The 133,564-nt window shown below is 46.4% G+C and overlaps 14 protein-coding genes across 33 annotated transcripts in view; 8 read left to right on the top strand and 6 right to left on the bottom strand.

The window, feature by feature from the left end:
* tmem266 (transmembrane protein 266) overlaps positions 1–3,157 on the top strand; it is a 32,298-nt gene extending 29,141 nt beyond the window's left edge. For both annotated transcript variants that reach the window (XM_060061949.1, XM_060061948.1), the window contains exons 9-11: positions 1–113; positions 1,324–1,386; positions 1,481–3,157. The exon at positions 1–113 is cut by the window's left edge and continues 83 nt beyond it. In XM_060061949.1, the coding sequence (XP_059917932.1) occupies positions 1–113; positions 1,324–1,386; positions 1,481–2,133 (829 nt within the window). In that variant the 3' untranslated portion in view covers positions 2,134–3,157. The remainder of the gene's footprint in view (positions 114–1,323; positions 1,387–1,480) is intronic.
* On the bottom strand, positions 3,155–11,122 carry etfa (electron transfer flavoprotein subunit alpha). The gene is made up of 12 exons (XM_060062004.1): positions 10,964–11,122; positions 9,910–10,059; positions 8,915–8,996; positions 8,738–8,820; positions 8,257–8,356; positions 8,044–8,154; positions 7,851–7,952; positions 7,431–7,499; positions 7,174–7,256; positions 5,619–5,684; positions 5,334–5,414; positions 3,155–3,501 (listed from the first exon to the last, which is right to left on the bottom strand). The coding sequence occupies exons 1-12, from the start codon at positions 10,994–10,996 to the stop codon at positions 3,466–3,468; spliced, it is 996 nt and encodes a 331-aa protein (XP_059917987.1). The 5' UTR covers positions 10,997–11,122; the 3' UTR covers positions 3,155–3,465.
* A 1,807-nt stretch (positions 11,123–12,929) lies between these two features.
* isl2a (ISL LIM homeobox 2a) lies at positions 12,930–18,026 on the top strand. Of its 2 annotated transcripts, none has more exons than XM_060062013.1 (6): positions 12,930–13,090; positions 13,477–13,666; positions 13,972–14,186; positions 14,730–15,013; positions 15,195–15,362; positions 15,780–18,026. In XM_060062013.1, the coding sequence occupies exons 1-6, from the start codon at positions 13,033–13,035 to the stop codon at positions 15,894–15,896; spliced, it is 1,032 nt and encodes a 343-aa protein (XP_059917996.1). In that variant the 5' UTR covers positions 12,930–13,032; the 3' UTR covers positions 15,897–18,026. The 2 variants fall into 2 exon arrangements, with proteins under 2 accessions (XP_059917996.1, XP_059917995.1); XM_060062012.1 differs by having other exon boundaries at positions 13,927–14,186.
* Positions 17,550–74,722, bottom strand: scaper (S-phase cyclin A-associated protein in the ER). 8 transcript variants are annotated; one of them, XM_060061850.1, is made up of 31 exons: positions 74,403–74,722; positions 71,040–71,157; positions 70,245–70,321; positions 69,806–70,003; positions 66,791–66,891; positions 66,159–66,275; positions 65,077–65,198; positions 64,610–64,917; positions 63,587–63,970; positions 62,114–62,281; positions 61,962–62,028; positions 61,736–61,880; positions 61,362–61,473; positions 60,702–60,842; positions 60,204–60,359; positions 59,349–59,491; positions 59,131–59,212; positions 58,871–59,023; positions 57,082–57,189; positions 52,798–52,937; positions 48,352–48,417; positions 47,938–48,064; positions 41,805–41,920; positions 33,796–33,919; positions 32,105–32,334; positions 29,727–29,882; positions 26,964–27,210; positions 25,551–25,700; positions 19,683–19,874; positions 19,093–19,141; positions 17,550–18,427 (listed from the first exon to the last, which is right to left on the bottom strand). In XM_060061850.1, exons 1-31 carry the CDS (start codon positions 74,568–74,570, stop codon positions 18,321–18,323), a joined length of 4,572 nt encoding a protein of 1,523 aa, XP_059917833.1. In that variant the 5' UTR covers positions 74,571–74,722; the 3' UTR covers positions 17,550–18,320. The 8 variants fall into 8 exon arrangements, with proteins under 8 accessions (XP_059917833.1, XP_059917835.1, XP_059917836.1 ...); XM_060061852.1 differs by having other exon boundaries at positions 17,550–18,421; XM_060061853.1 differs by having other exon boundaries at positions 61,736–61,853.
* A 102-nt stretch (positions 74,723–74,824) lies between these two features.
* rcn2 (reticulocalbin 2) lies at positions 74,825–78,607 on the top strand. The gene is made up of 9 exons (XM_060062020.1): positions 74,825–74,935; positions 75,403–75,531; positions 75,629–75,731; positions 75,852–76,042; positions 76,150–76,263; positions 76,383–76,476; positions 76,610–76,752; positions 76,972–77,124; positions 77,989–78,607. Exons 2-8 carry the CDS (start codon positions 75,403–75,405, stop codon positions 77,113–77,115), a joined length of 918 nt encoding a protein of 305 aa, XP_059918003.1. The 5' UTR covers positions 74,825–74,935; the 3' UTR covers positions 77,116–77,124; positions 77,989–78,607.
* pstpip1a (proline-serine-threonine phosphatase interacting protein 1a) lies at positions 78,350–86,472 on the top strand. Its single transcript, XM_060061982.1, has 15 exons — positions 78,350–78,490; positions 80,856–80,956; positions 81,053–81,127; positions 81,252–81,286; positions 81,392–81,498; positions 81,681–81,743; positions 81,996–82,106; positions 82,466–82,511; positions 82,613–82,692; positions 83,279–83,377; positions 83,473–83,569; positions 83,711–83,792; positions 85,415–85,491; positions 85,670–85,821; positions 85,903–86,472. Exons 1-15 carry the CDS (start codon positions 78,461–78,463, stop codon positions 86,032–86,034), a joined length of 1,287 nt encoding a protein of 428 aa, XP_059917965.1. The 5' UTR covers positions 78,350–78,460; the 3' UTR covers positions 86,035–86,472.
* A 144-nt stretch (positions 86,473–86,616) lies between these two features.
* On the bottom strand, positions 86,617–89,692 carry tspan3a (tetraspanin 3a). Its single transcript, XM_060062034.1, has 7 exons — positions 89,498–89,692; positions 89,028–89,219; positions 88,617–88,691; positions 88,319–88,420; positions 88,073–88,225; positions 87,656–87,739; positions 86,617–87,125 (listed from the first exon to the last, which is right to left on the bottom strand). Exons 1-7 carry the CDS (start codon positions 89,558–89,560, stop codon positions 87,033–87,035), a joined length of 762 nt encoding a protein of 253 aa, XP_059918017.1. The 5' UTR covers positions 89,561–89,692; the 3' UTR covers positions 86,617–87,032.
* On the top strand, positions 89,179–99,230 carry si:dkey-24l11.2 (uncharacterized protein LOC100034462 homolog). 5 transcript variants are annotated; one of them, XR_009527462.1, is made up of 14 exons: positions 90,105–90,275; positions 90,448–91,277; positions 91,599–91,658; positions 91,762–91,814; positions 91,925–92,069; positions 92,541–92,929; positions 93,427–93,655; positions 93,912–94,026; positions 94,628–94,748; positions 95,336–95,447; positions 95,803–95,915; positions 96,093–96,193; positions 97,232–97,296; positions 99,171–99,230. XR_009527462.1 is itself a non-coding variant. In XM_060061904.1 (13 exons), exons 2-12 carry the CDS (start codon positions 90,465–90,467, stop codon positions 96,160–96,162), a joined length of 2,220 nt encoding a protein of 739 aa, XP_059917887.1. In that variant the 5' UTR covers positions 90,105–90,275; positions 90,448–90,464; the 3' UTR covers positions 96,163–96,193; positions 97,232–97,369. The 5 variants fall into 5 exon arrangements, 4 of the variants coding, with proteins under 4 accessions (XP_059917888.1, XP_059917887.1, XP_059917885.1 ...); XM_060061904.1 differs by lacking the exon at positions 99,171–99,230 and having other exon boundaries at positions 97,232–97,369; XM_060061906.1 differs by lacking the exons at positions 97,232–97,296; positions 99,171–99,230 and having other exon boundaries at positions 90,112–90,275; positions 90,448–90,523; positions 90,674–91,277; positions 96,093–96,867.
* On the top strand, positions 97,095–97,903 carry LOC132464965 (cholesterol 25-hydroxylase-like protein 1, member 1; the record flags this gene model as incomplete). The annotated part of the gene is made up of 1 exon (XM_060061599.1): positions 97,095–97,903. A coding segment is annotated over one exon (717 nt), but the record flags the coding sequence as incomplete, so codon positions are not given.
* Positions 98,058–99,725, top strand: LOC132465206 (cholesterol 25-hydroxylase-like protein 1, member 1). Its single transcript, XM_060062031.1, has one exon. It carries the CDS (start codon positions 98,784–98,786, stop codon positions 99,588–99,590), a length of 807 nt encoding a protein of 268 aa, XP_059918014.1. The 5' UTR covers positions 98,058–98,783; the 3' UTR covers positions 99,591–99,725.
* Positions 99,726–108,511: 8,786 nt separating this feature from the next.
* kti12 (KTI12 chromatin associated homolog) lies at positions 108,512–111,050 on the bottom strand. Its single transcript, XM_060062030.1, has 9 exons — positions 110,788–111,050; positions 110,472–110,523; positions 110,320–110,372; positions 110,182–110,237; positions 110,006–110,085; positions 109,692–109,851; positions 109,507–109,569; positions 109,265–109,333; positions 108,512–108,702 (listed from the first exon to the last, which is right to left on the bottom strand). The coding sequence occupies exons 1-9, from the start codon at positions 110,936–110,938 to the stop codon at positions 108,559–108,561; spliced, it is 828 nt and encodes a 275-aa protein (XP_059918013.1). The 5' UTR covers positions 110,939–111,050; the 3' UTR covers positions 108,512–108,558.
* A 1,604-nt stretch (positions 111,051–112,654) lies between these two features.
* znf592 (zinc finger protein 592) lies at positions 112,655–119,907 on the bottom strand. The gene is given in 10 exon segments (XM_060061866.1): positions 112,655–114,926; positions 115,012–115,153; positions 115,269–115,381; positions 115,595–115,900; positions 116,000–116,159; positions 116,268–116,441; positions 116,543–116,721; positions 117,002–117,650; positions 117,652–119,317; positions 119,732–119,907. Coding segments are annotated over 9 exon segments (3,879 nt in total). The 5' UTR covers positions 119,298–119,317; positions 119,732–119,907; the 3' UTR covers positions 112,655–114,416.
* Positions 119,908–125,218: 5,311 nt separating this feature from the next.
* On the top strand, positions 125,219–130,212 carry slc28a1 (solute carrier family 28 member 1). 4 transcript variants are annotated; one of them, XM_060061928.1, is made up of 17 exons: positions 125,219–125,370; positions 125,568–125,724; positions 126,036–126,127; positions 126,335–126,524; positions 126,607–126,748; positions 127,022–127,135; positions 127,458–127,532; positions 127,611–127,691; positions 127,797–127,877; positions 128,072–128,197; positions 128,277–128,404; positions 128,485–128,653; positions 128,768–128,965; positions 129,121–129,202; positions 129,303–129,401; positions 129,495–129,600; positions 129,795–130,212. In XM_060061928.1, exons 1-17 carry the CDS (start codon positions 125,367–125,369, stop codon positions 129,904–129,906), a joined length of 1,956 nt encoding a protein of 651 aa, XP_059917911.1. In that variant the 5' UTR covers positions 125,219–125,366; the 3' UTR covers positions 129,907–130,212. The 4 variants fall into 4 exon arrangements, 3 of the variants coding, with proteins under 3 accessions (XP_059917911.1, XP_059917913.1, XP_059917914.1); XM_060061930.1 differs by having other exon boundaries at positions 125,568–125,725; positions 126,040–126,127; XM_060061931.1 differs by having other exon boundaries at positions 125,316–125,419.
* Positions 130,213–130,345: 133 nt separating this feature from the next.
* Positions 130,346–133,564, bottom strand: part of alpk3a (alpha-kinase 3a) — a 13,876-nt gene continuing 10,657 nt past the window's right edge. For all 4 annotated transcript variants that reach the window (XM_060061840.1, XM_060061842.1, XM_060061841.1 and 1 more), the window contains 6 exons: positions 133,539–133,564; positions 132,837–133,111; positions 132,614–132,702; positions 132,295–132,512; positions 131,994–132,042; positions 130,346–131,903 (listed from right to left, as the gene is read on the bottom strand). The exon at positions 133,539–133,564 is cut by the window's right edge and continues 10 nt beyond it. In XM_060061840.1, coding sequence (XP_059917823.1) covers positions 131,558–131,903; positions 131,994–132,042; positions 132,295–132,512; positions 132,614–132,702; positions 132,837–133,111; positions 133,539–133,564 — 1,003 coding nt within the window. In that variant the 3' untranslated portion in view covers positions 130,346–131,557. The remainder of the gene's footprint in view (positions 131,904–131,993; positions 132,043–132,294; positions 132,513–132,613; positions 132,703–132,836; positions 133,112–133,538) is intronic.

The following is a 133,564-nucleotide window of genomic DNA, read 5'->3' as shown; positions in this document are numbered from 1 at the left end:
CCACGTGTGGAACAAACCCAACAGCACCTTCCAGGAGGTGGACGGCCTGCAGGCCCCGGGGCCCTCAGAGCCCCGCCGGCAGGCCCACCCCCGGGGGCCCAGCGGAGCCGCAGGTAACGCAGGGAACACCCAAGAGCCCCACGTACTCCCTCAAGGTCCCCACAATGTCAGGATTTCAGGAGGTGTGTGTGTGTAAACACGTCATAAATCATCAGTCAAACAAAGAATGACTGGAATATTGTGCGATCTTTCAGCATAAACCAGACAAACAAAATGAAGGAGGATGATAAAAGAAGGGCGACTGGGACGTGTAGCTCTGCAGGAGAGATGATAACTGAACATATAAGTAATCCACCACCTGTGAACGAGAGCGAACGCATCAAACCCCTGGGTACAGAGGCGACGGCTCCATACACACCAGTTCTTATCCGACGGTGCATCTCTACCGTCATCCGTCTTATCGGCCGTAGATCGGCCAACCGTGCCGCTTTATTAATGGTGGACATCACCGCACGCCAGCGCCCTGACGCCGCTCGAGCTCCCCTCAAAACCCCCGTCTGTGAATTTCAATAAAACCCTTCCAGCGGAACGAGGTGATGGACTGAGCCGCTCTCGCTCCGCGGCGGAGCCCCATAACTCACAGCACTACCGGCCACACAGCAGCTGGCATTTCTGACCATGCCTGGGCTGGAAAACACTGCAGCTATGTCCTTTATCAAAACTATAAATCACAGCGCTGCTGGTATGTACGTGTGTGTGTGTGTGTGTGTGTGTGTGTGTGTGTGTGTGTGTGTGTGTGTGTGTGTGTGTGTGTGTGTGTGTGTGTGTGTGTGTGTGTGTGTGTGTGTGTGTGTGTGTGTGTGTGTGTGAGTGTGCGCGCAGACTGCGCTTTAAGCAGGCCACGTTCCTCAGTAAACCCCCGTGTTGTTAATCACCGGGAGATGTTGTCCGTTACGACCGGGGAAGACGCTAGGCCTCCTCTCAGGACGTTGGTTCAGGATGAATATTTCAGAGCGGCGGAGCACTAAATGAAAAGAAGTCCGTCTGGTATTCTTCCTGAGGGGTCTTTGAAGGGCCAGCACTTAGACACACACTTGGACTGACTGAGGATCAGCCATAAAAACAGAACCCCTTCTCTGACCGCCAAAGAGGTTCAGGTGCGCTGGTGGGCTTTACGCTGTCCAAACACCCCCCACCTCCTCAATCATTCAACACAAAGCCTGTGGTATTAATCACCGGCTGAATGCCGAATACACAACGGTGTTTCTGTGCCTGAGACGGAGAACCAACTGATGTTTTTGTACCGTTCATTGTTGTCTTTAGACCACATCGTTCAGGACGACATGAACAACTACATCAGCCAGTACTACAGCGAGCCCAGCAGCGGTAAGAGCCATGGAGGTCCCCCTTCTCAGACACATTCTCCCCCTCATCCCCCCCCGCCTCTCTCTAACGCCCCCTGCTGTTCTGCCCCCCCCAGACATGGGGATCCCCGACCCGGCGCGGGTCATCACCACGGCCGCCATCGACGTGCACCTGCCCAACAACCCCAGCCAGATGCCCTCGTCCCTGGTGAGCGCCGACGGCCTGCCCTCCGCCTGCCACCTGCAGCGCACCAGCAGCTGCGTGAGCGACGCGTCCGCCGCCACCTTCTCCAGCTTCAGCGGGCGCCACCACAGCCTGAGCAGCCACACGCTGGGCGGCTCCGTCACCGACTGCAGCTCCACGGTGCGCGAGGCCTCCACCTCCACCGACGACTACAGCGGCCAGCGCTGCTACCCGCCGCCCTACAGCAGCCCCCTGGCGCTGGGCCCCGACCCCGCGCCGCCCAGGGGCCCCGCCAACGTGGCCACGGTGCAGGAGCTGCTGTCCTCGCTGTCGGACACCTCCAGCATGGCGCCCAAGGGCCTGGACCCCGTCAACCTGAAGCCGCCCAGCCCCGCGGGCTCGGGCCTGACCAGCCCGGAGCTGGAGCACCGGCTGAACCTGTACAACAAGAGGAACCAGGAGCTGCGGCCCGCCTTCTGCACCAAGCCCCTCATCCACCTGCAGAGCAGCGAGCCGCTGCTGGAGGAGAAGTACCGCATGATGGAGCAGGGCGACGGCCCCATCGGCCGGCTGGCCGAGGCGTAGGTCAGGGCACGGAGGGGGGAGGAGCTAGGGGGACCCGACTCACTCATGGGACATTGAAGAATCGTTACTGGACTAACCCCGTTACTGTTGCAGAGGGGGTGTTGATCCGAATAGGGTGTCATTCTTCCTGCTGTTATGAAGGACCTTCTCCATTCGGTGGTTGAGACTCACTGGACGTCCTCGTCCGAACAGCACAACAGCAGGGCACAGCCCAACAAACCCGGTTTGATTAAAGTTAAGAGTACAGGGATTTACACGCGACTGTTGTGAACTTGTTACTCAAAGAAACCAGCAATTGGGTTTTCATCCCTAAACGGTGTGGACGTCGGACTGGGCCAGAGACGTTCCCCAGTGCATCCTTTCAGGGACCGGAGACATGGACTCATGAGATCATGTCCGCTCGCTCTATAACTGGTCAGCCCTCGCTAAAGACGCGTCCTCTTCGATGCTAGCGCTGCAGGGTAGATTTGACTACCTTGAGCTAAGATTTAAACATCTTTTCTTACGTCTTTCTATATTACAACGCTAACCTTTGTAACTCGAACATATTGGTTTAAAAAAGACAAATATGACAGAAAAATAATTAGAATACAGATTGAAGTGATTGAGATAAGGATCCAGTTAGGTGGCGTGAAGACTGAGAGCCCAGATGAGACAGAAGATAATCTTTGCTTGTTTGTTTCATATCAACTGAAAAGCCTAATTTGTTCTTAAGCGGTACCTACCCTAACAAACTCATCTCATGATCGTTCTCCCATTCCTGCGGTCCGACTCGTTTTAAACTGTAAATACCTCCAGCCGACCGTCTCCACCACAGCGTCATCATACATGCCATGGCTTGATAGAAGAGTGTTAAACTGTCACGCAGAGGGCAACATATTATAGCATGAACTTTTGAGATTTGCTTTTAGATATTGCGAACCTAATCCTGTTTATTGTAAAAGACCACAGGCATTTTGTATCATTATCATGGAGAGGAACCACTGCGGCCGGATACTGAATTAAATGAAAACATGGCAAGTCAGTTGCACTTTGTCAGTTTAATACAATATAATATTAGTTCGTTTCAGACGTACAGAACCTCTACATCAGCACACAGGAAATGGCACTGTGGTATCATCTGATGGGAGAAGAATCAGCTCTCCCATCAGTTGCCGTTAGAAAATTTAAATTATAAAAACAACTTTCTGCTGGCATCGCAGCGAGCTGAGCTTCATCGGATCCATGTGTTGGGCGGCGCGTCAGGCTCAGGCGGGAAACAACGACCCCTGGTGGCCACAGTGTGAACCGTCTTTTGTGTTGAAGAGAACGGTAAGAGTTTGGTGTTCCACTTCACTTGCGGAGCGCAGCAGTCATCTCAGGGACGGCCTGATAAGAAAAACAGAATGGATATTACGTTTAAGAACCTGAATATTATTAAGAAAGCTAGAAATTGTGATCTCCAGCTGTTGTCTTATGCACCAATCAATCAGCATTGTTTTCAAAACGAAAATAAAAATCTAAGCAGAAGAAAATGTACTGGTCATTCAGGGTGTCCACCATGCAAAAGTGTACTTTAGTAAACAATCAATGCAACAATATTGTAATCCAAAATAGTTTTGTTCTGTAATTAAATATCTTATCATTTATGACACGTTTTGAAGATGGATATTTAATGAATTATTCCAAAACAAAACCTCTGCCGTTACAACCCCCCCCCCCCCCCCGTAGGACAACTTTTACAATGAAGACCGTCTGCCAGGAACATTCAAATATCAAAACTGAAGGTGCACCCGCTACTCCCTCTCCGAATTATAGCGATCTAAAGTTGGGCAGCAGCACTCAGATCCATCATTTGGTCTATAAAACATAGGAATAACAAACGGTCCCTGCCAAAACAAAATAAAAAACACCAACACCGCAACACAGAACCATCTGAGAAGTCGTCTTTGGAAACTGTTTGGAAAGGGGCAGGCACTTAAAAATAATAACTTGGCAGGTGATTGGAAGAACCATCTGTCCATCACTGGCCGTGGCCATCAATCTCACTTAGATCCTCATAGGACGCTGATTGGATAACTTGAAGCCGGACAAGATGGATTCTCGCAGGATTGTTATTTCACAAATCAAGCTGCCTTGCATGGGAAGCCCTAAACACAGGGCTATGTTAAGGGCCGGAGTTACTAACTTTAGTTAGTAGCCTAACTAAAACTCAATTAAACCGGATACGTTTAAAAGTACAGTACATCCCGCTAGCTCTACAATATTTAAAAGCAAGTTAAAAAAAATGGTTGTAACTAACAGACTGAATATATACAGGTTAAACCAATCGAGATATGTACTCAAATAAACTCTAACCAAGCCAACTATTTTAGATTTTGCAGGCATCCCCCATCTCAGCCGTATTCATGACAATTGGACCCCGATTTAAACCGATTTAAATGACAAGCAAACTGAAAAAAACCATATCATCCGCCACCAGTCAGACCCCAGTATCCATTTCCAGCGGCAGGAAAAGGAGAGAGCCCATCCATTTTAAAGCGGTTACCCGAGGAGTGCTCACCTGTAAGGTGATCGCGTGGCTGCTCACAGCTCCACCGCCGCTAGCTATTATTACCAATAACTGAGTTTAGCCGGACACCTGGGTCCATCGTGCACTATTGAGGGGCTAAATAAAACATGACCAGGGGCCGGAACACACCGATACATACACACGCTGGTCTGAGGCCTCTCTCAACGACCCCCTCCCCGTCTCAGACATCCCATTGGTCCACCTAGAGCCCCCCCCCCCCTACCAGAGGGCAGCTAGGCAGCAGGATCGATGGTAAGTGGCGGCTGCTGCATGTGACCCTGGAAAGTTTCTACTCTGCACCTTGCTATGGGTTATTTCTCCAGGAGGGAGGCCAGACAGACGATGGATTGATTTTTGCTCCGTTGTATCGACGCGCGTCGGCCACAACTCACCCTCTCATTAATTCAGGAAGTTAATAATTCAGCGGCTGCACATTTGCATTAGAGAGGGCAATAATGCGGCCGTGCAAAATTTAGCAGGGAAATTGTTTTATGAGTACGCGCACTCGGCCCCCGTGTGTGGGTCCGATCACTCGGGTGATTAAACAGAGTGCCAGGAAACATGTTAAGTGTTAACAGCTGAGAGCAGCGTGTAAAGCCTTTACAGACAGGCTCCCTGCAGAGAGGAGAGGAGGTGGGAGCGAACTCACCTTGAAGAGGTCCGCCACCAGGCCGAAGTCGCTCACCAGGAAGATGGGGGCTTCTGGGTCCTTGTTGATGGCAACAATAGTCTGAAAATAAATATATAGAATAATGTCAATGAATAGAACCGACCAGAAAACGATAAATACTATTTTAAACCCTAAAAACCAACAAAACTAAATGACGAGGAAGATGCATCCCAAGCCGTCAGTCTGAGGAGATCCTTAAGCATCAGAGCTTGAACCTCCAACACTGTCCAACAACAACAACAACCACCACAACAACAACCCCACCTTGCTGTCCTTCATCCCGGCCAGATGTTGGATGGCGCCTGAGATTCCCACAGCGATGTAGAGTTCCTGGGAATGGTCAATTAAAACAGAATAAAACAGAGTAAAAGTAGCCCGCTTGAGCCCAACAGGTGAAGGCTGAGTTCAGTAACAGTCGCCCCGCCTGATGGTACAAACAACGCCCGTTGATGAGGAGCCGTTGTGGGGCCCCTCTCTCCATCTCTTCTAGTCCCTCAGGGACGGCTCTCTGCTTAATGCACCGCCATATCAATATTTCAGAGGGCCTCAAAAAGAACACGCCATCCATTTGTCAGCACAAAACGACCAGGGCTGTAATACTGAGTGCTCCATGGCTGAACACAGACTGAATTTGATTGGCAGAGGCCAATTGAACTGTAACAAAAACACCAGGTTGGCAAGAGGAGGGCCGGCCTCTGCATGCAGATTGGTTGTGTCTCTGAAGTATTATCTTGGCATTAGGATTGAGGAACCGGTCCTTTTTCTGAGTGGACTGCCGTCAGGGCGTGGAGGTGGGCCCGTGAAAAAGAGTCCCCAAGCAGCTTTGTCTACACTGAGGAGTAGTGACCAACCATCTCAAAAGAATATGTCAAGTGAAACAGAGGCCTGTCTGATTTGACGTTGCCCCTCTCTGTGATAATAAATGGCACCGGAATATGAGATAAATATCAGATCAGAAAAACCTTTAACTAAAAAGGAATGGCTTCGCACTCCAAAAAAACGAAATTGAATTGAGCACATTAGGGCAGGACACAAGAAGCTCGTCAAAACATTTGAGTACAATGTGATTTAGACAGGCGGGCTGAGTCTGGGAGTGCAGACACCAGTGCAGCAGACCTTAATGGATCAGCTAAATCACTTAGGGCGCGTAATGCGCCATCCACTGCGCTTTATTGGCGCTAATGTGTGGGTAATCGCAGCTGTGGTATCAGAGAGGAATCAGATAATGGAGAGATAACCTTTTTAGAAACACCGGGAAATCCGTCCCGACCGGAGCACACGTCGGAAACAACCCAGAGTGGAAAGACAGCGTTTTAGAACCAAAGTAACCGAAAGATGGTGGATTTTGTTTGCACGTTTTATGAAATTCGCATCTAATTCTCAAGGATCAGTTACAGATTGTGCATTGAGGTAACAGATGTCCACATATTTATATTTAAACTCCAAAACGTTCTGCCATTATCGCTTAAAAATGTGTTAATTTCTTTCCCTCTCATTATTCCAGTTGCGTTTGTGTCTGATGAGATCAAAACTAAACCCTGTGACTAATAGTGGTCAAAGACGAAGAAAGGCAGAGGCTGGGAGGGTCTGATGTACAAAGACTGTCTATCCTCCACCAAATGATTATGCATGTTGAAACCATCTATGCTTTACCGTACTTCAAAAATGTCAAAATTGAGCCGGCCAATGATTTTCCCAGAAGATCAATTAGTACCACTGTGCTGTGGCTCAACCACGACAGATCACAGGTTAATGGGAGGCCACTGGGAGACCGGAGACGAAGGGTTACAGGGTTCATAATGTGGAAAGTAACACTTACTGGTGCTACGATCTTGCCGGTCTGTCCCACCTGCATGTCATTTGGAACATACCCAGCATCCACTGCTGCTCTGGACGCCCCCACTGGAAACACAATACACAATATCACTATACATACATACACTACAATACACAATCCAATACATACTCCTACCACACAATATCACAGTATATCCAAACACACAATTTGAGCTCCAACCACACAATACGAGCCCCCAACCACACGGTACAGGAACAAACACATCCTGTGTATCTAACCTGCAGCGTTCATGGTCTCAGCGAGGTCGTAGAGCAGCTGGAAGTTCTCCCCACTCTTCAAGCCCCTCCCTGGAAACAAACAAAGGTCTCAGGTCTGATGGAACAAACCACTGTTTGGTTTAGATTACACACAAAAGCAGAGAGAAATGTAACGAAAGGTAAACACACACAAACAAACCGGCTGAAGGGGTTGACAAATAAAAAAATAAATCTAAAAAAATAAATCTAATTGTTACTAAGTCCGTTTTTAAAATTGGTTGACACTATTTATATGCAATGATTTAATAATAAATAAATCATTGCAATATTCAACAACGATATTGCATGTTTTACACACACACGAAAGCAGGGTGAATTGTGGGAGTGTTCCTACCTCCTGACACCCCCACCTTAGCACACACACACACACACAGCTCCTACCTCCCGACACCACCACCTTAGCGCCGGCCAGCTCCGGGCGGTCGCTCTTGCTCAGGTTCTGCTCCAGCCACTCAGAGACCCCGACGGCGGAGGAGGAGGCCACTGCACTCCAAACATCCAGAGGCAAACGACCAATCAAAACGTGGGATTCATTCAAGTTCAACGTTTATAACGCGTCATGTTTGCTTCCTACCGTCTTCTGACGTAGCGCTGCCTCCCTCCGACGCTGCGGGTTCGAACGCCGTCCCTCGGACGGTGAACACCTTCACGGACTCGTTGCACTTCACCGTGCTGAGGGCGTTACCTGGAGCAAACATCCCCACCCGTCAACACCACGGTCCAACAAACAGTGACCTACATGGAGAAGTTCACCAGACTACATGGACCGGACCCCGGCGGCCCTCACCCGCATAGATGGTTCTGACGAAGGTGTCTGGGGACTGGATCTCGATGATATCCGAGATGGGGGCCACGTCGAGCTTGGCTGCCACTCTGGGGAGCAGGTTCTACCAGACGGAGGGGAGAGAAGACACCAGATCGGATCAGCGGCATAATATAACAGCTATAGAAACGACAGATTCCTCATTATTAATGGTGGCAGTATTATTTCAAAGAAAGAAGTTGATGCATTAAAAGTATACAACAAATGTGAGTCAGATCTAGGACCCCCGTTCTTCAAAGGTTTATTAATTTCAGTCTTTATAAATAGTAATTGCTTACATTTTTTTAAGAAGAAGAATTTCATACTTCATCATAATTAGTGCCTTATAAAACATAATAAACTAGTTCCTGATGTACATAAACATTTACTTAATTAACCCAACTTTAGATTCAGTGAACATTTGAATAGAATAATCCAACAGCAGGTCCTAAATCTCCCGCCTCACCTTTCCAAAGGCGGACGCTCCGGCACAGATGTGGGTGAACTTGAACTGCTGCTGGGTGGCCAGAATGATGGGAGTCAACTCCTCTGCGGACACAAAGACAACAGTCAACCACTGAAAGACGTTCCCTTTAGCACGTGTACTCTGACGGCAGGTGAGCCGGTGGGAAGCAGCACGTACCGGGCAGCGCCCCTTTGAAGGCGTCATGCTGGGCCACCAGCACTTTATTCACTCCCAGCACCTTGCTGAGCTCTGCCACCACCTGAGTGGGACAACATATGATGTAGGTATTATGACACGGCAGCCCTTGCAGTTACAACCCTAAACATTGGTTTGGTTCCTCTTGGACGAGGCAGGAGAGTGGAGCGGATAGGGGGTTTGACTACCAGTGGAAAGGTACTGGGTCTGATTCCTGGTTTCCACTCCCAACCTAGAGGATACCCTGCTCTTTAAAGACAAGTAGTTGAATTCACGGCAAGTGGCTTTGGATATAAACTGGTTCTATATAACTTTATAGTAAATAGTCCGGCTTTCTCGAGAAATGCTCATCGAAGAAACTAAAAACCGCGAAGTCGATCGGATAAACGGTTGACGAGAAATGGACATATATGCAAACATAACATCCATTAGAGTTCGATACACAGCCATTGATGACCATCGGTAATTGAGAAGGGCTTATTGGATTAGTAGAAAACAACATGAAGGTGGTGAATGACAATCGGAGAGAGCAAATATCACTTGAGTCCCACGTCTGGGAACGTTAGGATTCCACGTGGGACACCGCAATGGCAGAATAATGATCAGCGACCATTTGCAAACATTAGGATGCACTTAAACAACTCTCTTTACAGCCTGCAGCCAGCATTTTCGACACTCTCGCTCCATAGTAATCTCTAAACACTTGGGGATGGCCATTATCCACAGTTGCAAATGCAGGATCTAAATACTTTGTTAAGAATATTCTGCTTTAGATTGTTTTATTTCGTGTTTATTTTTTCATTAAATTTTTGTTCAATAAAAAAAAAGGTCAATAAATATACATACAATTTTAAACTGTACAGAACACTTAATCAAAATGAACCATGACTAACCTGAACCGGTACACCTAACATTCATGAAGTCTGGTCGATAGCTTGGCAGGCATTGTGGGAATGGTGTCAAACGGTTGACCCTACCTTGGCGCAGTCGGTCCCAGCCACCAGACAGGACACTTCCCCGCCCAGCTTGTTGGCGGCCGTGATGGCGCTGAGCGTGATGGGAGTCAGCTTGTCATTGTTGTGCTCCGCGACCACCAAGGTGCTCTGGAACCTCTGGAGGAACCCAGCCTGTCGGAGGACATCTTGTTAGCATCACAGACGCAATAATGTGGTCATAAATAATAATACACAAGTTATGCGTTTAAGGATATAGTATGACCCAATACATTATATTATAGACCAATTAAAAACGATTGGATTAGTTAAAATACTGAATACCGGCTCGGCTCCTAATTTAAGAACCTAATAAATGCCTCATTCTTCAACAAAAATGCAAACAATGATTAGTGTTTTAATGTGGATTGAAAAAATAAGAATAGATTAGGTTTCTAAACATAACACACATATAAATAGTGACTTGACAGCCCAATAAAACAGAATTGAGACGTTGATAAAACCTCGGATAGGTCTGTCAGCCAGGCTTTGAGCAGGCTCAGCTCGGACAGGTTAGAACAGGACGACTCCAGTCTTATCTAAGCGAGGCTCCAGCTCCAGTTATATACGCTGGAGGTCATTCAAGTTACCCAATAAGGGCTATGATCTTCACAATGACACACGGGCGGTAAAAGACTTATGAAACATATATATAGCACCAATACTAGATTGGTTTTATGAAGACTGTTAACGCATGACGTGAAGTTGTGTAACCTCAAAAGATATATTCATAAGACCTTGAGTAGGCCAACACAAATCCTCGACTATTTAGACCATAACACAATATTACTCGTCACAGGAACATTTGATTTATACGCGCCGTAATACTAAAATAAACGGCTTGATTCATTGAGGGACATTGTGTGAATTGAAAGTGTTTAGCCGACTTGCAAACCTCCCATGTGTGTAGCTTGCTCGCAAGATGCTACATACAAATTTACAAGCAACGCAGCATTGATAAGATTTATTATTTAACAGCTTCGCTACGCTGTGACATTACTATATATATGATGCGAGTCGGTTACTGTCATACACTTACCAACTGTCTCGTCTTGTTGATAGCCCTGTGCATGGTGAACACAACACCTTCCCTGTTTATGAAAGAGGCAAGTTGTGCTACTAGCAGGCTAAAGGTTGTGGTGCTGAGCTCTCGCGAGATGTCCAGGGCCGTGTTTTTCTTAGGCACAGACCACGTGGTTGCCTGCATATCCGTCCAATGAGATTGAGTGCCCTGCTGTTACTGCTGCTGGGTGTCCCTCAACCAAATGATCAGGGCTAGAGTGGGCCAGCACCCTAACACCGCTTGTATATTTAAAATATGTATGTATATATATAAATGTGTGTGTGTTTAGTAAATGTTTTCATTTTTCTATTTAAGAAAAAGAAACAAAAAGATTACAGCATGTAGGCCTAGGCCTACTTATTCAAATTCTTACATAGATTACTTAAAAGTATGTTTATAGGACAACCCCAAATTAAATGTTTTTCAATCACAAATTCGACCAATATGTAATTGTGTATTAGCGTTAGTCAATATAGTGCTTTGAACCTATGTAGGCCTACTTTTCTGACAAGTCACCTAATCTTTCGTCAAGTGGCCTACAGTATAGCTCTGACCCGCTATGGGGCAGGGACCCAACCTCACCTCAAGGCCTAGAACAGGACTTTAGCTGTTGGGAATTGATCCGTGAATATTTAAAACCAACAGAATTATTTATTTTTTACTTCATTTTTTGTAAACGTTTGTCCATTTTAAATTATATGGATACTGGGCAACATTTAAATGGAAAATGTGTATTCTAACAGCCTTTGTATAGGCCTTACATTTGACAACGTGTAGGCCTACTTCAGAACCAACAACAATTTATGATTGTCTAGAATTATAATTGATATCCTAATTGCATGAACTCTTTTAAATGGATACATGTTTGCTTTATATTCATTTTAATAAAACATTCTGTGGGAATGGACTAGAGATATCCGAAATCAAACGAAATAGGCATAATAAACAAAGCGAGAAGGAGAAAAAAGAAGGGAAAAGGGTTTTCGTTTATTATCTGACTGAATACATCGTCGGAACTACTATAGTAGGCTATACATTTTCACGGTAAAATAATCGGCTTACCACACTGACATTTTATTGGCGGTCGCCTCTACGTGTCCCTGTATACATCCTCGTCAAGTAGGCCTATACCTATAAGGCCATCTATTTGCCCCTGGGTCGAGGAACACCAAGGAAACAAACCAAGAGAGGACAGAGAGAAGGATAAAGGAAGATGGAGAAAGAGTATAGTCTACAGACTGCGAGAATCAGGTGCCATCATCTAGGCAAAACAGTCTGTGTTCAAATCGGACTCATCTGTGTCCGCATTATTCTTGTATGCCTCAAAAGAAGGACAATTCTGCTGAAAAATAAAGATGGACCTATTATACAGGAAGTTATATATACATAAATCGTTTTAAAAGGGGTGTTCGTCTGTATTACTGGCATATTGTTCATTTAAACACAGAGCTGCTTCACCACCGGCGTACAGCGAGATAGGACCGAGGCTGAGACGCGCTCCTCATGTTGCTTCAGTGATTCGACCCTTACCCAGTAGAGGGCTCTCTCACAGTGGGTAGCGAGACCAGAACACATTCCAGCTATAGGCCTATACCATAATTATGATAATACACAAGGATAAATAATAATATATCATATTAGAATAATAATAACAACACAATTATGACCATAATATTCATGTAATAATCGTATACAATTTTTGAATCGCATTTCATTTCAACGACTAAAAAGGCCTCACTATATATTTTATACGTCTAAATCAATTAAAACAGTAGGCCAACAACAACAACAACAACAACAACAACAACAACAACAGTGATAACATTTCACTCCGTCCGAGCGGGCCTCCCGTCCCGTGCATCGCAACTTTCAGAAGCGCGAGGTCTGCCTACGTCATCGAGCCGTAGACATTGTTCTCCCCACCTCCTCCTCCTCCTCCTCCTCCTCTTCCTCGAGGAACACAAGTTATCAGTCAGCCCCGGGACGCGGCCGTCTCCTATCACACCGCTTTCCTCCATCCATCGCTGCACACCACTTGGCCCTGCATGGTGGATATTCTCTTTAATCCCTTTCTCTTGGATGATATGGGGGATCATTCCAAAAGTAAGCTTCTGTTCACCTTCCTATTTTTTCGGTTCATTATTTTTCTGTTTTCACTTTGTTGCAGTGTGTAGACTGACCTGCGACACTGCTAAAACAAAGCGGTATAACTGGTTTATACGCCGTTATTTACAGTTTGACTTTGTCGTTTTGACTGCAATTAGGCCTGTGATTAAAATGATTTCACGAGGACGTGTGGGGTACGAAATGTGTGTGTGTGTGTGTGTGTGTGTGTGTGTGTGTGTGTGTGTGTGTGTGTGTGTGTGTGTGTGTGTGTGTGTGTGTGTGTGTGTGTGTGTGTGTGTGTGTGTGTGTGTGTGTGTGTGTGTGTGTGTGTGTATGATGTGTGTTATGCTCAACCATTAACGCGTAAAGCCTATGCTCCACAGAGAAGACAGCGATCGCCATGTGTGTGGGTTGTGGGAGCCAGATCCACGACCAGTACATCCTGAGGGTGTCCCCGGACCTGGAGTGGCACGCTGCGTGCCTCAAGTGCGCGGAGTGCAGCCAGTACCTGGACGAGAGCTGCACTTGCTTCGTCCGAGAGGGAAAGACGTATTGTAAACGAGATTATGTAAGGTAGGGCTTGCTCACTTTACACTACTAGATATAAGGCCTTCTTGTATTTCGGCAGAAAATATGACGTTGTGATTAGGGTTATTGATTTCTCAAAAAATCATGTAGGATGATGAGGATGTGAGGTAAACACACATGGCCTGCGGACCGATCCCGTCTGCTGGATTCCCACCTCGAGATGGGCCTGTTCCAAATTGAGACTTCTACTTTGTTTCCGTTTCTCCTCTCCCTCTTTTTCATCCTCTCCTCTTTTTATTTTTTAGATTATTTGGGATGAAATGTGCAAAGTGTAACGCTGGCTTCTGCAGCAGCGACCTGGTCATGCGCGCCCGGGAGAACGTGTACCACATGGAGTGCTTTCGGTGCGCGGTGTGCACGCGGCACCTCCTGCCCGGCGACGAGTTCTCTCTGCGAGACGACGAGCTGCTGTGCAGGGACGACCACTGCCTAATGCTGGAGAGGGACTCCACGGGGAGTCCGGTCAGCCCGGGACACGTACACTCCAGACCTCTCCACATCTCAGGTGTGTGTGAGTGTGTGCGTGTGTGTGTGTGTGCGTGTGTGTGCGTGTGTGTGTGTGTGTGTGTGTGTGTGTGTGTGTGTGTGTGTGTGTGTGTGTGTGTGTGTGTGTGTGTGTGTGTGTGTGTGTGTGTGTGTGTGTGTGTGTTTGTGCGTCTACCATATGAGACATCTCATCCATCGATCCATCAAAGATAGGCTACGGCCCGATTAAAACTATGAGGTAGAAATAGGATAATGCAACAGAAAAACAACTATTAATAAAAAAAAACATTACTCTTAGGCCTACTCTAATTAGGATAATAATAAAGGTTTACTTTTAGTGTTATTAGTATTTTTGCCAGTATTATTATTATTGTTATTATTATTTTTAGGCTATTATTGGTAGTATGGCTCCAATTACTAATTAATTGGGTAGGCAAATAATTTAATGTTTAGGCCTACATCAATTTATTTTTCATAGACCAAATAGGCTATTAAAAAACAATGACAGTAAAACCTTGTTTTATTACTTTAAACTATGTTTAAATATAAATAATATCTCCAGAACCGGTGTCGGTCCGGCATCCCCCCCATCGAAACCACGTGCACAAAACGTCGGAGAAGACCACGCGCATCCGGACGGTGCTGAACGAGAAGCAGCTCCACACGCTCCGGACCTGCTACAACGCTAACCCGCGGCCCGACGCCCTCATGAAGGAACAGCTGGTGGAGATGACCGGCCTGAGCCCCCGGGTGATCCGGGTCTGGTTCCAGAACAAGCGGTGTAAAGACAAGAAGAGGACCATCCTGATGAAGCAGCTGCAGCAGCAGCAGCACAACGACAAGACGGTGCGTCCAATTAACACTTTATTCATTCATTCAAAATGAGCTAGACCTGGGTTTTCTGTTGCATCTTTCGAGAATAATCCTGCGAGGGACGCATCATTTAAAACGACCCGTTTCTAATCCATGACAATGATAGATAGGTATTTCAGAAATGTAAGACTATTCTGCGTCTCTCCTTCCCCAGAACCTGCAGGGTATGACGGGGACGCCCATGGTGGCCGGCAGCCCCATCCGTCACGACACCTCGGTCCCTGGGAACCCGGTGGAGGTGCAGACCTATCAGCCGCCCTGGAAGGCCCTGAGCGACTTCGCCCTGCAGAGCGACCTGGACCAGCCCTCCTTCCAGCACCTGGTAAGAGGCGGAACAACCCCCTAACGAGACCCCCCCCCCCCCCCCCCGCCATTCGTCCTGCTGAACCGAAAACCGATTAAGGGTTCCTTTTTTTTTAACGAATTTAAGGAACTAATAAATTATGTTTTAAAAAAAAGTGTAAATCCACATGAATAAATATTGAAAGATAAATATACATATAGTTTTTAAATTTGTGGAATTTGTTGCATTTGTATTGGACGGAAAGGAAGATGTTGGGCCTTTTCTGTGTTTTGGAGACCGAATGATTTAAACCAAATCCTACTATTAGTGAGTCCTATTTGGCCTACGGCTCTCTCTACATGACACATTTTACAGCCCTCTATAGATACCCATTCTGCAGCTCTAGGTACAGATACACACGTGATGCACAGAGCTGACTGCGGTTCTCCCCTGCAGGTCTCCTTCTCCGAGTCCGGCTCCATGGGCAACTCGTCGGGCAGCGACGTGACCTCGCTGTCGTCGCAGCTACCGGACACGCCCAACAGCATGGTCCCGAGCCCGGTGGACACGTAAAGGCGTCCCGCTGTTGGACCCAGGAGCCCGGACGCTGTTTTTTTTGCATGGACCGAAGTTTCATTTTTTTTGTGTATCCACACCGAGCTCGGCGGAGTCCTTTCAATAACCACCCATTGGACTACATTGGATATGCTTGGGGGATGTATTTATTTCTCAGAGCTTCCGTTTCATGAGGATTTGAGGACTTTTGATGCCAATGCAAGCCGAGCCCGGACTGCGATGGACCCGAGGAATATACCGAGGAGCCCAGACCTTCAATGAGCCACACTGGACAGGCCCCCCTCTTTTGTGGCCCCTCTTGTGGAGGAGGATGTGCATGATTTGTAAAGATGCTTCAAAATCAACTCTTGTATCCTAAATTAAGAAAGCAGATGTTTTCAGCTCTACATTAAGTTATTGTTATTTATTATGAAAACGAGCGTATCTAAACAATAAAACCATATGCGTTAATGCAATCCTTCTAGATCAGTGTGTGATACACGCTCACGTTTAGAGGACTAGTGGAAAAATGCATTTTATTTATTTAAAAGCTAAATATAATAGGTAGGTAGACTCCTATTTTGCATGTTTAACGTGTTGGTATATCCTAAAGTAAATTGTAGGCCTCTGCGGTGCGATCAAAACAAATGCTGGTAAAATATGCTATAAAATAGGACGTCCATGTGACGCTTTCTCATTGAAATTAATCAATTATTTTGACATGGAGTCCTACAACTGATAACGTTTACTATTCTTGTCTACCTTTAGTAAATAACCATTTGAAAATTATAAATGAATAAAATAACCAAATGACAATCGAAATAGAGATAGTAATCAGAGCAGAGTTCGGATATGGTTCGTCAATGGGACGTCCAGACAGAGAAGACGCTAATCTGCCCTCGGCATCATCTGCAAACGATCCACTGAGAGACCCTCCCCTCTCCCCTGGTCCCGGGACCCCACCAGACCCTCCCCTCTCCCCCGGACCCTGGGTGCAGAGCGCCCGGGCCTGCAGGACGGATCCTGGCCTATCCCGAGTTTATTTTCATACCAGGAGGAATCCTGGACAGCAATAGCCGCTGGACATGGGAGCATATAGGTCAGGCCAGTACCGATATACTACACCTCGACAATTTGTTTGCCGAGGCCGGCATTTATCCGAGACAATAGTAGAAAAAGGAAACGCATTGTCGAATGTAAATTACCTGTAGGCCTATACCCTACAATTCAAATGGACCCTAAAGCCCTTAGTGCATGGACATAGCTCAAGCTAATTTTTTTTAATATCGAATTATAAATAATTATACGTATTTGGAAATATTTTAAGAGCACTCAAATAGCACACAAAAAGTATGTTTTGTTTTATAAAACAAAAGAAAGCCATAAAATATTCCCCTGGCTCAATAAAAATGAATCAGAAGACATTTAGACAACATGCAACTATTTTACTGCTATCAACAGGCCTATGACACACCTCAAAGGTTGGCTTTGGATGGTTATTATAGATTTATTTTAGTATTATCATAGGAAATATGAAGCCTGAGTCCATGAAAGATAATTTGATAGGTAGTCAATACAGAGCATATGTCAACAAAAATGCATTGTCTGGAAATAAATGCTAGATTAAATATGCAAATTAAACATAATTCAATTAAATACAGGAGTCAAGAATTCAAACACATTAGTAATAATTTATTTGACATGAGACATTATTTAAACACACCTTAAAATACGATTGCTTTCAGGTAACAGGACAAATAAAACACAGAAACTGTAAATGTGTAACGGTTTGCGTAACTGCAAACAGCATACAGTCTCGTGAATGTTTGCACAGAAAACTCTGTGTTCCCTAAGCTGTGTATGGATAACGGTGTGGTCAGGTCCTCATAATGCTAGCACATAACCGCTAGGCCGACACTCTACTGAAAACCACAGCATCAACGCAGATTTTTTAGAAAACACGGATTACAGTAGTATGTAGGTTTATTTTTTGTCACTCTGACAAGTGTACATTTCCACCAGAAACCATACAACACAATACAAACTCGGCTAGTCTAGGTACTAAACAGGTTATCTGGATGGTCTCGAACATATTATAAGAGAAATAAAACAATGTGCAAACGAGCGTAGATGCACAAAATAAAACGGTTCAATGTGCAAAAAATGCCCATAGGGAAAAAAGAGATAAGACGTCTCGTTTCCCCAGGTAAATAGATAAATAGACATAGAATAAACCAGCATAGAATATCACGCCGTCGTTCGGTTTCACAGGTCATATAGATATTTATTTTGAAAAGTTTGGCAGGGCTTGAAGACTTCTTGTGCATTTTGCGTGCCTTGCACCGAGCTTGACCCCTGGTCTACCCCCAGATAGAGAAGGGGTAGAGGTCCCTTTAGAGGCGGCTCCGGCCTGCTGTAGCGTGGGAGCCGGGTCAACCATGGCTATGGGTCCTCCTGCTTGCGGAGGAAGAACTGCAGCGCAGAGTCCCACATGTCTCGGGGAAAGCGGTTGGACAGCTCGCAGAGGTCCAGCAGCTGGGAGACTTTGTCTGTGAAGGGTAGAGGGGGGGAAAGGGTTACACAACGTTGTGCAACGTTAGGGCATGCAGAGGTGTGCTGAACATCGCAGGGATCTTAGGAAAGGAAGTCAGGCTATAGTAATCGTGTGTTTGATTGTTTTGTTGTTGAGTTGTCACTGATCAGCAGGGCACCATTGAACAGCGATCAAGTTGTCACAATATAATAGTATTAATATCAATAATTCTACTAATAATAATAATATTGTTAAGTAACATGTTCATGAAATCCCATGTGGAGGAGGTTCTTAAGCAGTACTCATTTGATGGCAAATAGATCATTAAATGTAGACGTGTGAACATGGTGAGAGATAAATATTATGGCAAATCTTCTCATCATTCAGGATTTATTTTATTAAACCTAAAGTCACGATGTGACAACATATCCCTTCTGCGCAGATGCAATGCTACGGAAATATGTTAAGTAATACCGGCTATAGCAGTATATAAATGCATAATAATGCAGCGCTTCAGTGAGAAGCTGAATTATATTATCATGGAAATAAAACAGACAAATAATGTTAACAATTTGTTAATAGTCACAAATATTTGGAATTTACATTTTTATAAAATAAAATTGAAATATATACAACTGCAATGATCTTCTGATAAGATCTTTCAATATGCGCGTTTCTTACCTCCTTGCTTTCCTGAACTTTCTTGCTCTTTTTCACTTGAGGCGCAGTCCTAGGGCAATGGAAACAGGAAAGTTAACTATAGAACCGTTGGAAACAACGGGCTGATTATTCACCCCGGTGTAACCAAATCATTTTACATCCACTTCTTTTAATCCAAGATATGATTGGGGATTTACCAAACAATAAATCTTGTCTGGGAACTATGCTGTTTGACAGTTGATGCTAAAAAAGGAGAAGAGCTGTTTTCATGTCAACAGTAGCAGGAAAAACTCCTCGGTGGGGAAATAACGACTACTTTTGTTTCTCTTCCTCAACTCTTGGGTTTGGTGATCGTTCACTTTGGTCCAACCTGAACATTGTTCACTGCTCTCTGGCCTTGACGCTGTGTGTGTATGTGTGTATGTGTATGTGTGTGTGTGTGTGTGTGCGCGTGCGTGCGTGCAGAAGAAGAGAGGGTGTGTTTGTGTAAGAGAGTGTGGGTGTTGGTGTGTGTGTGTACAAGGGTAATAGCGTGTGTTTGTGCGGAATGTGCCTGTACATGTGCCTGCGTATGCATGTGTGTGTGTCACGTCGTGCCACGCTGCCATTACCTGGATGAAGGTGGCCAGCAGCACACAGCTCATCTCCTGCTGCAGCATGACCTTGTTCTGGGGGTTGTTGTAGCAGGCCGAGATGAGCGAGGGGAAGAGCACCTTGATGAGCCGCGGGTGGCTGAAGTACTGGAAGGGGAGCTGACACAGCTTCTGCAGCACGCTGGGCTGCCGGCCAGACTGCACGATCACCTGCAACACACACACACACACACACACACACATCAGTAAGCCAGTCAGTCAGGCAGTAAGGCAGTCAAACGGGCCAGCCAGAAAGCCAGCAGCAGGCACCGGTGGTTCATCAGGGGTTCGGCCGGCCGAAATGTGAATCTGCCTCTAAACACAAGTCTCTGCAGCCATTAGGGACGAGGGCCGCAGGACATCGGCCTCCACGCAACACAATGACAGGCAGTAAAACACTAGGATGGGACGTTGTGTTCCCCCCTGGGAGTGACAGAGCTGCCGGGAGACGAGGGGAGAGATCACCTTGATGGTGGAGTTGAACTGGGGTTTGAAGTTCACTTGTGTGCTGTGGATTTACCAAATACAATTCAACACATGAGGAGGAGAGCGCGTGTGTCTGTCGGGTGTGTGTGTGAGTGTGTTTGCGTTGTGCGAGTGTGTGTGTGTGTGTGTGTGTGTGTGTGTGTGTGTGTGTGTGTGTGTGTGTGTGTGTGTGTGTGTGTGTGTGTGTGTGTGTGTGTGTGTGTGTGTGTCGGGGGTCGGGGGTGTGTGAGCGAGGTGCAAGAAGGTCGAGTCAAAGGGGAAGGGGAGGTGAGGGAGGCACAACGCCACTCTAAGGAATGAGCAATACCCATAATGGAGGTCCCACCCTGCCACCTGCCGCCCCCCCTGACGTCAATCCATCACTCTCTCCCCTCACATCCGGGCCACCGACATTAACACAGGGCCGCTCCAGGCCCCGGCTGGACGGGGGGGGGAGCAGGCCCAGGGCCCTGGCCTCCTGGCCCTGGAGCCTGGGAAGACCATCAGCGGTGTTCACTGAGAGCCAGGGGGGTCAGCACAGTAAATCTTCAGCAGGTACCAACACGGGGCGCGGGGCTCAGCCGGCGATGGGAACCATACGGTGAGCGAGGGGGTCCCAGTGACATAAATTTGCCGGATTTACAAGATTTGGAAAAAGAACACTTGGTAGTGCGTGGCGGTCGAGGTCCGCCTTTGATGATGCACTCGAGGGTTTAACGGCGGGGCTGGAAGGCCGTAAATGATGTCTTTGTTTATCGGGTCAGGTAGCGTTCCCCACTGGTGTCCGGCAGCATCTCTTTGAACCCGACCGTTAATGAGTCGTATTCTAACTATTTCGGTGAGATTCAACCGGTTGAACGGAGAGAATATATTCGTGGAAGGGAGAACAAAATACCAAAGGACAATAAAAATAGAAATAACAAGCCAGGGCTCTGGCAAATCTCAAATGTGCGGCTGCTTATGTTCCGCTGTTGACATAAATCCTCTGGAACCATATGAGCCTTCTGCGGTTATTCATTTGACTCGCTGGCAACGCAGGCTCATCAGGAAAAGCAAACAGAAAGATTTGTTTTGGGGTCCTCCGGTGATGACGCCGCTGAACGCTGTAATCCCGAGCGTCACGGTGATCATAACTTAACACCAGACCAAGACCTGCAGCTCCGAAGACGTCCCGGCCACAAATCACCCGGCTCACCCTAATCCCACGCCAGGCAGCGCTTCATCTGCTGCTGGCCGGAGGAACGGCCCGGCCTCGAGGCCCCGGAGCCGAGACATAAAGCAAAGCGGGGTGGCAGCCGGGGCCCAGGGGTGAGGGGGGAAACCCTGTCTACGGCCACATTCCCCAGAGCCCTGCCCCCAGACGAAGAGCAGCACGGCCCTCACAACCCACCTTGATCAAGACTGTTTACCTTGGCGTTAAGGCAACGTCCTTCCAAACGTTAATGGTATTGTGGATGCAGCTCGGTGGGTATCAGGCCCCCCGGCCCCTCGGTGAAAGCGGCCCAGTCAGGTACAAACACAACATCAGACTCCATAGGCGGCGTCTGCTGTTTAACTGCATGGACCTGTTTGTTGGACAGGGCTGCTTCTTTATGACGCGTCTTTTTGAAGGACTTCCTTAGTGTCCACAGTGACCGAGCAGGGCGTTTTAAGGAGACACTCAAAAACGTCATAAAAAAAGTAAATAAATAAAACGGAAATATAAAAAAATAACTAGGAATGAAAGATTAACAATAAAACCTACTGCTATATACAGATACGTGGTTGGACGAGGAGGCGTGACTGTGTATGATTTATTTCAAATCATCAGGGATACACAGGTTTATTCAACAACCACGATCCTTGTTTTTGTCACACGCTTGTCGAGGAGGCTTCAGGGTGTGTCCCATCCCCCCTGTGTCTGTCCCATCCACGGACGCACTCAAGCAGGTCCATTACCGCGGGGAAGTGCCTTGCTGATAAGCCAAGCTCATCAGAGCCCCCACAACCCCCCTGTCCTTTACAACGCGGCAGACCGGTCACGCACACATTCAACTCCTCACCTTGACTCTTTAGGCGACTGCAGGTTGCCTTAAAACAACTCATAAAGCCCGGGCCCCCACCACTGTTGTTTACGCAATGAAGGGCCAATAACTCTGGTGTTTATCTCTATGAGCGCGCTCTGTCATTCCTCAGAGATGGACGCCGCTGATAGTCCTGCCGGGAAAGCGTCCAGACGGGGGGGGGGGGGGGGGGGGACTCTGATCGGGACCCCCCCCCCCCCTCGCTGAAAGGTTTACGGGGGTTTGGGGACGGCGACGTCCTCCGCTACACTTAAGAGGGTCGGTTGGACCTGGGCTCACCCTAGGGGAGAGCCGGGAGTGTAAATCACCGCCGAGCAAACCGTCGTCAGACGGTCCTCTGACAGCCAGTCAGCCTCTGTTCACTTTGAAGGGGTCGGCTTGAACCTGTGTGTGTGTGTGTGTGTGTGTGTGTGTGTGTGTGTGTGTGTGTGTGTGTGTGTGTGTGTGTGTGTGTGTGTGTGTGTGTGTGTTTGCTTGTTTGCTTGTTTGTGCGTTCGTTTGTTATTGTGTATGTGTGCGTGCGTGTGAGTTTCTGTTCGTGTGCGTGTGTATGCGTGTGTGTGTTGGTGTGTGCATGCGTGGGTGCGCATGCACGCATTCCCCAGGACTGGCTGGCTCCCCCTGGTCTGCGCGAGAGTCTCTGTGCCCGAGGCGGCCGCTGCAGTCTGGCTGTAATGGACTGTTGAAGGGCAGGTTTCAACATCAGGTTAACAGGGATTACAGGCCCAGCGCCGGAGCCCGTCTCCCTGGCCTCACTGGCCTCACAGGGCCGGGGAAACGCCCCCCCGCACACAACGGGAACCAGGCAAATGGACCCCCACAGATAAGACCCTTGAAGCCTGAATGTGTAAGCATGTGTTCGTAAGTGTGTTCTGATATCTTGTTATATTGTATTTTTTGGGATCTTTTTTTTTTTCATCCTTCAGTTTGTCCGAGCCGATGACCAAACGTCGGGCCTCGTCCGAGGCGGTGTGCCGGCATTCAGATGCTTCCAACTTCCAATCCGCTACGAGTTATGAGGGAAAATATGTGTTTGCTGATTCAGCTTAATTTCCCCCATAGGATTACATTGAAAAGTCGGCGCAAATAGAGAATGACTGGGGTCAGAGGTCACATAAACACGCTACAAATGCTACTGTTATGATGTGTACATTGTGCCTGTAGAGGTGTGTAGTGTAATACTAGAGTGCGGGGCACAGTGTATGGCACAGTGATGCTAAACATGCTGTAGCACGCCTGCTAGCATTGACCCAACTTAAGAGCCCCCCCCCGCCCCCCCCCCCCACCCCAACAAATGTAATTGGTTGTTTGTTTTATTGACATTGATGCGCGTATATTTTCCTTCTCCTCCATCTCATTAATACCATTAACAATTAAAAAATACACGGAATACCGAAAGAGAATCAGGAAAAGTCAATCCAGGGAGTGGATTCAATTATCATTAAGCATTCTATAGCTGTCGGGAAACCTGATCCACTGACAAAGGCCTGGCTGGAAGGTCTGGGCAGGGCGGGAGTGGTGCCGCGCCGATGACACTTGCTAGCCGGCGCGTGTGCGTGCGTGCGTGCGCGCGCTTGTGCGCGTGCGTGCACATGTGTGTGTGGGGGGGGCCTTCCCGTGTATTGACAAGAGAGCGGAGTTGTCTTAAGGCCGGGAGACGCTCCTTCAGAAAGGCAGCGGGCGGTCGGCGGGTTAACGTGTCAACAGCTCGCAATTATAGCTTCATCGCGTCAAAGCGGAGCGCAGATCATTTCCCGGGATGCTTCACAAATGAATCACCGCGTCTTAAGGGAGCCACAGAAAAAATCGAGACAAGTGAGATTACCGGTGGGTATCTCTCAATCAGTGGAGGAGGAAGTACACTTTTTTGGGGTTTTCTTTACAGCAATTGTCCCTGAGAGTCTAGCAGACAGACGGCCAAACACACACGGTGCACGGCCCGAACCCGCACTTGAAAACCCCAGGAGGCTACATCTGTCACCCTCTGAATGGCTTTCTGTACGGCAGGGTGAATTATTCACGGGCCCTCTGGGGTGGGGGGGGGGGGGGGGCAGGACCGCATCGCAGCGCGCACGCCGCCGCGGCGCTACAAGAGCTCTGCCTTTTATAAGAGAGCCGCCTTCCACAGACGCCCAATGTAAACAAAGGCTAGTGTGTCGACAGTGGATGCATGCAGGGTGCTGGGGTGGGGGGGTGGAGGCGGGGGGCGGGGGGCCGGGGTCCGCGGCTGCCGTTGTGTTCTGCCAATGCTTACATTAGCCGGGGAGAGGGCGGGCGGCTCTAAATATCCCCCTCAGCGCCATCCGTCTTGGTGGGGAACTGCATGGACACATTCCAGGGCCCCGGCGCTGGCAACCATCACCGGGTTTCTCCTTTCCTGACAAACCCGTACGCACACTTTCTCTCTCTCTCTCTCCGTAAAACTAAATCTCTGAAAGTCAGACGAGAGGAACTTCCTGATCGTTTTTTGTGATCTTGGAGTACGACGCTAAACCACGACAGACGTTTTACTTTCAATTTGGCAAATGGCTACGCCGTAAAAAACAACACACGGGGCGGAGAACGCCAAATCAGCCGACCAAACCCCTTTAATCCAATCAACGCCACCACATTCAATTATCCAATTGAGTATGCAAATAAGATGCACAAAAGCCAACGTGCTAATTCTAATGCTAATTCTGTGCATTTAAATAATTGTTGACAGCTGACCTGCTAGTGAAAGGAGGCGGGGACTTTAATCAGGACTAAAATATCAGCCTAATTAGAATCCTTAACGAGCCTATCAATTGTGGCAGCAGGGAGGGCGGGGGACAGCCGGACATGGGTGACGTAGCAGGGGGCTCGGAGGGTGGGGGCTGTACGAACCTGTAGCCCCACTGCGCCAAAGCCCAGCAGACTGCGGCTAGCACGTGGCTAGCACGCGGCGCCGGAGCACGACGGCACCTCACAGCCAATTAACCTCACAGCTAAGTCTGCCTCGTCACGTGGCCTCACCTCCCCTTTAACGCAGTACCAACGCCCCGGGCTCGGGGCGTTGGTACTGCGTTAAAGGGGAGGTGTCACTCCACTGTTACAATAGACAACACACACATACACACACAGAGGCAGAGGTGCCGGGGAATCAAGGACTGAATGGACGCCTTCTGTACCGTTATACGATCAAGGAAACAAAACGATCCAGAAAACAGTAGGAACTTTCGAAAAATTTGATAAAACCTCGACACCCAAACTCTGTGATTGATTCACATGACGATTGACGGAAGGGAAACTGTAGAGCAGCGTGTGACTGTAGGGAGCGCGGCCGTGGGACGGGGCTCACCTGGTTGTCCGTGTTGTTGACGGTGAAGTAGCCCACGCAGATGATGACCTCGTGCAGCAGCTCTTCGGAGGAGTGCTGGGAGCAGTACCACAGCAGAGAGCTCACGATGTGGCGGAAGGCCAGGGACAGACCCTCCGCGCCCAGGACAGACTGGAAGACATCACACACACTCAGAACGCACTCGTGCACGCTGTCTCTGGACGCAGACATGAGACTACACTTATCAACGTCAAAGGGGAAATCATCTCGGTTCCATCGACTTAGGGATTAATTGTTAATGATGTAAAAATTAAACAAATAAAGTAAAAAACTTTAAAGTAAAGATTGTGGTTTGATATATATTTTTTTGCAGTTGTGTATATTTTGTATTATATATATATTTTTGTGTATTGATATTTTGGCAATACCATCATGGTATCCTCCCATTAGGAAATGTAATACCTGCAGTTTTACTTTTTAAACATTATTTAAACCCTTTCGTGGGAATGCCTTGTCGTCCAGCCGACCGGTCCCCAGTGTGGATCAAAGAGGAACCCTTCTCACCGCCTCCCAGGACCCCCGCTGTCCCGCTGTAGCAGAATGAACCTGTCCCGCACCACCTCCTAGCACTGGGGTGCTAGTCTCAGTAACTACCCCCCCCCCCCCCCCCCCCCCCCCCCCCCCCCCCCCCCCCCGTGAGGGTGCGGGTCCCACCAACTGCTGATCCCCTCAGGAGGGTCCGTTCCACTCTGGGGGGGGGGTCCGAGGGCGGCCGCTGTTTACGTCCACAGGTCAACCCCATCCTGGGCTTGGGGTCGGCCTGCCCCCCCCCCCCCCCCCCCTCAGTATGAGCCCCTCTCTGAGGACCCGGCAGTCGAGCAGATCGGTTACACACTCAGGTCAGCCCCGCGGAGCCCAGTCAAAACATTTGGGGAGCGTTATGTTCAACACCAGGTCGGGTGTTTTGGGGGGTGAGAGGGCTGGCTGATGGTTCTTTTTGGCAGTTGTGTTTACAATGATATACCTCCAATAACAGACGGCCTGGACGCACTTCTGAACACGCCAGAAAGGGACCGCGTGTATTTTAGGAAAGTGTGTCTGAATTTGTTTATGCATATGATGTGTGCTCAAGGGTGAGTGTTTGGAAAGGTGTGTGTGTGTGTGTGTGTGTGTGTGTGTGTGTGTGTGTGTGTGTGTGTGTGTGTGTGTGTGTGGGTGTGTGTGTGTGTGAATACGTGTGAGTGTGTGAATGTGTGTGAGTGTGTGAGTGTGTGAATACGTGCGTGAATGTCTATGAGTATGTGTGCATGCATGCATGTGTGTGTGTGCGTGTGAATGTTTGTGCGTGTGTGTGTGCACAAATATACGTGTGCCTATGCGCATGCAAGCGCGCGTGTGTCCTCGGTGTGTGTGTGTGTGTGCGTGCACGAGTACCTGGAAGGCGGACAGGTGCAGCAGGGCGAAGCTGTTGAGGAAGCGGACGCCCTGCAGGGCCACCTGGATGACCCCGGGGGCGTAGGGCTCCTGGGGGCCGTGGGGGGCCTGGCTGGAGGCGTCGGGCAGGTAGCTGTGCAGCAGGATGCAGTAGAGGCTGTGCACCACGCCGACGAGCTCCGTGTGCTGCAGGAGGGCCGTCAGCCCCGTCCCGTCCTGGCGCTTGTTGTCGAAGACGCTGGTGGAGCTGGAAGAGGTTACAGTGGGGTCGGTTAGCGGAGGCTACCGGGATCGCACGCGGAATAGAACGGCTCTCCTGGAAGAAGCTACGGGAGAGGAGGAGAGTCCTACACTACCACAGAAAGTGGTAGAAGGGCAGAAAAATAGTCGGTGAAAAAAAAAAAAGGGAACTGGTGGAAGAGATGATACAAAAAAAACAAAATTAAAATCATATGAAATCATACCCATAGGACCCTCAATCTGTATATCTTTATTTGATACCGTTTGGTCATTTCTTCCTTCCATTTCTTCCTAAAGAAAACCTTAAATCACTGATGTGACTGCCTCCGGCCCCTCTTCCAGCTGGACCTGGACCTGGTGTTTCCTGAAGACACGCGGCTTGCATTTGGGAGAGCCGGTGGAGCGGAGCGGGCGCTGGCTCTGCCTCAGCAGCGCGTGGGAGGGCAGGAGGGTCATCAGGAGTCTACATCTCTGTGGCTTCTGGAGTGACTCGCTAGACGAGGGCGTGGGCTACGCCGTCCCATCAGATACACTGCGGATTAAGTGATTTAACTAGCTGCATTCGCTTCAAGTTAGAGTCGTGTCTGATGTAACCAGAGGGGAGCGAAACACTGTAATCTCCTCAGGATTCAAAGGAACATGAATGTAAGCAGTGACCACTCATGGCAGATTGCCCTAAGAAGCAAGGTGCCTGAACCAAGCCATTCCAGATGAAGTTACTAATAGCCTTCATTTAAGGGTATATGTAACATCCCAATGAAGATAAGAGATGCTTATTACTTAACCAAACAACTGCAGTGGATTTGTGAAATTTTCTTTCAAAAATCTTTCAAAATTAATTTTTCCCAGTAGTGTTAGTTAAGTATCTATGGAACAGAATAACCTCAACAATACCGAATACTGCACTTGAATTAAATGCATTTACAATATATTTTGCATACAAAGAAAATGTAAATAAAAACAGTATATTTTGGGACACGCCAAGAGCACCATTCCTTGGGCACAGGGAATTTGACATTAACATAAGCAGAAGCAGTAGCAGAAGAAGTTGCAGTCGTAGCAGCAGCAATAGCAGTAGCAGCAGCAGAAGTAGCAGTAGCAGCAAAAGTAGCAGTAGCAGCAGCATTAGCATCAGCAGCAGTAGACGTTGCATCAGCATTAGCATTAGCATCGGCAGCAGCAGCTGCAGAAGTAGCAGTAGCAGCCGAAGTAGCAGCAGCCTTAGCAGCATCAGGAGTAGCAGTAGCAACAGAAGTTGCAGTAGAAGCAGAAGCCCTGCGTCCAGAGAGCAGTGAGGGCTTTGCGATCTGGGCTTTGCGATCTGGCAGCCGCTCTGAATGCATGCTCATACTTGAGGTCGGCCAACAGGCTCTGTGCGGAAATGTGACGCCCGGCATGAACGAGTAACGAGCAAATCCAATTTAATCCCCAGCCAGGACTGGTCTGGCAAACACATTTAACGACCGCGTTCTGTACTTTTACACGTGTGTACTTTTACACGTGTGCAGGGAAAGGTAGACCTGACGGGAGGGGGCTTAGCTGACTGGCCGAGGATGGGTGTTGATCATTATTATGAGAACTGTTAGGAAACGGCCCGGTCTGACTGGGTGTTTTCCCACAGATATTCAGTGACGCACAGATGGGCCCGGGTCGATTTCTGCGTACTGCTGCTACCGCATATCCCAGCTATGGCATGCAGTAGCAGCCATCGCTGGGTTAAAACCAAAAACATATTCATCCAGGGATGTGATCAAATGACAATGTCTTAACTGTACTGTTAAGCATTTAACCCTTTAACACCTTTTTATCCAAAGCGACTTGCAGGGTATGCAAAGTCCTTTATTTCCAGGCGCTTCGTAGCTAGTTCGAGGGACATCGGCGACTGGACGATTTGTCTTCATCCAAAATCGGTCGCGTGGGAGCTGGCTGTGCAACGCCGTTAGCCGTCAGCCGCTCCTCTCTCTTTAAGTGGGGCATTGTGCTGCCGGCCTCTCCCTTTGTGACCGTGTGCTTATCCTCCGTCAGCGGCGCCGCTGAACCCCCCCCCTGGGGGAGGTCAGTGCAGGCAGATGTGGGTGGCCTCCCCCCCCCCCCCCCCCAACCCCCGCGTGCCGCAGGCGAAGGTTTATGGTGAGTGACAGAGCTCCAGGGTCAAGGAGATGCCTATCTCTGTCGCCGGTCACCGTGGCTTCCAGGTCGAGCGACCAGGCTGACCGCAAGGCAGTGCGGCCTCCGTCTTTTGTGTAGACTACATTTCTATTTCTGATCTTTAGCTTTACGTTCTCGTGTGTGTGTGTGTGTGTGTGTGTGTGTGTGTGTGTGTGTGTGTGTGTGTGTGTGTGTGTGTGTGTGTGCGTGTGGCTGTGTGAATTGAGTCGGAACGGGGGCGTGACAGAGACACTGACAGACAGGTAGGGAAGACGAGAAGGTGGATGGGAAGGATGCTAGGAATGGGGAGCTCTGTGTGTGAACGGTAGGGGGGGGGGGGGGGGGGGGGGGGGTAAACACAGGGGCAGCGCTCACCGGGCCGTCACGGCGAAGCACAGCCTGCAGTAGCCGTGCAGCATGGCCGAGGCCTGCTGCAGGAATGCAGACATCTTGGGGCTCTCGTCGACGGGTCCTTGCACCGACAGGAAGCAGCCGTACAGCTTGTCAATCAAGCCCATGTTGACCACGTAGCTGGAACGCAAACACACAGCGGAGCGCATACACACAACGGTGAAGGTCGTTTTTGTCGTGCTAAAAGTCAAAAGGATATCCTGACGCCCCGACACTATTCACAAATGTTATCGTCTCTGTCTGAAGAAGAACAAAAAAATGACTTTACATGGCCTGACAAAGGCCCGGGCTGTGCATACCTGCGCAGGTCGGCGCGGGGGGAAATCGATCTCAACTAAGCCCTTCGCTCCCCGCCATTACTGTGATATCTCCAATTTGTCTTTACCAATGACAGCTCTCATGCTCAGGTTCCCTCTACTCTTTCAACCGCAAATCACTGCTAATAGTGTCATTAGAGGGCCCGTGCTGCCCCCCTGCCACGCCAGCGCCGGGCCCCCTCACAGTCCACTGACCCCAGGCCGTCTTTCAGAGCTCAGGTATGCTGGGGGGGCCGGAGGCGATGAGAACGGGGTTATTGGGCACTAAACACCTCCGTCCTGCGTGGGTCCAGAAGGAACCAGGATCTCCACAAAGGCTATCAAAAGGAGTGGCCACCCGGCACCGTGTGATGTGGTGGCTAGACGCCTCAGTCTCTGCCCACTGTTCAGTCCAACTTTTACCCCGCTATGGTCATGCCTTGCAGACCTAGTTAACGCGCCGCGGTGGCTGGGGCTGTCACTCAGGGTGTGGTCTCCTCAGAGCAGGTGATTAGGGCTGTTCTCAGCCCTCACAATGGGTCATTTGACACTTGAACCGCAGCCTGTTGTTTTGACTTCAGCCCCTTCCACAGCTTTACTGGTTGAAAGGAGCTGTCCACACAATGACTGCTGTACTAAATGCCTAAACCCCTGCTCATTTCTCTTCGTCTAGGTTCTTTTCTTTTCCTTTTTTTCCCCTTTCAGTCTCTCAGCGTTTCAGAGAGAGGCTCTGGGTTGTGTCTTGTACCGCCTGTGCTGCGCTACATTTTGGATGGATTATTCATCACAAACAGTAAAAGGATGATCCACCCAAATATGTGTGGAGAGGAAATGAAGCTCTCCTCTCCTCCCTGATCTATCGCCGGGCCTAACGGAGAGTGTTGCAAAAGCTCTCCGCTGTTTGATCTCGTGTCCGTCCCGCACCGACGCATGCATCACAGCGGGGCCGTTAAGGTAAATCTCGCGCTCCGACACGGGATTAGCGACTTGACGACACCATTTCTCTCAGGCCCTCCCCCGTCTCGGGGGTCACGCCGGGGTCAGCGGATCAGAGTGGCGGGGCCCACGCAGCTGCTCGAAACAGATGAATCACGGGTAGTGTGGGAGCAGGCCGGCGGCGTGGGAAGACCGCACTGCTACTCTTCTTCGAGGCTTTGCAAAAAAAAAAGAAAAAAAAAAAAAGGGGCTGGGCGACTCCTCTTCCTTCCCAGCCCTCGTTGCATCGCATGACCCCCCCCGATGCAAACAGGAAGCAGAGAGGCCCGGATAGAGTAACGAGCCTTCCTGAGCTTTCGCAGTATTCCTGGTTTAGAGCCGTCATAGGGGCTCACCCTTCAGCCCCAGATTGAAGGTAGAATGTGGCGTGTGCAATGTGTGAAGTCATCCTGTGTTGGAGCGATGCCAGAGCGCCCCCTGCCCTCCAGCGCCGACACGGAGCAGGAACGACCTGGAACCCATCCAAAGTGACACGCCGACAGCTTCCTGTCTGCCTCTTCATTCCCCATCTCTGTACAAAACATGTGGTGGGGGAACCGAAATGTTGATCAGCCCTGAAACCTCACAAAGTGGCCGTGAGGCGGAGGACGGATCCTCTGAAGAGGGTTCACATGTGGCATGAGGCAGTCTCCCAAATCAGACTTTATGTTAAGAATCTGAGGGCGGACTAGAGGAATTCAATGTGAATGGGGCATTTCACTTTGGTTTGCTTCGTTGTTGTGACCGATCGTGTTGCTGGAGGTGGATTTCTGTAAGCATTTGAGTGCCGAAAACAAACTCAGCCAAGCTGTAAAAATGTGTGTGAAAAGGTGTCAGTTCAGCATCGTGTGGACCGGCCTTTTTAGAGATCGTCTTCTGGAAACGTATTCCGTTTGCGCAAATCCGTTCCTCACAGGACACAGGGGGCGGAGCCACAGGTGTAACCCGCCCCTTTCAGTGTCTGGTTCCCTACCCGGGCTCTGAGCCGTCTCCCTCCAGAAGCTGGACGGCTGGACCTGGGACCAGGCACCGGGACAACAGGGCGGTCTAGAGTGGGGGGAGGAGGGCTACCTGAGGAGGTCGTGGAGGCGCGTGTTGAAGCAGTCCAAAGCCGAGCCCTTGGTCTTGGTCTCCGGGGAGCAGATCCGGACCAGGTCTAGCTGGCTGTGGTCCGAGATGGGGGGCCACAGCTGGCCCAGCACGGTGGAGACGGTCTGCAGCAGGCCGGTGGTGAGCCCATCAAACACCTGCTTGTTCACACTGCGCCCAAATATGGACTTGTCTTCCTCTGGGACGTACAGCTGGGGGGAACAAGGCCAAACAGACAGCAGTAGCCAGGTTAATGATGTGGGTTGAAGAACCAGTTAGACATTATCTTCCAGAGAAGAATCTAAATCAACCTTATCCGTGTGAGAAAAGAAACGAGGGAGGCTAGATGGAAGAATGCCGCCTACCTGAATTTCATGTAGAGGTGTTTTCATGCAAGTCAAAAGATCAGGTTTAATCGCCAATTCTAAACGTGGAAAAGCCAGGCCAGGTAAGCCATCCTTGTCATTCGTTCTAAAGCCTAGGGTGTACAATGACCGCATCGCTAAATCCACAAACATTCTCCACAAATCGAATTACATGTGGGAATGGTTGAGATGCCAGCACAACCCCCACTTGCTTGCTAATAGAAACACACACACACACATACACACAAACTAACAACAACTAGTATAGTTAGATATAATTACATAAAGAGTGAAAATTCATAAAATAAATGTGCACATGATTCAAGTGATAATGATAGCAATCATTAACGACGTGCACCTCATCGAGGAGAAATGTAGTCTCCCAAGAGACGTCAAATCATGCAAGCAGCAGCAGATATTTTGTATATAAACTAAAGCATACATGGAGACGTACGTGCGTGTGTGTGTGTGTGTGTGTGTGTGTGTGTGTGTGTGTGTGTGTGTGTGTGTGTGTGTGTGTGTGTGTGTGTGTGTGTGTGTGTGTGTGTGTGTGTGTGTGTGTGTGTGTGCGCGCCCTCAGGAAATGGGACTGCTTTAGATTGGAACACAGGCCTAAAAAACTAAAGCCGAGCACTGCATGGACCCCCAGCCCAACGACATTGCCTCAGTCCATCTGTACCGTGTGAGCAGCCAGCCAGCATTAGGAGTGGCCTGATGTTTACAGACCGCTCATAAAGAGCGTTGAAGGATACAGGCATGCTGGTCGCCCCTGCTGTCTGACTCCATGTTCTCACATTCCCTCAGACCAGAAGCATTTGGGATTGTGGTTATGCTCCAGGTTTGACCGAAAGCAAGCGTCTCACAGGGCACTCTATTAACACTGTGCTAGGGACGACAGCACGGATAGAAGGACCGACACACCGAGGAGGCTCAACGGGAACAGACAATGTTTGGGAACCTAATCAAAGCTTGAATTCATTTTTACATTCAACGTAAAGTTTCGGAGATCCACAACGTCTTTGTAAATTGTAATTGGACTGCATTTATATAGCACTTTTCTGACCTGTGGCCACGCAAAGCGCTTCACAATTAGGCTTCACATTCACAGATTGACACAACGACGGCGGAGTCAACCGGCCAGCTCGCCGGGAGCAGTTAGGGTTGGGTTTCATGCTCAGGGGTGCCTCCACGCCCTGCTAAAGGGAGACGGGGATCAAACTAGCATCCTTCGTGTTGCCAGTCAGCAACCTTCGGGTTTGCTCTACCTCCTGAGCCCCTTTGTGGGTGCGCGTGTCCTGTCACACTCACTGCTAGCTGGTGGTGCAGGAGGTCCATGAGGAGGGCGATCTTGTTGCTGAAGAGAACGTAGGCAGAGTTCAGGGGGCAGCGGGAACAGGCCAGGTAGTAGGTGTGAACCGCGGCACAAAGGGACCTGACACAGGGAAGAGAGATACATCAGGATTAATGACAAAGAAACAGCTACAGGCACACACACACACACACACACACACACACACACACACACACACACACACACACACACACACACACACACACACACACACACACACACACACACACACACACACACACACACACACACACACACACTGTGTAGACCAGGCGGCAGCATCTAAACAGAGCTGGGCGCTGACAGGCCGTTATCTCCACTCATCGGTAAACCAAACACACTTGTCGATAGACTAGCTTCGTTCAGGGCGCCGTCCGTCTTGTACATTTAAAAAAAGGTGTGTCCCACTGTCCTTGGATGTTATGTGATATGCATATATATATATATATTTAAAAAAAAATAATAGCACAGCATTCACAACATGCAGCAGACTAAATAACGGCCTTGGAGAGCCCGACGTTCAGAAGAACAGAGGCCGTGCTATCTGTCACATCCAGGCTGAGATGGAGTGCTGTTTCCTCTGAGCAGATAACGCTGTTGCTCCCAGCGGCCCCTCACTGGGGCCCGAGGCGGTCCCAGACAGAGGGGCCCTAGACGGCCCCAGACCAAGGGGCTCCCCCCCCCCCCCCCCCCGACACAGGGAAAGGAAAGGCTGAAGCAGGCTGAGCGCTGTATTATGTCTGCACTAAAGCAAGCCCCACAGAAGATGAATGCCTCAGATAGCTGACCGGTTGCCCGGCTGTGAATCCTGACACCCCCCCCCCCCCCCCCCCCACACATACACTTTCATCAGTTAATATTTTCTGACAAGTGTATATTTTAGCCAATGGCGGACAGACGGGTCGTATCAGCTCAGTGGAAGAATGGAATCTGGCTCTCCTGTGCCTTAAGTAGGCCATGTTTATTTCCACTGGTAAACATTTTGATATCTAGCTCAACCTTCACATCTGCTGCGCGTTTTCGGTCAAACGCGCGTTGGCACCGGGCGGAGATCTTTGCGAAGACTGATTCCAGACCAGCGTCTGTCGATAACTTCCTCTGCTCCCCGCTCTTTCCGTTTTCCAGCGGGCAGATCAGTCATTTCAGCCAATCTGGTGCTGACACTGTGGTGTAAAGCTGCCCCGCTGACGGAATGCGGCGTTAATGTGAGAAGCACTGCGTTTGGGAGGTGCCAAAATGTCTGCATTTAACGTTACGACCTAGGTGGTTTGAAGCTCATTCATAACCGATCCTCGAAGGCAATAACAGATCGTGCCCTGAAAATGATAAGGGATTTTAACGTTAAATTATTTAGCAGGTTTAGGAATTTGCTTTATTTTAAAATTACAACAATGTGAATGGTTTATAAAGGGGTAGGTGGAATTATATTGAAGGATGCCAGATAACAATTCTAATTAGAATTCTAACTATAGTTTGCTTGAATTTAGAATTGAACTAGAATTTTCCTGAGAATGTCTACCATAATCAAAGATTAGGGAAGATATATGTTCCCTAGTCTATGATTATGGTAGACATTCTCAGCCACATTCTAATAGATATTGCTTGAATAGATTCCTACTCATTACATTTGTGTTGTATTGCACACAGAATGCAGAATAGATTGACATAAAAATATAGTCACTCTTGGGTATCTTTAAGCATTCAAAGCTTTTTGTACAAAAATATAATAATAATTCGAAGTCATCTAATTAATAGTCTGAAATTGATTATATTCTTAGCAGTAGAGAAAATTAAGCTTTCAAAGCTTTTTGTATAAAAAAATAAGAATTCGAAGTCATCTAATTAATAGTCTGAAAATTATTATGTTCTTAGCAGTAGAGAAAATGTAATTACTTTAATGTAAATAATTAAAAAAATTGCAGAGAAATGCAAAGTTTTAGTTAACATAAAAGTATAAAGTAATAGACATATAATCAAAGAAAAAAATAGTGATCGAGGTTCAAATTATAACCAAAAATGTAATATCTATATATATTTCTTTATGTATATGTAAAAAAAATTATAGATGAAGTTGTATTTAATCAAGTCATTGTGAGTTGACTCCCCATCAGTTCTCAGTAGACCTGGCCATGCGTTCATCCGGCCTACCTCAAGAACAACACTACCAACACTGGACCCAGGCCGCTACTGGACTCGGGCGGCTACCCGTGTAATGAGCATGCAATTGTTTTGTAGCCCAATTAATCAACCTTGTCTTTGGTCGGCGAACAAACGGGCAGACTGACAAAGGCATGTTTGAGTTATGCCCTTACGGCGCTTGTGTGTACAATGGAGCGTCAGTGTGATCGCTCTTAGGTTTCCTCCCACCTAATTGAACTCGATGAGTGTGACACACGATACACCGCCCTCTCCGCGAATCTCGCCGTCTCCGAACGCCCCCCAAATGACATCCAGCGTCAAAGATTTTGAGGAACAATTTTGTAAAGTGCCGCGCCAGCCGGTGTCACGTAGCAGGGGAGCGATGCGGTGGGACTGCTGTGTGCCAGCCTACCGTAGCAGGGGGAACGTACCTGTCCCCACGGCGCCTACAGAGCTCCCCTTACACCTTGATGCCCCCGCAGTGGCCTCCAAGAAGAAGAAGAAGCAGGGCCACAAATCTGTTATTACCCACAATGCAAATCAATAACATTCCTAGCTTTGGCACGTTTACATCCACTGACAAGGGCTTGTATTGCCTTGTTCAACTAGGGAACGTGATCTGGATCAATAAATATAACGGAAAGAAATTGTAATCATAAAAAAAGGACATTGGTACTAACAGGATGAGGTAAATATTGAAGGGTGTAATTGGCACACATTGACTCAAATGCTCATCCCCCGGCGGGGTGAAACAACTCCAGGCTAAAGCTATTCAGACCCAGGGAGACGAGGTAGAGGCACCGAGCACACCTGATCCCTCTCCCAGCCCGACGCAGCCCTCTGGGGCACCTCCTGGGTGGCCTAGTGGGCGGGGGGGGACGACAACAAATCAGGAGCGTCCACAACCACAGAACTAATACCGTTAGGTTCACTAGTTTACAAATCTTCCTTACAAAGTGCCCGGAGGCGAGCCAAAGAAGATATGCCAGACGGCAGAGCATCCGACTGTTTTTAGCCGAAGACCTCCATTGGTCGCTGGTAGGTCATCATAAGTGTCCCTCCGCGGCAATAAAGAACGCGGTTCCATTGCAAAGGTAGATTGACTCTAAGCACAAAGGGCAGTTGTACTCAAACAACTTCTACTGCGGTGTCATGCATCCGTCAGTAATACGGCCAAAGCCATGGTAATTATGAACAGAGGACCGCCCACCCCTCGCAGCGATCTCGGCTGACAACAGGACAACAAGCATGTAAAAGGGTCTTTATGCTTTTTGTCACTGCCTCCATGTTATCAGGCCAGGGATCTGTGGCTGTTCAACCTGGGGTTTCGGGTTTCCCTGCCCTCTGTCTCCGTGTTTCCTATGAGCCCAGTCAAGCCTGAATGGGGTAGCGCTGCAGAAATACGACCGACTTCCAGATCGGGTTGAATCCCAGCTTTTTTTCACCTCCACTTTACTTTTCTCTTTTCTTTCTTTTTTCTCTCCCAAATCAGGGATAATGGACTTCTAGAAAGGCAAGGAAAAAAGAATCCCGAGCCGAAGCAAAATAAAATGAGGAGTAAATCAGTTTCCTTGTGCTGTCACACACACACACACACACACACACACACACACACACACACACACACACACACACACACACACACACACACACACACACACACACACACACACACACACACACACACACACACCTCTAAACATCCTGAAATCAGACCACAGGTAGCGGTCTCCAGTTTCCAGGGCTCTGTAGAGAGGTGACGATACACCTTGGGTTAACTTCTCTGGTTGAAGAATTTCGTCAACCATGTCCTTGCATGTAATTGGGCTGTTCCCCTATCCAGTAAGCGCTGTAAGCCCTGAATGGCTGCTTGTACACTATTTTATCACATGGAAATATATCAAAAATACGAAAAAATGTTTGTTGAATGTTTGTACTCTCATATTTGGTAGATAATTACATTATGCCTAATTGATAACTCATTCCACCTTTATTGGGAACAGAAAGATGGCCAAAGGCCAACAAATAACATTGCATACAAAATGTATTTTTTATGAAAGAAATATGTTCTACAGTCAATCCTCTGGCCAGAGAGAGAGACAGAGAGAGAGAAAGAGCGAGAGAGCGAGCTGTCTGCATTAGCCCTGGGTCTAGACATTCCAGTGGCCACAGGGTTACACCAGGGCATTAGCAAAGCCTCGCAGAGGAATTAGCTCATTAATGTAATGGTAACAAGATGGAATCAGCCTCCCCAGGGACAGATATGGCATCTCCACAGCTGCCTTTTTCCCTTTTGTAAATCACTCAGCTTATCAGGGAGGAGGTGAAGGAGGAGGAGGAGGAGGTGGTGATCAATACAGCAACATTACTGTAAACAGATAATGTAGCGTGCTCTGGGGCTAGGATCCGTCCAGCAGCCCATTATGCCACCCGGCCCGTCCAGATGACAGATGGTGATAAGTAGACAGCCCGGCTGTATGCTGCTACGGCTGCCTCTCGCACTCTATCGCTGTGTTAATCCTCCAGAGCTTCAAAGAGTGTCGCTCAATTTTAACTGCGTATGACTGATTTTGGCAAAAAAGCCATTCGATTAAAAGAAAAATGGTAGTGGGCTATATAATTGAATAAAGTTCAGCTTTTCTCTGCGAAGTGGAAATGTGCATTCATTCAACACAGTCATACAATATTGTGTTCCTTCAGGCCTCATAACTACGGATGCCATCAGGCCGACAAAGGGATTTGCGCCAACAACCAGTGAGTAAGTGAGTAAACCCCCTAACTAAACAATCCTTCAACCCCACACTGAACCAACAGCAGACCAGACAAGACCAAAGGGAAGTGCTCCCCGGCTGCTGGAGTGACAGTGTGTTGGCGTGTACTCAGTCACGCTCGTGATTGTATCTGCCCTTGTGCACCTCGTGCATTAAAAGAACTTCAGGCAACTCAGGCACGGGAATCACTCCCCGTTATGACGGAAGCTGGAGTGCATCAAAACAACCCCTCCATCATTACTCAGCGTGATAGTAAGCCCACGGAGGATCAACCATCATCACCTCCCCTTCCTGTGCTCAAGTACGCCAAGAGGATTTCATGAAAGCCAGGGAGGTAGTGTGTAGTGTGTGTGTGTGTGTGTGTGTGTGTGTTACTCCCATGTGGAAACTAAAAAGGAAAACAGAACTCCATGTCCAGATAATGGAGAAACTCTCCTATTGGAGCCAATAACATCCCTTACTGCTTAGAAGTCTGCATGACATATCCTCAGATTAGAGAGAGAGAGAGCGAGCAAGAGAGAGATAGGGACAGAGAGAGCGAGAGAATGTGAGAGAGAGAGATAGCGAGGGAGAGCTAGAGAGAAAATCAATATACATGTGATGTCCTGTAAAAGCCTTATAAATATAACAAGCATTTGCTCCATTAGCGGAGGTTGAGAGACCAGTAAATGCTAATGAATGGGAGAGCGAGGCCATTCCAGTCCATTAGAGAGTCTTAGTAGTGGGCACTGGGGTTATCTGCTGGCAGGCCACGTAGAAACATCAGACTCACAACTCACACAGATCCGCCATTCAAATGACAGACGGGACAGAGACGCCTTCTGTGTTTCCCAGAGAAAAGAGCGAACCAAAATTGATCACAGAAATGGAATCGCTTCCAATATCTAAAAAGGGGTTGTGTTTTTAATTCTTAAAAACGGAGGATACAAGGATAAAGTGGGTTCCTTAAGTTTAGCTCACTCAGTTTACCCAATTGAAAAATATATAAAAATTATATTGAACAATTAAAAAGGTCCCATGGCATGAAAATCTCACTTTATGAGGTTTTCTAACATAAATATGAGTTCCTCTAGCCTGCCTATGGTCCCCCAGTGGCTAAAACGTAAGTTCCGTGTAAAACGAGCACTAGGTGTTCTGCTCACCTTTGAAAAAACGGAGGCTCAAGCGCGCTGATTTGGAATGTGGTCCCATATGTCATCATAAAGGATCTAAGCTCCTCCCCTTTCTCTGCCTTGCCCGCCCAGAGAATTTGGCCCGCCAATGAGACACGACCGTGCGAGCGCCACATGTGTCTGTAGTTGGGGTTATCTCAGCCATGGTTGAGAAGGAATTGGGGGAAAGGAACTTTGGCTTTGACTCTCTGAAGTACATGAACTGCGACATGCTGCCTGCCGCCGGCTGCTGCGAGGCACCACCGCCGCGAAGCACCACCGCCCGGCAGCGGGCAGCCGGCAGCAGGCAGCGCGCGGTTCAGTCTAATTCAGTTTGATGTAGACGAGGAAGAACCAGAGATGTCGGAGAACCCGACGCGGTCGTTTGAGATTCAAAATATCGTCTGGAGGCTCACACAGCTTTTGGCCGTGATAATATATATTATACGACATAGATATCTATGCATAATATGATATTATTTAGATATAGAGCTCAAGGACTCCCGTGTGTACTAGAATATTTACAGAACACGGATGTGTGTGTCTCGCCATTGCGATACATCCACTGTAAACAGAGCGCATGGTACCGTGGCTGCAAGCTGCTCAGGGCCACACCCCTACCCTCCTCCTTGACCCGCCTCTATCCTCCTCATTTGCTTTAAAGCTACCGACACCGAAACGGCGCATTTGGGGAAAGCTCAATGTGCGACTGGCTCGTAGTGGCTGTAATTCTGCACCACGGCTGAATTTCGGGAACGTCCTCCAATACTGTGTTTGGGGCCTACTAATATCTATATTAAAGCATCAATAAAGTAGCATGCCATGGGACCTTTAACAAAACACCTAATAGTGAATAGAAGCATTGCCGTCGATGAGGACGGGATACAGTGGGAGCCAACTGACTGAAGCCAGCAGCTGCTAGTGCATGAGGGTATAGACGCATGTGAAAGGCCAGATCCACTGAGCCCAGCAATCCTCCAGAGGCCTTTTGCTCACTCGGTTTGCAAACAGCATCCAGAATTACAAGCACCAATGGGCTGCTTTTGTCATTTCAACACTCAGGTTGCCAACTCACATTTCTGCTGGCCAACCTCCCTGCTAGCCGCCCCCCACTGCCGTGGACCCGGTGACACAGAGTATAGAGCAGCCTGGCACGGAAATGTACATCATTCCACCACTTACTAATGACTAGTGAACTCTGGTTGGTTTTGTAGCAATCAATGATTTTAGTTTAAAATGGAGGGCTTTGTATTTTGTCATTTAAAATCTCAGTGATAGATATATATAGATATATATATATATATATTATATATCTCCTCAACTATGGTGGAGGTTATTGGAATGTTTTATCCTTGTTACCCAAAGGGCGTCCTGCTGAATTTTGTAAACATGAGTCCAATTACATAGCTCAGAAAACAAACACCAAGGGTTTTATATTGCAAATACAAATCTTCAAGTCAAAACTACAGTCACAACTGGAATGCCTGAAAGATCTAATCAGACGATTGGGATCTAAATAATATCGGTCTGTCTGCTGGTAAATGAACCTAATTTCAGGCCCCTTTGATCGAAAGGCCAGAAGAATGGCTTGAACCAATCAGGGAAGAGATGCCTTGATTGGTCAGAGATGAAAAGGGTGCGGTCTTAAACGAAAATTGACGCAGTCAACTCAAAAAAAGACATTGCCCACAGCACATTTCACTCAGGAAAAGGGTGACGGATGCCATTTGTAAAATAAAATAAAAATAACTCACACCCAAATAACAGCTCTTCAATCGTACCTACAGCACCTTTCACTGACAGACAGATGTTAATAGATCGTGTGTGTACAGCCTCAACAGCCAAGCATGTGAATCATTCTGAACCCTCATTCCAATCTGCCCACCTGGAGACGGAGCCACTCACCTGAGGGGGATGCGTGGGACAGTGGTTGGCGTGGAGGTGGCCGTGATGACCTGGAGGATCTGCTCCAGGGCCGAGATGCCTCCCCCCACCTGGAAGGCCACTTGATCGGCATTGTTCTGCAGGGACGGACAGACGGGGCGGAAGTCACAGGGAGAACGAACGCCATCCACAGTGAGGGAAAGGTAACAAACCCATGGGGCTGCACTGGGGGATTAGGTGGCTTTCACCATGGATCCCCCCTTGTTTTCTCCTTAAAGGGGTGAGATTGAAATATGGACAAACCGAGAGTCACCCCTCAAACCCCTTCCCCTCCAGCCTCAAAGTATTCCTGCTAAAGCTCAGAAAGTGCCACGGTCGTCTTCTCACACACACACACACACACACACACACACACACACACACACACACACACACACACACACACACACACACACACACACACACACACACACACACACACACACACACACACACACACACACAGGGCCTCCCAGCACCAGGGTGGTCTCCTCTGAGAAGGACCTCAGGAAGGCCAGCAGAGTGAACACAGAGAAGGGTGACATAAACCAGCCATGGTAAACGCTGGTGATAATACTACGGAAAATAACCGGAATATCCAACGTGCCGCGGCAGTGATACATGTAAACAAAGATTCAGTATCAAAACGATTTATAACGTTGAGTTTTTTTTATTTTTTTATACATTTGTATCGTTGTGTTTTGCTTTTGTTGCTGAGCGAACGCGACTCTGGGGTCAGACGCTGTGAAGCTAAGCTAGAGGAGCCACTGGCGTCAAGGGACATGCCTGGGCGGGAGGGGGACGACGACTACAATGGAGGTTGAGCTGCTGATGGAGCTCGTCCTCCTCCACATGATGCTGCAGAGCCTCTCCGATTCGGAGGAGTGAGCCGCGCTGCCGACGGTAAACAGCCTGCAAGACGAAGCACGCCGAGACACGCCGCGCTCACCGTGGAGTCACGCATAAAGCCTTTCATCTGTCCTCCGTGCCCGATGCTGACACATAGCTCCTCGAGAGCCACACACACACACACACACACATATTAGGAACACCAGGCTTTGGGACAAAAACCCCTCCAAAAGTACACAGCGCGAGGCACAATGAGGATCAGGGGGATCTCGCAGACGGTCTCATTAGGCCAAGTACTGTGTGCAAAGGCGAGCCTTATCAGTGTGGCCCCAGTCACCGACGGTGGGCTTAACCCCTCCTCTTAACCTGCCCATCAACGCAGCTAACTGAAAGCTCCCGAGGTAAATGAGAAAGGGCTGCTCTTTCATGCTAGCTTATCAAATGGTATTAAAACGGGGGACAGACCGGGGCCTGCCCAGTCATGGGGGTCTCCTGTAACATCCTGGCGTGGTCCGCTTGGCTAGGTTGGCTAACTTTACTGCTCACAAACTGCTCTGTTGTGAGGAAGCGAGGAGAAGGATTAAAGCTAAGAAAACGTCTGGAGGCATTGTTCTTTAGGTGGTCCACACAGGTAACGCTTCAGAGAACAAAGGACCATTGTTCAGGACTGATGATTAGGTATTTTACACAACCAAACGCAAATATGAAGGCGTCTTCCCAAACCAACCAGTCTTAAGCCATCTTAATCCTTCGTTTGTTTGCCTGATCACAACAACAATTTTGGACAGTATGGCTCATGGTCGGGACAAAGCAATTCTCTTGAGAAAATAGGCAACAGAATCGTTTAGCGGTAAATCTTTTGCACAAACATTATCAATGGGTAAAAGCAGTGCCTTTATTATGCAACCTGTTTGACAGAGAGGGGTTTAGACAATAACACAACCCAAGTTTTGTATATACGTGTAATCCAAACAGAGTCGCTGTCTCTATAGCAGTGGGGGAAATACACAAATTACATTAGGGGAGACAGAGAGAGAGAGCGAGAGAGAGAGAGAGAAGTTCCTCCACCCAATATGCTTAAGTGCAATGTTTGATCTGCTAGTGTCTGGTCACACCCAGGCACCAAGAACACAACACAATGAGCTGAGGGAGTAACGCTGTGCAGGAAAGACGAGCGAGGCCGGCCATAGACACCACGAGAGGGATTCCGTGTATTAAAGCAAGGTGACCATTATTTCGGCCAGCTAATGAGAGGGCCAGGCAGTTGGGTCAATGACAAAGGAGCGCAAACGGCTCCTTTTGGTCTCCACCCACTAGCATCTCTGATTAGCCAATAGTGACGCAGGGGGGACCGGCAGCCCCGCCCTTATTGGCTGAGGGTTTATTATTAGTGGTAAATCTTGTCTTTTATCTCTGCCGACATGTTGGATCCGCCCCTTTATTGGTTCAATGCCACTGAGTGTGAAACAAGGAACAAATGAGCGTATTACCCGGGCTTAGAGGAGCAACATCCAGGGGTAAACACTGTCTGTGGGCTGGGCTTACTGGAAACCACAATAAGCGTGTCAAATAAACATCTCAAGGCAAGGTTTGCAAACGTGCATGTTTATAAGTCATAATGGAATATTACAAAGCATGGTATACCACCGCCAGTGAAAACAATGTTTGAATGGGAAATGTTACAAACTTGTGTTTATTCTACGATACAAACCTAGATGAATCAAAGGGCAGTGTGGTGTGAATCAGGCTTGCCAAAGAAAGCGCAGACAGCCCAGGGTAGTATGTTATATATACACACACACACACACACACTAAATGTTTACAATAATTCCTCATATTGGTCTGATCTACAGCGCCAACCAAATTCAACTGAATAAAGAGAAAACCGAAAAACTAATCATTCCATATCCCACGGTCACAAAACACTGCTTCAATCAGCACTCAAGCACAGAGGCAATTAAAACAAGCACGCCGGCACAATGTGCTACAGGCCTCTCCTTGTGCAGACAGAACGGGTAGCAGAACCAGAGCCAGCCATGTGCGTTTCACAGCTGGCTTTCAAAAGCTAACCTTGTAGTTAGCATCCTGCCAACACCAACAGCATGCATCAAAACCAATGAGAAAAACAAACCCAATAGTCTTGTGGTAAGGGACAGGTGTATGAAAAGTTGCGGGTTCAAACCCTGGGCATCCTTGAGCTAAATGCTCCCTACCTGCTCATTAACAATGTGTAGCTAAAAGAAGACATCATATTTGTCACTGGCTTTAGATAATGCCTATTATTAGTGAATACTAAATATGTAATGTGCACTAGCTCCACGACATGATTGGGAGTCTTCAGCTACTCATAGTAGACTATTTATCCGGTGACTTTTACATACTATGCTACTTCTGTACCATTCAAGAATTAAAAAAAATCGACATGCCCCTCACGACAGCGTTGCCACGGAGCGCCACGAGGCTGTAAAACATCAGCTCTTCCCGTCCTTGACTCCCTGACATGTTTGCGGACAGAGACACAAATCACGTGGAAAACATCTAACCTCCTTTGGCAGAGGTAAGAGCGACCGTGTAGCCAGACCAAAAACAAGAGAAAACCATTAGCATGGCTTAACATGTCCCGTCAGAGTCAATCAAACCCTTGACCACTATGATGATTAGAAGGAGAAGGGGGGCCGTACCGTGGCGTCGGTCCCGTTGCCGAGGTGATTCTCTAAAAGGGGTTTCTAAAAACAAACAACGTGGGGGGGATGGCGCTCGGCGACGCTGTAACACTTGCAATTCAATCCAGCTGCGGTCGAAAAGCACAGCCGATCCCCCCGGTTGAGATGGACGGTTCCTAAACAACCCTGACACACTCCCTGCAGTCACGTCTGTGTGGGCCAGAGACGAGGTTCTGGCCCAGCGGATCTGGGCAGGATCTGTCAGTCTACTGGGGCAGCCCGGCCCACCTCCTCCTCCTCCCTCCTCCTCCTCCCTCCTCCTCCTCCCTCCTCCTCCCTCCTCCTCCTCCTCCTCCTCCTCCCTCCACGCAGAAACACTGTAGTCCCATTTCCCTCGTGCTCCTGCTCCTTCTCCTACGACTGATCCTTCGAGGCATACTTGTCGGCCCAGCGGGACTCTCACAGCTGGCAAACGAAAATGTAAACATCACAGTCTAGGGGCCTTTGGTTTTCAAGGACCCTTGTTTCCTGACCATCCCTCAACAACGACCTGACCAATGACAACAATAAATAGCAATAAACGCTAGCGGCCGTTTATTGCAACGTGTGTTTCGGAGAAATAAATACAAGCAAATACACTCCTCTTTCTTCGTCTGATGGACAAATAGAGAGAAGCGGCAGAATAAACCGTTAGCAGGCACAGAGGGAGCAGCACACGGAGGTCAGAGAACCAAGGTCCAGGGAGAGTCTGGGGAGGGAGAGGGAGGGAGGGGGAGTGGGAGGGAGGGAGGGAGGGAGGGAGGGAGGGAGGGAGGGAGGGGGCGGAGAACGTTAGGCTCCGACTGCATGGGGGCTGGGTGGGTGGGTGGGTGCTGTCTAAAGAATTAGTGGGGAAAACGGAGACTGAATCAGATACGGTGGAATAGAAAAGAAAACAAACCAATGGCTAGGTGAGTCAATGACACGAGAGAAGCTTGTTAGGTCAAATAATCTCAACCCACACACAGCCCCGGACCGGAGTGACTCACGGCCGCTCGGCCCCGCCGATGGAGACGCTATTTATTTGACTTTTGTCGGGAGGATTAGAAGAGAAGGTTTTCCCCCTCGCTGACCAATCCCAGCACGCCAGACTTCGTAGTTTCAGACTTACAAAGTCTGAAACTAGCGCTATAATGTGAAATTAATGAAGACTTCCATTACTGTCATTAGCATAGAATAGTTATGCAGATAACCTACAGATATATTCCACAAAGCCCTCAAAAGCATTACCCGTGCGCACGCACACGCACACGCACACACACACACACACACACACACACACACACACACACACACACACGTTGTGTTACTAGCTCCGGGCCCAGTCACCTCTGACCTCCCACTGGGGGTGTCTGCAAGCTAAGGGGAGGAGCATTGGCACATTGGTGACAGCTTGTGAGCCACTCGTATAGAACTGTTCTCCCTCCCTCCCTCCCTCCCTCCCTCCCTTTCTCTCGCTGCTTAAGTGTGCTTGGCCCCCCCTCCCAACGACGAGCCACTGCTTCTCTCCCCTCTCTGGGGAAATCCAGTAATGGCCCCCCCAGCACTCCACCCCAGCCCTGACGAGACCCCCACCACCTCCACATCCCAGCAGCCCACACGTAGCAGGACGTGCTCCGGTGCCTCACCATGGTACAGCTCTACCGTGGACTTGGAGACATCACCGATTTTCAGCAACTCAAAAAAGGGAACAAATAATAATATTCACAGCGAAACCTAAAAGGGGATTAATTGAGAGTCCAACTACAAATGTTTCAAATCAACCCTTTTTGTACAATTGCGATAACTCCATTTGTAAACACAGACAAAAAAAAGCTACGAAATGAAAAGGCCTAATCTAATAGTGCATCGCCCTGACTCGCCGCCACAAAGTCTTTTGCATTAACGACATTTCATTTGGAAATCCAATTTACCATTGTCTAAACCAATGACATCTGAGCCATCCCCCGTCCGCCAGACACGAGACAATGCCCGCCTTCGCCATAGGAAGCTCCTCGATGAGTACCATGTGCCCAATGAAAACACGGCTAATCTGGTCCGCATTAGCCAATAACCGAGGGCGAGGAGCGCTGGAGTAAAGCGATACTCCACATCGGGCGGCGGAGACGGACGGCTCGGCCGCCACTCCGCTTCAGAGCGGTGCCAGGGGGCTGGCGCGTTGTCTCTTTATTCCCTCCTGTCGACAGTGGCTGTCTGCGGGGAGAGGAGCCCCAGCAGCAGCGGCAGCATCCTGGGGACGAGGGCTGGGGAGAGGGGGGGGGGGTACCCACCCTGGGACTACGAGGGGAGGACGAGGGACCTAGCGCTGCAGACCAGAGCTGCAGGGTCAAACCCATTCACCCACCGCGCTAACATAACACGGAATGCACTTTCAATCACTTAAAATCGACACGTTACCGAAAAACTGAACCTCAGAATAAAAAGATTAATCTACATAAAAAATAAGGCTAAATATAATAGAGAATATGAACAAGGAATCAATGATGTTTCAGCAAAAAAAAGAAGTAGGGATAACCCCCGTGAAACACCTAGTCCGGTGAGATTGTGTACGGTGGAGTAGTCACCTGTTTCTCCAGGATGCGGGAGATCTCGCCCAGGGTCCGGTCGAGCCCTGACACCCTGTTGTTGGCCCACTGGCCCGTCTCCTGGCCCTGCAGCTGCTTCAACAGGTCCTTCACCAGCCGCTGCAGCCTGCGGGCAACACACACACACACACACACACACACACACACACACACACACACACACACACACACACACACACACACACACACACACACACACACACACACACACACACACACACACACACACACACACAGTGAGATCCTCATGTCGGACAGGAGTCATTTAACCACCGCTGACACACCTGACACCCACTGAGTTCTGACAACCCGTGTCAATGTTATCGGAGTGAAGGTTGAGCGTTGAAGTGAGGTTTAGAGTAACGGTGGAGCGAACGGTCTGAATAACCTTACTTTGCTTTGTACGGGGAGTCTGGGACCTGGGCCTTCGCTTCCACGGACGCTTCGTAGTCCTTCGCTCTGCGGAAGAAAGGGGAGGGGACATTCATTGAATCCCAGTTTGGGTTAATGACGAGATGAAAAGACGAGAAAGCGAGAGACAGAGAGAGAGATGGGGGTCAAGTTGAGACTAAGTGTTTATTCAGCAAGTCAGCTATTCGCCAAGAAACTTGGCTTATAATAACTCCACATCAGCTCTGTAGGGACCTGGTATCTCCCTGCCAGTGACTCACATCCCTGAAGACCTCAATTCCATTTGTAAATCCCTTAAGTCTTAACTTTGCCCAGAACAGCTCAAAAATCATGATTTCTCTCATTGTTAAATAAACAATGGAGTTCTCTTTTAGAGCAACCATAGACTTCAATTGTGTTCAGTGGCGCGCGCACACACACACACACACACACACACACACACACACACACACACACACACACACACACACACACACACACACACACACACACACACACACACACACACACACACACACACACACACACACACACACACACACACATCTATTCAGGGAATGATTCTCATCTCATCCTTATTCGCATCAGTAGTTCTTACATGTACAAACGTACGTTTATCAGACGGTTCCCAGGAAAGATAAGAGCGACTGATCGGTCCCGAGATGCAGGGGTTTACGGTCATCAATCCATCCAATGCTTGATAAAAATCACGCACACACTTCCTGGAAGAGGACAAGTGCACTGGGACCTGTCCTTCAAACAAGGTCCAATCCATGCTGCGAGGCTATTGGTATCTCTACACAGCCCTCTAGCGTGCATTTGTCTGGTTTTCTTCAGGCTAATCCAAAGAAGGCAGAAAGTACACGTTTTTTTCTCCTGAAAGTAAATGCTCAAATTTTTTCAAGCCATCAGATAGTTTGATTGCTGTTAATGTTTCATGATCTTAGAACACGTCTTGTACAAAGTTGCATTTATTTAGAAAAGGAACGAAAATAAACCATATAATATTGTGGTCGGTTTTCATTCCCTTGAGGAAACCTGTCCTGACTTTTATCCCGTCTCTCTGACCAGCGGGCGGCCACAGAGGTAGTAGTATTATTAACCATCTGACTCCCTCAGGATACCAGAGCATCCAGAGGAAAAGCATTAACAAAAACACAACAAACCCAACTCGCATGGAAATATATCAAAAGACTGACGATTCTCCTCTATTCTATTATGTGAGCCAATGGTGTTCTACCCAGTGAGTCCTGCTGCCCTGTTGTGGATTGCAAGGTTAAAATGTTTTAATGCAGTGGGTGGAGTAAACCGAGGCAGGGGGGCTGATGGCTGGGGGCGGGGAGGGGGATCGTCTGATCCCGTTATTTCCCCCGGTTCATCCCGCAGGCTGCATGGCTAATGGCGGCCCGCACAGGAGCCTGAACTGCACCTGACCCGTTTGTCATTCTTTATATTACAATATTCCTCCCGGACAGGTTTACACCCACCCAGGTTAAACAGGGAGCAATTGCAGCGCCGTACATCATTGTCGGCCACCGGCCTGGCTAAATGGGCCAGGAGCAATAGATGGCGGGAGTCGGTAATGGAGAGCACAAATCTACAATAGCGCAGTAATTCATTCACCAAGAGCTGAATCAAGATTCATTATTGACTTATTCAGAGTAAGGTTGTTTCAGTCTTCCGACTGGGTAGGGGGAAACATCCCCCTAGCGAAGCATCCAAAGCAGGGAACACGCCAGAACATTGGACAGAGGCTGGAGTCAATAGAAAAACAACTAAGGACAGCATATTGACCCTCAAGGAGAGTTGTTTCTTGACAGCTGCTAGTGGCGTAAATGTAGCATAGCAAAACAAATAGCCACGTCAGTGGAAAAGAAGGAAACTATTTCTGGCTGCTGAACTACGATCAACCATCCTAACGGTTTGTGTACGGTTGTACGTGCGTGCGTGCGTGCGTGCGTGCGTGCGTGCGTGCGTGCGTGCGTGCGTGCGTGCGTGCGTGCGTGCGTGCGTGCGTGCGTGCGTGCGTGCGTGCGTGCGTGCGTGCGTGCGTGCGTGCGTGCGTGCGTGCGTGCGTGCGTGCGTGCGTGCGTGCGTGCGTGCGTGCGTGCGTGCGTGCGTGCGTGCGTGCGTGCGTGCGTGCGTGCGTGCGTGCGTGCGTGCGTGCGTGCGTGCGTGCGTGCGTGCGTGCGTGCGTGCGTGCGTGCGTGCGTGCGTGCGTGCGTGCGTGCGTGCGTGCGTGCGTGCGTGCGTGCGTGCGTGCGTGCGTGCGTGCGTGCGTGCGTGCGTGCGTGCGTGCGTGCGTGCGTGCGTGCGTGCGTGCGTGCGTGCGTGCGTGCGTGCGTGCGTGCGTGCGTGCGTGCGTGCGTGCGTGCGTGCGTGCGTGCGTGCGTGCGTGCGTGCGTGCGTGCGTGCGTGCGTGCGTGCGTGCGTGCGTGCGTGCGTGCGTGCGTGCGTGCGTGCGTGCGTGCGTGCGTGCGTGCGTGCGTGCGTGCGTGCGTGCGTGCGTGCGTGCGTGCGTGCGTGCGTGCGTGCGTGCGTGCGTGCGTGCGTGCGTGCGTGCGTGCGTGCGTGCGTGCGTGCGTGCGTGCGTGCGTGCGTGCGTGCGTGCGTGCGTGCGTGTGTGTGTGTGTGTGTGCGTGCGTGCGTGCGTGCGTACACGCGCGCAGCTGTCAATGCACCCGAGCCCTTCAAGGCTGGATCTGTGCTCGCGTGTTTGTCGTTGAGTGGCACTTCTTCTGGTGTGCGTCCGTACACGCATGTGTATGTACGTGTGTGTGTACGTGTGTGTGTGTACGTGTGTGTGTGTACGTGTGTGTGTGTGTGTGTGTGTGTGTGTGTGTGTACGTGTGTGTGTGTGTGTGTGTGTGTGTGTGTGTGTGTGTGTACGTGTGTGTGTGTGTGTGTGTGTGTGTGTGTGTGTGTGTGTGTGTGTGTGTGTGTGTGTGTGTGTGTGTGTGTGTGTGTGTGTGTGTGTGTGTGTATACTGGTTCACCGGCACGGCCTCCCCTCACTCTCCCCTCCGTCTGAGGCAATGAGTTAAAGCTGTGCTGCCGTCTCCGCGCGCTGGGCACAGCGGCCCCTTTGTGCGCTCACCTCGCGCAGAGGTCCCCACGTACACAGGCCACCCTGTCCCACCCCCCCCCAGCACCCCTGCACCCCTGCAGCCCTGCAGCGGCCGACCACAGGCAACCCACCGACGGCCCGCAAACCAGCTCATCCAAGAGGATCATTTAAGGCTTATCCAGCGCGCGGAGAATCCCCAAAGCCTACCGACATGCTAGTTAAACCCAATTGCGAACGCCGTGTGTTTATCTTCACAACTGAATTTAATACTGCTGCGGGTTAGCCATACCACAAAAACAACCAATAACACATACACACCCACACAGGGCAGTGTTGCAGCTGTGTGTACACACACACACACACACACACACACACACACACACACACACACACACACACACACACACACACACACACACACACACACACACACACACACACACACACACACACACACACACTGCCTCTGTAGCACAACATGCCGAGTTGGGCCTTGAAGTCAGGGTGTAAACCTCTCTCGCCTTTTACATGCTTGCCCTATACACTGGTCCAATGAAAAGGCTCGCTTCCAGCCAAACGGCGGAGCAGCTCAGATGTTGTATGCTCAGCGGGGGCTCTTGTGTTATTTAGGACCTGCGAGAGGCCCTCTGAGTGGTGCTCTCAGCCCGCACGCCGGAGGGAGGACTGACGGTAAACAGCAGGCAGATGCACCACTGGGCCTGGCTGCCCTGATCATAAACCCAAACAACGCCCAAATGGACAGTCCGGATTGTACATTAAATTAATTATTTTACCAGCAGCCCCCCCCACCCCTGCCCTTCTTTATAACCAGAACCAATCACAGGAGTTGAATCCAACTCAGTATTACCAGCCTACTGACCCGACTCAACCCAGGTCCTGGTCACCACAGAAGAGCTTTGCTCCCTATTTGTTGATTGCTATCGATTTCCTTCTTTGGTATTTCATTAAAACAAATATGAATCATTCACAAACAAAGAGACAGAAACATGGGCCGGGTTTACGCATGTTTTAAGACCAAACATGTCGTACACTAGAGGGGACGTTGGGTTTTGGCAGAGTGGCGGCAGCAATTTGAAGGAGAGCTCTTAACAGGTGGGGTCCTACGATCGATTCACTTTTACTCAATCGCAGAAAGTGGTCATAAATTAAGCTCATCTGTGCAGCCCCGGGAGGACAGTACACATAACATCTCCCTCCAGCTCCTTGTCCCGTATAAAAATACTATTAAACACCCTGAGAAGCTCTAGACCCTGGGGGCTCGGAGACATTGTGCGAAGGAGAGAAGGAGAGAGGGAGAGATGGAGAACGAGTAGGAAGGAGGAGAGAGAACAGGGAGCTCACCTAGCGTTCATCCTTGTGCGAAGCTTCTTTGCCCTTTTCCTGGCCTTCTGCCGCTCCTCTCCCTCCTTGACCTGGCCCTCCGTGGCCACGGAGCAGTCCGTCACAATGTCCACGATGTACTTCTTCAGGGAGAGATGCTCCTGAAACACACAGTACATGCATCAGGGTGATGGGAGTTGACCGTTTGTTTGGAGAACATAAATCGATAATAAAAAAAAATGAAAACAGGTAAAGGGGAATTAGAGAGCCAATTCTTAAATAGACTTGGATATTTTCGAAATGGAGGAAGAAAATACAGGCCCGCTCCATTCATGCTCCGTGCGTCGGCTGCGCTGAATGTATGAAGCAAAACTCACGCTCCATGTGGTTTGGGCTTCCGTGTACGATAACTTTCTAAAGTATTTTTCTATTCGTGCTTAAAGAGTTCCCAAAATGAACAAATTAGTTCACAGCGCTGATCTCTTAACTACATTTTACAATGTATGTGTGTAACACTCTGATTATAAAAAAACGGGAAAACCCCTAGCCTGCGACTTCAGCAGACTGAGCATGTGGGGCGCAGATCAGCGGTAATGTCATTACACCCTTTGATTACCAGGTAACGTGCAGCACGCAACACTCTTTCCAGGGGCTGGGCCCACAATGGAGCCGCTAACAGTCTGAAAGTGTTGCTTCCCCTCCCGTCTGCAGAGCAGCCACCCTGACAGATGAGGCACACATTTCCACCGAAGAAAGAAAGAAAGCGAGACGAGAGAGAGGGAGAGAGAGGTTGGGTTGGGGGTGTAACCCAATTTGACCAACATGATGTATGCGCCAGAAGCCAATTACCCCATTAGCTGGTCACGCTGCACCCCAGAGGAGAGGAGGGGAGGGGGAGGCCTGCCTCCCAGATAAAGGCTCTCCAACCTGTGTTGTTCAAAGCCATGGCCGTGTGAGTTCAACGGCTGCCCCGGTACAAACTACAGACTGACAGGTGTCTCGGGAGCGGATGATGTTTAACAGATTGCTCACATTTAACAAAGCGATGTAATCAGTGATGTATTCTTATAAAACATTGAAAAAGAAAAATAGGTGTCGATAACTTAGAAAACGGCAAAAGAGCGAGGCAACACGGATTGAGTGTTGTGCTCCACGCTGTGTATGTATGAGCGGAACAACCTGGCCTAGTTTTCGATGACACTACAGGATGTAGGACAGTTGCCGCCCTCTCCCTCTCTAAGCTCTTTGATGCATTAGCGCCATAAATCATGAATAAGGGCTTCAGGTATTACCCCTCGCATAGTCACCGTCTCATCAGCAAGCCACAAACTTTAAGTGAACCTAAGCACCGGCTTCCCGGCTGAATGCTTATACAGCAACAATTATTTATTCAGCCCTGCGTTATGCATTGACATAAACACGCTACGACCACAACAGCTGGGAGCCTGGGGGAGGAGGTGGGGGTGGGGGTGGGGGGTGTGGAGTGATCTGATGAGTGCTTTAACACGGTTACGCCGGATGACGGACAGGTGTCTACCTGGACCGCTGAAACAAAGGAAGCAAAGAGTCTGGCCCCGGGCCCGGCACAATGCCACGGCCGGGACTCTGGAGTGGGAAACACTAAACCGCCCACTTCTCTTTCTCTCGCTCTCGGTTGCAGGGAGACACAACACGCATAGCCACACACACACACACACACACACACACACACACACACACACACACACACACACACACACACACACACACACACACACACACACACACACACACACACACACACACACACACACACACACACACACACACACGAGCTGAAAGATACTTCTACACGCACACACACACACACACACACACACTCTAAATGATTTGCTGATGCAGAACTGCCTTTGTCACGTACAATGACTTAAGAGGTAGATTTCCAGTTGGTGTGAAACAGACAGCTGTAATTCAAGTTAGGGGACCAGATATGATGGGACGGCGTGTCCGGTTACCACTACCAGACTGCTTCGCAGGGCCTTTTTTGTTGCTCCAATGAATGAATGCCAGAGGAGCGACAAGCGATATGCGGCCAAAACAATAAAGAGAAACTAAACAGATTCTTGGCCAGTATAAAAGGCGGCTAACGGATCCCCTGGTCCTATCTGTTCCTCTGGGTTCTTGGTGCAGAACGGGGAAGGGGTTCCCTGCTGGATATCGGTTACAGCTGCTCCATTCCTACAACTGCACAACCTCAAAAAAGAAAAAGAAATGAATCCAAATAGAAGCGGGGTGGCCCGGGGAGGGGAGGGGGGGCCGGCTTCAGCTGGCACGCTGGATATCTCATCGGCCTTCTCTGCTGGTTGCCAATCACGGAGGTTTCGACACCGGGACCCTGGAGGGCCGCTGGGGAGGTCAGCCCTGGTACCCAGGGGGAGCCAGAGGGAGTCTGATCCCCTGGTATGGCCTACTGATCCCCCTGCTGGCCGGCGGCTAGAGGGGGGGGGGTTGTCAGCCGGAGACGGAAGGGTGGAGTTCAACCCAGGTAACGCACCGGGGGTTGGACAGGGTGTGGAGAGATGAAAGATAATTAAATGGCACACCGTTGAGAAGCCAGGGGTTCAGAGCACGCCTCTATATCAAGTTAAAGCAGGACAGCTTAAGACTCTGGAGGCCAGCACGGTGGAAACATAGGGAAGGACTTCCAGGCGGTCCGCGGCCGCACATCGATCAAGCTGTTGATAATCGCTGGATTTCAATTTCATTCGCCGTTTTTTCGGAGAGAGAGAAAATGAACAAATGTGATGAAGATGAGACTGTGGCTGCTCGCTGCGTCCTCCCAGAAGCTATGGAGTGACCCCTGCACAGTTCAGCCAGCCATCTTCATTTTAATTAAAAAGCTTTCATCCAGGCAAGAGTTATGGAAGCAGGAAATAGTTGGCCATTGCGTGAATGAAATAGTGCGGGCCGATATGAGCCTTAACATAAATATTGTGAGGCTAGTGGGTTCCGTCTAAACAAATTCCAAAGACCTCCAACTACTTGAGAGTCGGACCCGATCGATTGGTCCCGATTGTAAAGCACAGAATTAGTCAAACCATGAGAACCACTGCACTGATGGCTAATATTTGAAAACAATATTTATAACTTCAACATTATTTTCCCATTCAATTATATTCCAATTAACAGAGTATGTGATTGTAACATGGCTTACACATATAGTGCCAAATCGTTTCTTTGATCATCATTTTGATCTGCGATGAAACGTTTTAGTCAACATTTCTTAAGAAACGAAAACATTTATTTTTTAAATAAATGTCAACTGCAGTGTTTCTTGGCTGCTTGTGGGACAAAGCAAACATTAAGAACACATTCCTTTGGTTCTGGAAACTTGCACTAGGCATCTGGCATTATTTATAGACTCAATTATTAATTGAAGAAGATAATACACATAAATGGGCAATGCAAATAATCATAAGCCACACAACATACACACACACACACACACACACACACACACACTAAGGAAGGGACTGATTTAGTGGAACAGGAGGGAAGAAAGGAGCAGGAGCAAGGGGAAATTATAAAAAGGTGAGGGAGGTTAAAGGGTGCCGCTCCCAGCACCCCTGGTTGTCTGTCTCACAAAGGGCGCCGTTGAGGAGCGCAGTTGCAAAAGGCCACTCTCGTGTTGCAGCCCTAGAGCTTCCCCTTCTGCTCTCACAAGCTGCTTGGCTGCAGGACACAACACAGCCTGGGGACACGCAGGGCTGATGTCACCCCTGCGCTGGAAGCACTCAAGCGGCACACACTCGCACACGCACACGCACACACACACACACACACACACACACACACACACACACACACACACACGCATCTGTGTGTGCAAAAACACACACAGATGCGCAAACGCACACACACACTCTCACACAGGCTTGTTCACCAACGCAGCGTGACAAACAGTCAAACTATACGAGTGGCTGGACGGTAAAAAGAACAACGACAAATCTGGAGGGCAATTCTAAATATTGGGTTTGTTTTATATGTACCTACATATTTCTCATTTAAGGGAAGCTGTAATTATTTTAGAGATACTACCCAATATGTGTGGTTTACAATAAGATGAAAAAAATAAATAATAAAACATGCCAATACCTGGTACCCATCTTTAAATAGCGAAATGTTAGGAGCGGTGGGAGGGGTTCAATATATCTCGTAGGCTCTGTGCTGGGAGAGCTTGAGGAAAAACGAGGGAGGGGAGGGAAGGAAGAAAGGGAAGGGAAGGAAGGGGGAATGGAGGGAAGGAGGGAGGCAGCCTGTACCCACCACTTCCTCGTCCGAGAGCTCCCGTCCCTGGATGCTGCTGCCGTCCCGGACGGCCTGCTGGTGGCCCACTCCCTTGGTGTGGCTGAACAGGTGCACCTCCGAGGTGATCTGCCCAAACATAAACAGGAGGTCAGAGGTCAGCGCCGAGGTGGACACCCCGGATGGGGGTCAGCAAGAGGCCCCCCCTGGGAGGCCCCTGGTGAAATGATACCCTACACAGGAGCGCTCAATGGGACGCGACCTGCCACAAGAAACTCCATACGCCATTGACGAGCGGCGACAAAAGAAGGCTATCATACATGAATCTGTTTTTAAATACAACAGGGCATTCCATGGACCTTGCACATTGTGTGTGAACTTTCCCATAACCGCCATATGCGCTCGGTGTTTGATGTCATGTAGAGTGCGTTGGGAGCTAAACAGCGAGATGTATAGAGATCCCACAGATAGTGTGGGAATGGGAGGGAGGGAGCACGTATAGAAACCTGGAGAACGTGTCCCAAGTTCTTTTGTTAAATGTCTCCGGGACTCCCATCGATTATTTTGATGAATGCGTCCCACTTGTGAGGCAGAAGAAAAATGACAAGTGTATCGAAGGAAAAGAGGAGAAGTGATAAACGGCTCCGAAGGGAGGCGGGTGAGAGTTGGGAGCGGGCCTTGTTGTTGCTTTCCCAGCATTGGAACAAAGCCCACTCAGGACGGCCTGTGTTTAATGTCATTAAATAGAGTGCCTGCCACTGACCCATCCGTGATCCCTGGTGTCAGACGCTGCCCAAGGTCATCCAACATTTTAACAAGATTCCCCGCAGCGCTCTTCTTCCCCAGGCTGCGCTCCGTGTGCTGCGGGAGCCACCTCCCGCCTCGTCACAGATAAATATGTCTGCCGATGGATTTGTTGCCATTCGAGGGAGGCAAAGCAAGAGCCGGGCCCCGAGCGTAAATCCACGTCATCATCTTTAATCATCGCAGTTAAATTCTAATCGAAAAGTGGCCTCTTCCCAAAACAAGACCCTTCTGTAAATCAGCCTCCTGCCCGGGCATTTTTATGTATCCCGCTTGCCAAAGAATAGAGAGAAAGATGCTCACAACAGCTCTACTGTGGCCTCTGTTTCTTGGCATGCATCATCCAGGTATACCGATGACAATCACACACACACACACACACACACACACACGCTCATTAGCTTATGAAATCAACCTAGGCAGGATAAGTACAAGAGTATAAGCTTCAGCACAAATAATAGATAAGGCCAATTAGAAAGAAAGGATTACATCCGATTATCAGTCTGTATAAGAATGTCATCAGATCCACTATAAGCAGAACAACGTGAACACCTCCATGTTTTAATAAACCTCTGGTCTAAACTAAGACGGAAACTAAAAAGTGTATAGCCTTCTTACTTGAAGAAATATCCCAGATATACATCTCTCATTTCAGCACTATGTATCAGCTGTTCTCCTTCCCACGGAGCATTTTTCTGTGGTTTTATGCATTTGCCGCGTTGATTGTATCAAACATTGATCCTTGTGTGTGCAGAGTGAATATGAAGCTGAAGTGTTGAAACGTTATCCGTTGTCAACATGGTTCAGGAACATGTTGGCATTGGGAAACCTCCCAGAACCAAACACCTAAAGGGGAGCTACACAGCACACTGCAAACGGCTGCCTACTGGGCCCAATCCTATTTTCTCTGCGTGGTCGATTTCCCCTTTTGTTTTACATAGAAAGACTCTTTGCAGCTCCGTTAAATGGCCAGACGGAGGTGTCTGGAGCAACAGGGGCCACGTACCACCACGTTGCACAGCGAGCAGTGCTTCTTGCGCTCGTAGGGCGTCAGTTTGGGCGCGTAGTCCGTGTTGGCGTGTCGGCCGCTGCTGAGCTCCGCCGCCTTCTCCTTCCTCTGCTCGATCTGCTCCATGTGCCGCCGGCTGCTCTCGTCGTGCTGGGGGGGGGGCGGGGGGACGGGGGGGGCGTCAGTCACAGCAGGGGTCTTACGGTACACACAGTAGTCCAGTAGCTACAGTAAGAGGTGGTGGTAAGAGAGCCGACCTTCATCTGAATCTTCTTCTGCAGCTCCTCCATGGCCTCCTGCTGGGCGGCGCTCAGCGCTGCCATGCGCTCCTCTCGGTCCCTGGGCACATGGAGAACACGCAGAGACATAAAGCACCCGCTGGGACGGAGCCCAAGTCAATCCACCCTGGCAACCTCTCCGGGGGCTCTAGATCCGTCGTGACAAGCCGTGTTGTGGATGGGATGGGATGGCAGACCTGGCCCGCTCTCGCGCCGCGTCCTCCCTGGCCTTCTCCTTCTCCTGCCTCTGCTGCTCGATGCGCGCCTCCTGCTCCTTCCTCCTCATCAGCAGCTCCTCCACCCGGGCCTGCCGCTCCGCCTCCAGGGCGCGCTTTCGCTCCTGCGGCGTGGAGCGCGGAGAGGGCAGTAAGACTTGTTGTCGACGAAGACATTGAATACCATATTCATATTATGTTTGAATAAGAGTTGAGTCCCATGGAAATAAGGCCGCCCTGTTCCTACAGTAGCCCAGAACGAACAGACGCCTCTAGAGAGACCGCGTTTAAAATAAAAGGGGCGATGCGTTGCACGAAGGAGGGTGGAGCGTGATATCCCCATGGCCATGACTTATTTTTGACTCTTTAATAACTTAGTTGGAGTGTTACATTGTTCCTCACACAAAGAAAGGCTGTTAAATCCCCCATGTCCTACAACGTTCAGTGTCCTTGGTGTTTATGACAAAATTACCAGATTCTTATTGGTTAAACAGATTTATGCGCAGGCTAGAGCCGTCAATATTGACCTTAGTGCGATAAAAATTACTAGCACCTTACACAATATAGGCCAGTACAGGCCACCGTAGTCCTGGGAAAGGGAGGGGTCGGGAGGGAATTCAATGGCTGCATTCCACAATCTCACCCTGTTGCTACTAAATCGAACACACTGGACCTTTAATAAGCTTGGGCCTGAGAGACTCAGATTGCTGCACTGCAATCGCTAGTTTTTGCAGTGTGTCGCTCAAATTTCGATTGCAAACGTTGCCTATTCTCAAGCTGCCCGGCTGGTGGCTCTGGATGAAGGAGGCCGAGTGAGAAAGAGGACGGGTCAGTCACCTGTACGGCCTCGTCCCTGGCAGACTTCTCCTCCTGCCTGCGCTGCCTCTCTTCCTGCAGCTCGTTCAGCCGCTGCTCGTACTCGTTCAGCTTGGCCAGCACGTCGTGCCTCTTGTTCTGGGCCTCCAGCGTGTTGATGAAGGCGATCTCATTCACCTGCAGCCAGCACACACACACACATAGTGGATCTCAAGTCAGATCCTCAGCAATTCTTTCAACCAATTTCAATGCGGACAAGAATATGGTGACGTAGAGGCTGAATCTCTGACTCCATCACCATAATCTTGTCTGGAGTCAAAAGGGACAGCCTGACTCCGAGAGCACTTCATAAGGATGTGGACTTCATAAAGAAATGCGGAAGTCAGGAATTAGTCTCACTGACTCCAGACAAGATTATGGTTCCGGAGTCAGAGATCCCAGCCGACTTTTCTTTTCTGTTATGTTATGAAATCCTCCTTGCTGGAGAGGAGCCCCGTTCGACACCCGCGTGAACCCTACCTTGGCCTCCTCCTCCTGGGCCTTCTTGACGATGGCCTGCAGCTGCAGCTCCCTCTTGAACTCGGCGTGCAGCAGCTTCTCCTCCATCATCTTGCGCCGCTGATCCAGAAGCTCCTCCTTCCACTTCCTCACCTCCTTCTCCTGAGGAGCGAGGACAACACAGGCGTTACTTTCTCACAGCTTACGGAGCCCTTTGAAAGACAACCTCACGGGGGAAGTGAGACATCGGTCAGGCTCATTGACCGGGGTGTGCTCGTCAGCAAGTGGTCACTAGTGTCTTGTGTCGTGCAGGTCCTACACCATGTTTGTGTGGCTACGCCCGACTCACGCTATGACTTTCTAATCTAGCGTGTACCGTCACCTGGGAAACAAAAATATGAACTTTTTAAGAGGATGTTGGTTTTGGCCGGAGTCTCTCCCTCTCTCTCTCTCTGACTCATGTACCGGGACCGACCCAGATCCCGGATGTGAGTGGCGGGCAGCGATATTTATCGCGTGGAGTCTGGCAGGCGCGCTGACAGACACTCTCCTCGTGATCCAACGTGTTGATTTCCCCAGGTTTGGCTAGCAGGTCGGGGGGAGGGGCGGGGGCCGAGCTGCCGATCGTTCCCTGGACCCGATCGGCCCGGGCGGACCCAGGGCTCAGGACTCACGACTCACCCGCTCCAAAAGCTTCTGCAGCTTGTGGTTCTTCTCCTCCCTCAGCTTCTCCCGGAGCTGCTGGGCCTTCAGCTGCTTCTCCTCGTGCTTCTTCTTGGACTCGGCGATGGTTCTGGAAACAAGACACACGGGAACTCTCACCTTGCCCGCACACAAAGGGCACCAGAGTAGACCGAAGAATGTATAGCACATGGCAGGACTTTGGCCTGCTAGAACTGTGTGTGACCTTTTGGACACCTATGACCCATATTGCACTATTTCTATTTCTAAGTCTTTATAGCTGGAACTTCAAATGGCTCCCAGAGGTTTTCTGAATAAGTGACCAGTCCATCCCAGCAGTAGTGCGAGCGCCAGGCGAAGCTCTCCGGTCCCACCTCTTCCGTGACGGCGACGACAGCTTCTCGTGCATGTGGATCCCGTGTCCCGGCGGCCGCGCCGGTTCCTCCTCCACGATGTCGCCCCACGAGGTGCTCTGGCGCCACGGCTCCCGGGCTGCGACAACGGAAAACACAGGAAGTTCTACTCTGTGTCAGCACCCGGGGGCTCGGGGGGTCTGGGGGTCGGCGTTGCTCGAGGTGACCCCGGGGCAGCGGAGCTCACCTTCGTACTCCGCCAGCACCTCGCTCCAATCCAGGTTGAGCCCGCATCCTCCGCTGTTCATGCCCGCCTGTGCACAACAGCGCGTTAGGGTACAGCGAGACGCCTCGGTGGGACGTCAGAACCTCCCCGGTCCAGCGCTCCAGGACACTCACCGTGAAGTCGCTGTCGTTGTCCGTCTCCAGCTCGCTGTGCTCCGCCTGGATCTCGCGGGTCAGCTGCTCCTCCTCCGCGATGGCGCTGGCGATGGCCTCCTCGTTGGCCCGCTCCAGACGGTCGGCCAGCTCCTCCTTCTTGGCCAGCACCTCCGCCATGGACTGGGGCTGCACGCACAAACGCACACGCACACACGCACACGCACACGCACACGCACACACAAACGGTTCTCTCTAGTACACTTTTAACTTGTTGACAAGTGCTTTCCAGCATCATCATCTTGATGATGATGAAATCATGAAAAGGGAAGAAAATTGAAATAAGGAATAACCCAATTATTTTTTATTCAATTGAACGAATAGCATTATTGCAGATTTTGTAAGGCGTCATTATTTTTGCACTTTGTCGTTGCTCAGAGGGTTAAAGAGAACACCAACACCAACCCAACCACAAAACGTAGCACACAACCACCACACCAATCACTAGACTGAGGAGGCATTCAGAGAGCATGCAGGGCATGTGCAACGTGGGGAAGGGGAAGGGGGAGCTGGGGGGGAACTCACTGGCCACTACAGGTGCTTACAACAAACCGTCAGTTTGAAGGCTAGCCCGGGACCTGCTCGGAAGAGAGAGCTACATACAGACAGACCCAAGAGGTATGAGAACCCGTTAAGATAGGATTAAGATGATATTGACGAGATGTGGATTGGAGGGTATATGTATGACGTGTGGGCTTGTTTTATCGCTGCACATTTAAAACTATTCTAAAGCACCCAACCTCATTCCAGAAAGGTTATGAAATAATTGAATGGCTTTTTGTTTGTGAAATCTCCATTGAAAGGAAAGCTGTAATTAATTAATTAATTAATTTATATATATATATATATATAAGTAGCCTAGCTTCGGTTCATGCGAGGGGAACAAACTTTTAATCACTTTCCAAAGATTTTGAACAGTCGCTTAATCAAAACGGATGCCAGTGCACAGGATTGTAGTTTGTATACAAACACAGAAATAATTCTGCACTATTTCAGGAACTACTGTGGATTATCAGACTGATGCAACGCTGACAGGTTACACTCTTTGTAGACCAACCGGTCGGAAGCAGCTGGCAATACAATTGCGCCAGTGGCTCATCACAGGTATCTTAAAATCACAGCGCCGAAAATAGGAGTGGATTACATCTGATTCTGTACAAGCAGGCCAAAGCCGACGTGGGATCCGGGCAGACCCCTTTAACCGTTCCCATCCCCAGACCTCCACTCCAGACTCCTCAGAGCTCAGGGCCCACACCTCCCAGTGACGGGACTGGCTCCGGCCGTCAGCACATTCTGTTCTTGGAGTAGGGGGCTTTCCTCAGATTGACTTTGTTTTGGCGGGGAGGGCCCCCCACGGGAGCCCTGCTCACCCTACCCTCCCTCGTCCCCCCCCCCCCACCCCCACCCCCGGCTTCTCAATCTCTCAGCACTCACAGTGGAAAGCTCTGTGGGGTCCTGCCCGCTCTCCGGTGTCAGCGGTACAGCGGGGGTCGCCGCCGCGGCCGGTCCCGCAGCCCCAGATGTTTCCGTGCCGCCCAGCGGCGTGCCCCCCACTGGCCCGCTGCCAGCCCCTGAGCAAGGCACAGGGGTCGGCGTGTCTGCCGGGGGCCGGTCGGGGGACCCCGAGAGAGGGGCCGGTGCGGGGACAGGGACGGGGACGGAGGGCGGTGGGGTGGTGGAGGCGGTGGCGGTCGGGGGGGGAGGGCTGGCCTCGGGGCCCTGGGATGGGGAGGGGGCCGACATGAGGTGGGAGGGCACATCCTCGCTAGACACGTCGACACACCGGCCCGAGTCTGGTGCGCTCTCTGCTGGGGGCTGCTTCCGACACAGGCAAACAACACACACACACACACACACACACACACACACACACACACACACACACACGTCATCACAACAAACACAATTAAGAGAAAATAAAACACATGCAAATTCCAAGCAAAACAAGCCGTTTCATCAGAGCAATTCCTACCAAAGTCAACACGATCAAATACCCACACGGCTAATCAAAACACACACACGTCATGCAGGAAGGCGGGCACAAGCATGCCCCTAACATATGATACAGATTGAATAGCCATACAAATTTGCATCAAATAAACAAATCATAGCGATATTCAACCGACCAATGCCTCACACACACACACACACTCGTAGCAAGTGTGTGTGTGTGTGTGTGTGGGGGGACGCGGGCGGCGTAGCGAGCACGGCATCCCTGCCTCTGAAATGTCAGTGTACAATCAATTGTCTTTAAGATGATACCGCTGTCGGGACGTCCCGTGGAACCCAAAACAAAAACAAAGTGGCTGATAAAAACGTTCTAGGGTTACTTAGCGTCTGGTGAATTATTGATATGTGGGGGAGCGCAGGGGGAGAGAGAGAGAGAGAGAGAGAGAGAGGGGAGAGGGAGGGAGAGAGAGAGGTCAGCGGGTGGGGACGTTTGGCGCCACTTGGTACCTCCGTGCCGTGCCCTTGCTCCGTGTCCCCGGCCTTCCCCGGGGGGGCCGGCTCCTCGGAGACTAGCTGCTGGGAGTCCGCCCGGGTCACCTCCTTGTCCGGGGAGCAGCCCAGACTCTCGGGCGGCGGCTGCTGCTGCTGCTGCTGCTGCTGCTGCTCCCCCCCCCGCGGGGGTTTGTCTCTGCTCCCGTCCTGCTTGGGGAGGGCCTGAGCCCGGACCGGATTCACCTTGGCCACCATGGCGGCCGAGCGCGGCCTGGCGGGGCGCCCCCGCTGGACCGTCTCCCAGCCCTCGGCGTCCAGTTTACCTGAGGGGACACGGGGTCAGACGCAGGACGGGGGGGACACACAGGGTCAGACGCAGGACGGGGGACACACGGGCCCTTCCAAGATCTGCCCAGCACATCGAGTTTACTATTGTTTCCGGCTCGGTGCTTTCATGATGTGCCGTCTGAGGGCCGTCTTACCAGGCTTCTCTATGGGTGAAGGGTGGGCCGAGCAGGGCAGAGACTGGGACGATTTGACCCGGTCCGCCCAGCTGGGGCCGGTGAGGGAGAGACGGGCTACAGCCAGGTTAGGCGGAGGACCACTAGACAACACACACAAACACACAGAGAGAAGGGGAAGGATTAAAAAACGATATGTAGTCAGTAAAAAGGTTCAGTTCAACAATACCTCTTTCCATCGCATGAAACAGAATGCTAATTGAGTGTGCGTGTGTTTGTGCACTTGCGTGTGTTTGTGCACTTGCGTGTGTTTGTGCACTTGCGTGTGTTTGTGCACTTGCGCGTGTGCGCGCGCGCGCGCGCGTGTGTGTGTACGCTTGACGGTTCCTGTGTGCCACTGATCAGATCTCGGTGTAATCTCTCAGCAGCTGTCAGACATGGCCCACAAGGAGCAGTGAGGAAAGTGTCCATCTAACTGTATCGCTCTCCAGGAAAAGATAAGTCCGGGATGCACTGAGCAACAGGACTCAGGCGTGATCAATATCCATTTCCTGCAGGATCAAATTACACGACTAAAATGATGCTTCAGCACTCTCCAGCCGGCGGTCCACCCACGCCCAGCACTGATTTTGTGGCCACAGAGCGAGAGCCTCGCCATCCAGCTAATGCTTCACTTTGAGCAATATTTTACCAATTATCCTCTTTTTTATTTTTTTTGGCCTACATTCCCAAAACCAAATCCATTTAAGTAACAATTCTATTTACGACTGACTGACAGCAAATCTACCGTGATAAAGTTGAAAAGATATCGAAACTACACATCTATACATTTTCACTGCATCTTTCTAAAAGAAAAATCCTAAAAAACGAATGACACGAACACTATAAATAAAGATAAATAATATCAACATGCACTACCTCTCGTCACTAGATATGCTTTGGGGCAAAACGCCAGTGTAGGTATTACAGTACAATGTGGTGCAGGTCGATGTTGTCCACCATCAAACGGAGTGAGTGCTATCGATCGCAGGCCGGGGGAGAGGGGGGGGGGGGGGGGGGGGGGGTGGGGGGGGGGGCGACGGGGCCGACGGGGCCGTACTCACCCAAAGTTCAGCGTGCGCCGCGCGCCGGGCGAGGGGACGAGCCGGTCTGACGAGGGGCTGGGCAGCACATGCCGTCCGGGAGACATCTTGCGCACCTCCCATGCTAAAGAGGTCGGCCTGGAGGCAGACAAGACAGGGCAGGCGTCCAGAGTCAGAGATGGTGTTTATATCGCTGTCACCAATACCCGCCAAATATACACTTAGCTCGCGACACGGTCGTGGACCAATCGTGAAATAAATTTAAACTTTAGCAGATTTCTTCCATGACTGAATCGAGGTATTGGCTAATGTATGCCGTAAACGAGGCATGTGGAAGTTTCAGGTTGTTCTATTGATTAACACTGTACTTTAAATGAACCAATTAGGAGGCGGCAGTGGAAATGTTATGTCTTTGTCAATGTTTTCCCTTACAGTGGCCAGTGGCCACTGTGTTAAATACAAGCCAATATACTTGTAGATCTCTTTGAACGGAAGCCAAGGTTATTGATCGTGTTCTGTTTGCGACTGAGATCCAGGGGACCGACCACACACACAGACATACACACACACACACACAGACACACACGTTGAGTTACACCTCTGGGAGCAATAGAAATGTAGAAGGGGGACATGGGGAGAGAAAGAGAGATCACCTGTTTTGAGCGTCTGTTTTCTCCAACTTCTCCTGGAGCTGGATCCAGTCGATGAGAGCTTTGAAGTCCCTTACGTAGTTGTCTAGCATCATCAGGACCTCCTAGAGACGGAAAATAAGGCAGAACTGTGTTAACAGAGGAACGCTGCACTCGCCAAACGAAAGGCTGTACTGAATTATATTATATTGAAATTGCATAATGTGTTCAACATTTATTTAGATTCTCCTGTTTATTATTATAAACGTAATTGGCCCTTCAATTTCGTTATTATTTGACACATTTGTCAGATTAAAGATATGCAACACGTCGGGGTTACAATGATCTTTGGTTGCACCCAACCTCGAACCAAATCATGTCCGTGCGCAACGAGGCAGCTTTCAGCGTTCAACCACCCCGAGACAAGACGAGACCACAGAGCCTGCACCATTATTGCCAAGTCCTCTGCATGTGCACCACTGAGTGACTGCAACAGAGGTGGCCGCTGTGCGCCGGGCGGAGCAGACACCGCTGATTGATGGGGAGCGTGGAGGGAGGGGTAATTGAGAGAAAAGCTTCACGGTGCTTTTAGTTAATAGACAAGTCAGGCTAGTGAAAGATGTGCCCAGCAGCGGGGCCTGCTGATTAGGGGCTGGTTAACAGGCCAGGGGCCCCCGCCCCCCCCCCCCCCCCCACCACCAGCTCCCAATCCACTGTCAGGGAGCCTGCTGTTCATTTGGTAATGAACGCGGGGGGAGGGGAGGAGTGTGGGGGGTCTCAGACAAATAAGACGGTAAGCGAATGGCGCTGTAAAAAAAAAAAAAGGAATAAAATAAAAAAGTCCGGGCCCTTCACGTCATTTTAACGGGCACACTTACCGAAATGCAACCTTCAACACAACGACGCTTCACAGGGGAATGACTGAAGGATTAGCCTGCCAAGCGCATGCTATCACAATGCTGGTGTGTGTGTGTGTGTGTGTGTGTGTGTGTGTGTGTGTGTGTGTGTGTGTGTGTGTGTGTGTGTGTGTGTGTGTGTGTGTGTGTGTGTGTGTGTGTGTGTGTGTGTGTGTGTGTGTGCGCACTGCACGCACTGGATAGTACGAGACTTAAGATGGGGAACAGGTCCAGCTTTGATGACTCAACCCAGGTAGAAAATGTAATGAACATGCCATTGGTACCATGTTTGACACGACCGCAATCATACAACACTACCAAATAACATTACCCTCTGCGACTTGTGGCTCTTTTTATTATAACTTGTATGAATAATAATAAAGGCAATCAATACCCCGTTCCGCAAAAATGCCCCGGAAAGTTTCTGTCGCTTCTCGGCATGCGCGGATAAATCAGCAGGCCGACAGCGCGGCAATTAGACGTGGTGACTGTAGGTCAGAGAGATGTGGCCGTTGTTTGATAAACTCCCATGAATCACAAACTTGCACACTGATTTATATCCCCCCTCTCTCCACATCGAGGGGGGTGGGGGGTGTTGATGTGAGGGAACACCACTGGAGGAGGGTTGTTGCGGCTGGGAGACGATCTCAGAGCACTCTGCCCCCCCCCCCCCCCCCCCCCCCTCCCCCCCAAGATAACTCCATCATCTATCAGGGTCCATTAGGACCAGCGCTGGGTGGCATGAGGATTAGGAGAGGCGGCAGCACCTAGCCGTGATGGAGAGTGAGTTGGGTTGGGGAGGGGGGGGGGGGGGGGGGGGGGGGGGGGTGGCGGTCGCCATTAGACGACGCCATGGCGATGCGGTGGAGGAGTAGGGCGGCGGAGGGGGGAGGGAGGGAGGGAGGGAGGGATGGGTGGAGGAGAGGGGGGGCTGGACACGGCACTCTGCAGCCGGCCAGATACTGTGACATGACAACCTGCCAACCCCTGCGGGTTGGGAGATGGGGGGGGGGGGGGGGGGAGGCCGCCCCACCGGTGGTGACCACAGGCCATCAGCAGTCCCATGCTCAGGCTAATGGGGCCTGGCAGGGGAATCGATAGCACACGGGCACGATGACGTTGTGCCAATATTAACCCGACGGTGCCAATTAGCAGCGGTTCCAGAACAAGCTACCACCGCTGTTGATTCTTAACCCACAGTTCTTTGGGGGGGTTTCTGTTCCTCTGTGTCGTCTGTGTGTGATTGAGAGGGCAAGGCTGTGCGGTCAAGTGTGATTCAAATGTGGGCCTTTCTGTGTGAAGCCCTTCTCAGAATGTTGGCGTGATAACGAGTTTATAAATGGATATTTATACGGCCTGGATCAACAAAACAAAAAAATAGCGCAATGTGCTATATCCGTTTGGAAGACGAGACACTAAAGCCTCTTTCAGGCATGAACAGCCACCCTGAGCTTATCTAGACGTTGCCCGGATGAGACCGCAAACGACCGCATCACTTGGACCGTACAATAACCAAATTTGACCCTGCCAGCTCCCACGCCAAACAATTGCTGAATGTCTGATAATCCTTATCTGGAGAATTCACAATGATGGCATATAATGCAAAGAAGAAGACGAGGAATTCACAGCGAGTGTTGATGGTTGGCTCATTTTAGGCAACTACTGCGAAGCATAGGATATTGGGGATACATCCAAATTCATAATTCATGTCACACACACACACACACACACACACACACACACACACACACACACACACACACACACACACACACACACACACACACACACACACACACACACACACACACACACACACACACCAGTGAACGCCCTGAAACAAATGCAACGAATATGAAATCACATTGTTTCAATCCCTTTGGACAGGCTAAACGAGGGCCATTTCATAAATCTCTTGCCAGTGAGCTTCGAGTGAGCCCCTCTGACATAAAGCAGAAATCAAGAGGAATGCAAGGGGAGGAGAGGGCTGGGTTATGAGACCAGTGTCAGTGCCTCCATCCAGTGGCCAGTAATGGTAAAGCCCCTTCAGATAACTTGAATGTCACCTTCTGTATACAGATGGTGACTTCAATCGCTTTAATTCCAGCCCCCAACTTTTTTTCATAGAAATAAAGAGACCGACCTTGCATTCGACCACACTCTGGTCCGATTCACACGTGACGTAGATCTCGTCCACGGCGCGCCTCAGGTTGTCGAAGAGGAAGGCCCAGTAGCGTGCCCGCAGGTCCACCTTGCGTGGCTGCCGGGCTTTAGTGGGGCTCTTCTCCGCCATCTTGTCCAGCAAAAGGCCCGCCGTGACTTTGCCGTCCACGCCGGCATGCTGCGTGGACCCCGAACATAAACAGGGGAACTGGGGTTACTGCTGGGGTTACTGCTGGAACATTAAGCCTTATTATGGTTGAAATGTGAATAGCCAATGCAAATGTGTTCGAGGCTGGATGTTTTTAGGTGTATGGCGCCACTTAGTGTTAGGTTTACTCATTGACACCCTTTTGCGTTATTTTGGGAAAAAGTATGATATTGAGAAAACAGAGACATTGAAGAAAACATAGAGCAGCCACCTGTTTCTTATTTCGGTTTAGTCCAGAGTTGATTCGCTGAGCTCTTGCATTGCCGCTGGAGTTGTTTTTGGACTTTGCTAGTGAACGAAGGAGAGAAGACACTATTACAACTAAATAAGGAACAAATATGGTGGTCCGGAGATTGCATCAGAATAATCAATGTCACAATTCGAGATGTGTTTACCAAAGATAGCGCATAGCCCATTGAAGAAGTGACCCAAACATCAATGGGAACACACACAAACACATTTTACAGAGACCAAATACATTCTCCTTTTAGCCATGATATCCTCAGGGCTTCATTCAAATAATTGTACGGGAGACTTTTCTACTAATACATCATAACATTTAAATCAATTATACATTTGTATATTTGTGTCCTCGAATGGAATCCAATCCACAACATCAGCCTCACGCAACGGAATAGAAAATAACCAGAAAACAGCATGCCTTAGTAACAAACGATCTCTCTCTGTAATAAAGACAAATAAAGAGAACACTCCCATCCGGATTTCGTTGTACCTTTATTGGCCATATGACTTTTGCAACTTCACTAATGTTAAAATGTGCCCATCGATCGAGAGAATATAGAAATAGCCCATCCGCAAGCAGAAGTGCATATAAGTTGTACTGAAAACCAGTTACATTGCTGCCGTTTCCAAGACCGGCCTATTGACATAACACAGAGACCTGGTCCTACTGGTCCTGCATGTGGTTTTCTTGACTAACAGAATGGATCGGTTGAACGGTGTGTTCATGGGTACAAAAAACACGGATACGTCTCGATAGTCGTACCTTCCTCCTCCTTGCTCTCCAGGGGGACGCTCCAGGCGATGAGGTTGCGGGCTGCACGGCCCTCCTCCGCCACGATCTTCCTCACCTTGTCATGGCTGTTGGACCGCTGGAAGGACGCCTGCGTGGGGGGGCAAAGCGAGCACTTTAAGGGGCTTTCATCAGGCATAATCACGTCAGCCAATAGCCCGCTCCGGAAAGCAGGAAGCCAACTGGGAGACGCAAGGTTTTTACAAATAACAATGGAGTCGTTTAGCGGCCGCTTTAACCCAGAGCAACGCGCTGTGAATAATTAGGGAACCGGTAGGAGTTATGCATTTTGCTAAGGGATGCCTACAGGTAGACTGTAGGACATTGATGACTCCCAGGCTAAGTACCCTGCACCAACTGCACGCCAGGCACATCATGGTGTTGTCTAATGATCCCCTAACCAATCACAGTGCTTCCTTAAGCATTATGCACATTATGCACAAGCATTGTGCATAGGCCTAGGAAGAGCAAGAAGGAAGGAAGTAGGGCTTGTCAACCTAGTGTGCAGCATCACGCCTGACCGGCCGTGCATCAAGTATGCGCCAGTGAACTTTACAGTAATCCGTGAACACGACACAACAGTGTAGGATCCTGTGAGCCACATAATAATAATAATAATACATTTCATTTAGAGGCGCCTTTCAAGACACCCAAGGTCACATGCTTCCTTCTTCAACTCTCAAACCTGGGCTATCAAATTATTTGATTGAGAAAAAGTCAGCCTTAAAATAAATAAGGTTTGTAATATGTGTATAACATGTAGCTCTATTCAGTGGCATGTTATGCAACAGTGAAACAACCAATCTTTTCATTCTGTGCACCCTCTGCTTTCTCGCTCTGTTTCTCTCAGGGATGCAAATCGCTGTACTGCCACATCACACAGCACCCTGGGAGCTCTCTGAGGGCAAATCTGCTGGAAATAACATTTATTTCCAGCAGATTTGCCCTGGAACATTTATTTTTATTTTAATGAATAAACATGTTCCAACATCTAACTGATTATGAGGCTTATTAAAGGACATATCGCCGTCAAACAATTTGAGAATTTCATTTGGAAAGTACATCCAGCTCAGGACTCTTGGTTTGCAAAGTAGAATAATTCAAGACATTTATTTATATACTTGCTAATGAACCTTTAAACCAAGAGATGAATAGCCAGGCATTAAGTTGACGTGACTGTATAAATTAAAAGATTAACATAGCCTAACCTCAGGAAAATACTTGAGTGTCTTTGAATTCATAGCAAGTGAATCATGGAGGAAGGAGGACCTTTTCTTCTCAAAAGCACGGCTATTCAAACAAGAACACTGCAGCACTTCTCTCCTTTTCAGCCCTTTCATTCCAAAGCAAAGTCTGAAAAGCGCATCTTGGCAGTGGAGTTGTTTCATGCACCATTCAACACACTATGGGGCTGCTTTTGATAATTTGTCTTCAACTGTTAACCCAATATGGTAACATTCAAATTTATTAATTTAGTGCATTCCAAGAGATGAATATGTCTCATCTCATGCACCATCCAAGACACTATGGGGCTGCTTTGGATAATTCATCTTCATCTGTTCACCAAATATGGTAACATTTGAATTCATGTCAGGAGAATAATATGTCTTGGGTACATTAAAGGTTTTCAAATGTGTAAAAGAAGCGTGCAGTCATGGCACTGCCCAGGCTGCTACCAGGTTTATTTGATGTCCCCAGGAGAGATACACAGCTGACCTACTTTTGAGGAGATAGAAAATCTAAAGTAGAGTAGCCTAGCTCAGTACAGAGATGAAGGAACATTGAAAATAGTAATTAACACATACAATTAATGAGCAGAAAACACCCAAGACTGATATCATCATGCAAAGCTTACAGAGGGAAATCTTTGATCCAGTTAAATCAGCTGCAAACAACATGCCTGTCAGCTAAGCAGTGATTGAGAAAAATAAGTGTGTGTCCCTTGTAGTAATCATTCCTCTTCCAAATGTGGAAATCACACAGGAGGAGCACCCTGGCCTGTCAAGTGTTTCAACATGCAGACAGACGAGTTTTGGATTGTGCCATTGAGGGGGGGAAAGAGCAGGTGTAGGGTTTCCTCTTCAAATGGTCGATAGACAGACACGCACACCAACACAGATGGGTGAAAGCCAGCCTGTTAGGAGGGGGCGAGCAGCAACATAGAAAGGGAAAGGGAAAGACTGAAGTGTACATACTGAAAAGAAGCAGAGTCTGTAGGCAGGCTCCTCTTCTTTATCCAGCCCTGACATACTTAACGGTGCACTTCACCAACCTGTCCTCCGCCTGGGCTAGCCGCCAACAGTGCAAGGTGCCGCCGTCATCTTACTTGCAAGACCAAAATAGTGCGCCACTGTGTAGCCAAACGCTGCTATAGCAACCTGACCAGCTGTTTCAACCCCTCCACTGCCCCCCCCCCCCCCCCCGCAGTGTCAGTAGCTGTCTGTCTGTGATCCAGGCTGAGCACTCAGCACTCTGCTGAGTTTGGGGCAGCCATCCCTTTGAGCCGGTGGGTTGCTGGTTGCCGCTGTCCGTATGACCGCTGCTGTCGGTCTGCCTGCTCCTCTGCTCTGCATACAGTCCTCCGTGTTTACAGCTCTACAGTCTTCTCTGCCTGCCCTGCATCACAGCCCCCTGTACATGCTCCCCCCCCCCCCCCCCCCCCCCCCTCTTTCTCCCCTCCCTCGCCTGCCTTTCCTCCAGCTCAGCCATGTGTTACAAATCAGTCTGCTACTCTGCCTGTGTTGCCCATTATAGCAGAGTAGTTACAGGCACAATGAGTGTACTAATGCAAGCCTTGCACTGCAACCACAGACCAATGCCCTACATCTGATAGGACATGACGTCTGATGAGTCACATACCACATGGGGACAAAGAAAAAGACTACAGGGGAAAACACTGAGGTTAAATGAAGTTCAGTGATCCAAACAAGACAACACACAATAGCAGGGAGGGGTGGTTCGCACAGCATACAAAGTGAATATATGAACGTCACATAAAGATAAAAAAGAGTATCTATATGAGGAGCAAGATGACTATGTGTGGAATCAGGGGGGGGATCAACCAAAGCAAAGATGGATGAGTCCCACGGTCAACCTTCATCCACCCCCATTTGACCCACTAGCCTACGAAAGAGAGCTATACCAATGAACATGGCCTGCCCTGACCTAAGGCAAGAAATGTTCTTTGAACTTATGAGGACCCTTCAACGTGTGTTACCCAGCTGGGCAGAAGTTCGCATGGCAACGCACAGTTGCACTGGAATGACGTTAATTCATTGTGTTTGGAATGTAATGTGTTGCTTCAAAACATACATGCGTGCTCACTATTAAACTTACCTTCAGAGCTACTATGGGTGTGTTCTTGCTCTTGCCTCCTCCGTGAGAGGAGCCTGAGCTATTGCTACCAGATCTGTCTCGTCCATCCCCGCCTTGGCTTATTCTTGGACCGAGACGGTGCTGACCAGCGCTACGTCTTCGCCCATCATGTCGGCTATCTTTGGACATGGAAGCAGGATAGTTTTAATGCTCAGCGGGAAAGATCGTGAATTAATAACGAAGCGGGTCGTCTCGTCTAAAGTTGATGGAGAAACATAGCATAGCGATGACAGCACAACAACCTCCCAAAAAACGACGGAAGTGTTCCGGTGTCACGTGTGTGATAGGCACGGCGGTTGTCCAATAACAATGCGGACAAGAGGACAATTGTGTATACTGACCAATCATGTGGAGTTATGTGTGGGTCAAAGGGTGTTGGGCTTGTTCGTAGGGCGGGATTCAAAGTATCTACCATGGCAACCGTAAAGAGGCGCGTAATGTAGTTCGCTGTTCATCTGCATGTTGTTTGGAGATTCGGAAAAGGGTTTTTCAAGGTAAAAGCGGAATGCTATGTTATGAGTATGTGGTTTGATAATAATACGTATGTTTTTATTCTTCATGATGCATCCCTCTTTTTTTCCCCTGCTATCGTCGATACATGGGTTGAATTGTTGTCCGCCGTCCACTATCTCCCAAACACAGTAGACTAACACACAGGCCTACTGTCAGCTTTACATTGAGCTTAACAACCCGTGAGATGCATTGTTTAACACGTTATCTCAACGGTTTTTGAAACCTTGTACCAACGGTGTTGCCCAGTTGAGATTACCATCACTGTCACTGTCACTCACCACATTTCATTTATGACATATTTCCCCTGATTGCTTTCCTTTAAGAGTTTCAAACGCCCTCAGCATACACACCTAGTCCAACCTAACAATACATCTTGCACATCTTTCAATTATTGAGTTATACCTGTGTAATACACACAACATACATGCATTTTTGTGTTCTTCCGCAGATGACACTTTCAGCCCTGATAGCGTTGCTCGCAATAAACTTTGCTTTTGGAGCCGGCCTTGAAGATAATCACTATATTGATCAGCAGCACAACCCTGGACATGATGTTAATGTGCTTCTTGGCAATCAGGTTGTTTAACATCTCCACCACAGTCCTTGTTTTCGGTTTTTGCTCCCGATTAATCATCCCGTCATCATGTCCTCAACCTTTTTTCGTTGATTTCTAGAACACCAAAGAAACGGGTCAAATGGACCCATCGCAGCAGAGGGAGAAAATAATTGAGATAGTCAAAAAGATTGATATCAACTCTGATAAAATGTTATCAACAGGTAAGCGCACGTTTGAGTTTGTTTGTTCACCACGAGAATGACCACTTCACTACTCTACATTGTGTGGCAGTGTGCTCATCTGACAACCATAATCATGCCCGATCTCACTCTGAACCACAGAGGAGCTGGCTCTGTGGATCCAGCAGGTCTACAGAAAATATGCACTGGAAGATGTGGAGGAGCGCTTCCCTAAGTTCGACCCGAACGCAGACGGCGTGGTGTCTTGGGAGGAGTACAACACGCAACAAGGGCTCATCACCCTCGACGATGCTGCGGTTTCGAACGACCCTGAACAAGAGTCCATCAGATATGTAATGGCTGCACACTCTTATGTCGTAGTGCTGAAACACAAACGGGACCTGTCACGTTGTGTGGGTTATCACACTGACCCTCATGGATTTGTCTCCCTACAACATAGCTGAGCTTGAAGGAGAAAAGGCGCTTTGATTTCGCTGATGTGGACGACACAGCAGGGCTTAATCTGCCAGAGTTTCTCGCCTTCACGCACCCTTCTGAGGTGGATCATATGGCCGTAAGTGTCTCTGACTCAACACTCTTGAATGTTTACTTCTACAATTGCACATTACTTCCTTCCTTTTTTGATTTCCAGCATTGCATGAACCTAATAATAACTGTATGTCTGTAATACAGGACTTCACCATTGAGGATGTGTTGAGCGAATATGACCGGGACGGTGATGGATTCATCAGTCTAACAGAGTTTATTGGGGATGTCCGTGGCAATGGTGTGTGTGTGCGTGTGCGTGCGTGCGTGCGTCAAATACGGCTAACACGTATTCATGTTGATTCATGTTGTCAAGTGTGTGTCAACCATTTTCCCCTCATGCTGAATTGTTGCTTGTATTTCTGTTTTCCAAGGAGATAGCACTCCATCTCAGTGGGAGGTGGAGGAAACTGTGCGTTTTAAAGAGCTCTACGACCAGGATAAAGACGGCAAACTGAACCCCCAAGAGCAGCTTCGCTGGGTGGCTCCCAATAGTTACGGCTCAGCAAGGGAAGAGGTGAGAAACCGATATTTAGTAGTCTTAATATAGATGAGCAGGGTGTAAAATGGAAAATACCACAAAGCAAGAATAAACCAATAAAGTTCATACTTTACAAGTACAAGCTCAGTGAGTTCTAGCCGCGACGGGACTGATGCGTACGTTAATGCTCAGGGGCTGAAAGTGGTGGTGTATTTTCATGTTCATTTGATTATGTTACTGCTCTGTGGTCAACAGGCTCTTCATCTAGTCAAGGAAATGGATCATGATGGAGATGGGAAAATCTCAGAGGCAGAGGTCCTGAAAAATCAAGAGTCATTCATGAACAGTGAAGTGACAGACTACGGTCGCCAACTGATCACGTCACACGACGAATTATAACTTCGCTATCAAAGGCACCCAGTGCAACTTTCGAGGCAAAAATGAACATTCAATTTCAAGTCTTTTTTACACGTAGTATATTTCAATAACTCCCTACCATTACATATCGACATTCAAGGAGCGAAGATGAGACGTCGTTGTGTGGTGAGAACTGATAGAAAATCTTAAACAAAAACAATGGGCGCCAGCTTCTTTATTTATTGTAACCTACAAAAAATAACCCAGGATTCCGGTCGGCAAGCCTCAGAGTTTTCCGAACACGTGACGTCGAGACCGTTGAGACCGGTGATCGATGACAACACATAACGTTACGGTCCACGCAAAAGTTAGAAAACAAAACTTTTCTACATACCTCGTTGCTGGAATCTTCCTCCATCAGGTGAAAACCCTCCAGGGCTTTCTGCTTTGTTGCTCGGGGAGGACGATGTGCCATCCTTACAGAAATGAGAAAACCACGGGCGCAGAAAAAGCAGCACAAAACGGTAAAAAACGGCACAAAACGGCACAAAATTTGAATGTGGGTGCGTATCGTAAAGTATGTACACACTTAGAAAACAATTCGCGCATTGGCAAACAGAACCAGTGACAGGATCACATTTTAGAATCTCCGGAAGCGTTCGGGACTCATCGGTCTTGTTCCGAGGATTGCCGACTGGAATCCTGTTTATTTTAGTGAGATCGCAATAAATAAAGAAGCTGGGGCCCCTTGTTTTTGTTTACGATTTTCTATCAGTTCTCACCACACAACGACGTCTCATCTTCACTCCTTGAATGTCGATATGTAATGGTATGGAGTTATTGAAATATACTACGTGTAAAAAAGACTAGAAATTGAATGTTTATTTTTGCCTCGAAAGTTGCACTGGGTGCCTTTAATGTTCATGTGTGCACAAACTCTAAATCTGGAGTCTATTTTGTATTATTCCAAAAAGAAATCTCTTACATATCTTATTTTTTTAAGAAATGAATTAATTAAGCCTATATGAGCAGAACTTTTTAAAATAAGTTTTGCTCAATGGATATCTGAGGTACTGCTGTATTGCAGTTATTATTCAGAAGTTATCCCCTCACCTTATTTGCAGTTATTAACTAACCAGTAGAAGAAAGAAATCTTTGTGTTCACTCTGGATGTGCTTTGGTGGGATGTGCATTGCAGCTCTTCCTCATTCAAACGACCGAGGCACTGGTGAGTGTCAAGGCTGGTTTCCTGAATGTGTCACAAAGAGTTTCAGTTCATATCAACCCTGATATGCACGGCCCGTCAAATCTTTTTGGAAGGCAAGCTTTGCATAGTGAACTCGACTGAGGGACCGTTCAAAGGGACTATTATCTACCGGCTGTTAAAATGGCTTTACAATTCAAAGATGTCTTTTGGGTAAGTGGGCCAATTATGTTATTAAACCTAATTAACTAATGCATTAAGTTGCTATTTATGTTACTGTTTCAGTAAGGTTGTGTATGTGTACATGAATTAAAACAATGCGTAATGAAATATTGTGTGTTAACTTCCTCTTCGCTATGCTATGTGACTCATGACTCGGAACATCCTCAAGGTGTCCTCTTTGTGAACAAATGTTTTAACTAAGTTTTGTTTTAACTACAAACTAAGGCGCATTAAGTGGTTTTCATATGATTTATTATTTTGAGTTTTTCATAAATTGTAAATAGATCATTGAAATGTAGGTAGATAAATCCAACTGATACACTACAATTTGAGGGCAAACACAATAAATGGAAAAAAGTAACTGAAAACTGAGTGATTTTTCATGCAACACAAGCACAATTATTCCATTGCAGCCTTATAAAAAAGACAGCTTACTTAATTTTTGGTACCTATAAACCCCCCCTCTTTCATATGTGCATCCTGTTCAACATTCAAATGTTTTCATTATACTTTACATAAATCCTTTATCTATACTATAGCACACTTTAAATTATGCATCTAAACGACTGATATTGACTTTGGTTAAGATTACTATTGACCAACTCCTGGGGCTTGTATCATTTGATGTTGTAACGTAACTGATTTTGCTCAAGATCCTCAATCCTTTCAATTAAAGAGCACACACTAAAACACCTATAACTAAACTGCTATATCTATATAATAGGCTATATATCAGTGGCGGCTGGTGGTTTTTAAAGTGAGGGAGGAAGGACTGCGTGCTTGGTTGCCATTGGCCTGCTTGCACTGTTGGTGTATGGTGGCATAAGAATGTGAGACTCAAGTTGTTTCAGGGTGTTTTGGTGAACTACAAAATAGAAGGGAGGGAGTTATGTGAACAAAATGTATACAAAGCCACCAGTGGCAACACCGTAATTTGAGAAGGAAAGGATGCAAAGCATATTAGTCAAATCAGGCCTACTATTGATTTGTAAAAGTAAATAAAAAAATCTGGGCCTATCATTGGGCCTATTTTTGCCCTCACTGACTGAAGTTATTTAGCTATGTTTATTTTCAGTTACAATTGTTTTAAGAAAAGACTCAAGAACCAAAGTGATGCCATTTAAAATGCATCATGCTCTGAATCATTCACTAACACCCTTTCCACAATATCAAACAGAGCGGTCAGAGTAACAAACTAGTAAAAGAACAACAAGAACATTATTTCAAAACTATTTACATGGGCTGTAAGCCTAACTATTCAGATTGAGGGACTTCATTTATAGATCAGGTCAATCCTCCTTGCTGTTTGCGTTGCGAAGACAACATCAGTGAAACCATGAACAGCCCACGTTGGAGATTTGCTATTATTCATAATAAGCAAACAAGGCCAGCAATAAAGTCGATTGCTTGTAATGCTACCAGCAAGCCATGCGTACCTAGCAAACCATGTAGCAAACCACCTAGCAACACTGACGTTGCCATTACTTCTGGTGACCTTGATTTTGGGAAGTGGTCTACCTCTTTCTTTGGTCGCTAACTTAGCACTGTAACTGAATGAATGGAATGATTTTTGTAATAAGACGTTAACAATGGCCTCCGTTTCCAATGTTTCCATTGTTCATTTAGGATCTCGCTATCGCAGATTTCACTTGCTCTGCGTCTTGACTGAGCACCGCGGCAATGCAGACCGGGTTTGTTATCGATAGCGTTGCCAGATTGGCCAGATAGCCCAATTGGGTGGGAAATCTGACCAATCTGGCAACACTGCTCAACGTCCAGGGATCCTGCTTATTGGTTCATAGCGCAGACGGATAGATTTTTGCGCGAATCAGACCCCTTAAGGTCCCACCCACTCAGAGGAGGATTTTCCTCCTCTCTCCCATTGAAACCCATGTTATCCACCGGCCGCCAGTACTTTCGGGGAAATGAATGGGAGTCAACGGAGGCGGAGGGAGGACGTTCCTCCCTGAAGTAATTGTCAATAGGCGATAGGGGGTGCTAATGTCCCTTTACCCAGGGAAACGAACATTATATATTCAAAGGCAATAAAGTAGTCATATTTAAGGGCATTAATTCATTACAATAGTCTGGGCAATCTACATTTTTTATTCTCAACAATGTTAGGGAGGATATTCCTCCCTCTCCTCAATGGAGAAGCCTCCACTGCTATATATACAGGAGAGACACATAAACATTACATGTAGACACATATAGCCGTTTGAAAGCCCTGCCGACATTGGTATGTCCTGTATGTTTGGGTGTATAATGCAGCCTGTTGATATTAGGGTTAGGGTTAGGGTAACCCTTACCCTAACCCTAACACTATATTGACAGTTATCATATTGGACAATTCTAGGGAGTGGACTTCATCAGCAACATGGGATATGAAGCCATAATTCAGAGACTTTGTGATGGCCGACGGACATGCAAGGACGTTGAAGAACTGCTGAAGATGAGGTATGTCATTTGTAGAAGGCTTTAATTACACAATTACAATAAATATATAACAGTATTAATGTACTCTAATTCAATGAAAATGTGTATTCTACATAGGGCATCCGCAGAAGAGAAATATGGAAAGGAATTGGTCACTATCGCGAGGAAAACTGGAGGCATTTATGAAATCAAGTAAATAGAAATATGTTATTTAGTATTAGGCCAGCCCTTAATGATACTCAACATAATCCTATTATGATTTTTTTTTATATTTCAATGGATTAACCTTTCAAAATCGTTATTATTTTTCAAACAGCACCTTAAGAAAATCCTTTGATGAAGTGAAAACACGTATGTACACGGATTGATCAAATATCTTTTATCGTTTTCTTCTTGTCATTCTTTGTTCAGCGTTTTCATTTGTTTAATTTAAAGACACGTGTTTCTGTTTTTTAGAAATTGAGAGGATTGGTCTCTTTCACCTCCACCTCTCTGGGATGCTGAAGGAGGAGGCGAAGAGCATGGAGACACACAGAGAGCAGCAGAAAGAGCAGAAGAAGAAGGTGACTTGAATCAAAGTATACTACTTGTTCATTAGTTTAGGCATTTGTACTGCATTTAAGTTTGGACCTTCTTGGGTTATTTGATGAAATATGAAATGTAATTATTACACATAAATTAATGTTACATTAGACAAATAGCCTATTTGTGCTGATACATCAAGTATTTATTTTTACATCTCCAGTTGGAATTACTCATGGAAAAGGTCCAGAAAACAAAAGTATGCCTGTTTAAAAAAACAATGGAGGTAAGTTCAGCTTTTTACTGATGGATCTTTTCATTTGTGGTCTAACCATCTTTATATCATCTACCACTACAACCATTCAAAACACACGGTAGATCTCATGCTGACTGTACAGGAAGCCGGTGACACGATAACTCAGTCATGCAGGAATGCTCTTGTTTTGGTCAATGCAGAACTGGCGGCAGCCTACAAGGGCTTTTTTTTCTTCTTTTTCATTTCTTGTTTGTGTTTAATAAAGTTAGATTACATTTTCAGTCCAAAAAATCCTATGAGCAGCGATGCAAAGAGGCTGACGAGGCCGAGCAGGCGGCTGTCAAGATTGGCAATGCTGCTGCAGCCACAGCCACACCCAAACAGACAGAAAAGGTACATTGAAAACCCTACTGTAGGCCTACACCAACTAAAGTTTATATTGGGAATCATGATTGTCGATCACAAGAGTGATTCCCAGGTATTAAAATATAGTTTTAACACCGAGTACGATTCTCGTAAATCAAGGTCAATTTTATTTTTAGATTTTGCCATATAGGTTGTGGTTTTATTGATAACATTATAGAAGTCCCTATCGATTGACATTGACTAGATATTGTATGTCCAGGTCATTTTAAGCTACAAGCTAGTTGAAATGCTACACATTGCAACTTTAATGAATGATGTCTGATGTTGCCTTCTACTGAATATTCAAAGCTTTAAAGTAACTTGAATATACTTTTATTTTCCTTCAGCTACAGAACAAATCGAAGCAGTGCAGGGAAGCGGCCGAAGAAGCTGGTGAGGAAGTCTGATAGATATAACATAATGAGCAATGGAATTCATTATTATCACATCAATTGACCCCACGAAGAGGAACTAATGCATATTATTTTGTTTAGAGAAACAATACGTTTCAAACATCGAGCAGCTTGACAAGATTCGTCAAGAATGGGAATTGACACATGTGACTACGTGTGAGGTAGACTGCCTTGCTTACACCATCCTCACTAATGTGACCTTTAAGCTTTATACTTATTCTTGAAAGTAAAAAAACAACAACTTTACCATAACCTTTATCTTAAATTAACCATCTAACCAGACAAAATCAGCAACGCAATCCTAGGACTAATTAACTAAAGCCTTCCCGCCTTCCAATTCCTATGCAGAGGGTTAAAACATCGATTTGATTCATGATTTATGTATTTCACTTTTGTAGAAAAGACACACAAGTTCGAAAGTCTACATAAAAAAGAATGAACCCACTTCCACTCTCGTCCCACACAATTAACCAGAGTGGAAATGTGGTTTGTCATCTGTACATCACTAACCCATTCATCAACCCCACCTACAGCCAATGAATGTGACTCTTGCATTAAGGGCAACAAGTTAGACAGGGGACGTCACAATGAAAATGAAAGGACATCTTGCGAAAGTCAACCTGTGGAGCGACTGCTTTTGAATACTGGATGTCAGGAAGTGAAATTTTCACTGTAGAGCCCTAAACTGTCATTATTGTTCTAAAAGTTGAATTGAAGACATTTCATTAATCAAGGTCTGCGTTACAGGCTTTCCAGCAGATGGAAGAGGAGCGCATCACCTTTGTAAGGAATGTCTTCTGGATTCACAGCAACCAACTGTCCTTGCAATGCGTCAAAGATGATGAGGTGGGTGCATGAAATCCTATTATCCAACATGTTGCACTATAGTTATCGTTGGAAACTTACTATTTCACATATACGTTTCTAAAATGGCTCTTTAGTGTTACGAGGATTTGAGGATCACACTGGAAAAATGTGCCATCGTTGAAGACAACGACTGCTTTATGGACATGAAACGCACAGGGCCAAATCCACCTGGTAAGGCATATTCCCCATATGAATCAATCAACATACTTTGTATTCCAAGTAAGCCACACCTTCAATCCTAGAACTAAAATTACAAAAACATTAAATAACGAATTAGCCTCTGAAAATGCATTTTTTTGGTCATATTCCCAGCCCCAATCCAATTTGAGAATTACTACGAAAGGCAAACAGCAGACAACGGCGATCCTGCTGGCTTTGTTGGCGTCATGAAAAGGTAAGAAGCCCATTTAATGGTTTTAAATTAGTTGAAAGTCGCCAGCTCAAATATATTTCCATTTTCCATTTATAATTCCATTATATACATGAAGATCTTCTAAATTATTACCACTTAAAGGTCCCATGACATAAAAAATCTCACTTTATGAGGTTTTCTAACATAAATAGGAGTTCCCCTAGCCTGCCTATGGTCCCCCAGTGGCTAAAACTTGCGTTCGGTGTAAAACGAGCACTAGCTGTTCTGCTCGCCTTTGAAAAAACGGAGGCTCAAGCTCGCTGATTTGGAATGTCTTTATTTATGTCGTCATAAAGCATCTAAGCTCCTCCCCTTACTCTGCCTAGCCCGCCCAGAGACGTTGGCCCGCCAATGAGACACGACCGTGCGAGCGCCACGTGTGTGTGTGTGTGAATACACACACTGTAACGCAAATGTTTCTTGTAGGTTCTTTGACGTCTCTTGTATTTCCACAACGAGACAGTGGGGGTTATTTGAGACATGGTTGAGAAGGAATTGGGGGAAAGGAACTTTGGCTTTGACTCACTGAAGTACATGAACCGCGACATGCCGCCGGTTGCCGCGAGGCACCATCGCCCGGCAGCGGGCAGCGGGCAGCAGGCAGCTCGCGGTTCAGTCTACTTCAGATTGATGTGAAAGACGTCGCAGAACCCGACAAAGTCGTTTGTGATTCATAATATCGTCTGGAGGCGCACACAGCTTTTGGCCGTGATAATATGTATTATATGATATAGATATCTATGGATTATATGATATGCTGTAACGAAAGTATTGTACACTTCCTTGTTATTTGGATAACTGTTCTGCTTTTGGTGTTATGGCGCATAACACGTCGGACTCTCGTTTCCGGTATTTCTACAACGAGACTCGTAGTGGGGGTTATCTTAGCCAAGTTTGAGAATGAATTGGGGGGAAGGAACTTTGGCTTTGACTCCCTCAAGAACATGAACCACGACATGGAGGAGAAAGGGATTGTTGGCGGCGAATGTCTCCCGCTTGAGCCCCGCTGAGGGACCACCGCCGGAGGCGGAGGTGCCTAAGCGCTGCCCGGCAACAATACCTTTCTCCTCCTTGTCGCGGTTCAGTCTACTTCACATTGATGTGGACGTGGAAGAACCAGGAACGTCGGAGAACCCAACGCGGTCGTTTGAGATTCATAATATCGGCTCAGACAGCTTTTGGCCGTGATAATATGTATTATATGTTAAGATATCTATGTAGGCTATATGATAATATTTAGGTATAGAGCTCCAGGACTCCTGTGTGTTCTAGAATATTTACAGAACACGGCTAAAGGCTGTGTGCGCCTCGCCATTGCAATACATCCACTGTAAACAGAGCGCATGGTACCGTGGCTTCAAGCTGCTCAGGGCCACACCCCCACCCTCCTCCTTGACCCGCCTCGCTCCTCCTCATTTGCATTATAGCTACAGACACCAAAACAGCGCATTTGGGGGAAGCTCAATGTGCGACTGGCTTGGAGTGGCTGTAAGTCTTTGAATACTGTGTTAGTTGCCCACTAATACCTATATTAAAGAAACACTTAAAATAGCATGTCATGGGACCTTTAAAATGTCTTACTCGTTCCTTTTTGTAATTTCTAGGTTCACAACTCTACTGCAAGGGAGCGCTCTGTGTTCCCCGAAAACAAACGGCAATGAGCCAGTGACGCATTCTAAAGGTATGTGTAACGTCATTGGAAACCACTAGAAGTAGGCCACTGGTGTACATCTCCATCTTAATAAGATGGAGTATTATCATGTCGTAGCTAGTGAGGTCATTCTGATTGTATTCAAACGTTTTTTGGCGAGCACCCATGTTCCTCAAGCTAACCAACGTCTCATTCTGAATATCTTCAGAAGATGCAGAAGGTGTATATGCCTCGATTCCAGGATTTCCAAAAGAGCCGACGAGCGCAGAGTTGAGCGGGGAGTTGAGCGGGGAGTTGAGCGGAGAGTTGAGCGGAGAGTTCAGCGAGCAGTTCAAGGCTCTGTACGACTACGTGGCTCAGGTGAGCCTGGCTCCAAAACCCACACATCCTAGATGGGCCTGGAGCCGACCGTTCAAATATTGGTCTGTGTTCTTTACTCAGGGGGAAGATGAGCTGTCGGTGACGGCCGGGGATGTGGTGGTGGTGATCGAACAGGGCGACGACGGCTGGTGGACAGCGGAGAGGAACGGCCGCTGTGGACTGGTTCCAGGGTCTTATCTCACCCAGGAATGAGGTCAACTCAACTTGCTTTATTAACGAAGGGCCATGGTCTCTGAAGGGGAAGTGATTCCGTTATCGACTTTTTATTGGAAAAAGGAAACGTTACATTTCACAATGTTGTGGTGTGTGTGCTTTAAATATGCTTTCCCTTTTTTAATCTTTACTGACACTCAATATTATCATGATGTGTCTGCTTTATCTGTGCGTTCTGGTTATCCAAGTATAAGAAAAAGTTATTTATTTGTGTTATAGATATTGGTATTATTATGCTTTACATTGCTGTATCCTCTTGCAGGTCTGCTGATGTATGTTGTTGACAATGACCAATGGTTTTAACCGTCTAATATTATCTTTTTGAGCGCAAAGCTTGGTTTTGTCATTGTGCCAAAATGTATCTCTGTTAACAATATGTATGGCGCACAAATAAAACCAGTTTGAGGCTTTCCTAAAGGGTTCCCCATTGATGAGTCCATCAAGACAGGCAGAGAGTTGCACATGCACACGCACACACAGACAAACGCACACACGTTGAGCGTTCAATGGTTACCATTGTGAAGTGTGGTTGTGTTGCTGGTAAGCGTTTTACACACAGAGACTTTCCTACATTTTATTTACATTCTTGAGTTTTCAAACGCTACAAGTCAGGAAATTCAATTCTACAGCTTTTATTGGAAGGCTGATGAAACTAACTATATGGACAAAATACTATACTTGTATGCCCTCTATGGAGATATATTGATACAATAGTGTTCTTTGAGACATTCACAATTTCAAAATAATGTGTTCAAACTGATTAGTTAAGACTAGTCTTACCTAGAAATTAACACCTCACTCACCGTCAGTGAGACTGAATGATCCACACTTTACTTATTTCTTTATATTTTCTTTTTAAGAGGCCAAAACAAAAGAATGGTTCTCCCCTTTGGTTGTTGGAGAATACAATTCTAGACAGAAACCAACTCTATTTGCATGTTAAAAGGAGTGTGTTTGTAAGTGTATGTACAACTTCTTCACCCATATGTTTCTCCGGTGATGAGACGGTCATAGTTCGATGCAGGCCTTCTTTGACACAGAACGGCACAAGCACACAGAATGCCCAGCATCTGTAAAAGACAGACACAAATCACATCACAAGTTTTCTGTTTTGTTGAATTCTAATTACATATTTGAACCAATCCATATGTATAGTTAACTTGTAAAGATGCCTCAATGAAACTAGACACAACTTCTCAACTTCTCAACTTACATGCAAAAAAATGCAGCAAAGTCATGAATGATTATTCCAATGACAGGATGGAATAAACTGAGATGAGAGCAGGACGAGGAGAAACTAATTAGAAGGATGTCATGTCATTTCAAAATGGACGTCTCTTTTTAGAACATATACAGCTTGTGTCTGCCGGTCAGTACAGGCAGATGTTTATAAGAGCCTATACAACCTATACATGAAGAGACCTCTTAAATCAACCGATTTAGTCGGCCAATAATTGATGACCCTTAGAAGAAAAGGGCAGGGCAAGCAGACCACAGGTCATGCAGCCAAGCTTTCCATCTGTGTGGCTTCTGAGGTTTTTTTAGTTCACACACGACTTCTCCAACACCCATTAATCCAAGCTTTTCAAAACCGCCTTACCTGAATTGTAGCAAACGTCACTGCTGCCAGGATGACATACATCATGATCTCTTTCAGCTTCTTCACAACCAGAGCTTCACAGCCCTGTAGGCGCACAGTCACCAACCAAACAAATATCACATCCCAGCTACAGAGGTCTCAGGACGACAATCAGCAAAGTAAAGTCAATCATTAAGGGATGGAGCATTTATCACCAGAATCCTCAGACGAATACACATTTTCAAATTGGTCTGGCGATGTCAGGCTATACCCTCCCATCATCATTTAAATCATTAGAAACTACAAAAACTTTCTTTCACGATAAATCAACATCTCTAGTTAATGACGTTATGATATGACTCAATGACAGCCAACAACACTAGTGGCTCTACGACAGACCTGACGTGTGGCACAGCAGTAGGGTTGAAGGGCCCTTACCTCTTGGAACAGGTCCTCGGTGCGGGTCAGGGACCCTGTGCAGGTTTCAAGATCCGGTCTGCAGCAGCTGATCGGTACACTGTTATTCTTGGAACCCTCAAACCACGGAGTGTGTGTCCAATCAGAGTAGTTGTGGATCCCACAACACTTGAGCTACAGAAAGAAATAAAGCTTGGTTCCCCGAGAACGTCTCCAACCTTATAATAATGTAATGTATATTTGTTCAGAGCGAGTGAGTGTTGTCACCTGTCTCTGCACGTAGTCGATAGCACGGCTAGCAGCATCACTGTTGGTTCCATTGTATTCATCGTACACACCCTGGATTGAACTGTTCACACGTTCTTCAACCTGGAAACCAACATTATTTGTGTGTAAATAGATTTGACAAACATAAACATATGCCTAATACTTAACAGAAAGAAACATATTCACTTAGGTTTGGTGGTACAATGGCATTTTATATTTATTGTTTGAAAATTTAAGACAAGCCCAACTATAGTAACTGATTCTCAGCGAGTAACTGATATAGACTTGAGATACACACCTTTGCTCTGTAAACATATCCAAGAACCACCACGGCCACTTCTATCATGAACACCAGCAACAGGATGAAGACAAACTGTCGATAGTAAGACACAATGCAGACTGTTTGTAGGACAAAACACATAATCATAATGTGATATTCAAACCATAAATAGTTTTAAAATATAAAAAAACACACACACACACACACACACACACACACACACACACACACACACACACACACACACACACACACACACACACACACACACACACACACACACACACACACACACACACACACCCCCCAAAAGGTTTAGAAGGTTTCAAATAAAGGCATCCTAAAAGACAATTCCAAAATTTAGCTGCCACTAATTTAGTGGAAACATGATATACCTGGTTGCTCCCGAAGTCTCATTTAACTACTTACAGATGCCAGTCCACAGGGGCTCTCCCGGACTGTGGAGTAGCATCCGATGAGGCCAATGATGAACAGAAGTGCCCCGACGCCAATGATAATCGCAGCCGGGATAAGGGTATACACGTCTTCGAAGAAGTGATCATAGTCATCATATGTTATCAAGACATACGCTCCAGCATAGCACAGAACCCCAGCAGCCGCCTGGAACGAGAGACGACACGGTGCTCAATTAGTCATGTCCAAGAAATAGCAACGGGGAAAATAACAACAGATTAAATGGAAACCAACCATTAATGGTAGGTAGAAACAAGCAGATGGAATACTTTAATAAATTGACTTTAAAACACAAGCCGTGCAAATGTAGGCTCTACCTGATAACAATCATCATTCAGCATGCCTCTACTACTGTCCCGTTGTAAACAAAGTTAAGCTGCTCTGTGGCGCAAAATCATACGAGCTGTTTAATAGGGCCTACTCACCCAAAAGATCAGGTTAAGGAAGACCAAGGCCGTCTTCGATGAGGTGATACCACAAGCGCCCATTTCTTAAACCGGGGTGTCAATAGATCGTTAAATGCAAAGTCAAAGGGATCCTATTTCAACATGTCAACCACCGACTCAACTGCACTGCCCGTATTCAGCACGACTGTTGTGCTGTTTCTAGGTGCTGTACATCAGGTTGACCACTAGAGTGCGCGGTTGGCCCGCATGGATCGCATCCTGTTGGTTCAATATGAGTGTCCTGTACATGTATTGCAATGCGCCACAGCATCTTTAACCTTAACCTTAACCTTTAACGTTTAGAAAGTCAACCTGCCATGTTCGTATTACAAGTATTCTCTGCTTATGTCATATAACTATCTATTGCTATTACAGATATAACAAATATTTATAAAAAAGGGTTATTACCCCCCAATAAAAACCTTATGGAAACTAAATGATATTACAAGCATCCTATCTTACACCGTCTATATATAGAGAACATGACAACCTTAAACATTGCTAAGTTTGTAAGCATTTTTTGGGGGGTTTTGATGTTGTTGCACTCCGAAACTATAGGGGGCGACCAACTTAATCCTACGGGTTTATTTCAAGCTAATCAAACTTGCCGTTTAAACCTTTGACCAGTGTGACTCCTCTCTTTTACAACCTGGTCGCTAACGTAGTTAAGGGAAGAAACTTTAAATACATATCGTTCTTATCACATTACGATCGAATCAAGCCTTTGCTTTGGACATCTCACCTGGACTAAACCGAGGTAGGGCTGTTGTTTACAAATAGTGGACTGTCAATCACATCGATGTAAACAAAGATCTGTCATAGAACGTACTAGAATAGAATGTACTATCATAACAAAAATATTATAACTTGTACAATAAGATCATCTGCCTATGCTTATGCTTCAGTTGTGGTTGTTTATCATACTTTAGGTATAGTCCTCGAAACTATGGCAGGCGACGAGAAGGAGAACCAGAGAGAAGCCGAGACCTCCTCTGGTCCACAGACCTCCTCCGGTCCCCAGGCTCAGACCCTGTGTGAAGCCAAGCCTTCCTCTGGTCCCCAGACCCCCTCCGGTCCCCAGACCCCCTCCGGTCCCCAGACCTCCTCCGGTCCCCAGACCCCCTCCGGTCCACAGACCCCCTCCGGTCCACAGACCCCCTCCGGTCCACAGACCCGGACCCTGTGCCGCTTCTACTCACAGGGAAGACGCTGTAACTTTGGCAAAAGGTGCAGGTTTGTCCACGAAAGGAGCGATTCTCACCTGAACCCTACTACGATAGAGCAGGGAACGGAGCAAGACGAGTGTGAGGAAGGGTCTTTTACCAACCAGCCTGACAGATCGATGGTCACTGAAGGGGAGATGGACCATAAGCCAAAGCCACCTATGGAGCGCAAGGTGGGCTCTGTAGCCAGGGGTGGAGGACCTACTCGTCGTACATGTCGCTACTTTCTCTCCGGCTCCTGTACTATGGAAGACAGATGCCGGTTCTGGCATCCACCCTCAATGCCCCCACTGGATGACCAGTTACCCCCTAAAGCTCAACACAGACCCTCCAAAGCGACGCCTGCTCCTCCCGTCACCCATCTCCAGGAGGTCAGGCTTGGTGACATTACAGAGGAGGTCACCAAAGAGCTCCGCGACACCGAGATACAGCAGATGATGAAGCGTTTTCCCAAACATCAGCTTATGGTTCAGGAGCGAGGTGACGGCCAAGTAACCTTTTATAGAGCCACTGTAGAAGCTACTGATCCTGACTGGGTAAAACACTAACCGACGACATTTATAACACACAATCAACGTTACAGGAGGAGCCACAGTTTTAACTCGGGATGAATTGTGACACATTTAGGACAATATTAATCGTGATTGTTAAGTAAAGCTCAGTCAAACAGTACCTGTTCATCAAAAGCTATTAACATACATGTAATTCGAAGTATACTTTGCACTTTCTCTATGAATTGTGACCAATAAGGACCACTTTAAAGAATAATGTATATGTTTGTATTCATATAATTGATGATATTATACAGCAGCATGATTGCATTGAATACTTACTTGGACTGTTGCTTTGACCCACAGCCATTTGACCTTAAAGAAGTGGTTATATTGGTCAGCTTCCCAGACAAATACCCCCTGGAGGTAATGACACGTACATCTCCTCATATTCCTGAATACGGTCTTATAGTCAACTGTATTACACCAACTCCAAATGTGAACCATAACCCTGGCACTCCTTCTTCAGATATTCACTCTAGACCTACCGCTAGACCAGGGCCTTCCATCAGTAATGGGCAGGTAAACTAACTCTAAAAGGCTTCTATTTCCTATTAATTACATTGAGTAACCAAACCTAAAGGGTGGTACAGTCGCGTTGTTTGACCAGCGCGCTGTATTTGGGGGTGCAGGTATGTGCAGGAGGCGTCCCAGGCCTGGCTGCAGGCCAAGCATGCGACCAACGAGCTGATGGGGAAGGTGGAGCTGCTGTTCCGGCCGTACCTGCGCTGGCTGGACCGCAGCATGGAGCGGCTGTTCACCGAGGGAGCCCGGCAGGTGAGGGCCGCCGTCTGATGCCCGCTACGTCACCTGGATGCACACACATTTAATGCTGCACTGAACCATTATGTTCCTGTTCGGTTCGTCGAGCGGTGGTTCCTCCAGGGAGGGTGATTCATCGCGTTGTCTATAAAAGGTCTTTAATCACCAGTTCTGCGGCTCCAACGTGATATCTTAGTTTAATATAATCGGATAAACCACAAAAAAAAATGAATGTATTAATTTGATAATAATTCATGAACCAAAAATTAGAATTCCTAAAGCATTGAGTAATTTTTAATTGGGTCAATTAATGAAACGCTTAATCGGTTATCAATTGTATTAGATTTGAAACGTTTTCTGTTAAACAACTTACCGGTCCATTGGCCGATCGTCGCAGCCCCCCACACGTCGGCTCTATTCTCTGTGTTGTTCTCCAGTGTGTGACTCTGTGGCCCTCTCCCGTTGTCTGAACGGTGTGTCCCACAGCTAAAGAAAGACATGGACGTGGAGCGCGCCGGGCTGCAGTTCATCCGCTTCGAGGAGCTCCAGGCCACGCTGTGTGAAGAGCCCGGCCGAGGGGACCCCGATGGGGCCGACGAGGAGGAGGAGGAGGAGGGCGGGGGGCCGGGCCACCGGGACGACGGGGCGGAGGCCGGTTCACACGGGGGGAAGGCGGAGCGGACACGGGGCTGGGGCCGGGACGGGGAGGAACAGGAACAGGAGGACGAGGACGAGGAGTCGAGCCGTCTGGTGGAGAACATCAAGCTGAGCGAGCCCCGCAGGGGGACGGAGGTGAAGCTGCTGGGCCTGAGCCTGGGCGACAACACGGCCACGGTGCTGGCCCGCCGGATCACCGTGTGCCTGCAGTGCAACCGGTACGACCAGGCCTTGATTTATACTGTACTGCACTGAAGCCAAATGTAGACGTGTGCAGAGGGCGAGGAAAAATGTGACTAACAATACAGGTTCAAAGAATACACAGATGTGTATGTGTGTGTGTGTCTATAGTGTTGGGGAGTAACGGAATACATGTACCGGAGTTATGTATTCAGTATACAAATAATAAGTAACTTCCCAACACTGTATTATATACAGTGTTGGGAAGGATACTTACAAAATGTATATATATATTTATGGAATGTAATTTGCGATATGTCTTTGAAGAGTAATAAACATTTTGTATATTTTTATATTTTCTTTACCTGTATGCATATTGCATTGTTTACGTGCATCGATAAGTGTGTGTGTGTGTGTGTGTGTGTGTGTGTGTGTGTGTGTGTGTGTGTGTGTGTGTGTGTGTGTGTGTGTGTGTGTGTGTGTGTGTGTGTGTGTGTGTGTGTGTGTGTGTGTGTGTGTGTGTGTGTGTGTCCAGCTGTAAAGTGACGGCGGACCTGACGCTGGGCGTGACCCTGCCGTGCACGGCCCAGTGTGAGAAGTGCAGCGCGAGCATCGGCGCCACCTTCAGGCCCAGCCTGCTCCACGCCTACAGCGACGTGCTGGGCTACCTGGACCTCCACAACGCCGCGCCCACCGACCTGGTGCTGCAGGACTGCGAGCTCACCGCGGGCTGTCTGCACTGCTCGCAGGACGGCCCCGTGCAGGTACTTCCTTTGATCGGTTTGATTTGGAATATGTAAAATAGTCAACGACGAAAAGGCTTTAAACCGAAAATTTAGTAATTACCTGAAATAGAGAACGAAGAAGCAAAACCCTTATTGACGTCCCACTGAACGAACTTTATATTGAATTCAGAACGACTTAAGTAGTAATAGAAATGCAATAAGACTAAATATTTTTTGACAAGTTCTAGAAGCAGAGGGTCATTCTGATTCGCTCTCCTCTCGTTTTGCCCCTCAGAACGTCTGCTATGGTCAGACCAAGGAGCTGAATTGCGAGCACTGCCACAGTAAACTCAGCATCCTGGCAGAGAGCGCCAGGTTCCAGTACATCCCGCCACGCTCCAACAAAGCAGGTGGCATGACTCTCCACTCACAGGGCTGCCGAGCCCTCCACACACCGCTGCATGCACTGCACCCCGGTTATTATAACGTGGTTGGTTGGTTTTTAACACACTTTAAACACGCACTCCTCCACATCCATTGAGCTCCAGTCCTTTGAGGGCTGCAACTCAGAATTAATTTAGTAGAACGTTATTGGGATTATTGCAAGCGACAGCTGCTGCCTCAACAAGTCACTCTGCTCTGTCAAACACGTAAACACACGTCCAGCAAAAGATGCAATCACAAAGTGCAGAGTGTTTTAACGACATAGCCGTTAAATGCCTTTATTGGATATGGCATACACACCATTGAAAAATTGTTACCGAACATTCAATAATTAATATTTTTATGCCATATATATATATATATATATGGGTTTACCAATATATACAGAAAAAAGTCCTAGATAAATATGTGGCCTTTAATATTTATAATACATTATCTAACTACATGAATGCTTCAGAGGTGTGCGTGTGCGTGCGTGCGTGTGTGTGCGCAGACAAAGAAATAGCTAATTATTAGAGTATATAATAGAGTATTGTTCCATCTGTAACCTGTCCACATGTTCTGCAGGACCTAAAGATTCAACTCCCAACTATGGGAGGAAGGTGAGGGATCCGGCCGTGCAAAAGGGAAAGCCACTACCAGAGAAGGGGGCCTGCAAGCATTACAAACAGAGTCACCGCTGGCTACGGTAAACCCATCTCCCACGTGTCCATGCATCAATTCAGTAGACGGGATACAATTACAAATGGGGCATTTAGCAGACGCTTTTATCCAAAGCGACTTGCATCGGTTAATGCACACATTGACACACCGACGGCAGAGTCAACCCTGCAAGGCGACCGCCAGCTCGTCAGGAGCAGTTAGGGTTAAGTGTCTTGCTCAGGGACACATCAACACTCAGAGCTAGGAGGATCGAACTAGCAGCCTTTCCTTTACAAGGCAACTGCTCTACATTCTGAGCTAAGCCGACCAGGATGGCTGATTTAGTACATGCACAGTTTTGAGGCGTTTCAACCAAAATCGCAATAACAAATTTGTTATTGCAATTTTGGTTGTTGTTGTTGTTGTTTTGTGATATCTTATTAATAAGATATAATGATGTAGAACATAAATGATAGGGGTTAATGTCGTCTTCGTTTCAAGTCAATGGCAGTGACTTAAGGACAGCTTCAAATTCTGGGATACATTGAAACAGGCCGATGTTAAAAAGCAGTGTTTGCACGCGTGCTCTGAGCTATAACGGTACGGCCGTCCCATCCCATAATCCCGGCCCAGGTTCTCCTGCTGCGGACGGGCCTACGCCTGCGACGTGTGCCACGACGAGGACCAGGACCACCTCATGGAGCTGGCCACCAGGATGATCTGCGGCTACTGTGCCACGGAGCAGGTGAACACAATGAGAGTAGTGTGGACTTACAGGGATAATCGTTTCAGGGGAGGTTTAGTGGAGAAAGCCTTTATTCATGGCTTTGGCTTCCTTGGTGGGCGCAAAGGTAATATACCCGAAAGCCCTGTATATTTCCGTAGTCAGTATCTCAGCCACGTTATTTTTTAGACAATAAGGCTATTTACTTTTAGAGTAAGAAGTTTAGATGCCAGATGTTAAAACGATTAGTATTTTTACGTAAAATCTTTGTTTTGTGTTGGGTAGAGGTTTAGCGCTATTTCCATTGTTTTGTATCCAATGCATATCATTCCTTAGTCCATAGTCTGATGTATGTGCCCCCCTGTCCTGTCTCCAGCCTTACGGTAACGGGAAGCCCTGCGGGGGCTGTGGGGGTATGATGACCCGGGGAGCTCACAGCAGCTTCTGGGAGGGGGGCCTGGGATGCAGGAACAAAGTGAAGATGAGCAGGTAGGTCCTTGACAGTTCTGAATGCTTTGTTTTGTACTACGCTTTATATACTTTTCACCTTTAAAGGAGGCTAATCAGAGCATTGTCAAATACACATTGCTGTTAAGCCTCTAGAGAGAGGGCCCTCCCTCAAAGTCATTTTCAATTTGAATGGTTGAATATGTTATTCCGGAACAGAAACGACCGGCAGAAATATGCCAACACCAACAAGACCATTTCACGGAAGGCGGCGGCTGACAAGAAGTAGATGTGTGGCCGTGTCACATGACCGGGGACAGGTGACATATCATGCAGATCTTTGAACTGAATATGAAATACAAAATATGTATAAATTACGGTTTGCTAATCATAACTGATCTGTTGTGTGCGGTTCTTTTGTCGATTTACCGAGCTGAAGGGGTAAACGGAAGACAAGAAGAGTCATGATTCTTGGCATATGATACAGATCCTGTTGAGTTTTAATTAGATAAACAACCTTTGTTTAAATCAACATTTGTTGATCCTCACATTTCATCATTCCCAGAATGAACCACTTGAGAATGGAAACAAACATTTTGATTGCGATTGCATTTTTCTTTATTTTGCGAAGATTGACAGGCCCTTTATTCCGTGTTCATATCAGAACCGAGGAATATTGGGAGCATAGTTCAAAAGTTCAAAATGGAAGCATTATAAGGCGGGTTAACGAAAGGCCTTAATCCTGTTCAATGTACTGGTAGAGTGACAGGGTCCGGGTCAACCAGAGTCCCGGTAAGGACTACATAACTTCTTTCATTAGGCAAATGATCCATAGTTTAGCAAAATGTTTGCAACAAATTGTCAGCCTTTTCCCTTAAGCATTTGAATCACCCGAATGTAAAGTTTGAAACACCTACTGTGCATTAAGTCAAACTATTTGACCACTATAACTGTAAAAATGTAATGTGAAATAAAATAATTAATTTGATTTGAATCAGGTTTCAAAGCTACTTCTCCACCCCAGTTTGCAAAAAAAGTAATCCTGTTGTGAAGGGAAGTTTATTTTAATTAGGATGGGGGGGGGGGGAGTGCTGCCTCATTGCTCTCTCTCCCTGTTTCCTTGCGAGCAAATCCCTTCACTCTGCACTTTATAAAGGGAACTACAAAGTTGAGGAAGACAAACTTGGGAGGCACAGACTCCTAATGAGATGGAGAACTTGACCCTTGCAGCACCTTCAGTTTCTTCACTCTCAGGCTCCTTCAGATCGGCTCCTGCAGCCTCTCTGGGATCATCTCCTCTCCAACCATCTGCCTCTAATCACCTCTCCCTTCTTCCCCGTGCACCTCGCCTTCTCAAGCTACTTTTTTATCCCCGCGACCGTGGTGCCCCAAGAGGCACCGAGCGTGTACGCGGTGCTGGTGGATGGGCTGGCTGTCCTGCTTCTGTTTGACACTCAGTACTTCATCTGGCACGTGGTGCACCACAAGCACCTGCAGTTTTACCGGTGGGTGCACGCCGTCCACCACGAGTACATATCCCCCTTCTCCTGGTCCGCCGAGCAGCTCGGCATCCCGGAGCTGATGGCGGTGGGGTTCTGGGGAAACCTGGACCCCGTTCTCCTGGGATGTCCCCCGCTGACGACGTGGTGCGTGACCGTGTTCAGCATCTGGATGTCGGTGGAGGACCACATCGGGTACGACCTGCCGTGGACGCTGAACCGGGTGGTGCCCTTTGGGCTGCTGGGCGGAGCGCCAGCACATGACATGCACCATCAGAAGCCAGGGTGTAACTTCGCCCCGTTCTTCAGGCACTGGGACAGGATCTTTGGCACGGCGGCACCGGTTTACATTAATGCAAAGAAGTTGTGCAGCGGTGTGTCAGAAAATACATGTGTAGGAAATAAACCTATGTTCTGTCGTTTACTTTTTATATTGTAATTTTCCTGCACTGCAAAGTAAATGTTTATTTTGTTTAATTATGTGTGCTGTATCCCCAACAATGTGTCCAAGAAGGTTTTGCTGACATAGTGTCTACAAAGTACACTGACACTTAATTTAATGTTAATCCATCGATTTGGGACAAATTATAAAATCTGTGAAAGGGAATTCAATCCCGTGGATTGTTTTGTTTGTTGCATAAGAGGAAGTCCCTTCTGGATTAACACAAATCTAGCCATGAACCAGATTCCCCCTCCTTTGCTTTAGTCTTGGAGAAAACCTCTATGAAGTAGGCTAAATGAATAGCACAAACAGAATGTATGTCTAGTTCCTAATAGTTCCATCTTTGGACAAATTAAGCACCACATTTATATATTTTAAATAAATACAAGTTTATTGAACATATAACTCACAAATGTAACTTAATTAAGACTTCTGTTCAAATATTGCGCAAACATGTTTAAAACGTGCGTTCTCTGTGGAGTGCAGCTTGGTGTAGCTGATGAACTGGAGCCTCAGTTTCCTCAGTTCAGCCATGTTGAAGCTCCTGGTGTATTCAATGTAATAACATCAGGTTAAGGACAGATTGTGTGTTCATTCATGTGACAAAACGCTTGAAAGCTGTTGACCTTATTTGACCAAAGTAATATAAGAAAACATAAAAAGCACCATAAGGATGCAACAAAAAAGTTCTCTGATGACTAGTTTACTTTCCAGGGCTAACATTTTCAAAGTGATGTCAAATAAAATAATTTATTTTATTTGAATCAGGTTTCAAAGCTACTTCTTGACCCCAATTTGCAAAAAAAGTAATCCTGTTGTGAAGGGTAGTTTGTTTTTATTAGGATTGTGGGGAGGGGGGGAGTGCTGCCTCATTGCTCTCTCTCCCTGTTTCCTTGCGAGCAAATCCATTCACTCGGCACTTTATAAAAGCAACTACAAAGTTGGGGAAGACAAACTTGGGAGGCTGAGATGGAGAACTTGACTGAGCAGCGCCTTGAGTTTCTTCACTCTCAGGCTCCTTCAGATCGGCTCCTGCAGCCTATCTGGGATCATCTCCTCTCCAACCATCTGCCTCTCATCACCTCTCCCTTCTTCCCCGTGCTCCTCGCCTTCTCCAGCTACTTTTTCTGCAGTCTACCCTTCGCCGCTGTCGACCTCCTGGGATCCAGAGTGCCAATGTTCCATCGCTATAAGATCCAGCCAGCCAGACGTCCCACGCCTAGTGCGATGGGTCAGAGCTTCCTGAGGTCAGTGTACAATCACTTGATCTTCGTTTTGCCGGCGGTAGCCTTTTTTATCCCCCCGACCGCGGTGCCTCAAGAGGCACCGAGCGTGTACGAGTTGCTGGTGGACGGGCTGGCTGTCCTGCTACTGTTTGACACTCAGTACTTCATCTGGCACGTGGTGCACCACAAGCACCTGCAGCTTTACCGGTGGGTGCACGCTATCCATCACGAGTACATATCCCCCTTCTCCTGGTCCGCCGAGCAGCTCAGCATCCCGGAGCTGATGGCGGTGGGGTTCTGGGGAAACCTGGACCCCGTTCTCCTGGGATGTCACCCGCTGACAACGTGGTGCGTGACCGTGTTCAGCATCTGGATGTCGGTGGAGGACCACATCGGGTACGACCTGCCGTGGACGCTGAACCGGGTGGTGCCCTTTGGGCTGCTAGGCGGAGCGCCAGCACATGACATGCACCATCAGAAGCCAGGGTGTAACTTCGCCCCGTTCTTCAGGCACTGGGACAGGATCTTTGGCACGGCGGCACCGTTTTAAATTAATGCAAAAAAGTTGTGCAGCGGTGTGTCAGAAAATACATGTATAGGATATAAACCTATGTTCTGTCGTTTACTTTTTATTTTTTATATTGTAATTTTACTGCACTGCAAAATAAATGTTTATTTTGTTTAATGACGTGTGCTGTATCCCCAAAAATGTAAGCTATCTAAGAAGGCATTGCTCACATAATGCAGGGTTCTCAAGTTTTGAACAGAGTTCAGAGTGAGGCAGTGTTTATGCCTCAATCAGAAACAATACTGCCTCAAAAGGAACTATACCAGTAGAGGCATATACTTTTCCCTGAACTTTTAAACGTTGCAAACGTGCAAAAACATAATTATATATTTATGTGGCATTCAGTCCATTAAGAGTGTCAGTGTAGGCCTACTTTGTAGACATTATAATAATGTCTACAAAGTACACTGACATTCTTAATGTTAATCCATCGATTTGTTTGTTGCATATAGTACACTGACCCTCTTAATGTTAATTCATTGAATTGGGACAAATTATATTGTAGGTATATCTTTGAAAGCGAGTTTAATCTCGTGGATTATATTGTTTGCTGTATGAGGTGAAGTCTCCTCTGGTAAATCTAGCCATGAAACAGATTTCCCCTCAATCTCGTGTATTATATTGTTCAATCTCGTGGATTATATTATTTGTTGCTTAAAGGGAACCTTTGTCTAGCCATGAACCAGATTTTCCCTCCTTTGCTTTAGTCTTAGAGGAAATCTATGAAGATATTATTGTAGCAAAAATCTTTAGCACCTGTTACGTAGCCTACCTGCAGATTTTGTATGCGTTGGCCTACACTAAAGTCACAAATGTGTAACAGTAAATTTGAATTCGTAAATCTTTATTGTGCATGTGTACTCCAAAGTCACAAATGTTAGTACATTTGAAATCGTAAATATTTTTTCTATCATTGTAAACACAAAATAGGGTCTACGAGTTCACAAGTCTCTGTGCACAAATCCTATCCTATGCATCACAACTTCAAAGAGCCGTGCAATTGACACTTTTGCTACAATCATTGCAGCGCAGTTGGTGCAAACCACATTCGCACACCCGTGTTTCATAATCTGAGAAACCGCCCAAAATGTGTGCATTCGTAAACCCAAATGTGAACTAATGCATCAGAAGTTGCACAGCTGTGAAAAATGTCCTAACAAATAAAATGATATAGAACGCTATGTTGATTCAGCATTTTAATGTGCGAGTGCAAGTGCAAAGTTACAACTGCTCGAATCTGCTCCTGCAAATCTGTGTTTTTTTTTGCAGGTAGTTATGCAACACGTCTAGGCGGTACATGTGTAGCAAAAGTGATTTGTATCCGTATGAGACAAAATTGCAGCAGTAACAAATAAAATAATCTAATGAAAGTCGCCGGCAGGGGGTGCATTTTTCTAACTACAATTGTATCATCCAAGCAGACCATTAAAATACATTGAAGGACACTTGCGGCATGTTAAAGGCACCCAGTGCAACTTTATGTAAACATTCAATGAAAAATAAACATTAAATTTCTAGTCTTTTTTACACGTAGTAAGTTTCAATAACTCCATACCATTACATATCGACATTCAAGGAGCAAAGATGAGAAGTCGTTGTGTGGTGAGAACTGATAGAAAATCGTAAACAACAACAATCGCCGGTGGGGAGAAGCCATTTTTCCATTGATTGGAAGCCTGCTTTATTTATTGTAGGTTACAAAAAATAAAGAAAATGGCGGCATTGTTGTTGTTATCGATTTTGTATCAGTTCTCACCACACAACGACGTCTCATCTTTGCTGCTTAAATGTCGGTATGTAATGGTATGGAGTTATTGAAACTTACTACGTGTAAAAAAGACTAGAAATTGAATGTTTATTTTTAAGCCTCGAAAGTTGCACTGCCAGCACTGGGTGCCTTTAATGCAATAATTTTGGGGGAATTCAGTTGAACTGAGTGATTTAATTTTACATAATGTAAGATACCCAACTCCGTCGTGTAGGATGCCCTCTTGTCTACTTTCAAGACTCCAGAAAGTAAGAGTTTGATTCATACGGATACAAATCACTTTTTACCCTTGTACCACATCGTGTATCCGCAAGAAAAAAAGCTGAGACTCGTAGCAGTAGATTCGAGCAGTTGAATAACCGATGGACTTGTGCTCGCTCATTAAAATGCTCATTGAACATAGCGATCTATATAATTTCATTTGTGAGGAAATATTTCACAGATGTGCAACTTCTGATGCATTAGTTCACATTTGGGTTTACGAATGCACAACTTTTGTGCATGTTCTCAGATTATAACTGCGCTGCAATGATTGTAGCAAAAGTAAAAAGCAAAAGTGAACTGTTGACCCCATTTAGTGATTACAATGGTAGAAAAAATATTTACATCAAATTTACTGTTACACAGACATTTGTGACTTTAGAGTGGTGCAAAATAAATATTTAGGACTTCAAATTTACTGTTAGGCCTACACATTTGTCACTTTAGTGTACACATACAAAATCTGCAGTTACAGGTAAAGACTTTTGCTACAATACCTTCATAGACCTTAGCTACGACTTGGCAACGGGAGGTATTCTAGTCTGCTCAGCTATGCGCCAAAGAGCTGACGTTATGCATTGTACATATTTATAATTCGAAATTCGTCCCAGCCTTTATACCACAGTTAGCCTACTCCTGGGTCTATAACCGCGTTGTCTGATTAGTTTAATTCATTTTTCACAATTTACCAGAAGAACGGCGGAGGACGGCGAAGTCCATCCCGCTTATACCATCCCAGGGGAAAAAATACTATAGTTTACTACAGCATTTACTACAGTATACTATGTATTACTATAGTATACTATAATATACTACAATATAGTGTGGGATTTACTATAGTAATTTTCCAAACATTGTAGTGTACTATGGTAAATACTATAGTAAGTTAGGCCCTACTACACAGTGTAGTATACTATAGATTACTATACTATACTACAATATAGTGTGGGATTTACTATAGTAATTTTCCAGACATTGTAGTGTACTATGGTAAATAGTAAATACTATAGTAAGTTACTACACAGTGTAGTATACTATAGATTACTATACTATACTACAATATAGTGTGGGATTTACTATAGTAATTTTCCAGACATTGTAGTGTACTATGGTAAATACTATAGTAAGTTACTACACAGTGTAGTATACTATAGATTACTATACTATACTACAATATAGTGTGGGATTTACTATAGTAATTTTCCAGACATTGTAGTGTACTATGCTAAATACTATAGTAAGTCACTACAAACTATAATATACTTTTTTTTATATATATATTTTCATTATTCTGTAATTTGTCCTAAAATGAATATGTGAAACATAAGCCAAATATTTGTATTATGTGGAGATTTTATTGTAGAAACATAAACCACACATAAATATAAAACAAGAATCAGAATGCACAACATGCATAGGCTACAACAGCCAGAATATAATAACAATGAAAGAGAGTACAATTGCAGCCTTACTAACTTTAAACATTTTCTAATACAGGCATCTTGATAAGAATAATTGACTCATCGTGTACGTAGCAAAAGCATTTGCACAAAATATCATTAGGTTTGCAAAGAAGTATTTCATGGGTCTTCATGGGAACTTCACAATTTGCTTAGCAGTATTCACCTTAGCGAAATCATCATAGATTCTTAATCGTCTGGAATCCTTTTTGAATCTAAAAATTTGTAGGTACACCTCTTCACACTTGCATGCTGATAAGCAACCACAATTGAGCTTACAAAGTAGTATGGATTTAATGCTACCATGCTCTCCGTTTTTTAGAGCCACACAAGAATTATTGCGCATAAAATTTGCTGCATAAATTTCAGTGGTGTATAAAGTGTGGTGGATGAAACATCTTTTGAATTCTTTGACACTGGCCTCTATATAATTTCCAAAGAGAATGGACTCCCCCACTGTAATTACTCTTGTTGTGTAATTCCCGACAACCCGAGCACCACTACCTACTTTGTATGATTTTAACACTGTATTGTCTTTGTTAACAAGTTTGTTGAAAAGATCACAGACATCATCACTGGCATTGTTGAATAATTCAGTGTGGTGCATTAGTGTTTTTGTGTTAAAAAATCTCTTAAAAATGTGTTCAGGGACTGTCTGTGTACCATTGAACATTTCAAGAAGAGTGCCAATTGTGTCTTCATAAACAAATGAAGAGTTGGCCCACAGCGGACCCCACATGTCAACTGCGTTGCTAAGATGGGTTAAGCAGTGAACATTATAAGATACATAACATTTTCCATAAAGCTCTTGTACCTCGACAACAAAACGCGTAAGACAAGAGGAAGCATGCAAAAGATCAGCTTTTTGGATATTATCCTGGAGGAGTGAAGACAAGTAATAGTGATTATAATAAACCGGGGGTAAAAAAGTTTTCAAAAGAATGGGGGAATAAAATAAAAGAAATGCCCTCCATTCAGATGCCTTCCAATAGTGTCTCTCGGACAATGACCTTGAACATATTTTGACTTCATGTGGTGGGTGTATGGTGAGGAGAGAACTGTCAATCTGTTGGATTATTTCCGGTTGCAAATAGAAGTTTTTTTAATCACACCAAATACTGACAAATTGTTTTGTTACACCTAGTGGTAAGTAACACAAGTTTTTTTCTCCTTTGACTATGTTTACATAAAATATGTGCATAACTACATACATATGGTAATATTTCAAATATCACGGTAAACGTTTTCGTTTCAAAAACGTTGTTAATTGTAAAGCTCGCAACAGTAGGCACGATAAGGCCCCCTAGCTCGCGGCCTATAATGTGAGGCGCGGGAAGTGTGGGGGAAGTGTGGGGTGCGCGGCCTGGATTTATAGAGAGAAACTTTATTTTGCCCAAAATAATACTAGCATTTTAAACACACATTATGAAAACGTCATCATTTTGACATTTTCAGACAACAGAGAGGAGTTAGTTTGTAAGAGGAGGCATTATCTTGATGTTGGAGACAAACTGTCGAGCCCGGAGGAGAAAGGGAAGGGGAAAAGGAAGATACTGAAGAATGGTCGATATTCTGAGGACGACGCCGACGACGTAGTATCGCTGGTAGGTAACTAAAGTTTTATTACAGAAATGTCATCTATAGGCCTTGTGGATGAGTTATGATTTAAAGGATCCTCAGTTAATTCAATGTAAGAAGAAGAAGAAGAGAAAAAACACAGGTCTTTACGTCTTAATGGAACTGGAAAAGCAAGGTATTGGTGCAGTGATGTACAAATATTCACCGTATGGAAGTGCTTCTTAACATCAGTGAATTATTGTAATGTGATGTAGCCTAATGTTGTCTGTCATATTGTACACCATGGGGTCGCCAACTGGCCTGCTTTGCCTGGCCTGTCAGATCATTTTGACTTTTTGCTTTCTGTCAACTCAAATATTAACAAGATTAGATTTGAGTATTCATCTCCTGTTCCGCCTACATTGTCTACTCGCTCAGGCTCATCCCCCCTGCTGACCTCTGTTGTACAGACTAGATGTAACCCTTAACTCTATGTACATCTCTCTGTTTGTCATAGGATCATGTCAGCTGATCTGCACTTAATGTTCTACCTACAATTAAAGTTTATTTCCTAACTCTATAGTATAGGGATAGATACAGCAATATATTCCTGTAATCTATCAGCTGTAAGCTTTGTACCCTCTAACTGGCTTCTGTATTTGCCCAGGTGTATGTGAGTCAGTTTTGTTTTTTTAATGGAATTTTTATTTTCAGTGCCATCACCCATCTTGTGAGCTGTTGAGGGAGAACAACCACAGGCTGCAAAATTATTCTCTCAAGGCAAAAATAGCAACATTGAAATGGAATGCTATTGTTGAAAACTTACACAAGGGTTTTTCTGTTTTACATGTTAGCTAAAAGGCTATTATGAATCCTTTGCTCAGTGCTGCCAGACGTTTTGCAGAAGATGGAGGAGTTTCTCCGCTCAGCACCAAGACCAACGACAACACCAATACCAAGACCAAGACCAAGACCAAGACCAAGACCAAGACCAAGACCAAGACCAAGACCAAGACCAAGACCAGAACCAACACTATCACCAGCACCAACAGCAGTTCCAGCTCCAGGTCCATCATCAGCATCAGCAACAGAGGCCCTGGGCCACTCTGTAACAATCTGTTTGACTTTATTTGTATAGGTTAAGTTACTTAGTTTCAGTTGCACTGTTTTTCTAAATGCATCAGCCGTACACTCGGTTAATCTAAATGCATATATATATCATTGAGGTAAGACGCTAGTCTGCTGTATGTTGAAGTAGATTTGTGGTAATGTTATCTACCTGCATTAAAGGTCATTCCAAAAGGACCTGTGGAGCGCTGCTCCTTCCAAAGCCCCCAGAAGTTCATAAATGATCTCCTACATGGGATGTATACCAGGGAATATATGGCAGGCCATTCAGTGACTGGCCAGTCATCCAGCAGCTGCACAGAAGGAAAACCTGGCCTAGCCAAACAGGACCTTGTTGAAATAACAAGTAGGTATATAGAAATGAGAAAAGATGTTGGTTGAGTGATACCCTCATTCTCATGCTCATCTTTCGTGTATGTGTTTGTGTGTGTGTGTGTGTGTGTGTGTGTGTGTGTGTGTGTGTGTGTGTGTGTGTTCCCACAGATGCTGCAAAGTTGAAGTTCACCTACGTAACTGATACGAACATAAAAGCATTTATACGACAAAAGCTGAACAATGCTGCCAAATTTCAGAAACAATAAATTATCAACTGTTTAAAGAAAGTTAAACTTTTGTTCTATTTTTTTTGTATTTTAGCAGTCTGTAGAAAACACTGTGTTAATGGTGGTTGAAGCCTAATTTATGTGCAGTGAATTATTGTTACAGCACTATGGTTAAAAATTGCAACAACAAAAAGTGATACAGTTGAAAATATCCATTAGGTAAAGTACAATGACATAGTTAAAAGAACAACAAAATACTGCATAATGCAGTTATTGTAATGCAGTATATATAGTACTATGGTATCGTAATTGTAGTATTCTATAGCAAAATAAAAGTATAATAAAAGTTCTGTAATTTACTTCAGTAGATTGTAGTTTATGTAGTAAACTGTAGTAGTATATAATGTAGTATACTGTAGTAATAAAACTGCAGTTTTCTGTAGTATACTATAGTTTACTGTAGTAGTATATATGTGGTATACTGTAGTAATAAAACTGCAGTTTTCTGTAGTTTACTGTAGTAAAACTACTATAGTAAGGTTCAAAAACACTACAATATTTACTATAGTATATGTACTGTAGTTTATTTACTATAGTAAACTATAGAATTTTCTGTAGTATTCTATAGTTTACTGTAGTAAAACTACTATAGTAAGGTTCAAAAACACTACAATATTTACTATAGTATATACTATAGTTTATTTACTAAATAAATAAATAAATAAGTAAATTTGAAGTCCTAAATATTTATTTTGCATGTGTACTCTAAAGTCACAAATGTGTAACAGTAAATTTGATGTAAATATTTTTTCTACCATTGTAAACACTAAATGGGGTCTACAGTTCACTTTTGCTTTTTACTTTTGCTACAGTCATTGTATTCTAGTCTGCTCAGCTATGAGCCAAAGAGCTGACATTATGCATTGTACATATTTATAATTCGAAATTCGTCCCAGCCTTTATACCACAGTTACTCCTGGGTCTATAACCGCGTTGTCTGATTAGTTTAATTCATTTTTCACAATTTACCAGAAGGACGGCGGAGGACGGCGAAGTCCATCCCGCTTATACCATGGTCACTTGTCAAAGAAAATAAATTAAGAATACGCTATTCAATTATATTTTCATGCGTTTTACAATCCAAATATAAAGTTTTTCACAAGCCATTACTTTGTTTCCCTGGTAACGCCTGAGGGTTTGACTAATACCTGAAACAATCATTACCCTCCCGTAAGGTTCTTATGCAACGGAAACGTTGTTCACTCCTCCAGTAAATAGGACGGACCTTAGCTGAGCCAGAGAGCTAACGTTATGCATTGTACATATTTATAATTCAAATTTCGTCCAACTCTTTATACCACAGTCAGATACTCTAGGGCAGGGGTCTCAAACTCACGGCCCGGGGGCCAATGGAGGCCCCCGGGCCGTGACATCAAAGTTTAGTGTTAGTGCGGCCCGTGCGTTGTTTTCAAACGCACAGAGTGGCTTGCCACGCTTTTTTTATCACTTGTGATAGGGTGACCAGATGTCCCGGTTTTGCCAGGACCGTCCCAATTTTGAGTTGCGTGTCCTGAGTACCGACAAAAGCCGCTAAAGACGCTAAAATGTCCCGGTTTCCACCAACCGCTATGAAATGTCCTCTGTTCTCAGCGATTACATAGCCAACGTGATCTAATTATAGCCCGATCATTAACTTCGATTGGGTCAGTTGTGCTCCTTTTTTTTGTGGAATACTTCATGCGGCCAAGCCTGACCCAGACTCTACCTCCAGCGACCCCCAGGTAAGTTGAGTTTGAGACCCCTGCTCTAGGGTCTATAGCATATAACCGCGTTGTCTGATTACAGTTTAATTCATTTTTCACAATTTACCAGCTCTCGTTTTGAAGACCGAATCACCATGCCATTTGTTTCAATGGGAATAGCCACGGTCTATAATTTCAACATAGTGTACATATTTATAATTTGAAATTCGTCCCAGCCTTTATATCACAGATACTATAGGGTCATATAGCATATAACCACGTTTTCTGATTACAGTTTAATACATTTTTCACCATTTACCAGCCCTCGTTTTGAAAACTGAACAGATAATTTGACTGGAACTACTAAGCAGGTGTCTTATATCAGGGGTTAATGCACACCCTCCAGCAGATCAGAATAGAGTATTCCCCCAGACCATGGTATAAATTGAAAATAAATACAAGTTTATTGAACATATAACATACAAATGTAGCTTAATTAAGACTTCTGTTCAAATATTGCACAAACATGTTTGAAACGTGTCCTATGTTCTCTGTGGGGTGCAGCTTGGTGTAGCTGATGAACTGGCGTCTCAGTTTCCTCAGTTCAGCCATGTTGAAGCTCCTGGTGTATTCAATGTAATAACATCAGGTTAAGGACAGATTGGGTGTTCATTCATGTGACAAAACGCTTGGAAGCTGTTAACCTTATTTGACCAAAGTAATATAGGACACATAAAAGCGCCATAAGGATGAAACTAAAAAGTTGTCTGATGACTAGTTTACTTTCCAGGGCTAACATTTTCAAATTGAGCCAGCAGGGAATATCAAAGTGCTTGCTACTGAAAATGACTCACCAAAGTCGTGCTAATCGAATTGAGCTCCGTTCAGAAATTCAACTGCGTGCCGTCTCTCTGAGCCATCAGCAGCCTTCAGCTGACTCCCATTAAAACGTACGCTCTTTGATGCGTGGCCCCATCATTTACACCAGCTGCTCAACTCAGACGTCTGCTCAATTGGTATAAGGGGAGTGTTCCTACTGCAAGTATATAACCTATCTGGGGTTGCAGCTGGGAAGGCTAGTTTACTTCACCGGTTTTGCATTACCCCAATATATAATATGGATATGAATAGCTGCATAACAAAAAAATACAGTTTCAAATATAGCAATTTTCTAAATCTTAAATATTTAAAAGGATATCTTGTCTGTGGTTCCAGGAACAGTGATGAGATCACCAGGAATGCTCGTCTTCTGAGCATTGAGAATAGCCTGAAACGAAGAAGTAAAACTGTATTTTTTTTTACACGTGCATAGCAATGGACTTGAAGCTAAAGTAATCAGTTGGACACACATCAATGTACTGTGGGTAATTGTGTACATGTGTTGTTAATTAGCAGTCTGACCCGTAGGTCAAACGAATTAAAGACGGCCTGAGAGCTTACCATCAACACCTCCTGTGTCACCTTGTCCAACTCGTATAAGAAGTTAGTAGAGGACAACGGTTGCTGCAGAAAAAGACAAGCCAGTAGACACCCATATATTCATGCTGTGTCTGTTTCTGGATAAAAAGCCCATTCAAGTGGAGACCCCAGTGGACGGACATTCCTAAGGGGCCTGTGTGACTCACACTCAGGGTGGACTGGTTCTGCGGGGGAGCTTTCCTCTTGAAGACGGCGTCGGAGATGCCGTCGAAGGGGAGCGTGTCCTCCTGCTGGATGGTGAACAGAGGGCTGTCCCATCGGTTCCTGGAGTCGGGAGCTTCAAACCGCAGCACCAGAGCATCCAGGCTACCAAGGAACCACAACACCAGCAAGTAAACAGGCTGACGTCAGGAGGATTTCTCTCCCAAACTCAGCAGATGAGAGATCAAGGAGATGTAATTGCATAGTGTTGGAGCATACGCGTAAAGGGATACAAGACTTCAAATAGGGTGCTTCTTACATCTCTTGGGTGTACTGCTCCTTGGGCTCTCTGCTGCTATTCCATGCTGAGCTCACTTCAACTGAGGTCAGACAGTAAACCTGTATAAAAGACCATCCATTAAATCATAGATGTGGATGTGATGTGAACAGTGGTTTAGGTCTGTTTTTGAGTTATTTTACCGTGGTCATACTTACTACACAGTGGGGTGTCTGTGTGTGTTTGATGAGGCAGAAGAGTTCATATCTATACCCTGTAGAGTGCAAGGAGTAGAATGAGAATAACAAGGGTCTTCATGCATGCAGTTTTTCCTTTGTATCAAGTGGTATGCTTACCTTTGATGTAATTCAACGAATCCAAAATGACAATATCTTCCTTGTTGATCTTCCTAAGCAACAAATGGCACAGTTAACAGATAGATAACAGTTATAGTACTATATGATTCCATTACAAGATCAAACACATTATCAAATGTGGAAAATCGAACCTCTCAACTTCAGCTTTCAGAGAACCCCTCACATTTTTCTCTCTTGGTGACTCTGTAACACACCCAGCAATCATTTCGTGGTGGGCTAAACAGTAACTTATCACGTGAATAATTGATTTGGAATCAAAACATTAGGCAACATAATTATAAAGTTTCACTTGGATAAATCTGACATCACCAACATAACACTAATGCCATAGCTGGCAGTCCCATTATGTGTATAACGTTATAATAAATATTTGTATACGACCCAGATAGCCAACTGTTATAATAATACAACCAGAACGGTTGATTTGTTTAGATTTTGTGGTCCTACCTGCATAAACAGTATTCTTTTCAATGCGCATGGTCCCATCCCCTACAATGTGGACCTTTCTTTCTGTGTTCTTCTCAAAATAATCCTTTATTTCATTAGCCCTGCGAGTTTTACCACTGCTGGGGAACCCACACATCACTATTAGGGGCATCGTATTCACCTGCTCCACCAACAAGCTGTTCTGATATAAAAGTTTGTCAGATTGGATGTAACATGTTACCGATTAAAACTGCCTCCTAACCCGGAAGCGAAAGGAGCCTGACGCCCCGTTTATGTCTTTTACCGTCGTTGCCATTTTAGGTTATCGCCACTACAGGGCGCCATAACATTAGATTCACCTAGCTTTTACGGTCATCGTTGTAATATAATTAGTCGCACATTAACTAATGTCAAAATCTGTTATACCTTTACATGTCATTCTCAATTTAAAACAATTGAATTATAGGCGATAAGCGATGAAACATGGGTAGGTAACTTTGTTTATTGCATGATATAAACGCATCACATGCCATGACAATTCTTAACAAATGGATAATATTTCAACAATAACATAATTCACATGGTCAGAATGTCAAGAATTTACGTCAAACACAATAAGACACTATCTTTTTTAAAAAAGCACATTGAACATTTCTTTTAAAATGTTTTCGCTTTACTTTATGAATATTATCCAATAATTAGATTATGTGTTATAAATGTCACATTGCAAGCATGGTTTTTGTTCATATTCAAGCAGGATCTCGTTTTCTATAATAGAAGTGAGAAAATACATGTTGCACATTACAAAAAGCAGCAACAACAATAATTATCATCATTATGGTAAAATAATTATATACAAACCTTTCCAAATCACGTTTCTGTTGTCCTTGTAGAACAATTTTTAACTCTTGTATCATATGTTCCCTCATATCTTCAGCGTTCATTTGGATGGGGTTATCCAAATCTCTGTAGGCAGGGTCCATAATAGAGCTGTCCACAATGCTTTTCTTGCCCATGAAGTGACCTTATGAAACCAACAATTTAATCGTATCAAGTTATATAAAACAAATGGAAATAAAAATAATCACAATAATTATTACTAAATAAAAATGAATGCTAAAAATAAATAGATAATAATACTAATAGTAGTAATAATAATAATAATAGTTATTATAATTATTATCTAATAATAATAGTTATTATAATTATTATCATTTAAAAATACGACAAATGTAATAATAAATGCAAAGAGATACACTCACCTGTTGCCCATAGATTTCCCCTGGGGTTCATTTTGATCTTTGAAACTTTATTTCTGAGTTCAGTTAAATCAAGAGTCATGGAAGAGGTCACGGTGAAGTATGTGATGAGAATAAAAGACAGAACTCCTGTTCGGCAAGCGACTGCCATTACAGAAGCCATCACTGAATAAGGGTCTGGTATTCAGGTGTGATGCTGCGGAGGGCCAGTCCTCTTCACCTTTCTGCGGCTCTGTCAGTTCAGAGGCTGCACTTATACAGGGATAGGATGGGCTTAACATTCTGATTGGATGGAGTCATCCATCACTGGTTGGTGGGTTCTTCACTGGATGTAACAGAAGCTCACCCTTTCTTCTCATCCTGCGAGGTTCTGCTCAGCGGGCACATCTCACTACATACCATAATTAAGCACCTTCGAGAAGACGCATCAAAACATGTTAACCATCTGAAAGGTCCTTTATGGTAGAGAATAATGCAGGCTGAAATGCTTGGGTATTTGACGGTTGATGTGCTGGCCTTTTGTTATGGAAACGCCAACCCTCCGGATGCTCTTTCACAGGCGTTCAACATGCCGCACTGTGTGTGGAGTCATTCAATGAAACATTACGTACAGAGACAGAAGGAGCGTAAATTAAATGCACCAATTTATTCATTAGTATTTGGAGTAAAGATGTGAGCAAGGCACAAGGGCCACTGCATGCAGCAACAGATGTTGGCTTAAAGTAACGCTGCCAATGACATGTTACATTATAGCTACTCTATACGTACACAAACGATTGTACAAATTGCCGCACAATGTATCAAAAAGTACAAATGTCTTCAACAAGCATTACAAAGAAAAGAAAGAGATTTCACTTTGGCCTGTGCAGGTCAATAGGTGAGGGTGTATTTTCTTACCAGGTTGGTTTGAAGGCAGAGGCCTAAGACAGAAAACGGACAGCTGCTCATGCCTCTTACACTGAAAGTTAACCCACTGATCTGGTCAATATGACCCAATACTTTACACATCAAATCCCAAACAATTATTTATAGATATAGTGTGGGAGATAACATCCGCTGCTATACTCATTCAACATTGCACACCCCCCGCCAACACAGACATACAATGTTTAAACAATCCCTCTTGATTTCCCGAGGGGGAAACCGTAATGTGGGCGGTACGACCCAGGCAAATGCAATCAAATCCATCAGGGCTGATATTCATCCAATATCCAGATTGTGTTTGTAATTTAGACCTTATTCAGAGGTGTGTGGAACACAGTCAACTATTCCCGCTCTGAAGAGGTGTGCTCAACTTGTTTACCCCATCTCTGTCAAATCATTTTCTCAAAACCACGAGAACATTTCATCAATATGAACAAAAATAAAAAAAAGCAACAGTCATGCAGCCTGGGAAACGTTCCCATTTCCCATTTTCTATCCGTTCTGCATATTCTCCATACCCTGATCTTCATAGTCTCCCTTCACGTTCCTGGATTCTACACGTTGAGGTATTTAATACTGCTTTACTGGACCTTCTCGTTACCTCCGCAGCGTTCTAAACTCTCAGGTTACCTACTGTAATTAAAAAAAGACAGACGGCAGAACAATGTGCAACAATAACTGCAATACATTAACAATTAAAATAGGTTGAAGGTAGTCGAGCACACACAAATATGTGGGCCCACACACACACGTGGGTCCACACACAGATGCACATACACAAGTTCATACATAGCCATAGCTGTACATGAAGCCACAGATGGCTATGTAACACAAGGTAGAACATGGGCCTCATCTTGCAGAGATATTTTGGTTGATGCAAAACTAACGGCTTTTCAAATGTATACTGAAATATAACATCTTGTAATAAAATGTGTCTATATTTGTGTAAATATTTAACTTATAAACGTATATTTGTCATTCTACCACTGTGTTCAATCAGAGTTGAATCCATGGATCTGAATCTCATTCAGAGAGCATAATGTGCAGCGGTAAATGATGCTTGAATATAAATGTGTACATTTTTAACAGATGGCTGGGGAAACAAAGAAAGCCCTCCGCTCAAAAAAAAAAAAAAAGGACATACCCTGAGTCTCCTTTAAGGATGGTTCAAACCATTTAACAAAAGGAAGAAAGGCAAACAATTGTCAGCTCTACGGTGACAGTGGTTCAATCCCAGCACTTCTCAACATATCACACACACTAATGTGCAAACATAAAATATGACGGAGACATGAACTCATGTTTCCCGTTACCGCATAAATACTGTGGTTCGAGACACGCCAGGATCTTGTTTCAAATTAACGACCTGGGACCCCAAAACGACGTACCGCCTTAGCGCACAACATCAAAACAATGCATAATCGCCTTCGGTAAGCTGCTCAGAAAAAGGTGACAACGGCTTGCCTCTTAACTTCTGTGGAGCGCCAGACTGTGTGAGGAGCTGGAGGCGCCCCGCCCTAAATCACCGTCCCCGTCACAGTGGGACCCCGGTGGCTCCTGGGCTCGTGACGGCTCCGTGTCGGGGGGCCCTGCTCCCGAGTCCTTCACGGGGCCGGCGGCGGGGCCCGGCGGCGATCCGAGCGGCGGCGACGGGCCCCCCGGCTCCTTCTCCCCGGCCTCCGAGTCCTCCGTCTTGGCCCGGGGGTCTTTGACCTTGTGCACGATGAACAGGTGGCGGTGGAGCGCGGGCGGGGACGTGAAGCAGAGGCCGCAGTGCAGGCACTGCGGGCTGTGCTCCTCCGTCTTGTGCTGGGGGATGTGCTGCTGGAAACGGGCGCCGTCCTCCGTGGTGAAGCCACACGTGGAGCAGCGGTACTGGGCCTTGGGCCGCTTGGCTGAGGAGACGTCTGGGTCATCTGTTGGTTCCTCCTGGCTCGCCTCCTGGGCGCCCGCAGCGGGCCTTTTAGAGAGGGAACCCTGCAGGGCAAAAGCAAGCCGCCAGGTGAGTATCTGCAGACATTGTGATTTAATGAGTCTGTAGTCAAGGATGCATGAACATTACCTCTCCCGAGGGCTTGATGCAGTCTTGTACAGCTGTCTTAGGCATTAGATTCAGGTCGGGGTTTTTAATGCCATGCATAAGACTGATGTGGTTCTTTAACATCACACAGGTGGCAAATATAGTCTTTGTATCTGTGCAATACCTAGAGATAAGAGAATCATATCAAAACAGCAAAAAAGGTTATTTAAATTAAACAAGACTGATGAACACATTTATTTATTTGTTGAGAATTGCAAATGAGATGATGAACTTCTTACCAACAAGTGTAACTTTTCCTCTTTCCGTTGTGATCGTTACGAATATGTCTCCTTAGGCTGGTTGAGGAGTTAAACGACCTCTCACACTGTCGGCATGGAAACCTTTTTAATGACTGGGGGAGAAAACGCACATAGACATTTAAATGAGTCAAAAGCTGAAGATAGAAAGTAAAGTACAATTATCATTTGGTGTTGGAATTTTAATGCCAAACCAAGTAAATTTAGCTTCAGCCTTTACAATTCAAATTTAAACAAATGTAGACAACTTCCACAAAGGTTAAAGACATCAAGCAAGCCCGTCGAGAGATGTTTCCACAAGTGATTACCCTTCCATGGTGGTCCTTCATGTGTAACACATAGGCGTCTCGGTCAGGGAACCCCTGGAGACACTCCCCGCACGTCCAGCCCGTAGGCTGGCCCCGGGGCTTGACCCGATGCTCCACCTCCCTACTGGGGGTCTCCCTACTGGGGGCCTCTCTGCTGGGAGCCTCTCTGCTGGGGGCCCCCCTACTGGGGGCTACCCTGTGTTTAGCCAGGCTGGGGACCTTGAGCCGCTGGACTTTAGGCACTGAAGGCCGGGCTGCCGGGCTTTGTTTTTTGGGCTCTTCCCTCAACGTCCCACCGTGTGCGCTCTAAAAGGAGAAACGGTAGAAACACGAAGCATGACATCCACCATGTGTTGACACTGAATTTGATATTTCAGTGGTGTGGAGAAATAGGCGGAGGCAAACCTTAAAGTGCTGCATAAGCAAATGCTTCAGGGGTAAAACAGAAGTGCACTCGGGGCACTTGAAGACACACGTGGCCCGTGCGTCTGCGTTCTGATAGAAGTGCTGGAACAGTAATTGCTTTTTCTTGAACATGGTCTCACATGAACACTTAAAGATTAACCTGCAACCAAGGTAGAGAAAAACAGTAAAGAGGCCATGAGATGCTGGTTATCAAGTCAACGCTGAGCTACGAGGAGTCTCCCGAGGTGGGAGCAGGCGGTTAACTCACTGGGCGGAAGTTTCGCTAACGTTGTGTTTGTTTTTCATGTGAATTTCGCAGCCGTCCGATGACTTAAAGGCCACTGGACAGCTGGAGCACTTATACAAGACCACACAATGTTTCTCCTCGATGTGATTCTTCTGGCCTTGCACTGTCTTGAAAACCATTTCACAGTGAAGACACCTGAAAGCACAAGAAACAAAGAGTGAAATTGGTTTGACATGAGATCTTTTAAGGCCAGACGTTGAGAGGGCTGATTGGGCATGCGTTTCGGCGTGACTTACTTGTACCATGCCTTGCGTGCAAAGTGAAGGCAGTTTTCCCTCACGTGCTTCTGTATGTCTGCAGAGCGGCTGGCGGCCCCGCACTCGGGGCAGCAGTAGGGGGCCTTGTGCGTGTGGATGCGTTGGTGAGCCCTGAAGCTGCACTTATTAGGTAACAACATTGAGCACACCTCGCATACCTTGCACAAAACAAGAAAAGTGTTTTTACATCGTAGAAGCATGAAGACAACACGGGGGTTACGTAACTTTTCAGGAATTTGATATTATTTGGACTTATCTATATTTACTGCAAATAACTGAATAGTAGTAATAGGGTTATATCAGTGGAAATTTTTGTGGTGTTTTAAGCTTTTGTATTGGAGCAACCGCCACACATTTATTCAGTGATATTTAGAGCATGTTATTTTTGTTCTATGCGCTTACAAATCGGTCAACATCCTTGTCAGAATGTCCACTCACCAGACGGTCCACATCTTCAGAGAGTCTCTGGTAGTGGCCCGCGAGTGCTTTGTAGTCAGACAACTGCTTGTTGCACTCAACGCAGCGCAGCCTGTGCCTGATGAAGCTGTCCGGGTACAGGGGCATGACCGGCTGGCCGGCGGCCGTGGACGGCGGCGGCGCCGACCCAGCGCTCCCTGCCGCCGGCGCCACTGGCGCCGCCACGCCGGCCAGCGGCACGAACATGTGTTCCTCGGCGATGGGCTTCACGTGCAGCTGCGTGCACTGCATCACCGTGCCGGCGCTCTTGTGCTCCCGCGCGTGCGCCAGCAACGCGCAGCGGTTGAAGAACACCATGGTCTTGGCGCAGTGCGTGCACGACACCTCGATGTGCACGCTGCGCCGGCCCTGGTGGAAGGCCAGGCTCCTCTCCAGCCCGAAGGCGTCGCCGCACTCTAGGCAGCAGTACCCCCGCGGCGGCAGGCCCAGGTCGCTGCCCGGCGGGGGGTTCAGGTCGGGCACGTACGTGGGCACGGGGTTGCCGTTGTTCAGCAGTCTGCTCAGGGTGCCCGCCGCGCTGCTGGGGATGGGCGCCCGCTGGTGGGGCTGAGGGCTGGGGGCTTTGACCTGGTGCACCAGGGGGGCCGTGCTGCACAGCGTGGAGGGGGGGGGGGGAGGAGGAGGAGGAGGAGGAGGAGGTGAGCGCAGGCTGGGCGGGGAGCGGGCCGGCGGAGCGCGCGGCGACCGAGGCGGCCACGCTGTGCGGCACCAGGTTGAGGTTGGCCAGGTGCATCGCTTTGGGTAGGAAGGTGGGACCAGCGGGGCGGCCCGTCTGACCCGGAGCTATTCTCCTCAGCTTCTGGTTTTGATGTGCGGCCGTCCCCTTGGAAGCAGCGCTTGTGTTGACGGTCGCTGACCTCTTAGAGCGGCCCTCTGTTTTGTTGGGGGCGCGGGTCGATGAAGGAGCATTGCTCGTAGTACTGGTATTTAAAGCAGGGACAGGAGCATGCATTCTGACGGCGTTCTCAGCCACCACGGGGAGAGTTTGGAGCGGGGATGACGGGCCGTAGGAGTCCTCGCTGACCTGGCTGCGCGACGGGGACGACTCGCAGGCCGAATGAAGCTCGTCCGTCTCCGAGTCGGGCCGCACGCTGGTGACCGTGCGCTTGATCTGTCCGGAGATGGTCTTGATGGTTTTTATCCGGACCTTGGGTATGGCCAGCGGCGAGCCGGAGCCCACCGCCGAGGGGACCCTGTCGCTGCTTTCACTGCACACGCTCACGGGACTGTCGGAGGGCCTCGCCGACCGCTTGACCGCGTCCAGGGGACTCCTGGGACTACAGGGGGAGGGGGGAAACCGGGGGCTGGCCTTCACACAGTCGTCGTGCATGAAGGAGGGGTCTTTAGTACAGGGTTGCTCACTGGGAACGGTTTGCGTGTTCAGAGCTGCCAGTGCTTCAAGGCAAGAGGATAATTTAGATGCTTGGGACTTGACGAACGGACAAGGAGAGGGAATGTCAGAGTTTGAGATGGTGCTGGAGTTGCTTTCAAATTTAATTTCACCATTTTCAGGTGTTTGTGCGCTATTGTGCGAGTTCATTTGGTCTGTAAAATACATTTCAGGTGAGTCCATTCCTTTGAAATGTTCTGCTATGCCGAGCTCTGCTTTATTGTGCTTGTTATTGGGAACGCCACAATCCTTAGGGAAAGTGTCAAACATACTGAGAGATGGCCTTCTTTGATTGTCTGACAAAGGTTCAACCAAAACTGAGGCTTCAGGGAAATAGGGTCTCTCTTGTTTTGGATTAATACTGTCATTCGCGCTCGGCGTGTCCTCAGACTCAGGACTCGAGATAGGACTGAATTGAGTAAAAGACTCGGAAAAGGGTAACTTTGCTTCAGATCTATGCTGAACAGGCATCCTTCCCAGAAATTCCCTACTGGCATCCCCGTTCAGTGGAGATGCATAGGATTTGGAAAAGCCACCATTGCTTGACTCACTGGAATCAGTGGAGGATCCAGGTACCCTGAATCCATTCTGCAAGTTGGGTACTGAGTGCAGCTTCTGGGCAAAACCATCCAAACACTCCTGCCGACTAGTGTTTTTCACAATTACACTTACGGCGGGAACATCTGCCGGAGTGACAGCTTGGTGAACCAATAGGTGATCATCCAGACATACCCCTGTGTGTTTCAGCTGCCCCCCTGGATCCTCGTGGCTCTCCTGCCCATGCTCTTTGGCATCTAACCCTGTAGCATCTGGAATGTCAAAGGCAGCCAGAAGATCATCAAAATCCGGGGTTTTCATGTCACCCATGTCTGGGAGGTATCACATACCTGGAAAAGCAAACAAATATAACCGGTTAGAGAGCATTCCCATTCGTCATTAAACACAATTATACTTTGCTTTAAAGTGGCTGATGTAATTGTTTTAGTGATAGAGTTATGTGTTATTTGGGTTATAGTTTGAGCTGAATATTTGCAAACTAAGAAAGCAGTAGCTCGCATATTAACATGTAATATACATTGTGTTATTATCAAAGAAGTTGGGTCTAAATCCTCGAAATACAACTGTTTTGGAGCCTACGACCCAGGTAGTAGACTATATGGGTTGATGCAAAACATTAGCTGAATTAGCAACTAGCTAGCAACACAGCAATGAGACACATCGTACAGCGTTTGATGATCACGCAGTGTGCCATATACAACTGACAATGCCATTATTCATGGTCAAAATCCCACTGAACTCACCATTGGCTCCAATGAGTATTAACACGTTAAAAACTAGGACTGACAGAATAGGTTGTTGGCTGACAGTTAGCGTTAGCCACGGTCCTCTATGCTCTGATAGCATTTAAGTTGGCTTCGTCTTGTATTCCTTCCTTCTCTTAGCTAGCTACAAAGCTAGACACACCCCTTCCTGCTTGGGATGCACGTACTACCCGCACGGGCTTGGAGGGGATTCTGGAATGTAGCGTTACCCCGGTCTACAGCAACGCATTCACCGCTCTCAAACTTCCAACGAGTGTGCGCTGTTAACAGTCCCAAAAACGAAGGAATAAACCATGAAAACCACAATAACAATGAGAATAATTGTTACAATTTTGACGAAGATTTTGACAAAGCACCATATGAACATTTATCTAAAACGGATATCACATCAGAAGTCCCTCCCTCTGTCTCGTCAATAACGGTCATTGTGAGCATCCCGTTCAAGGCGTTCCGTCGTGAGGTGAGCGTCTCGGAACGAGGTTCGAATCTCACTGCCCGATGCTGCTTCAAATAAATGTATTCAGCACAATCGTTTTGGTTCATAGTTAACCCAAAGCAAATATGGAGGTAATAATATGTACATAACATCAATTATAATGGCTTATAAAACACCAACGGATTTTTGCACGTGTGTGTTTGTGTGGGTGTGTTTGTGTGTGCGTGTGTGTGTGTGTGTGTGTGTGTGTGTGTGTGTGTGTGTGTGTGTGTGTGTGTGTGTGTGTGTGTGTGTGTGTGTGCAGAGCCGGCGCTGGCCGTTTCGGTGCCCTAGGCGACACACACACGCACACACACACACACACACACACACACACACACACACACACACACACACACACACACACACACACACACACACACACACACACACACACACACACACACACACACACACATACAAAAATCCGTTGGTGTTTTATAATCCAATATAATTGATGTTATATTCATATTATTACCTTATTAAACCATAAACAAAAAACAAACCATAAAACAAGATTTCGAGTTTATTAATGGCCCATTATCACACACGCGCACACACGCGCGTGTGTGCGCGTGTGTGCTGATGGGCCATTAATGATCTCGAAATCTTGTTTTATGGTTTCTTATCGACCACTTATATGGAAGCATATATGTAGCAAATTCAAATAGCAATGCAATTTGCAATTTGCAATTCAATAAGTCATTACATTATGCGATTGACAATTCATTTGGCAATTTTATGATGTAATTTGTAAATACGTTATTCAAAGTGTATTTTAATATGCAAAGTGACAATGCAATCCTCAATTAAATTTGCAAAAGTTAGAACAATATAAATAGAATAACATTTTGTCAAATTCTTTGAGTCCCTTTGTTCAAATTGAAAATCTATAACGTCCCCGTGATTGCAATCCACTTCGCCACGCTCCGTGTGTTGCGATATTCAAATGACATTTCAATCCGCAAAAACGCTAAAGTTGCAAAAGATTTGGCAAAACGGAATCCAAAACGTTTTCCAAAAAGTCAATATGCAAAGTGGCAAACGTATCAGCCAATCAGCGTCTGGTCGGGAACTACGTCACTTCCTATTGCCTCCAAGGGTATCTCCAGGGTCTCCCGACCCTGTGTTTCGCACCCAGTGCCTGTAGCACTTGGGAAATCTTTGTGTTTACCACACTGGCGTCAAAACGTACCAGTGAGGATAAGTCCCCTATCTCCCAGAGCACGCACTCTATCTACTGCATCTGTGTCTTCAACACGATTGTTCTCCACATCATCGGCCAAACTTCGGAGCGTATCAATAATCTACTCCACTGGTGACCAAACTGACCATGACCTGACACATACGAACGTTTTTTTTAATTTTTTTTATTGACAATTAGCAATACAACAACAGCCAGGGGGTACAGAAATGGCAGACATAAAATACAGACACAAAAAATACAAAATGCAGCATTAAATTATATAAAAATATTATAAAGAGCACACTGGGTGTTTTAATAGCTTTCCCATTTCTAGAACACAGAATATTCCCCATGTATTGCCTGTTTTCCTTCTCAAACACAACAAAAAGCGGTTTCTGATTCGAGTATTTACATTTATGAATATGCCATTTAGCTAATAAAATAATAAGGTTTATAATAAAATATTGGTTTGCTTGACTAGAGGTGTAATTGAGGAAACCAAACAATAAATGTTCAATACAACAAACTATACATGCTCAATACAAAAAACAATACATGTTCAATAAAAAAAACAATGCATGTTCAATACAAGACACATACGAACGTGAACAAGGAAATTACGAGCAAGTGACGTAGTTCCCGCCCAGACGCTGATTGGCTGATACGTTTGCCACTTTGCATATTGACTTTTTGGAAAACGTTTTGGATTACGTTTTGCCAAATCTTTTGCAAAGCGTTTTGCGGATTGAAATGTCATTTGAATATCGCAACACACGGAGCGTGGCGAAGTGGATTGCAATCACGGGGACGCTATAGCTTTTCAATTTGAATAAAGGAACTCAAAGAATTTGACAAAATGTTATTCTATTTTCATTGTTATAACTTTTGCAAATTTAATTGAGGATTGCATTGTCCCTTTGCATATTAAAATACACTTTGAATAACGTATTTACAAATTACATTATCAAATTGCATAATGAATTGTCAATTGCATAATGTAATTGCAAATTGCATTACCATTTGAATTTTGCTACATATATGCTTCCATACACTTATTATCGATATACATTTTCTGGAGAATTTTTTTAATGTGTTAAAAAATGTGTTCCTGTCTGGACATGAGTCCTCTTAGTCTTTTTAAGTTTTTCAAGGCTGATTTTGTCACTGTAAAAAAAATTACCCACTCAAAATGGCTTGTAGAAATGACCTGATCAGTTTAAGACTGTGCCGGAAAGCAAAACCCAATTTTCCAAACCGTGCAAAAGTATTGAATGGTCCACAATGTCCAATGTATCAATATTTGATTTTTGTTAAGACAAATATAATTTACAACAGTAAGAGCAGTTTCTGTAGGCTTACTATGAAGGTGTCAAAATGGTGGTCATAGCAGGGGTCGACCTCAAACTGCAGGTCGCAACCAGACCCTCGCGGTGTTGCCAGATTGGGCGGGAAATGTGGCCCAATCTGGCAACAATGGACCCTGTTATGGAGGAGCCTGACCTGTAGCGGAATATACCGATCTACCAAATGCCATTTCCATGGTCATGCTGTCTTTGAGCTTTATTAGTCCCCGGAACATGAATAAGTTAAGAAAATAACAAGCATTACCACAACAGCAAGAAGGAGAATAAATAATCTGTTTTCTTAAAGGGGACCTATTATGCTTTTCGACTTTTATGACCTTTGTTATAATGATAGATAGTCATGTTTAACCATACACAAAAAACTATGTCGATTTTCGGGAAACTCTTCCTCTCATCTGGGCGCTTTCAGCATTCTCTGTCAACGCTCGGTTTCGTCCTTCTCCGCCCCCTCGCCCCCCTCCTGCCAACCCAACTCCGTTGTGATTGGTTACCTTCCTTGAAGCGCGCGCGCGGGCAGATTTGACCAGGCATATGGGGGCGCGGCAGGAGTGCCTCTACGTAGATGATTTCCCGGAAATGTGAACAAGTGAATCGCAAACGTTGCCCCGAGTGTTTAGCGCTCTGCATGAGTAGGGTCTGTCTGCGTCCTGCAAGACGAAGCGTAACTTGTAGCGGGCGTAACTTGTATAGTAGGAGGCGTAACTTGTACTAGGAGGCGTAACTTGTACTTTTTGTAAAAAAATAGCCTTGTAAATCACAGTTCACACGAGATCTTCCTTGAAGTCGGATCTTCAGATATTCATGTTGGTAAGTAAAAAGAAGTGGATTAACAAGAATGATTTTTTTTGTTTTTACAAGCTTAACGAACTCTAGAACTAGGGCAGACTACTTGTGGTTGTGATACTGCTTAACATTCTTTTCGAAATGTTCGAACACTTAGGCCTACTGTTTTAACATTGGAAGAAACCCCAGCTTTCGCCACCTCGGTGATGTTAGTTCGATGCACACGTTTGAGATGCACACTGAACGGTCACAAAATACTCTATACTGTAGAGGCTAGTAGATTCTTTCTGCCCCGAGTTTGCACAGTGCAACAGTGATGACGTACCTGAGAAATCCATGTATTGAAGACCGGCAAATATATATAAAATGAGGGCTTGTAATGTGAACGCTATAATATGAAGGCTTTCTCATAACTATCATCCTGTTAGTGACATTGTTCTTGTCTTGTTTCTATCAGTAATATTTATTTTAATTAATTGTTTTCTATCTCATGCAGGACCTTGAAAACATGCAGCATGCGATCAATAACAATATGTATTCAATAAAATTGTTTGAATTATTAATCTGCTGTTTTTAATTCTTTGAATTATTAATCTGCAGTCTTTTTGTTAAAGGTATAAAGGGATTAAGTAGGCTAAATTTAAGCAGGTTCCCCATGTTAAACTGCTATATGCATTACATGCCATTGTAAAATTGTAATAGGCTTCTTTTCTTAAATGCATATGACTCAGGGAGGTCAGTTTCCAGTAAGGCTATGATTAAGCTAATCAAGAGCATATCAAGATTAAGCTAATCAAGAGCATATTTTTAAATGAGCGGGTCGGGTACATTATTTTTTATTTATTCTACTTCATTTAAGAATGCTCGATTCTGATTGGTTGGGAGGGATGCATTAATCCGGCATATTGCCCGCTGACTTGTCGGTTCTACTTGCTGCTGACTGAGCACAGTAGATCAATACGCCGCTTGTATCGTTTTCTATCACATACATTTCAAACATGTAAAAATTATTTGGAATAAGGACTGCATGTTTGATCGATCGTCATTAAAGCTGACTTGATACGAATGTAGCAACTAGCCTACATTCAGGCCCACCGCTCCCTATACGCAGACTACGCAGAGTGCGTAGGGCACCGCCTACCTGGGGGGGGGGCACCAAGAAAGAAAATTACATTATTGAATTATAACAATATATGAATTAGTGATGAAGAGGCCCACCGTTGTGTTTTTCCTTAATTGTGTAACCTATCATCCAGGGCCGGTGTCCCCCCCCCCCCCCCCAAAATGACAAAATAACTTTGCACGCACTCACACACACACACACACACACACGCACACACGCACACACCCACGCACGCACACACGAACACACACACACAGATACACACACACGCACACACCCACGCACGCACACACGAACACACACACAGACACACACACACACACACACACACGTACACGCACACGCACACGCACACGCACACGCCCACAGACACACACCAACAGGAGAACGTGTATCCCTTTTTCGGAATTTATAGTCCCGGAAGCTGCTACCCAGATAATAAAATGTAGATAAACTCCCTTAATGAATTCCTGAGTAATGATGATGTAGTGCCGTAAATGTGCATAACGCACCCCTTTTAATGTTTAAAACGTTAGGCCTCCTGAAAAAAATACTTTGATTTCTGATGATTGCTGAATCATATTTATGATCATGTTGACGAACACACGTAGTCAGAGGGCAGAGTATCCTCTGGCCAGCATTTAAATACACCACATTACTCCCATTGACTGGCAGGAAGCACAATGGGTAAGACATTTTGCATTCCTCAACAACTCGTCTTCTCCTTTTTGAAATGGTATATGTATGCTCAAAATAGTAAGAAATAAATGTGTATGGTTATTTCAGGGTGCACTGATCGCAAAAAACGATTTAAAAAGCCTGTTTGGCAAGCTTTGCGGTGTATACGCTGCACGGTTTTTCAGGGTGACGCTTTTCTTTTTCAGCTAAAGCAAACAGACAAAGGGGGGGCGAGGGCGAACTGAAGGATGGAGTGGTCAATCAAGGATTTGAGATAGATTTGCAAGATGTAAATATGGCCTACCAGGAGGAACCAGCCAGTTCGGAAAAGACGTCTGGAAAAAGATTTGGATTGCAGAAAATGTAGGCAATTGCATAACTGAAGTCTACTTGTGCTTAATCAAACAATGGCATATTGTGCTGTAACACAAACAAATGCAAACTTCTCTTTTTTGTTTTTAGTCAAATATGGCAAATGATCTAAATCGAATTCGATACCCAAATGTAATTTAAAAAATTGACACACAAATCCTAATCAATTTTCTTCAGTTCATGTATGACAACATAATGCAATCATTTATCTCAATGTTTTTTGGCATCCACCTGATCAACAGTTTGCAAGTTACTCTTTACTGTTCAGTATGGAACTAATGTCTATTTTGTTCTGCATACAGCAAGACTGGCAATCCTCTAAATGCCACAGAGAATTACATCAAGGCACACTCAAAAACGTTTAAATGCATTGGGCTTGGCATACTTGGAGCAGGTAATCCCTTTCATAGATTTCCATATATTTAACCATTTTAATCTGAAACTTCTTCAACCTACTGTAAAAGCCTGTACATATGTATGTGATGTCTAATTAATAATTTAATTTATGTATTTCAAATGATTTCAACATAGAAGTTAAAGACTTTGCCAAGCCATACTTTAGTTCCGTTTTTGAGTAAAACTGTTGTTTTGTCCCACACAGGTTTCGTGGCGTTCTTCATCGCTGCCTGTGTGATGAACTTTGAGCGATCCATTGGTCTTGTAGTCTTGACATGTTTGGCAGTTGCATCCAAAGCATATGATTTGTTGAAAACATACAAAGGAGACAGCTTTCAGCGATGTTTGGCTCCCACCGTCAGTCTTTTCCAGAAGAACTTGAGATGGATCAAATGGCACGTGGATGTGATCTATTTGTACTTTGTATACTGCAGGTGGTGGTTTGACTCTCTATTGACTCTGTCACGTCCTCCGCAGGGTTTTCATCGCGTCCGCCGTGGTCTTGCTGATTGTCTGGCTCGCTCTGGACACAAGTCAACGACCCGAACAACTGATTTCCTTTGCAGGCATCTGCATGTTTGTCCTGCTTTCTTACATCTTCTCAGCAAATCGCCCAGCTGTCAGTATTTTTTAAATTAACCTTGAATTTCGTTTCAAATCAAAAGAGGCATATGTGCCGTGTGCCTATGTGTTTGTGTGTGTGTTTATTTGTGTGTTTTTGTGTGTGTGTCCCCACATGATTTGCTCATAGCTTCCAAGCTGTCTGGGGGAATGTTTTCCCGTAGACTTTGGACTACATTTGGCGTTGTGAATCATTCGCTGAAGAACACAGATGCTGTCATGCTTATGTTTACTAATAATTTGAATCCGACTTATCCTTTGATTGTTGAAGGTGTCATGGAGACCTGTGCTCTGGGGACTGGGCATGCAATTCTGTATTGGCCTGTTTGTGATCAGATCAGAACCAGGGCTCATTGCTTTCCAATGGCTTGGGGATCAAGTGCAGGTAACACGGTTGTCTTATCTTGGTAATAAGAATATGCTATCATAATGCAATGAGAATGACCGAAAACTTACCTTGAGACGTTTTATGGCTCTCAGCCCTAATTGTATTTTTTATAGCATCTTTTCACATTTTACCTCCTTGCCTTTTTAACAACCTTGATAGACCTCCTAGCTGACTCATTGAGGCGTCCTCAGCTTAAATGTTTATATATTTTTTAACAATATTCAGTGGAATAATATGAATGTGTAAATGAAGATACAAAGAAATGAATGATGCCAACATTTCTGTACATTAACATATTTAATCTGTCTCACTATTGCAGATATTCCTCAACTACACAAAAGCGGGATCATCATTTGTGTTCGGAGAGCTGATATCGGATATTTTTGCATTTCAAGTGAGTATGTGGTGATTATTCGGCCTGTAACATTTCTGGCTGGATTATTAACACAGTTGCTTCCATTTGTTTCCACAGGCGTTGCCCATTGTGGTGTTCTTCAGCAGTGTGGTGTCAGTCCTGTACTACCTTGGGCTGATGCAGTGGCTCATCGTTAAGGTAATGCAGCCAGGCAGATTCCAATCCAAACACATGTGAATGGTGTCCTTAGCCTGAACCTATGTCTATGAGTTATTGAAGATTTGTGTTTTGGTCCACCTATAGATCTCATGGGTTATGCAGCTAACATTGGGAACCTCAGCCACAGAGACATTAAGCGTGGCTGGCAACATATTCATTGGACAGGTATACAAGCTACTGTTTGTTTTCTTTATCTCGCTGACTAATCTGTGACATTTGTTTCAAAAGGAGTCAAGCTTCACGTTTATTGTGTCCAGAACCTTTTTGAAGAAAATGTTGTTACGAATGATTACTCCACATTAGAATAGAACAATTGTACCTATTTGTACCTATTTTATCAACCTCTTTATTTCCATTAGACAGAGGCACCACTGTTGATCCGTCCTTACTTAGAGGAGATGACCGAATCAGAGATCCATGCTGTCATGACTGGAGGATTTGCCACCATTGCAGGCAGTGTAATGGGGGCGTTCATCTCCTTTGGTGTAAGTGCTGCTGACTTTCTGCTCCCGCCTAGCTATTGGTTTTGGTCCCTGATTTGATGTTTAACCCATATCCATACAGATTGACGCGTCCTCTCTGATATCCGCCTCAGTGATGGCTGCACCGTGTGCTCTAGCCATCTCAAAGCTCTCGTACCCCGAGACAAAGAAAGTCCAAAAGTCAGACGAGGACATTGTGCTGTTGTCCGGGTACGTCTATGTCATTTCCTGAAATACCTCTTGTACCTTGTATTTGGTTTGTTTAAAAAGGTTTATTTTGAATCCCACAGGGAGGAACGTAATGTTCTGGAAGCTGCGAGCAATGGAGCGTCCGCAAGCATCGGTCTAGTCGCTAACATTGTGGTGAATCTTATATCCTTCCTTGCTATCCTGGAGTTCATTAATGCCATTTTAAAATGGCTGGGCGGCATGGTTGGATATCCTTATGTCTCCTTCCAGGTGTGTTCTCTGGACATTTACTTGGGGCTCATGCTGCGTTCTGTAGCACAGATCTGTATATTATGAAATCAACGGAAACATGTATGGTTTATTGGGGTTGTCTTCTACCTGCAGCTCATCTGCTCCTACTTGTTCATGCCCTTCGCCTTTATGATGGGGATACCCTACGAAGAGTCTTTCACGGTCGCAGAGCTGCTCGGCACCAAGCTCTTTCTGAACGAGTTCCTGGCCTATGAGAAATTGTCCGAAATGAAAACGAATCGGGTCGAAGGACTTGATGAAGTGATTGATGGAGTAAGACAGTGGATCTCTGTGAGTGGACCTTTTTTGTTGTTGTCTTTTTGTAGTCTTAATTTACTGGGTGCATTGCCAGTGCTAGTGTTAGTTTTGCCGGCATAGTGTCATGCAGCTGTCATTGTAAAATGGGTGCATTTTATTCTACACTCTCTTGGTTGTGTCCATTAAAGGTCAGATCGGAAATTATCAGCACGTACGCCCTCTGTGGATTTGCCAATATTAGCTCAATTGGCATGGTGATGGGAGGCCTGGGTCTGTATAACCTTTAAACTTTACAGCACTGACTTGTCTGATCGTCACATTTACAGTTATTTACTTGTTTTGAATCTAACCGACATTTCTCGATTCAAAGCATCCATATGCCCAGCCAAAAAACAAGTTATAGCAGCTTTGGTAGTCAGAGCACTATTCGCTGGGACCTGTGCATCATTTATCAATGCTTGCGTTGCAGGTAAGCCATTCAAAATTCCTTCCATTTTCCAGGCTGACCACATTTTTTGTTGATATGACACAGGTTAACAGCGACTATAACTCTCTATCTAAGGGGTCCTCTATGTTCCTCCTCTGGACTGCCTGAGCATCTTCAGAACATCTGTGTTCAACGGGACGGAGGGGAACATTCAAACATGCTGCATTGACCTCTACGCAAGGTACGTCAGTCTGCTATGTCAAGGAAAAAAAAGCTGGATCAGTCATTTCGATTTAGACATTTTATTTTGAATCTACTAAATAATTATAATATTTATATAATACACACAAAATGTGCAATATACATCAATTATATAAATATTATTGTTAGAGACATGATCAGTCCATTCTAATGTAAAACACATTTCTCTTTCAGCACTGTAAACAATGGAAATATCACATTCATTGGGTCTTGGACTGCAGTTACCAACGCCACTCAGTATTTTACTCAGTGTTGTGGAATTTATGAGGCGCAAATATGTAAATAGTACCGGGGACCTCAAATATTTTGTTAATCTTCTTTTGCTGTTTTTACAAATGTCCTTATTGCCTGTGTGTTTACCCTTTAAAATTTGTTCTATAAAATGAAATGTATCTTGTCGTGGATTTTCTATGGCGGATTTGTCTTTAATCTGTGGTTAAGGGTTAATTCATTTATTTGAGAAATAATCACATTTCTGAGAAATAATAAGTTTTAAATTAAGATATTCTATATTTTTTTAAAGTTCCAACTTGTCTTTCTTTATGTACATTGTGCATGTATGAAAACTTTTTAAAATAAACAGATATAAAAACAACTTGGAATCGTATAATGTTGGAACACAATAATGTTGAGTTTGATTATGTTTTAAAACTTTTATTCTTACAAAATAAACGGAGACAGGCCAAAGTGTGGTCAATGAACATTAACCACTCTGTAAACACACATTCCTTTCTCGCTTCTTTTAATTACTTCAGTCACCTGTTCGTTTCTTCTACAACCTATCCTTGTCACTCTTTCTGAAACTTTGACACATCGATATGCATGGTTTCAATGACACCGTTTTTGAAAGTGTCTGAAAGTGAATCATGCCTAACGAAAATCCTTTTTGCATCAGTACCTTTATTTTTTCCTTTATTCTTTCGTTCTTCTTTCTCTCTTTCTTTGTTTCTCTATATATAAGAAAAAAAATGTTGTGCTGGCATTGAGTTCAGCAGTAACAATTCAGATAATTATACAAAATTACAACAATACAAAAAGGCATGAATGGAACGCTCTCTTTACAAGCCCTCCTTGCATGTGTGTTTGAAAGTCAACAAGGATTGCGACAAGTGGACTTCATGACTCATTTACTTCCTCATTAGGGTCCTCCTTATCAACGCTAATTGCTTATTCACGCAACAACTCCCATTCCTCCATAAGATTGGCTATCGATAGACTGCTTACCATACACAACTGTTCTGTAGGCAATACAACTTAATCATATTACTTAAAAACGACAACAACGAGGAGGCAACATGTGAACCAGAAATAGAAATGATCTTGTAATGCCGTACTCAGAGTAGGCTAAAACTGCAGCATTACAGATAATCTTTAACCAAAAGAATGTCTACAAACATAGAAAACTAAATGTGTTACAGAGTAGGCCTACTCAGCTTGTCACATTTAACCTTGAAACATCTTATTAAAGCTGTGTTGAAATTGTGTTCAAACAATTTTCCCGGCTCCAAGCCTCAAAAGTAAATGAAAGGATGAAGGTGTTTAAAATATTAAAAATATTAAAAATATGAGCAAATTGGGATCTGTAGGTTGTGACCCTTGTACCTTAAAACATCCCAATAAAACATTATCTCAGCAGTGCATGTGGAAGGTAAGGGGCGGGAGACCAGTGTAGCTCCAATAAAGGACATGCTGATGACGGTAAATGAGACATTTACAGTACTTTACATAATAGGGTAAACCCAGCCCTTCAATGGCCTGTGCTCCCCTACATAACCACTTAACAAAGTATCTAATATCATATCAATGTTAATGATGTTCACTCTGTACCACTGACCAAAACGGTTGTTGCTATTGTTATATTTAGAAGAGCCATCCGTGAACAAAATTCATTGAACATGGAGAAAAGTTAGTTTGATGTCTCACCAGGACCCCCCTTTCTAACTCTTAAGGACCGTTTCAGAGGTTCCCTCGGGGTTAGCTTTGGCGGTTGGGTTATTTTCCTCAGTCCCCGGAGCCTTCCTTGGCACCTTTGGACTAGCGGTGGCCTTTCTGGACGTTAGGGGGCTAGGAACCCCTCTGCGCTGCAGTACAGGGCTTGAGCTCGTGCTCAGCTTGCGCTGCAACAGCGGGCTTCTGGAGCCCTTTATCTTGCTGGGCTGCTGAAGACTGTCCACTGCCTTCAGGGAACGCAGGCCCAGAAGACCACAGTAGTAGTTACACTGATGCTGGGCCGCAAACTGCTCCAGGAGCTCCGGTGAGCCTTGCTCCGTAAGACCTTGATACCTGAAACACACAAGGCCATTCGATCAGCCCCTGGTGGAAGTCAACTTGTGCAGCTCAAACACATTAGCATCCATCTGTGCGAATACACACCCCTTTGACTTGGTCGCAACTCTGATGTTGGTGAGCTTTGTTTCCACACCTTTAAAAGAAAGAAAATGCAGTTGATTCTAGAGTTTATACTAATAACAACAATACTACTACTACCACCACTTATAACACCACTGCTAATAATAATAATTGACTAATATTGACTAATGATAGTAGAAAAATAAAGAAAATGCTATTAAAAATAACAATAAAAAAATCGATACAGCAATCTGTATAATGGTTGGAATATAGTAAGGTTATAAATAGTAATTTGTGTTGACCTTAAATAACCGATGAAACTCACCCTGTAGATTGGTGACCAGTAAGTTTCCGTGGGTCCACTGGTGGATCCAATGCTGGAAGGTGCAGCACTTCTGCTCCACCTCCGAGCTGGTCCTGGTGATGAGCCGGCCCTTGGTGTCCATGTGGCAGTACTTGAGGAAGACCCCCGGCAGGTCCGTCTCCACCGTGGCGTACGGCACGGTGTTAGCCGGCCGGTACATCAGGTACTGAGGCAGGACTCTGTGTAGGGAGAAAGGCCCACCAGCAGTCAACAGCCGCCTCCACTTGTGTAGGATATCAAGGTTTTGTTTTATTGTTAGCTTCAAGTCTGTGATACTCACTCTAGTGAAAAGCCAAAGTTCTCAATGACTCTTGCTTCGGCTGCAAATATTTTACAGTATTCCCGAATCATGTTTTGAATTTTGCATTCCTGGCAAGACAAAATAAAGAGATATGTACAATTATGAGTTAATAACAAGGATATAATATATTATGCATGAATTGGGATTTGGTTTAATGTCATGGGATAATGTATTCATGCTCACGTTAAACCACACAACTCACTTGCTTAGTCATTTCTAGGTTTCTCACTGCAAGGTTACGCTCCTCCTTGGTCTCATAAGGGATGGGACTTTGGACCTTCATAACGCAGGTGCTCCCAGACTCAAAGACGGGATCCAGGCCGTAGATGACCTTTATCCTGCAGGCCTTGTGTGCACAGCCCTCCCCCATGTGAGACACCTTTGTCATGATGCGTCCAAAGAACTTGTCGCCCCAGCAGCTGACGTCGGCCAGGCCTTTGGTGAACCTCAGCGGGGTCATCTCTACCTCCTCCCCAACTGGAGCCGCACAATAAAAGCACATCACACGTGCAGGGTTTCCGTTGGGGTGTGTCACAGAGCCCATGTTCAATTCCCCCCACCACAGCCCACCCAAACTGCATCATGGGTAACTACATGACTGAGATGTGTTCATCAGAGAGAGAGAGAGAGAGAGAGAGAGAGAGAGAGAGAGAGAGAGAGAGAGAGAGAGAGAGAGAGAGAGAGAGAGAGAGAGAGAGAGAGAGAGAGAGAGAGAGAGAGAGAGAGAAGAGAAGCTATTAACTATTAAGGAAAGGACGTGGACAGGGTGTTCCAGCCAACGTGTTCGAACCCCAATGTCTGCAGTCTACCTGTCTGCTAAGGCAAACCTAACCCTTCCTGCTCATAAATGACATGCTATTAAACGATTAACTGCTAAGTAACTGATAAAAAACTGATAGATTACCTTCCAAATCGTCTTTCAGTAACATA

Source organism: Gadus macrocephalus, chromosome 9, assembly GCF_031168955.1.
Source record: "Gadus macrocephalus chromosome 9, ASM3116895v1".
NCBI classification, from domain to species: Eukaryota; Metazoa; Chordata; class Actinopteri; order Gadiformes; family Gadidae; genus Gadus; species Gadus macrocephalus.
The sequence above is the reverse complement of the archived record's forward strand: the minus strand, read 5'-3'. Positions and strand labels throughout refer to the sequence as shown.

What these genes read in the sequence shown, in the direction of transcription:
- etfa (XM_060062004.1), bottom strand. Translation starts at nt 10,996, where the DNA reads ATGCACAGGGCTATCAACAAGACGAGACAGTTG. An exon ending in CTGGGACCGACTGCGCCAAG is followed by an intron (nt 8,997 to 9,909) that starts GTAGGGTCAACC and finishes TGTCCCACTCAG; the next exon opens with GTGGTGGCAGAGCTCAGCAA. An exon ending in CAGCGCTACGTCAGAAGACG is followed by an intron (nt 7,953 to 8,043) that starts GTAGGAAGCAAA and finishes TTTGGAGTGCAG; the next exon opens with TGGCCTCCTCCTCCGCCGTC.
- isl2a (XM_060062012.1), top strand. Translation starts at nt 13,033, where the DNA reads ATGGTGGATATTCTCTTTAATCCCTTTCTCTTGGATGATATGGGGGAT. An exon ending in TATGGGGGATCATTCCAAAA is followed by an intron (nt 13,091 to 13,476) that starts GTAAGCTTCTGT and finishes TATGCTCCACAG; the next exon opens with AGAAGACAGCGATCGCCATG. An exon ending in AGCAGCACAACGACAAGACG is followed by an intron (nt 15,014 to 15,194) that starts GTGCGTCCAATT and finishes CTCCTTCCCCAG; the next exon opens with AACCTGCAGGGTATGACGGG.
- scaper (XM_060061850.1), bottom strand. Translation starts at nt 74,570, where the DNA reads ATGTCCAAAGATAGCCGACATGATGGGCGAAGACGTAGCGCTGGTCAG. An exon ending in GGAGAGCAAGGAGGAGGAAG is followed by an intron (nt 70,322 to 71,039) that starts GTACGACTATCG and finishes TTCGTTCACTAG; the next exon opens with CAAAGTCCAAAAACAACTCC. An exon ending in TCGTCGCCGTCACGGAAGAG is followed by an intron (nt 61,474 to 61,735) that starts GTGGGACCGGAG and finishes TCTTGTTTCCAG; the next exon opens with AACCATCGCCGAGTCCAAGA.
- rcn2 (XM_060062020.1), top strand. Translation starts at nt 75,403, where the DNA reads ATGACACTTTCAGCCCTGATAGCGTTGCTCGCAATAAACTTTGCTTTT. An exon ending in TGATAAAATGTTATCAACAG is followed by an intron (nt 75,732 to 75,851) that starts GTAAGCGCACGT and finishes TCTGAACCACAG; the next exon opens with AGGAGCTGGCTCTGTGGATC. An exon ending in ACGGCTCAGCAAGGGAAGAG is followed by an intron (nt 76,753 to 76,971) that starts GTGAGAAACCGA and finishes TGTGGTCAACAG; the next exon opens with GCTCTTCATCTAGTCAAGGA.
- pstpip1a (XM_060061982.1), top strand. Translation starts at nt 78,461, where the DNA reads ATGGCTTTACAATTCAAAGATGTCTTTTGG. An exon ending in AATTCAAAGATGTCTTTTGG is followed by an intron (nt 78,491 to 80,855) that starts GTAAGTGGGCCA and finishes GGACAATTCTAG; the next exon opens with GGAGTGGACTTCATCAGCAA. An exon ending in CACCCAAACAGACAGAAAAG is followed by an intron (nt 82,107 to 82,465) that starts GTACATTGAAAA and finishes ATTTTCCTTCAG; the next exon opens with CTACAGAACAAATCGAAGCA.
- tspan3a (XM_060062034.1), bottom strand. Translation starts at nt 89,560, where the DNA reads ATGGGCGCTTGTGGTATCACCTCATCGAAGACGGCCTTGGTCTTCCTT. An exon ending in GCCCCTGTGGACTGGCATCT is followed by an intron (nt 88,692 to 89,027) that starts GTAAGTAGTTAA and finishes TACTATCGACAG; the next exon opens with TTTGTCTTCATCCTGTTGCT. An exon ending in GATATGTTTACAGAGCAAAG is followed by an intron (nt 88,421 to 88,616) that starts GTGTGTATCTCA and finishes GTTGGTTTCCAG; the next exon opens with GTTGAAGAACGTGTGAACAG.
- si:dkey-24l11.2 (XM_060061904.1), top strand. Translation starts at nt 90,465, where the DNA reads ATGGCAGGCGACGAGAAGGAGAACCAGAGAGAAGCCGAGACCTCCTCT. An exon ending in TCACCGAGGGAGCCCGGCAG is followed by an intron (nt 92,070 to 92,540) that starts GTGAGGGCCGCC and finishes TGTGTCCCACAG; the next exon opens with CTAAAGAAAGACATGGACGT. An exon ending in GCCACGCTCCAACAAAGCAG is followed by an intron (nt 94,027 to 94,627) that starts GTGGCATGACTC and finishes CATGTTCTGCAG; the next exon opens with GACCTAAAGATTCAACTCCC.
- LOC132465206 (XM_060062031.1), top strand. Translation starts at nt 98,784, where the DNA reads ATGGAGAACTTGACTGAGCAGCGCCTTGAGTTTCTTCACTCTCAGGCT.
- kti12 (XM_060062030.1), bottom strand. Translation starts at nt 110,938, where the DNA reads ATGCCCCTAATAGTGATGTGTGGGTTCCCCAGCAGTGGTAAAACTCGC. An exon ending in TGACACAGGAGGTGTTGATG is followed by an intron (nt 109,334 to 109,506) that starts GTAAGCTCTCAG and finishes TCTTCGTTTCAG; the next exon opens with GCTATTCTCAATGCTCAGAA. An exon ending in TTCCTGGAACCACAGACAAG is followed by an intron (nt 108,703 to 109,264) that starts ATATCCTTTTAA and finishes TGATGTTATTAC; the next exon opens with ATTGAATACACCAGGAGCTT.
- slc28a1 (XM_060061928.1), top strand. An exon ending in AACTTGAGATGGATCAAATG is followed by an intron (nt 126,525 to 126,606) that starts GCACGTGGATGT and finishes CGTCCTCCGCAG; the next exon opens with GGTTTTCATCGCGTCCGCCG. An exon ending in GCAACATATTCATTGGACAG is followed by an intron (nt 127,878 to 128,071) that starts GTATACAAGCTA and finishes TATTTCCATTAG; the next exon opens with ACAGAGGCACCACTGTTGAT.